General features: G+C 36.4%; 4 protein-coding genes across 6 annotated transcripts; 2 read left to right on the forward strand and 2 right to left on the reverse strand.

Moving 5' to 3' along the window:
* Positions 1–1,824: 1,824 nt before the first annotated feature.
* LOC128210839 (sushi, von Willebrand factor type A, EGF and pentraxin domain-containing protein 1-like) lies at positions 1,825–18,686 on the reverse strand. The gene is made up of 16 exons (XM_052915195.1): positions 18,406–18,686; positions 11,027–11,214; positions 10,109–10,294; positions 9,761–9,931; positions 9,332–9,502; positions 8,631–8,816; positions 8,313–8,483; positions 6,945–7,568; positions 5,893–6,018; positions 5,443–5,610; positions 5,001–5,171; positions 4,484–4,744; positions 3,917–4,148; positions 3,457–3,575; positions 2,203–2,427; positions 1,825–1,920 (listed from the first exon to the last, which is right to left on the reverse strand). The coding sequence occupies exons 1-16, from the start codon at positions 18,684–18,686 to the stop codon at positions 1,868–1,870; spliced, it is 3,333 nt and encodes a 1,110-aa protein (XP_052771155.1). The 3' UTR covers positions 1,825–1,867.
* Positions 18,687–19,593: 907 nt separating this feature from the next.
* On the reverse strand, positions 19,594–29,518 carry LOC128212287 (heat shock 70 kDa protein 13-like). The gene is made up of 8 exons (XM_052917663.1): positions 29,392–29,518; positions 26,610–26,699; positions 26,279–26,384; positions 25,750–25,897; positions 24,655–24,739; positions 24,200–24,334; positions 23,537–23,707; positions 19,594–23,127 (listed from the first exon to the last, which is right to left on the reverse strand). Exons 1-8 carry the CDS (start codon positions 29,414–29,416, stop codon positions 22,595–22,597), a joined length of 1,293 nt encoding a protein of 430 aa, XP_052773623.1. The 5' UTR covers positions 29,417–29,518; the 3' UTR covers positions 19,594–22,594.
* On the forward strand, positions 19,631–21,000 carry LOC128210840 (aspartate and serine-rich protein-like). The gene is made up of 2 exons (XM_052915196.1): positions 19,631–19,645; positions 20,272–21,000. Exons 1-2 carry the CDS (start codon positions 19,631–19,633, stop codon positions 20,998–21,000), a joined length of 744 nt encoding a protein of 247 aa, XP_052771156.1.
* Positions 29,519–32,109: 2,591 nt separating the features above from the next.
* Positions 32,110–114,408, forward strand: LOC128211245 (tudor domain-containing 6-like). 3 transcript variants are annotated; one of them, XM_052915797.1, is made up of 31 exons: positions 32,110–32,143; positions 38,282–38,409; positions 41,279–41,336; positions 41,990–42,081; positions 42,555–42,693; positions 43,498–43,566; positions 47,336–47,391; positions 47,607–47,668; positions 48,743–49,066; positions 49,449–49,548; positions 51,104–51,234; positions 51,409–51,531; positions 51,792–51,948; positions 52,519–52,582; positions 54,373–54,492; positions 56,115–56,233; positions 60,452–60,552; positions 61,327–61,470; positions 81,766–81,828; positions 92,350–92,555; positions 95,401–95,502; positions 95,785–95,892; positions 97,013–97,123; positions 97,427–97,575; positions 98,114–98,248; positions 98,712–98,900; positions 101,862–104,740; positions 105,061–105,174; positions 106,462–106,635; positions 107,867–108,064; positions 108,345–114,408. In XM_052915797.1, exons 2-31 carry the CDS (start codon positions 38,306–38,308, stop codon positions 108,455–108,457), a joined length of 6,504 nt encoding a protein of 2,167 aa, XP_052771757.1. In that variant the 5' UTR covers positions 32,110–32,143; positions 38,282–38,305; the 3' UTR covers positions 108,458–114,408. The 3 variants fall into 3 exon arrangements, with proteins under 3 accessions (XP_052771757.1, XP_052771759.1, XP_052771758.1); XM_052915799.1 differs by lacking the exon at positions 32,110–32,143 and adding an exon at positions 35,971–36,152; XM_052915798.1 differs by lacking the exon at positions 32,110–32,143 and adding an exon at positions 38,025–38,176.
* Positions 114,409–144,179: the final 29,771 nt, after the last annotated feature.

A 144,179-nucleotide genomic window follows, 5' to 3' on the forward strand; every position in this document is an offset into this window, starting at 1 on the left:
CCACTAGTTATCGATGTGAACATCTTTAATTCAAAATTAACCTTGATCTTTACTGATCAAGCGATACCACTTATACAAACACAGGCTCGCATTTAATGGTTTGGCGATGCTCTAATTTTGGAAACATTCCGAATAACACGGAAATATCCGGACTTTGGCGGATTTATCACATGACAAAATGCATTCTTGGTGCGGATTTTTTTTGCAACTATTTTAATCGTTATAAAGTTCTCAGCTTTCCCCGACATGCGTAACCACGGAAACAACTATCTAGATCTTGATCATTGTAATAGTTATTCAGATTATTTTGATATTGCAGTAGGTCTTAGACAAGGGGAGATAATGTCACCGATATTGTTTTCTCTATTTGTAGAGGACTTGGAATTGTTTTTTGCAAAATAGAAATAATATTGGTTTAGAACTACACGATATTTGTTTAATTTTGTTGTTATTTGCTGACGACATGGTTGTATTAGGAGAAACCCCAGAAGATTTACAGATGTCATTAGATCGTTTACACAGCTATTGTAATAATTGGGGACTAGAGGTTAACATAGCAAAAACTAAAATTGTTGTATTTAGAAAGAGAGGTGGTGTTAGGCATAATGAGAGTTGGTTGTATGGACATGACATATTGGAGGTTGTAAATGATTTTAATTACTTAGGTGTTACATTGAATTATACTGGTAGTTTTTCCTTAAATACACAGACAGTGTATGGTAAAGGATTGAAAGCTCTTAATATGTTGTTGTCAAATTTAATAAGATACGAATGTAAACCAAAAGTAGCTTTGCAGTTATTCGACGCATTTGTAGCGTCTACTATTACTTACGGGTGCGAAGTTTGGGGGTTCACAAAATCATCAGTTGGAAAAATTACATTTAAAATTTTGCAAAGCTATACTTGGTGTTAGACAGTCAACTTCTTATGTCGCTGTATATGTTGAACTGGGTAGATACCCTTTATATATTAATAGGTATGTACGTATTCTGAAGTACTGGTTCAGAGTCAAGAATAGTAATAATATAATCATGCATTCTGTAATAAGAGATGTTTTGTCAGATATTGGTGTTAACGCTGATAACTGGTTTTATAAGGTTAAAGATTTACTTACACGCTATGGTTTTTATTATGTATGGTGTAATGATGAACAAATTAATGAAAATCATTTTATAACTATGTTTAAGCAACGCCTTGTTTATGAATATAAACAACAATGGTACGCAAGTGTTAATGATCAAATAAATGCCTATTCAGTTAATCGGTTAATTAATCGGTTAATTAAATACATTAGCAATTGTGTGTTAAATATCATATATTCATTATTGCCTCATCTTTTTAACTATTTTATTGTACAAGTTACGATATTGTATTCGAGTTTTCTAATCGATGTTTCTGAGAAGTAGTAATATCTAGCTCGAAAGAATTAGTAAGTGGCTACTTGAATTCAAGGATATTTTGATTGACTTTTCAAGCCGAAAGTTCAATTTAATTTGAATAATTGACATAATAGCGATAATTATAAAGAGGTGTCTTGCGAGTCTTGGTAACATGATCAAAATTTGAAGTAAATGAAGGCTTAGTAATAGATATGTATGACCTTACCTATATGCTACATTTTAGGATTTTAATCTAAATAACCATTTACTACTTTTTGTCATAAGATAACTAGTGTGTACATGTGACCTCAGATAGCATTTGTGTGTCAGAACGGTGGAAACGTTTAACAAAAATTTAAACATGTATGCCTTAAAAAAAAATATAATAACTATTGTTTTCTATAAAAAGAAAGAATAATTTATGGACAACATTTTTATTAGATTCCTTATAAATAAAATCAAAAAATAAATCTAGATTCTAGAAAGTTTCATTCATAGTCGTAGTCATAGTCGTAGTCCTCTGCATTATCTTCCGCTCCAGCTAAAAGTGAAGAAAATAAATTGTGATAATTAGTGCAACACATAGTCACACAGTCACACATAAAATTAGTGAAATAAAAGTAGTATGATCAGTGATACATTGTCTTACTCCTTTACGCCTTAACACACGCCGTTATAAAATGATGGTTATTCTATCGTTTTAAACAATGTGTATGATTGTAACCATGGAGAACATACTTTATGCTATTAACAGCAATGCTTAAGATAAAACTTCAGCCTATTGTAATAAATGGCTCTGAAATCTGTAAAATCAGTTACTCACCAGAACACGTTGCATCTGCTAGAGGCCCTGAGACCTGGTCAATGTTGGCGTAGTTGTCCACAGGGAAGTAGTATGTTTCGTTAAACGATCCTGCCCTTGGTGATGCCACTGGTCCCAACTCCAGTTCATTTGCATAATCCCCAACGCCGACAGTGTAAATGGTAACACTAGTGTTCTTCAACATCTCAGCTTGCGCGATTGTCCTGTTGACATCATCGCTTTGACCTTGTCAAACATATTTTAAAATATTTGTGAATTTCATTGTTAGATGGTATTTACTTTTACGAGTAGCATAGAAAATCATATTTTCAAAAGCACGGTACAGATCGCCGATGGCGCAGCCTTACATTCCTAAGCCAGAGTGTGGATAGATAGTTGCCGATGACGCAGCCTTACATTCCTACGCCAGAGTGTGGATAGATAATTCTTTCAGATTGTTTGGTTGAGGTTATCATTTTCTCTTGTTTCAGTTAAAACACTTAATAAGCAGTTATCAAAAAGCAATGAGTGCATCTATATATTTCAAATAGTAACAGCAATTGTACAAAACTAATCAGATTGAACAGTGGATGAATACATATGACAAATTACACTGGTAACAATAAACTGAATCAAATATTTGAAAGGCAAATATTGTAAAAACAATACTGTGGCTTTACTAGCAGGAAGTTTTCAAGAGTTCCAGCTTCTTTTATTGTATTCAATCTCCCAATATCGAAGATCATTTCGTAAAAATATCCGTTTTTGTTGGCAATGACATTTTACGTCTTTTATATTAAGTGTTGTGGTATATTTCATTTAATTGTTTGTATGACGTTTTTAAACATATATAAACCCTATCCTTTTTGCACTATGTGTCATTTACACTCCATGATACATATGTAAATTCGAAACAACAAAATATTCTCTCTTTTTTCCTAAATTTTATAGAAGAAGGATTGTACACGGTTTTTCCCACTACATGTACAATTTACAATAGGAAACGGATATTTACATTTAGATTCTTTCGTTTTGCCTCTGTTTTCCCTTTACCTTTATTGCTGTGTATTTGTTATTAATATTTTTAGTAACATATTATCACGTAAAATGTAGTGGAATATAAGTATACTACTATGTGAAGATGCATTGCTCATCTTGCCACATAAATTGGCCTAACATTTTTAATTAAGTGTACATGACTTGATTTAATTGTATACATTTTCATAACATGAAAGTTACAGTTAACACCGGCAAGGATAAAAGAATATGTTTTACCATCAGACAAAAGGATTAGGATACGGGAGGCGTTGTCCCTCATGCCGTTAGCGGCTGTGAACATGGTTTCTCGAGCCAGTTGAAGACCATCGTAGGTCTTTGTGGCTCCACCCTCGTAACTAGGAGATATAATTATGATTATTGTTATTAGCACAAAGTATGTGTCGATACCCACGCATTACGTAAATCTACATTATCTTCTGTGACATCTTCAACTTCATTGCAACCTTAGAATCGAAATGCAGCTGCTAAGATTTCCTTCGGTTCTTATACAAAAGTTGTGAATTATTTCCCTAGGAAAAACTACAAACACTGGTAGTTAAATCACTGTATCATTGTCATTTGGCATAAGGATCAATTGACAAAGGCACACAGACAATATAAAGGAAACAGGCATGACTATTAAAATATCTTTTATTATTTAATTTTTGGGTTGTAATTGTTTCCAACGTTTACTTACGTTACATTTTTTATAGCGTCGATCATTCCTTGTGAGTTAGTGACATATTCGTTGAGGTTAAACACAATGTTTGCAGTATCGGCAAAGAACATGAGGCCAACGCGAGTCCTGTCCGCGGGGAACTCACGAATAAGATTAATCAAAAATTCTTTGGTATTATTGAACCCCTCAATTCCAACACTCCCGGAAGAATCGATAACAAACAGGAGATCGATAGATTTCCTTATGCATGCTGAAAATTAAAAAAAAACAAAGTTAACAACGGAATTAACGACATCATTGTTAACTTTAAATGGGGAACTATTGGTGGTTTGCACATATATTAAAATAAAACAAGTACAGCTGGAACAGTTGTCTCTACTATTGTCAACTTTACTGCAGATCATACGTGTATCTGTGAAACTTACAGAGCAATATTGAAAGTTATCAACAATGACGTTAACAATCGGCCCATCATGTGATAACTAGTCATTCATATTGTGACTTAACATCAATATTTCGACTAAAACGCCAAGGGTGACTATATTTTTTTTATTTGAGAAACAAGAAAGGCGAATGTATTCTTACTGCAATATGGCAAGGCACTCCACTCGAAAAAGCTTCCAGCATTATCACAACTCACGATGGGGTTCCCGTGCATCTCAAACCTTTCCTTGCAGACGTATCTTACAGCCGCTTCATCTGTTGTGTTGCAGAGTCTTTCGCTCTGGTTGTACAGTTTGGTTCCATTGCAATCGCAATAATCAGGTGTACAAACGCAAGAGCTGTCGTTGCAAAGGTGAACAAGTTCACGGTTGCTGTTTGGAATTACGGGGAAATCGCCACAGTCTGAAATCATTCCATCATTGTAAATGTCAACATTTTAACAAACGGGAAATAATCATTACCTGGGCATTTCCTTGACCGATCCATGATTTCACATTTTTCGTTTTAAATGAAATTACTTAAACCACTGTTGGCTTATTGCGTTTTCACCAGAATGCAAATATACAATCATGATTGCCGTATGTAAAATTACAAACGTTCACCTTAAGGTTGATGCAGTTCATCCAAAGTTTAAACATAGACAAAAACAACTTTTTACCTTTCTCACAAAACGGACTTGAACTCCACTCTAGTGATGGTAGACAGGTAGAGTTTTCCAGTCCAATCATTGAGAAGTTATTGTTGCAAACATATGTAGCAGTATCACCAACAAACAATCCGGTCAGTGAGGTAATCGTGCCATTGGCGATACTTGGTGGATTCTGACAGACTAAAATAAAGAAACGAAAGCTGCAGACATATCACTTAGAACATAATTATAACAGCATAAACTTATACCTCTTATTAATGTTTAATAGTTGTATTAAACCGTAAGTGGGATGTCTTTAATCATCTCTTTCGGGTAAAATAGATACGCGTAAACGTAAAAGCCACACGTTTTAAGTATAGTAAGCGATTGTAGACGTAAATTGCAGAAAGGTCGAATGCCGTAAAAGATAAGCAGATACCCCTAAACCTCTTCATAATCAATCTATGTTTACTTGGATCACATCGGGGTTCCTGAGTCCAAATCCCGTCAAACTGGCATGTGATTTGTTCACCGCCAACCATAGCAAACCCAGGCAAGCACGTGTAAGTGGCATTTGAGCCAGCAACTAAGCCTTTAGAGTCTACCATTGCATTTGCAACTGGTACAGGCGGAGGGCACACTGGAAAAAAATGTTTCATTAAAAACAAAATATGAAGCTAAAAATGTCTGAAAAAGTAATATGCTGCAAATATTATTGCAATCAATTGACCGAATACAATTTAACATCGATACAATAACTGGATCAAGAAACCTTTTGATTCCGAATCTGATGTATTCCTTATTTTTTGCTATAGATATTTGTTACCTTAAAGATCAATGTCATAATTCTTTAATATGGCATGCAACACAATAATGTTTCAGTTGAGAAGGACGACAGACTACAAGATCAAAACTAACCAACCTCTTATACACTCAGGCAAAGGTCTGGACCATTGGCCATCGCTCTCACATACGATTGAGTCATTATCCTTCAAGATGTAGCCCGCATTACACTGGAAGGTTATGACTGTTCCGGGCAAAGACGTTTCTACAAACAAAAACAAAGTGCATGGCACATTCATATATCCACATAAATATGAATAAGTGTACATCGATGCAGATTAGGCGTGTTTAATTTCTTCAAATCAGTTTCAGGGCCTTTCAAACTGCAAAAGTTGGTAGGGAGGCCAAACATTTAAACGTTTAAAAAAATCATGTTTTATTTTGTTTTAAGGAACACTCTTTTTCAGGAGTGAAACATATATCCTTTATGACGTGTTTTGGCGGGTAAGAAGGAGCAAACCAAATTTTAAAAAGATTATATCATATTTTGGATAATTAAGCATTTGCATACTTCCAGGAAAGTCTTAAGGCAACATGTTTTATATCAAAATGCCCAAGATAACATAATCAACAATGCAGTGTGGATTATTGATGATATCTTTTCAAATAACAAAAATATTCAATAAGATAATGAAAAATGGTCGATTAAATTCATTTCCTAGTTACAAAAAATAGTAAGTTGCAATATAGAGTGCGAAAAATAGCACTCAACATATGCTTCTATGCTGATACTCGTTCGGAAAACAACAGAGATGTGATGCGGATTTTTCAATACGGCGTGCGGTATTTCCACATTTGAATACTGAATACACGAAGAACAAAATAAAAAGACATAAGAAAGTGTTTTAAGGAAACAGTTCATTTACGAGTCGCTCCGCAAAAACAACTTGAATGGTTAATAAAAGTCCGGCTGCAATAAAGTAAATTTCATAATGGTCTGGTGGGGAAATCAGAGACCGTCAGAAACATGAAAAAAATTACACTTAAGCGGCTTCCAATATGTGATGGTACTGATCTTGTACATCTACACGAGCACAGAAAAGTTTTTGTTGACATTGTGAATATGTACCAAGAAGTAATATTATTGGGGATAAACTCATTTACAAGCCTAAGGTAATTGTGTTATCATACCAGGTAGAGGCGGAGCTGTTACAGCTGCCACTGTCGTCGGTTTCATTGTTGTTACTGCAGGGGTTGTTGCTTCCGTCACGTTTGCATTGTCGGTTACATTATCCATTGAATTGTTTCCGTCTGTAGAGGCTGCTGTAGTTGTCACTGCCGCTGTAGTTAATACTTCAGGCGTGGTTGTTTCGGTCTCGTTTGCATTGTCTGTGACATTATCTAAGGAACTGTTTCCGTCAGTTGTAGATAATGAAGTGGAATTGGCAGAAGAGTTGTTATCGGTACTAATACCTCCGTCAGTGGAATTATCAGTTTGCTGATTGCCATCAATTGCAGTTTCGTTTGCCCCTTGTGCCATATTATCCTCCTCAGCAGATTCATCAGTGGTATTATTTTTGCCGGTATTGTCTGTCGTATCTGTAATATTTTCACCGTCGGTACCGTTCAATACTTCAGGAATATCCGTAGTTGTTGTAAAAGTATTTACATCGGTGGTTGTTGTGAATCCTTCTGTTGTTGTCGTTGGTTCTTCTGTCGTTGTCACTGTTGGACTTTCCGTTGTTGCTACAGTTGTTGTGGTGGGAACAACGGCCAAACCGTTGTCAATAGTTGGTATGTTCTGGCATTGCACAACTGCAATAACGTTATTCAAGCATTTAGTGTACTAACATAAGTGAACGACACCAACATTAACATTAAATGTAACTAAAGCTGTGACAAGAGTCAATCACATGGGCAAGTGTTTGTTTGTTTGTTTGTTTTATAAGTGAGTCAGCAAGCATCAAACTTTTAAGGATAAAAAGCTGCTAAACCTATATGGTCGGCTAGCGAATATACAGACGAAATACAATGGGTCAGTTGTTCAGAACATAAATTCAATTCAATAACAACGTTGTTAACCTTCATGCCATTATTGCTATGGAGATTTATCAATAAACACCTGATATAAATTTAATTCTAAGAATAGAATTTGAGTATTTTAATTCGACTGTAAAATTAATAGGCTGATAGAACAAAATGGAATCAATAATACATGTCTAATGATGGGCACATGAACGATTGTCTATACATACAATTGACCTTTCATGAATCAGCAGTATTCTAAGAAGGTTTAAGCCTGTTTCAGCTGTATATGTATTGTTTAAATGTAAAATCACATCATAAATAGCTCACCGATGTTAACATAAACGTTCTGGACACTCGGCTCATTGAATATTATTATATCGTTAAATAGGCTTAGCTTGCGAAGCACTACTTGTATGTGTACGTATACGTATGTACTGAGCTTCATGTAATGTAGGAAACTGTAATACACGTAAATGTACACATATCAGAAGTAGTTCATGATCTCTTTGTTGGTTTAATATTAACGGTTACTTTTCTTGCAGACTGGGATTTCGCTCCATTTTCCATCTCCGTCGCACTCGATGGTTGTCCAGTTTTCGAACTCAAATCCTTCATCACAGATGTACGTTACAATCGAACCAGGAGACGTATTGCCTTTCTTTACGTAAGACCCGTTTGAAATGGTTGGAATATCTTCACAAGCTTAAAATATAAAATGACATGTATGATCAAAGCAAAGCCATGTAGACATAGTGTAAAATTCAATTAAAAGGCGATTTCGATATTACACACACTGATTTTTTGTCACCCATTCATTCTTCAGTTAAAGATTAACCTTCAAGTTCTTACTTTTTTTGCATGTTGGTGGAGTTGACCAATCGGGGAACTCATCGCCATTGCTGAATGCGCACGTGATCACCTCAGAACCGTTCAATGTATACCCAGCGTTGCATGTGTACGGAACCGTAGAGTTAACGCCCTTTGTGTACACCTTTCTGTGGTTGCCATTTTCTATCTCTGGCACCGATCCACACACTAAAAGGTAGGAAACGTTGATACATTTGTCTGCTGCCAATCGTATAAAACTTGTAAAAGTTACCCAGAATTTATATATTGGTCGGTTTGATTATTTAAAGACTGAATTCATTGATAGTGAAAATGCTGGTTAACTGTTACCAAACAAAAACGAATGAACCAGTGTTAAACAAGTTTATGGCTGTTGATTATCGTGTTGAACGAGAGCTACCAAATACTTAACTTCGTTTTACTGAGTTGTTTCTCTGACATGGTTGGTCCATATATATTGAGCTTCATTGCAGAAAAAATGTTAACTAATAAATAGTACGTTGTTTACAAGTCTGTTTTAACCAAATTAACAAGGGATAACGTCATTGTATATGTTATCAAATATTATGATTACTAAGTCATGTTGCCATTGTTCTTTTTTTGACAATTTCCCGGGTAAACCATTTAAGGTTTTTGATTGGTCTAACTTTAACACGTCATTTGCATTTATATAAAACTGAGTTATTACATAATACATAGCATACCAGGTATGCATGTAGGAGTAACGCTCCACTCTGCTGAAACTTGGCAGGTCGAATAATTCTGTCCAACCATTACCGTTCTGTTGGAGCACTCGTACGTGGCAATATTTCCCACCGTGGTCCCGGTAAACTTCACCACTGATCCGTATTTTATTTCCTTTGGTTCTCCACAGTCTACAAAAGAATCAATTTGATGATGTGTTTAAAACAAAAATCAATTTACGTAAAACGCTTGAATAATTACATACATATGGTAAATATACTGGTTTGATAGCCAAAATGCTCCAAGCTGTTAATTCAGTCTTGATCTTATTTGCTACAAAGGGTGTTAATCCTTGCATGTTTCGGTTGTATATCTAGAGTGCTCTCTTCTGCCATCAATTTGGTGCCTACATGGTCGACAAATGACAAATGACAAAGGTTATATGTTACCAATAGTGCAATGAGGCGCATCGCTCCATTTTGAAGTGTTCAAGCAAGTGATATTCTCCGAACCAAACAGTTTGAAACCAGTGTCACATTCATACGAGGCTGTTTCCCCCTCTCTTGTCCCCGACATGGCAACCATGGTTCCATTTTGGATTGAAGGCGGTTGGAAACAGTCTAAAATGATTGTTAAACAAGTGCAATTACTATTGATTATTCCAACTTTGCATCAGTGTTATATTCATGAAAACATTAAGATATGTTTTGAAGGAGTTAAATATAAGTTTTTTTTATAAACAAATGATTATGTATACTCTCACAAAATCCGTACAAAAGAGCAATTTATAATCTCACCGACGACACACTGCGGTGGGGTGGTCCAGGAAGCCGAAGTCCCGTCCTCGTCGGCAACACATGTGATCGTCTCCTTGCCCTCCAGGACGTGCCCGGCGTAGCAAACATAGGCTACAGTTGAACCGACTTCCCGGCTATATTCGGCTTTGTGACGCCCATTTGCTACTTCGGGAGCATCACCACAATCTGAAACAGTCACATACATTATACGTATTAGTTCAACGAAAATGTCCAAAAAAATGTCATTGTTTTATTTTGATATTAAGAAATTTATATTAAATTTTATAGATACAGTTGTTACAAATGTGATATGAATAAACAAGTTTATACATCTGTTCCGTACATGTTTGTATATGCCATCGTATTACATTTATAATATCACGAGTCATGTTTGACTATTTCTTATATATATTGTGTAGTTTATTTCATTGGATAAAGTTTCTTCTTCTATGCATACACTACAGTGCATATGTAAATCTTTAAAAATATCGTTCAACTTACTTCTCAATGAATAAAACATAAAATTCGCTTCTCTGGACTTATTTTATCACTAGGCCTAAAATAATACATTTGGTTCGGGTTACCCGACCCTACCTACCGAATAGGCGCCGACCCTACCGATTTTATAGTCATTTTGAAAAAAAAAGAAGAAAAAAAACAAGAAAAAAACAACATTTTTTATTACTTTTCAATATGTAGTTTAAAACCTTAAATGCGTATACAGATAACTTTAATGATGAAAATGACATTCTTATATAATGCCTAAAAATAAAACAAAACAAAACCTACCCTACCTTTTTTTAAAAGGATGTAACCCTAACCAAACAATTTTTTAAGGCCCTACCGCCCTGAAGGTCAACCAGTTGTTCCAACCATAAATACTTATACAATAACGATGTAACTGCGCATCTGTCTTACGGACAATATTACGGCATTCTGGTGTCTTGGTCCATTCATACACAGGCGGATAACTGTCAGGAACCAGCGCGCATATCACCTTAGCATCTCCAAACATCGTGTACCCCTCGTTACAAACGTAGAGGACGCTCGAGTTTGCCAGGCTTGTGTTATAACCGTACGGAGGAGCAAGGTCGCCATTTTCAATCCTTGGTGGAGCCCAACATGCTTAATTTGAAAATTGTTACGCTTAAATTTTATCGTTGAAGACTATAAAAGGTTGTTTTTGATATGAGTTTGGTCCAATACTTCATAACAAATCGATTTGTTTTTAAATTAAGCCAATACCTCACGATGTTAAAATATGTCAATAATTATTACATAATTATTTAGAGATATAATACATTACTCACTGTGTAGAGGACAAAACGGATCCCTGATATGATGCTGGTCCTGTGCGTAATCCCAACAGTGGTAAATCCACGCAGGGCTACCGGCAGAGTGGTGGCTACATTCTAAATGTTGTAAGTTAAAAGTAAAAAGGTATTTGAAGCTGATCAGAAAATTAGAATCCTTCTCAGACTTGAATCAAGGCAATGTCAGAGACGCTGCCGCTATTAAAATCGCCAAGTTTATAATACGTTCGAATGTCTTTGAAGCGTGTTTTTTCAGCGTTAAATATGGAAGATCCCATATTTTTGTAATGATAATGTACATAGAACATAAATTGTGGTAAATCCGTATATAAAAAGTGATTGGTCAGTACACGGATGATCGTACTTCACTAACTGGCCAAATGTTTTCATACAGCCTTGAACCGCAATACAAAAACATTCAATACCTTAAATATTCCATTGCTATACGTGCTATCAAGATCCACATTTTCTGCTCTAAACGATTTTTTTTCGATAGAAGCGTAAATATTGTTCATTATGAGATATGCCTAGTTACGGCACGAAGTAAGCGTAGGAAAAAACCGAACTCACCAGAAATTGCTACAAAGCCTACAAAAACGGCGAAAATGACTAAAGAGTTCATCCTCGTACTGTTGCACAATGACCTGCTGTGAGCACTGCTACTTCGTACTGAGACGTTTTTACCAACTTGACAATGACTAAACTACGCACAAAGATAAGGACCTTCTGGCATCTGACCCACAGTGGCCTATGGGTGCACTATTTGGACGTATTTAAGTCTGACAATTGCAAAGACTAAGCCTTCAAAGCTAGATGTGTAGTTTCCATTTGTGTACAACAACCTATTTTAATTTTTTTTTTAGATATTTCGGGAGTTTTTTCAACCAAATACTGTATCAAAGCAAAACAATAAAACGCAGTAGGTCGTTATTGCGTAGGGGTCAATAAATAACGATGATTACAAAAGGAAATTAGAGCATCACCTTGTATTCATTTAAACTTGTCAAAATAAACTTAATTGCAAATTGATAAACATATATAATAGTTTTTAACTTATGAGATTGAGTAATAAAATCACATTAGTATCAAAAGAATTAATTGATTAATATTATTGAGTCTTGTTTTTCTTAGAGCTTTGAATATAACCCAATTTGTATATGAAATGTTCTTATAATTATATATATGTAAGTATGTCAATGTCCTATGTATTTGTTGAAACTTTTCCATCCAATCCAATATCTTCATTATGTCCTAATACAGAATATATAATCTGATTTTATGGAGCAGGATAAATGCTCATCTTTTAACAAATATGTATCAACATAGATCCATCACGTTATTTCAAGCTTTGAAACGGTGAATATATAACCAAACATTGTTTAGAAATTGAGCCCACTCAAACGCCCAAATCAAACATTAGCACGCACAGGGCTGTGCATCAAATTCAACGGCGTCATTTTCAAAATGAAGTTACGTGCGCATAGAACGCTTTTCCCTAAAAACACCCTCTTATATCCTTTTTAGCGCATATTATAAAAAAAATGTTTTTGGTTCTAGTGTGTCTTTTAAGCTGTTATCCTGAACGTATACGGCGTAAGAGTCATGAGTGCGAATTTATTGAGGGTGTGTATAATTGCAAACAATATATATTAAAATAGACATTGACATTTGGATATTCGTGGTTTTTTCATGCAAATATGAAGATTTTATAAAATGGTTTGACTGACCTATGCAACCAGGAGACAGAGTGCAAAAACCACGTCAAATCTTGACTGAAAATATAAACGACTAAAGCTAATTCATAAGCCATGATATTGTTATAATCCTAATTAAGATATTAATGAAAATTTTGAAAATCTATTATAGGTAAGACTATGAGAATGAAATGATCGAAATATATAAAGATAAATGGGAAATGGGTAAGAAAAAACCCCAACAAAATAGGTATTCTGTACCCGGTATGTAGGCAATGACTGTGTCACTGAGGATATAAGCCTACTTCTGTTCTATATGGCATAAAAATGAAATTCATATATGCGGCGAAATTTGTCAACATTTAAATGTACCAATTGAAACGTCGTCACACCAGCATCTTGCCCGTTGCTAGGGTAAAATGGTCCTACTTGATATAATAATGTTCAATTACTTTTACAAGCCTTTTTAAATGACACAAGCTTTCAGGGTATAAGATGAACCCATTCGATCTGGCTGATAGTTTTGGCTAAAGTTTTAAGTAACAAAGTTATTAACTCGAATCATGAATGGCCAACATTCTTTAGGCCTTTTGATATTATCTGACATTTTTAAACTGCAGTTAATCATAGATAGTTTATGCTAGATCTTTGTTAGGAGTGGCCCCTTTTATAAATCTAAAGAAAAGAAAATATTTTAGGTAACCATAAAATGTCACTAATTTTTTAAGGCCATATGACACCAGAGCAGGAGTCCATCCCTTTCAAACTACTGTGATTGTATGACCATATGGACTGTGCCAGGCCTATATTAAGTTGACGGGATTTACTGTAACATCGTATGTCACTATATGAGGAACACGGACAATCAGGCCTTCTAAGACAACACTGGCAAATGTATAACGCTATTTTATCCAGTGCACATAGGGAGACTATTAACTTAAAATCAAGCTCTATTTCTCTCTAGATAAATATATTTAGTTGAATAATTAGTTTCGAAAATGTCAGCCGGTCTTACAACTAGGTTACGTAAAACAGATAAGATTTATCTGTACTGAAATTACCTGTGTTGAAAATGAGAGCACAGGACATTTTTATCAAAATTTAAAAGTCTATTAGCGTACGACAGCTAGATCTTATCCCAAACTAACAATTTGTACGGAGCGAGACCAACAAGGCCAACAGATCCTTTCAGTGAAAAGTCTACTCAATCTTGACTGGGTCGACTGATCATTATATACACATATTCTCCATCCACACGGAGATCTGGTTATGCCAATTTGCATGTAACCAAGTACACCAACCAACTACGGACGCACTTCCGCCTACAGCTGAATGTTACAAAATCATCATCTGCCGAAGAAATCAACAAGGGATATAAACATTCACTTCCAAATCAGAATTAAAACTAATTCGACATTCACAATTGTGTCACAACAAGAAAATTATGCAAATACCATTCCATCTCTGTTATTCAGACAAACATAAGCTGTAATTTCAATGCCAACCAAAAGGTTCAAACATATTTAAAGGTATGTTGGGTGAGTGTTGTGTGATAGCAATAGTTGTTGAAAACCTGTCTGCTCTTGACACATTTGCACTTTCGGTGTCTTATCAAAAGTCATGTTATTTTAAAATGTTGTTTTAAACAATGTATAATTCTTTATACATAATTTTGACATGTTTAAATATGAAAATATTCAAATGCTGAATGTTTAAATAGCCGTTCTTTAATAAACCCAAGGTGAATTCTGATACACTTCAGATTTGTCAATCTACCATTCAGAAGTTGCATTAGTTAATTTGAAACATCCCGTTGCAAATAACGATGATTTAAAAGTCTTTCCCTTCTTGATGTATGTGACGACGGAAAGGTATCTTATTACGGAATGTCATTTGTAAATTACTGAAAATAAACAAGTACATGTATTCAATTATTAATAGATAACAATGTTTGTTCTACATGAGGAGATGTAAGTTTTACGAGGCAAAAACTTTGTTGAAAGTAAAGAAGTTTTTATAACTTTTAATTATGAAAGCAGAGCAGAGTCCAAATGAAAACAATTGTGGATTGTGCAATTTTGGTGGTTACTTTGTTGTTAGAAATATATTTGATTTTTTGTAAAAAGGAAAGCAAAAATATGACTCAATATTTTCCAATTTACTAGATTTCATCAGAGCCATGTCGCACGATTGCTCAGGGATGGTCTAACGCATCAAGCTTACACATATTCATATTGCCGATATACCAACCGTTTGAATTTCAAACGTATTTTAAAATGACAACATTTCTTTAAGTTTGTTATTTTTTTTCAACTCGTACTACGCAAAATCACGATGCTATGGATAAGCATGAGACATGTATCAACACTGTGGTATTAAGTTGTTTTTCTTTTGAACGTAGTTTTACGTATAATTTTGAGTCCTTTTTGCGATCTACAGAAAATGGAGCGAGCGCTGACAAAAATAAATCTGTTTATTAAATGCATTAAAAGCTATTTAATGACAGCTAAGTATATTTTTTGTTTAGAATGGCGCGCAAAATTATATGCGAACGTAACGTCATTTCTGGACGATCGATTAGGGAATGGAGAGCGGGCTAACACTTTCTCAACAGTGTATTATTTTATTTCACTGATAAATAGTATATTTTATCGGAACGCATATAATTAAATCGCCAAAATTGAGGGTGCCCCTTTAACTAACTGCAGATTTTACTCCAATACCAATTCAGTAGCGAATAGAGTTTTAGTATTGCACTAATACCGCACTGATAAAGGTTAAACTCGTTGATCTTTTCGTCTGGTTCAAACTATTATAACTTCCCGGTCAGTCAAGTTTTTTTTTACTTTCAATTGTATTCAATTTTATTCAAGCTTTTAATCAGTAGTTCATTTGCATGCACAGTAAACTTTCAATTCAAGTCGTTTTTTTTTCAACATGACACCTGTCAAGTAAGTACTCTTAATAAATCGCATTGATGTGTTTGAATATTTAACAACTACTATAGAATAAATTGATATTATATAGATATAATGTGTTTATTGTAAGGCTCGAAAAACAGCGGTATTTCCAAATTGTCCACTAAACTGAGTTGTCACCAGCCACGAGGGAAACAATGCAGTGGCGGGTTAAAACATACAACACAATAAGATTATAGAACATTTTGCTCTACACATGTTGCTTTACAAAGTGGAAACATCAATGTCGACTGCTTAACATGGTTAGACCAGGCGCCATGATTACGAACAGTCTCAAGTCTGTGTCAGACTGAAGTGGCAAAACTGCAAATCTTCATTTCATTGTGACTTTCCTTCTAGTTAGATATTGGTTATGAAAGTTCCTGAATTATAGTGTATTGTTTGTATTTGAAATTGAATAATTGTTTGCATCTATGTTTGTAAAACGAATGTTATAAATACTATTCTGAGTCTGAGTCTAGACCTGTACTTGAGACTGTCTGTAATCACGGCACATGGTCATGGTGCCCAGCGTCACACTTTCGTGTAATCTCTCTAACCAATCATTTATGTTTACCAAACTGTGTCAAGCACTGCATTGACATAACATCTTTTCTGGATGTGATCAAGAGCCATATCGTGTATGATGTGTATGAATTTGACCAGCTCTGTAACACCATTCAGTTCAACGTTTCCATACTGTATAGGAGCATTCTATATCTCGACAGTACTCGATCAAAGGTCAGATCTCTGTATTCACTCAGGAGTTATGACCAAGCAAAATATGGCCAAGTTCACTTCGCCTGCTCTCAAACTTTAGCATGTATTGCTTTATCGTTACCGAAATTAGTATTTAAATGTTAAAGGCTAAACGTTAAATACTTAAATACTATCAGGAACAAATTCGAATAAGTTCGATCAACAGTAAGATCCCACAAATCACTCTGGAGGAGATGGAGTTATAACTCTTGAATTGTCAATATTTGACCATATTCACTTGGACCCCCTTTTGTTCTTTCGTGGCATTACCAATCTTCACCAAACTATATCGCAATGTTTCTACCTGATTTGCAACATTCGCATTTGAGCTATGGACTTGTTTTATTCAAGTTTGACGTTCTCTATATATACTACCTTATGTGTTAGAATTTACTAGTGAAATATCGCTCAAAGAGTTCTTAATTCAACCGCAAATATTGAGTTTAAAATTGGTTTGTTTCTTCAAATATAGCCCTTATGCTTTAATTACATTTAGAGTTCTGTCAGTATTTGGTCGAAAGCTTTGAACCAATTTAGTTCTGGTGCACAAACAGCTTGGCCAACGCAAGACTTACAACATCGTTGAACTAATATTGCCCAAGTCCCTTTAACAGTGGCACGATCTAACATCGGCCCTTATCGGCTTTCGCACCAGCCAAACCTGAAGTAGGCCATTCTTTCACACTGGGTCCTACTGACCTCAATAGATCAAGTCATACGCAACACTTACGCGCCCTGTTTAAGATTACAGAATTGCAAAACAAGGATTTTTCGTGCGTGCTGCCCAGTGAACGACTTAAAACTTGCTACACGGCATCATTCATGGCGGGTTCACTTGTTGCAAACGACATTGGTGTTTGTATATTTGTGTGGGCCAATGACAATCGAGGGTTTTCCTTTTTTCTGTGCATTAATTTAACGTCAATCGATTCTAACGAATGCACAAAAAATGTTTAATAGAGTATAGTTCAGTCCGTCTACTTTTCAACCAAAACTTACTCGTTAAACTTGTGTCAGTAGTAAAAGGAAGCATATACTGTACTTGGTGTTTGCATTTTTGTGTGGGCCAATGACAATCGAGGATTTTTCAATTTGTCTGTTCATAAATATTACGTAGATCGATTCTGACGAATGCACCAAAAAACACCAAATAATTTACAGTCCAATTTTGGCGATCTACAGAAAATAGAGCGGGCGTAAAAATTGAACTCTTATCATATACTCGGAAGATAACAGCTAGGTCAAACGTCTACACAGTTGGAAGCCTGTATGCTGTTGCGTTAACTTCTTCTTGTGGGCAATTAAAAATAATAGATGTTTAATACACTATCGTTAGTCGTGGTTGTGTATTCACAATTCTTATTTACTGTGACGTTGAATCGTAATTCCTATAAATGTAATGCTCTGTGACTGTACCAGCAGCTATTGCGAGGGTTGCTCTGCCGACCAATATAACTATAGTAGATGTTGACATAGCATCATGTGTAGTTTAAGGGGTGGAAGCGTCAATATTGAAATTGTTTATTTATATAATGCCAAATATAGTCCTTTTGGCTGTCTTCCTCAGGTTGAACGAGACATCTCTCCGTTGACCCATCCCTCGGGTTGGGCGAGGCATGTCTTCGTTGACCCATTCATCGGGTTGGGCGAGGCATCTCTTCGTTGACCCATTCATCGGCTTCGGCGAGGCATCTCTTCGTTGACCCATTCCTCGGTTTGGGGAAGCATCTCTTTGTTGACCCACGCCTCGGTTTGGGCGAGGCATCTCTTCGTTGACGTACCCCTCGGCTTGGGCGAAGCATCTCTCCATTAACCCATCCCTTGGGTTGGGCGAGGCATCTCTTCGTTTACTCATTACTTCGTGTTGCAGAAACGGACAGGGTGCTGCAGAAACGGCAGGAGTGCTACAGAAACGGCCAGGATGCTGCAGAAACGGCCAGGATGCTGCAGGATCAAATGCTGGTCCTCATGAGGGCAGAAGGGATCAAATGCTGGTCCTCATGAGGGCAGAAGGGATCAAATGCTGGTCCTCATGAGGGCAGAAGGGTTCAAATGCTGGTCCTCATGAGGGCAGAAGGGTTCAAATGCTGGTCCTCATGAGGGCAGAAGGGTTCAAATGCTGGTCTTCATGAGGGCAAGAGGCGGCTATCGAAATAGAACAGAAAGCAGGACCCTTCCATAACTCTTAAACTAAAACCCTAACACAGTAAAATTATACTGACATTGCATTTCATTCTATCACATATTTAAACTGGCTGATTTCTATATGTTTTCCTAAATAGGTTACAAATACTAAAACGTTTATATTTTTGAATCAGTGCTTTGGTGTAGAGCTTGTCTCCTGAACAAGATAAGGCCATGGGATATTTTATGCTTCAATGATTGTGTCCAGCCAGTGTTGGAGGACTTGATACTTCATCAACACTGCAGCTGTAACATGGTCAACACAGTATGAAATGTATAGATTCATTTAGCCTTTCAGTGATGTTCTGATATTTGATGTTTAGCTTAATTAATATGATATTCCCACCTCTAGAGTTTAATTATACTGTTATACTGCTAGGCAAACAGTTGTCTTGCTGTGTTCTTGGTGTACATATATATGTAGATGAATAAATGGAATACAAAACTTAGTTGTATTGTATCTTCCATAAATACCAAACATTAAAACAGGTGAGATTAAAAATTAACAGACAGAAGCCTAATTGGAAAAGTTTATAAACAAAATACACTTTCTTACAATCGAAAAGCATATTCAAACAAACTTGTTTTGTATGATTTATTTGTAAAATCTCTAACATGGTTTATAGGAATGTAACAGATATCTGAATTTTTCAGGATAAAAATGCAAAACATGTAGGCATGTGGAGTCTAGTGTAAAAGATAAATAAACTGTTCAAAACACAAACTCATGCTTCACATCGACTTCATATAAGCCCTAATAATTTCTGATCAGAAGTGAAAATTAGTAACATAGTTAAGTAAAAGTCTGTTATCAAGAAATTGAACACATACTTTGGTTGTTAATAAAATATAAAAAAGATTATCAAGAAACATAAATACAGTTTGCTTTGTATTACAAAAGTTTAAAAGTCCATGTAAGGATTATTTTGTAAACATTTTTATTTCTGAAATTCAAATACAGCCGAACAGTTTTGTCATGATTATTAAAAAGGGAAAATGCATTTGCATGCATCAATTTAAACAACTTTGATAAAATCTTCTATCACAGATTATATATATCAATTGCCATAAACATTTCAGCTTAACAATGTTCTAACAAAAATCTGAATGTAACCAGAAGTTTACGTAGCCAGATAGTTGCCCGTCCAGTTAGTATAGAGTGATCATCATTTTACACCATGACATTGACCGTATGACCAAAAATCAAGAGCCTACGATGATCGACTGACCATGACCAAATTTGCCTTGGCATCAAGGACAATGACATCAAGGACAACTATGATGACATCAAGGACAATGACATCAAGGACAACTATGATGACATCCAGGACAATGACGACGGCTTCAAGGACAATGACACCAAGGACAATGACATCAAGGACAATGATGACGGCTTCAAGGACAATGACATCAAGAACAATGATGACGGCTTCAAGGACAATGACATCAAGGACAATGATATCAAGGACAATGACATCAAGGACAATGACATCAAGGACAATGACATCAAGTACAATGACACCAAGGACAATGATGACGGCTTCAAGGACAATGACACCAATGACAATGACATCAAGTACAATGACATCAAGTACAATGACATCAAGTACAATGACATCAAGTACAATGACATCAAGTACAATGACATCAAGGACAATGACATCAAGGACAATGACATCAAGGACAATGACATCAAGTACAATGACACCAAGGACAATGACATCAAGGACAATGATGACGGCTTAAAGGACAATGACATCAAGGACAATGACACCAAGGACAATGACATCAAGGACAATGACACCAAGGACAATGACATCAATGACATCAAGGACAATGACATCAAGTACAATGACACCAAGGACAATGACATCAAGGACAATGACACCAAGGACAATGACATCAAGTACAATGACACCAAGGACAATGACACCAAGGACAATGACTTCAATGACCCTGAAAATGGTAATACAATACCTCTTTGATTTGAAAAACAAGACAACAAGCAAAATATGTTTAAAATTAAACAAATTAAATATAACCTTTTTTTTATAAATATTATGACTAGATATCAATGTCAAAACTTTTATCTTCCATTCATGTAATTATTTAATTCATTACAATACTAAATGCCAAATAAAGACAAATTACATGTAACTGGCTAAAGTACAGATAAACAGAACACTGTAAACAAAACTAAAGTTCAATAAGTGCAAATCTACTGGACGTGATAGAATATATTCACTGAGGTTTTTTTATTGATGGGAGATCACAACCCAAATACTAACATGGGTTTTAAATGAAGATTTTATTTTAAGTAAACTGATTTCATTTTGGAACAAATTCTAGTAAGAAATCAATTGAAATTTGGTGGAGTTATAGGAACTATAGTATCTTTTGCATGAGGCAGCCATTCAACATAAAACTGACATCATTTCCTCTCTAACTATTAAATGTGTAATTTGAATTTCTTTAACTCTTTTCTTAACATATCTTACCACTATGTTCCTAGCATTTAGTAAACAAGAAAATGTACCTCATACTGAAAAACAGAGATGTTATTTAAGCTAAAATGTCACTATTTAAATTCAAAATGTTGAATAGCCGCACCAAGTAAATTAATATTTGTGCCGCACCAAGTAAATTAATATTTGTAAGATTTTTTTTTCAAAAATCTAAAAATGCTAATACAGTTTGGAGTAAAGTTTTGTTGTCTTCTATGTAGTGTGGTTCATAAGCTTCATACTCACATAAGATTGTAAATACCTTTTGAAAACAACAGTGTACACAAGTTTTGAAATAAATAATATATGCTCATTTACTAATCATTATATTTTAATTTATTCATTGTAAAGGATTATCATATTAATCCCATTAGAATCTTTTCGGTGCTTTTCAAAAAAAATGGTGGATTTAAACAATAATAATAATAATAATAATAATAATAATAATAATAACTTTATTTAAAGAAGGTAACACATTAAGACATAGGCATCATATTATAAACAAGCATAACACACGACTTATTTACAATGTGGCCTTCTGAAAGAACATACACACGCACACACACATAGCTTAGAATGAAAACGCAAGCATAAATTTATGTTTTTTCAAAAGGGTACGTATTAAAATGTTATACGAAAACATAAAGAATGAGTTAAATCAATATAAAATTTCACTCTTTCTCTTATTTTAGCCCTTTCATCTGTAAAAACAAATGTGAACACAATGCGCTGGGAACAAAAAATAATGATCTCATTTCCATTATGATGTCATATGGCTAGAATTTGGCGTGAATTTCAAAACAAATATAAATTAATTGTTGTTTTTAATGAATTATAAGCATGAAATGAAAAAATTCATTTCAGTTTAAGATGAATATATTTCACCTTTTGAACCCCAAACATTAATATGAGTGAAATAAATATTTTTTTGCTATCTCAGTGAAATCTATTGCTATCTTACACAGAAACAATGAAATCTTCTCTATGTAACTTGCTGATCAGAAAAAGATAATGAATGCATTTTTGCTGTTCCTAAATTTATAGGATTTCCAGACTTACATCAGAGAAAAAGATGCTACAAATGAATTTTCTTCACTTGTGTCGGTAATTCTACAGCGCTAACAGTTAAAGGCCACATTCCACCTATTATTCCTGCTTGTATCGACACACCTGAGGCTACAGCCAACTCAGGGTCTATAGATGTATTTGGCTCTTTTTCAAAGAACTCTGCTATCAACTGTCTAACCTTAGGGATCCTAGTGGAACCACCCACTAAAACAATCTCATTAATGTCATCTTTAGTCATTTCTACAGCTTCTAAAACCTTTTTGATTGGCTCTAACACTTTTCTGAACAAATCCCTGTTTAAATCTTCAAATAGCGTTCTAGTTATTTTCTCACTGAACGTCTTTCCTAGCGAATGTAGCCAAACTTCTATTTCACAGTCTTTGTCTTTTGTGAGGTTGATTTTGATTTCTTCAACATGTAGCAATAATGACTGTAGATCTTCTTTGTCGGTAAGATGGTCGCCATATCGCTGTGTGATGACTTTCTTCAAGTGTGACATAAGTCGCTGGTTGAAGTCTTGTCCACCTAGCCTGTTATTTCCTGCAAATTTAGACACATGATGTTCAAAACGGACTTTAAAACTACAAAAAAAAGATTAAATATCATATTAAACAGGAAACTACAATTGAAACAATTACGCCAAAATACATTTATTATGAAAATCAGTCAAAATGTATATGTATTCAAAGGAAGTCCAGTGCATTTCCATTGGTCATTTTAATAAACTACCGTAACCAAAAACAACCAACACAGCTATTTATTCTCTGGTTTCATTAGCAGATAATCAAGGGCAGTCACCCTTAAACATTATTCCAGTTCATACAGGCATTATGAGGAATATTCCTCCGTGTACATTAAGCAAATGTTCCCCTTCTTGGTAGACAACAACCAGGAGTTTCATCTGGAGTTTTACAGTTAAGCCCCATTAAAGCATTGGTCTATTACAAACCTGCCATAGCCTGTGTCAGGAACATTCCGCCTTGTACATTTAGCAGAGAGACGTCCAGCGTCCCCCCTCCTAGGTCCACAACAACCACATTCTCCAGCCCCAGTTTGTTATGTAGGCCATATGCCAGGGCCGCTGCAGTAGGCTCATTTATAACACGTAGCACTTCAAGGCCTGCAGAAAATAAAGATTTATAAGTAAAAATTAACCCATTTAGGCACTCTGTATGAAATCAAAGATTTTGTATCTTTGATAATAGAACCGTCGTAAGAAAGAGGTAAGCAGAGCTTCAAGTTCAAATTTGGCAAAATGTTGCAAGATCCCATAAGAGGACAAGAGCACAGTGGCACATCAATGCCATCCTGCTGCTGTTGAAAGGGGCATAACATAACTATTATTTGATTCATTGTTAGTTTGTGCGTACCGTTTCTGGGGCCATTTGTACAAGGTTTTATTTGAATATCTTGAGTGTCTTTTGAGTTATGACCCAAGTTAAACTTTTGCACTAAACGGACACCGAAGACCACAACACCAAAACTAACACAATACCACAACTTAAAAATGTACGCATTTGTACATTGAAAAGCAGACTGTGCCTTTGTATCTTGTATACAGAAAAGGTAAAATATCGAAGATTGCCAAACACTCCAATCAAAGCTGCCGCACCAGCAAGTTCCGCAGCTTTCCTGGTATAGTTTCTCTGTAGCTGGTTAAATTCTGCCGGCACTGACATCACTGCCTTTGTCACAGGGCCACTAAGATTGTTGGCCGCAGCCTCTCGAAGTGTTCCAATGATTATACCTACAAAGAAAGTAACCTTCCTCTTAAATTTACCTTTTATGTATTTGTTCTTGAGCTTCAGCTGTAAAGAGTGAATTCTTATTACAATGAAAGCTCTTTTACCTTTTTTTCATTACATTGACACCTTAAAATATATTCATGTTTAATATCAATTGCTTTGTATGTTATAGAGAAAATGACTGTAATTTTAGACTATTATCTAAATCCCATACACTCTTTTATCATTAATGTCATAAGGGTTAAACATAATTATGCATTAAATTATCAACCAACATTGTGCCCCTTGAGGGATTTATATTTAAAAGTAGAACTGTCAATACCTCCCACATCCTCGGGGTAGACATGTCTTACTGTGCCATTCACTTGCACTATGAAATGGACCATTCCTTCTTTATCACCAGAGAGCTGGAAAAACAACATGTTTACTATCAGAAACACGTTTTGTTTTGAAGAGAAGATCACTATCCATAATATACCTTTCATTTTGTGTTCCATTTGTTTGCTTTTGAATGATATCTTTTCCCAGATATCATAAAAACAAATATTTAGTTTTAAGCAGTTTTCCAAAATTTAAGACTCCCAAAAAGGCACATAATTTTGTTCTACAGCCTTTTTTAATAAGATATCTCTTCAAATATCATTTGTAACCTTTCATAGGATCACACATCTAACACATCCTAGATGGATACAGTTATGGATTAACATTATCTCAGCCTTTGAGAATACTATCACAACTTAGTTGACATTTAGTTCATACTAATTTCCTTTAGCAGGATTGTGATGGAAGCTGATCAATGACTTATTGAATAATTCTTGAGCCTGTTTCCTGGGTTGAAACCAGTACTGGTGTCAATTGCAGAAAAGAAAGAACCCCCAAGTTGGGATCGAACTCATATCGTCTTCAGTGAGAAGCAGACTCCTATACAACTAGACATTTAACTGATCAGCTGCTGATCATACCGAAGCAAAAACCTCTTCAATGAAGGTGGACACCTACACAACACACACCCTTCTTGACATTTTACTGATTAGTTGACAATCATACTGTTTCCTCAATGAGGGATGGACACCTACACCACATCAACCCTTCTTGACATTTTACTGATCAGTTGACAATCATACTGTTTTCATAATGAGGGATGTACACCTACACCACATCAACCCTTCTTGACATTTTACTGATCAGTTGACAATCATACTGTTTCCTCAATGAGGGATGGACACCTACACCACATCAACCCTTCTTGACATTTTACTGATCAGTTGACAATCATACTGTTTCCTCAATGAGGGATGGACACCTACACCACATCAACCCTTCTTGACATTTTACTGATCAGTTGACAATCATACTGTTTCCACAATGAGAGGCATACACCTACACCACATCAACCCTTCTTGACATTAAATCATACCTTGAACGGATACTGTTTCTGGGCTTTTGCTATCTCAGCCTCCGTGTACACTTTGCCAATAAATCTTTTTGCATCGTAAAGTGTGTTTGCAGGATTGTGTTCTGACTGGGCAACAGCGTCATAGCCGACAAGAATCTGGCCTGATTCACTGAAATGGCCAGTAACAATTGCATGCTATGTAAAGGTAGTTTTAGTCACTGAAAATTAGTCATTTTTACTTTAAACATAATCCACTTTCATTAATAGTATTATGTGATAATGAAATATAAATCTGAATTCCTATTTTCAAGCCAAATATCAAATGAGTAAAACTAGTCCAAAATTAATTATTCTGTTTAAATTGACAACAAATCTTCGATCCATCCATATGTAATTAAACCTACATGACTAAATACTTTGACATGTACCAGGAATAAGGTCAAATTTCTTATTGGGATCGTGGTTTGCCAAACCAACAAAGTCCACAAAACATTGTCTCCTGAACAAAATTGATTTCAAAGTATTTTTCATGAATTACATGTTCTTGTACCTGAAGGCAACAACACTTGGAATACACTGGTGGTCATCTTGTACATCAAGTACGTCGACTGTGCCTCTAACTGCATGGTACACCCCAACACAGGAGTAGGTCGTTCCTGAATAATACATAACATCTTATTATACTAACAGATAAAACTGTTCATTGTATATTATGAAATTAGCAGGAACTTTGTTAAGTTCTGAAAATAAAATTTTCAGGAAACTTCCTTATAACCTTAATCTGACACATACTAGTAATCACTTTTCAATAAATATTTTTTTTTAATGGAATATGATTTTTTCTTAAAACTCTTTATAATTATAGTTGAGATGAAACAAACCTAGATCAATTCCAACAATTTTCGGCTTTGGTGGAGGGAGATACTTCTGGGCAAAATATCCCGCCAACAAGACAGCCAGAATGGATGAACCTACAACATATAAACATTTCAGTGTAACAATGTGTGAAGTTCAAACTGCTGGCATTGGCAGAATTGTAAGCATAAAGGACTCAGAAAGCTAAGGGGTCTGGGGTTTTCTTTTTTGTGTGTGTACTATACAGCTGATCATAAAGCTGTACAAAGATAATAGAATAAAAATTTAAAAAAAGAGTAATCATTTATAACAGTTCCCCCATCATTATTAGCCTGTGATTTTTTTTTAAAAATGTGGGGGAGAAGGGGCGTGGTCAAAGGGGTGTGTCAAACAACGCACCCTGCCCCTGTAGGTCTAACTAGTTGAGAGTTCTTTAGTGTCTTGCAGTGTACGCGAAAACACGTCGGACAGTCAGACATTGCCGGTAGATTTTCAAACTGTCCGTCGTATCTTCAAAGAATGTAGGACAGAATTGTCCAAAGTTTATGTCAGGGTAAAACTGATATCCAAAGTTGAAATATTCATCCCTTATGAAACCTTTGTCAACTGTCATTCAAACCGGATGTTTATATTCCAAATCTGTTTAGTACGCATGCGCAACAGCACTAAAATGCTGCTTCCCAGTATTTTCTAAAAAGACGTAATTTCGATGTAATTTGCTATGTAAACCAGTATTGTCAAATTAATTTAAAACTATGAGAGTTTCTTGATATCAGTTCAGGATAATGAACATGTATTAACATATGTTAGTTAAATAAACTGTTTTTGTTTTAAAGAAATTAATGGGTACATTTTCGACAGGACGAAATTTTACTCTAAAATTGCAGTGTAATACAGTACACTCCACACGGAACTACCACTTTCCCTTTTCCTCGGTGGATTTTCGTCATCGCGGACACGACATCCAATTTATCATAATCCGCTTTCCTCAGCGTTTTCACTTGTTGACCCTTCGAGGCTGATCAGTGGACCGTATAATTACAATTGCCGCGTTACTCGGGAGTGAAAACACAGAGAAACTCCGAGGAAACTGATAAGAATCTCCTACTGTACATGTATCTGATTTTGTGTAATTTATTTGAATACTGTTCTTTCATTGTGTTGTTTCAATATTTTTCAGACTTACTTGCACATAATACGACTGGTAATCCTTTGATGGCGCAAAAATGCAATATGTCGATGTCCATTTTTGACCAAGTTCTAATTATATCTTACTCATTTGACTTCCAACAGTCCCAGTTACTTAAAGTAATGTAAACATTCTGTTTGGTACGTATATTCAATTAATTTCTCTGAACTGTCTCACACTTAAACCTGCAGTTTGAAAAAAAAAGAGGCATTTTTCGCAATAACAAACATGCCAGATAACCAAAAGTAGTCTAACTTTAGCGCACAATACGTCACTACGAAATTTGCATATCACGTGACTTCCACATTGTCAAAAATACTATATTGCGTTTCATACTGATAATTTCTAATTATTAACTAAGAAGTTATGGTTTCAATATTTTTTAAGCACAATATTCATACAAACACCGTAACTTTCATAAAATAGTTCAATTGAAAGCTGAATTATATTCATTTTGAGTAGGAAATAAGTTACGACAATATCTTCATACAGATGTAGATTAGATCGGCGATTTTTTAAACCACAGAACATGAGTTACCTTCATACTTTTTTAACGTCATAATTAACAATGCAATTTAAATATTATCTGGAATGCGGAAAAACAACTGATATGTTTCTCAAAAGAAATAGTGACAGGAAAAATATTCACACTTACATGGTACTCAACACCTGCATATTACTCCAATCCAATATAGTTCTCAACAACACAAAAGCTGTATGACGTAATTATGGTAAACAAACAACCTGTGGTGTTATATCTAAAATGTCTGGATATCAACAGGCAATTAACATAATTATTTATTTTCAATAGTAGCAAGGTTGTAACAAAGCTTACAACTCGGAGTTTCGCTTTGAGGCCAATAAAACAACCCGATCACCGGCGATACTGGCAATAAAACCCACGGCGGAAAACGAGCAACTCGGCGAAACTCGGTGGATTTTAGCGAGGAAAGAGGTTACATACTTGCGATAAATTATAAAACCCTCAGAGTGAGGAAAGTGGTAGTTCCGCGTGGAGTGTACTGTAAGTTCTCACTTCTGCACTTAAAACTGGCTGTCACGAGAGATTCTCACGTCAAGGTGAATGAGGTCATAGCCTCGTTATTAGTCTATTTGGAGATGTCAACAAATATGTAAGGGTAAAAATATATAACTGGGGCAAAACCCGGTAGAAGGAAAAGAAAACAGTCCGATGGTGATTAAATTATGTTGAAGTCATATCCTGTTATACATTTATGACATATAATATAACTGATTCCATTATTTACATGTCTTCTGAAAAATTTCCTACGTAACATGAAAATGTCCTGCGTAAACTATACAGACGTCAGACAAAATGTCCAGCGTGTCCAAAAAGTTTTCACGTACACTGGTCTTGTCTTGAAAATTGGCATGAAAAGGTACTTCTTCAATATAAAATATCCTAACAAGAAAAAATAACAATTAAATAAGTAAAGTAAACAATAAAACGTTCGTATTTGTCATCATAAAATGAAAATTCGGAAAATAATTATCCGAAAACATTATCCGAAATTTCGTTCAACTCCAAACAACCGACGTTTTTAGAAAATTTGTTCAGGTTCTTACAGTGATAAAAATAAAAAATAAACCGTTTATACCTAAAACAATAAAAGTATAACCCATAATGATATCTAAATGGTCAATATATTTAGCAAAATAACGAAATATGTCATATTTTCTTCCGGTAAGTAGTACGTGTCGAATTTTCGACGCCTTATAGATCAAATTAAGTCATAACGTCCAAATTATGCGTGAAGATAATTGTGTAACGTGCATCAGCTGGTTTTTATTTTAAGTGTGTACATTTTTTTACTTTGGTCTACTTTGTCCGAATAAATATGAAATATTGTCCTGATAAAGATAATCAACAAATGCATCAAGTTTAATTGAAAGTTAATTGAATAGGCAACTGTAAAACAAAATAACCAGCTATGACTTTCGACGATATTTGTCTGGAAACGATGATTGCACAATATGTAAGAGGTCTGAGACTATTCGTGTACCATGTTTGACTGTGTATTGCTCGGGATCTTGGCGATATGTGACATTTTTGACAAACGTTGCTATTTTCTTTGTCAAATACATGTATTTATTATTTAAATGAACTAAAAAAGAAGGTATTTGTTCTATAACTGCAATATATTTATTTAATAAATGTACGTAAAGACAAAAAACAAGTGATCTATAAGTAATATATTTATTTATTAAAAAGTTAGAAAAAATACTATATAAATTATGTAGTACATATTTTTTAGACGTAGTACTTAGCAACATGAAATACTATTTATTTACTTTTTTTTACTTTTTTGTTACAGCTTTTGATTGGAAAAACAAAGCAATGCCAGATGCAAAGAAATCCTAAAGGTAAAATTGATAATTATATAGTTTATACTTTTAATAATATACTAGTATGATTTCTGCCATTATTTAAAGCATAGTGTACAGCCGCTCGGTACACTTACAGCTATATACCAGTAACACTCTCGGTCGGCTTTATCACCCATCTGTATATCCTGGTATATCCCATTTGTACTATTCACGTGTATCGAAACCTTGCCGAACATGGCTGTGTAGTTACGATTGACAATTTACAGTTTTACGTCTTTATCCCAGGGAATCCCGTACAGTCTTCGCGGCATGCACACGCCAGCAGATTGAAAAAGCTTGCTTCTTAGAGTTAATGAAGGTCTGCCCGTCCCTAATCGCTGTACTATGGCTTGGCCCCATCGTGACGCCATCACGACTTAATTTGTTTTAAATGCCAAAAGTGACATCCGATAGAAGTGAGTGCAACTTTCAGTCCTAGATATTAGTGGAGTTGAAGAAGTGTGTGATATAAGGAGATTTAGTGCAATACCCTAGCTTTGAGAGAACGCTTGGTTCTGGGAAGCACCTATACACGAGACACTACTTTCCTGGGTTTAAAGATTGTGAGTACTTCGAATTTCCCAGCACTACCCTAAAAAAGATTGAAATAATCATATTTTGCATGTTTTATACCCCGGGGTTCACGGGGAGCGGACACATACATTTCAAAACAATGCGATTACGTGTGAATTACAAAGAATGACCCTATGTATCATACAATTACTTGTAATTCATTTCAAGACTCTCCATTACTTAATGATAGCTGATTTAAGTAGTACATGTATATGACCCAAAGGAAATAAGCTAAAAACACACCAATTTAATAAAAGCAATTTAGCAATCACAATAGACCTCGTTGCATATAAATGAAAGCCTGTTACCATTTTAAAATGTACGCGTCGATACTGTTGCCACTTGTCAAATTTGTGATGTACACCATTCAAGTAATATATAGGGAATCTTTTGTCTCGAACAACGTCATGTCACATTTTGATCTTTCAACATCCTTACTGACAGCCAACATGGTTTTCGCCGTCATCGATCCTGCGAAACTCAACTTCTTGTAATTTTAAACGATATATCGAAGGGCATTGCTTACAACACACAAATCGACGAAATTCTGCTTGACTTTAGCAAAGCTTTCGATAAAATACCTCACCAAAGTCTTCACCGCTTCATCCCTACGGTATTCGTGGCACCTCACTGAACTAGATTACCACTTTCCTGTCATCGCGTACTCAATGTGTTGTCCTTGACGAATCTCATCTAGTGACATCTGTAGTCCCCAAAGGTAGCGTCCTGGACACAGTCCTCTCTCTCACGTAGATAAATGATATACCATGCAAGCAGGGTTAAGTCAACTTTCCATCTGTTTGCCATCGACAGATTGCTATTGTGGACCATTAAAAGCCTGGAACCAATCAGCTACAAGAAAATCTTGACAACCGTCAAGTTTGAAAAAGAGATTGGCAGATGTCGTTGCATCCGGAAAAGTGCAACGTCATCCATATATATTCAGCTAATGACCTATCATAGTCAAAGCATGTTTATAACATTACCATGCATGTCCTTCATCAGAAGGCCGCCTTACAAACCAACTCCGGATGGTCGAATATAGGGCAGCTTGTTTTATCAAGCATGACTTTTCGAGAACAAGTTGTGTCAGTGACAAACCACTCAAGATGACCCAACGTAAGGTAGCTCGCAGTGTCAAACATATTTTTTTTATTCAAGGATAAGTAGCGTCAGTGACATGTTGACAGAGCTAGAATGGGAAATCCTCCAGTAATATGATAAGAGTTTAAAATATGGAAATCAATTGAATGTTTTTTTAACGACTTCGCTTGATTTTGAGCATTATCACGTTTTTTTGCCAAGGGAAGTTACCGTTTCGTGGTTTTTGATGATGTAAGACCGATGGTGGGCATGGCGTTATGACTTTAATTTTTGCGGAATAATTTTGTTTTTATCCACAAGGCATGGGTAAGCAGTGATAGAACATTTTTTTTGTTAAATGAGTACAATGCTTGGGGTAAATGACCATTCTCTTCTGTCTAAGTTATAAACCATTACAATTTCGTTCTTATGAAAGATATACCGCAATCGTTGCATGCATATACATATTTAAATTCGAATTTTGTGTGCGTGCACTAAAATCAAAATGGCGGGAAACAAAACGAAAGTGGAAGTCATTTTTGCTGAAATTGGATCTTTTTAATTTATGTTAACAGTCATGTCCCATCAAGCAGCACATTGATCCGAATTGATTTTTTTTGTTATTGACAGTTTGTCATTTCCTATTGACAAAGCGTTTAAATACACTGATAATCTGCGCTACCCAAGCTACTAGTTATTCTAGTCTAAAATAATAGACGTGTTATACGGCATTCTTCCAATCCCTAACGTCTAAACGGGAATGTGCAAAAAACGGGGGTGTTTTAAAAATATTGAAATTGTTTTAAGTGAAGTATTTTATGGTTGAAATTGATCAGAAAGAGTTATATTCATATTTTACCATGTAAGTGAAATGTTATTTTGCACTAAACAAGCATTTAGTGCATTAAAACAAGTTGTTTACCTTTCCAATAAAACGAAAGCTGACTGACACAGACAACAATTATGCGAAGGGGAACAACTCGATACAATCGTGATAGCTCGGCCTCCTCCGACAAAGCTTCGAGATAGACCTCGTTATACAATCGTAACAACTCGGCCATGGCGGAAATGTTCCGAGCGATTTAAAACTGTGCCCTAAAGCCTTGCAGGTGCCCTTCATGTATATATCGTTATGTTTTGACAGAATGAAATGAAAAAAAGCCGTCAAACTCATAATTTTAAGTTGGATATTTATTTTTTTGTGTACGGAACTAATATAAAATAACATTATCTGGTAATATTTCTTGTATTTATGATATTTTATAGACGCTATATGCTTTAACCCGGAATCCTGATCGGAACAACTACCCACTTTTGATACTAAACAATTTGTACGTGAAGGATTTGCCATATCAAAAATCTAAAAAAAATCCGTCAACGTACAATTATTTGGACTACTAGTTATTCTAGCCACAATAATGCGCGTTTAGGGAACGTTTTTAACATTTGGATATTTATTGTGTTCCCTATAACGCCACAAGTCGATTTATTTATACCAGTGTAAAATAAAATATTAGACTATTATATTACAACAACACTGAATTGTTAAAAGAAAACATAAAAGGGACACATAAATGATATACTGGTTAATACCTTTTATTTATAACTTAAGTTTTCCATGATAAACTGACGCTGATTGGCTTCTGTCAACTTTTCACTGCCATATTGGGTTAGCCACTATTAGTATATTTATCCTACGCAGTGACCTCCCCTGTTGGGACATCGCTATTCTTGATACATTATTCATAAGGTAGCAACAATCAGTGATTTTTAAAAAAAATCAAATCCAGCTTAAACCTTACTGTTTCAGATAGATATAACCATACTTATAACAAAAATGTATACTTTTAATATGTTATGTCAAAGCACATAGAATTTAACAACTCCAGATTATGCAAAAAATCAACATTTGGAAAGTCACTTTTTTCACTTTTCACAAAAAGCTGACCCAAGTTTTTTATTCCACTCTAGAATGTTTTTCCAGTGCACAATTCACTCCTGACTGCTTCTATAACCATCACTGACCTATCCTGTATCTTGTATTGGACCAAGCAACTTCTTAGTATGCTGCTAAGATGAATCGAAGTGCGCCGTGCCAAGACAGAAATACCTGAAAATAGGCAAAACATACATATAAGACATTAATATGGGGAAAAATGTTTATCACATTATATTTTACATTACTTTTATATAAATACATATTAAACTGACCTATCCCGTATCTTGTATTGGACCAGGCAACTTCTTAGTATGCTGCTAAGATGAATCGAAGTGCGCCGCGCCAAGACAGAAATACCTGAAAATAGGCAAAACATACATATAAGACATTTATATGGGAAAAAATGTTCATCACATTATATTTTACATTAGTTTTATAAAAATACATATTAAATAAGTTAGTTTCTCAATTATGAAATGATAATAGTTTCTCAATTATGAAATGATAATGCACTGCAAGAATGATATAATGTCAGGTTAGAAGCTATGAAGTTACCCCATAAACCAACTGTTAATATAATTCTGAACATAAACTGAAGAGTTGTTAGCATGTGTTATTATTTTACATTATCTACAGAAAATAAACCGAAATAGCAAGCATTATTAGCTTTAGAACCAAAGAATGGAATGTGATATTTGTCATTTAGTATGTAAAAAACTGCCTTATGTTTAATTCAAAAATAATTAACTTTTCTTAACTAAAACTTGGAAACTAATCTACTGTTCTAGGCAAGCAACATTTGTTAACATTATAAAGCATCTAAACTTAACAACATACTACATGCTTTTAGTATTAACTTAACAATGAAACATGAATGCTTTTAGTATTAACTTAACAATGAAACATGAATGCTTTTAGTATTAACTTAACAATGAAACATGAGTGCCTTTTAATAGTATTAACTTAACAATGAAACATGATTGATGAGGGATGAGATGAGAGTGTTAAACTGGCACCTGAAAATAATAAATGTTAATGGAAAGTATAACACTCTCCCTCAGACACAGAGGATTTCAACTGGAACATGTGCACTGTTAAATGTGTCTTACATGTAAATAATGTGGATTATGCCAACACCAGTTTCTATGTCAATATCTATATATATATGTTAACTCAGTTATACACATTACTTTCAGGTTTGACACTGGAACCAATATTTGTGCATGATAAATGAGAAGAAAGCCTTGCCTAAAATTAGTTTTGCTTTTTTTAGATTAAATATTTAACATCGATTGCAAAAAAAATGTATGAAAAGTACGAACGATTTTGAGTAAGAAAAGGATATCACAAAAATGCATCAATTTATCAGACAAACAAATAAGATTCAATAAATGCATACATGCAATAACTCAATATAACCAACCTGCACCAAACGGCAATATTGTCATCTACCAGGTACAAATCGCTGTTGCAATTACGAAGTAATACGCATTAATTTTTGTTTGCAATCGTTCCGGAAACGTCCACATTAGGAAGTGCTCGATTGGCAGGGGAGGTAATTTTATCCATTGTTAACTCCCCTCGCGGTCGCGCACCAATATGGAAAATAACCTAAATTCACATATATTACGGTTAAATACGGTGTAAATGTTACCCATTTTATTTAGAATAATGATCAAACTTCATTAAAACCACAGAAAGATCCGCGTTTATGGCCGTTTTCAACAAAATCGCGATTTGTTTAGTTTTCAAACCTTATTCTCCCTACTAAAAATCAGCATTTATATAATATGTAGGTCATATACGCCATATTTGGACTTAATCCCACCCATTTATGCTAATATTTCATTTGGTTAACCTTTCTTTTCTTCGCATTGACGCGCTAAATTTCCGGGTCAGGTTTTAGCGAAAACACCGATTGCGCAATAATTGGCTTTGCACATGCGCGGTTGACGCTACATAAGGTTGATTTTTTTTCGACTGTGTCCTGATTACTATATATATATATAAATGTATTTGTTTTATTAAAGCTTTTAAAAAACCTTATTTATATGTGTTCACATTTTTATCAAATAGTGATGCCCTTAACTGAAGATGACTACCTGATTTCAAATGCGCATTTTATTAGTGGAGTTTAACCGGAACAGGTGCGCGTTATCTTTGCGCTAAATAGACTTAGCGCAGGGATCTTGGCTAGGAAAACAACAAGTGGTATATGGACGCGAAGAGTCGCCAACACAAAAATTATCAAAGACTCTGAAGCGGCTGTTTATATGGACTACTTATTCTAAAATGCCTTCTTTTTTAGCTCGACTATTCGAAGAATAATGAGAGCTATCTTACTCACCCAAGCATCGGCGTCAGTGTCGGCGTTTCACCTTGGTTGAGGTTTTGCATGTAAGCACCTTAGTCCAAATAATTGTACGTTGACGGATTTTTTTACGATTTTTGATATGGCAGATCTTTCACGTACAAATTGTTTTGTACTGGGTAGTTATTCTGATCGGAATTCCGGGTTAAAGCATATTGCGTCTATATAATATCATAAAAACAAGAATATTACTTGATATTGTTATTTTATATAAGTTTCGTACACAAAAACATCAATATCCAACGAGTAATTATGAGTTTGATGGGTTTTTCTTCATTTCATTCTGTCAAAACATAACGATATATACATGCAAGGCTGCAGTTCACAGTTTTACATCAATCGGAACACTTCGGCTATGGCCGAGTTGTCACGATTGTATTTACGAGGTCTATCTCGAAGCTTGTCGGAGGTGGCCGAGTTATTACGATTGTGTCAAGTTCTTCCGCTTGGCATAATTGTTGTCTGTGTCAGTCAAGTTTCGTTTTATTGGAAAGGTAAATCATGTGTTTTAATGCATTTAATGCTTGTTGTGTGCAAAATAGCTTTGCACTTACATGGTAAAATATGAATACAGGTTTTTTTTTCGGTATTTTGGGAATATGACCTATACCCGTGAGATTGGGAATTTTCACGTCAATTTTGGCAAATTGGAAAATTCTTCATAAATAATTACAAAGGATATAATTTATATAATACTATAATAAATAACATTGGTATTTTCAACATAATAATGGCACTGAATCCGTTAACACCTTACAAATTGTTTAATCCCTTGTTTTAACTCTTTTAAATAGTAAATTGTTTGATTAACAAGTTTTTAATAATTTCAGAGACAATTTAATGGGCTTATCTTCCTCTTAAATTGGATACAAAATCTGCTGTCTATTTAAAATGATGACTTTCAGACTCAGAGAAAATGGAATGAATATATCAATATTTTTAATTTATTCAGATTTCCAAAAAGTCAGACTTGTTTGCAATTGATCAAAAAACAAAAGAATGAATTTTGTAAAATTTCATCAATTTGTTTGCTTCGGCATTCATCAAAAAGTAAATACACCATCATTATAATAAATAAATATTTGGTCATTTCACCCAGTTGTCTACTTTCAGTTTCACTTCTCAGTTCTGTCATTTTCTGATATTGGCAATGAAGGTCAATGTCATGTATGTAAACATGTAGTTAAGGCATGACAAAGAACAGCATTGCCTATTTGTTATTTTAATCCCCTCCTGCACCGAATAATTTACTGTCAACTTTAAATTATTAATCCTTTTGTTGAAAATGACACGTTTTTAACACAATGTGAAGAACTCCTAATCTGTTACATGCTCTCTGATTGGATAAAAAATATAGTTCAACCAATGTAAATCAACCTTTCACCATGACGCGGATATTACATCGTTGTATGTCTCTAGACGTTTGCATGTAGGGGAAATAACTGTTTTGTTTATATTTTCATCGTCCTTTTTTTTTTTTTTCTTTTGAAGTTTTAGAACTCCAGATTGGGAATTTTTATTCGGAAATTGGGAAGATAAGATACTTTTTGCCATTGGGAACATGACCGAATACCGGCTATAAATATTGCCTAAAAAAAACCCTTGTATATAAACCTTTATTATCCATTTCAAACATAAAATACTTAACAAAATGCAATTTCAATATTTTTCACCCCCCCCCCCCCCCCCCCCCCCCCTCTTTTTTGCACAAACCCGTTTAGACGTTAGGGATTGGAAGAATCCTGTATAACACATCTATTATTTTAGACTAGTAAGCACCTTTAAGTCATTATCTCAGTAAATACATCATGTATTGCATTGAAAGTTTTTAATTGTCACATTGACACAAGTCTTTCTACCTTTCTTTCCCCTTTCATGCATGCACCAAGCCTCTTGTCCAAAAGCAACCAAACATTATAAATGCTCAAAATGTGCTCTTACGTTGCATGACATACATGAGAATACTGAGGAATATTACAAGTTTGTCTTTATTATATTATACATATCTCTGCGCTGCCTATGTAGAACAGTCTCCTAATAAACCATAAAGGTGTGTTTCATTGACTTGTACCTACCTGTAGGTATTCTTATTATACTCATAATTACAGGTATACAGAGGATTATTGTACTCAATGGATCAATCAATCTATTCCAGTTTTAGAGAAGTGATAGGGACACCATGGAGAACTGGGACCCTATGAGAGAATCGTATGAGAGCAATCAGTTCCGCAGCTACAGTGCGGGACTTGGTGGACAGCTACAAATACAGAGAAGTGATAAGCGGTAAGGATATTTCATGATTTGATCAAGGTGGTAAGGATATTTCATGCTTTGACAAAAGGTGGTAAGGATATTTCATGATTTGATCAAGGCGGTAAGAATATTTCATGTGTTGATAAAGGCAGTAAGGATATTGGATATTTTATGCTTTGAAAAGGCAGTAAGGATATTTCATGTGTTGATAAAGGCAGTAAGGATATTGGATATTTCATGTGTTGATAAAGGCAGTAAGGACATTTCATGCTTTGATAAAGGCAGTAAGGATATTTCATGTGTTGATAAAGGCAGTAAGGATATTGGATATTTCATGCTTTGAAAAGGCAGTAAGGACATTTCATGCTTTGATAAAGGCAGTAAGGATATTTCATGTGTTGATAAAGGCAGTAAGGATATTGGATATTTCATGCTTTGATAAAGGCAGTAAGGACATTTCATGCTTTGATAAAGGCAGTAAGGACATTTCATGCTTTGATAAAGGTGGTAAGGATATTTCATGTGTTGATAAAGGCAGTAAGGATATTGGATATTTCATGCTTTGATAAAGGCAGTAAGGACATTTCATGCTTTGATAAAGGCAGTAAGGATATTTCATGCTTTGATCAAGGTGGTAAGGATATTTCATGTGTTGATAAAGGCAGTAAGGATATTGGATATTTCATGCTTTGATAAAGGCAGTAAGGACATTTCATGCTTTGATAAAGGCAGTAAGGATATTTCATGCTTTGATAAAGGCAGTAAGGATATTTCATGTGTTGATAAAGGCAGTAAGGATATTTCATGTGTTGATAAAGGCAGTAAGGATATTTCATGTGTTGATAAAGGCAGTAAGGATATTGGATATTTCATGCTTTGAAAAGGCAGTAAGGACATTTCATGTGTTGATTAAGGCAGTAAGGACATTTTATGCTTTGATAAAGGCAGTAAGGATATTTCATGTGTTGATAAAGGCAGTAAGGATATTTCATGTGTTGATAAAGGCAGTAAGGATATTTCATGTGTTGATAAAGGCAGTAAGGACATTTCATGTGTTGATAAAGGCAGTAAGGACATTTTATGCTTTGATAAAGGCAGTAAGGATATTTCATGTGTTGATAAAGGCAGTAAGGATATTTCATGTGTTGATAAAGGCAGTAAGGATATTTCATGTGTTGATAAAGGCAGTAAGGATATTGGATATTTCATGCTTTGAAAAGGCAGTAAGGACATTTCATGCTTAGATAAAGGCAGTAAGGACATTTCATGCTTTGATAAAGGCAGTAAGGACATTTCATGCTTTGATAAAGGCAGTAAGGATATTTCATGCTTTGATAAAGGCAGTAAGGATATTTCATGCTTTGATAAAGGTGGTAAGGATATTTCATGCTTTGATAAAGGCAGTAAGGACATTTCATGCTTTGATAAAGGCAGTAAGGATATTTCATGCTTTGATAAAGGCAGTAAGGATATTTCATGCTTTGATAAAGGCGGTAAGGATATTTCATGCTTCGTTAAAGGCGGTAAGGATATTTCATGCTTTGATAAAGTTGGTAAGGATATTTCATGCTTTGATAAAGGCGGTAAGGATATTTCATGCTTCGTTAAAGGCGGTAAGGATATTTCATGCTTTGATAAAGGCGGTAAGGATATTTCATGCTTTGATAAAGGCGGTAAGGATATTTCATGCTTCGTTAAAGGCGGTAAGGATATTTCATGATTATATCAAGGTGGTAAGGGTATATCATGCTTTGATCAAGGCGGTAAGGGTATTTCATGCTTTGATCAAGGTGGTAAGGATATTTCATGTGTTGATAAAGGCAGTAAGGATATTGGATATTTCATGCTTTGTTAAAGGCGGTAAGGATATTTCATGCTTCGTTAAAGGCGGTAAGGATATTTCATGCTTTGATAAAGTTGGTAAGGGTATTTCATGTTTTGATAAAGGCGGTAAGGATATTTCATGCTTCGTTAAAGGCGGTAAGGATATTTCATGCTTTGATCAAGGTGGTAAGGGTATTTCATGCTTTGATCAAGGCGGTAAGGGTATTTCATGCTTTGATCAAGGTGGTAAGGATATTTCATGCTTTGATCAAGGTGGTAAGGATATTTCATGTGTTGATAAAGGCAGTAAGGATATTGGATATTTCATGCTTTGAAAAGGCAGTAAGGACATTTCATGGCGTGATAAAGGCAGTAAGGACATTTCATGCTTTGATCAAGGTGGTAAGGATATTTCATGCTTTGATAAAGGTGGTAAGGATATTTCATGCTTTGATAAAGGCAGTAAGGATATTTCATGCTTTGATAAAGGTGGTAAGGATATTTCATGCTTTGATAAAGGTGGTAAGGATATTTCATGCTTTGATAAAGGCGGTAAGGGTATTTCATGCTTTGATCAAGGTGGTAAGGGTATTTCATGCTTTGATCAAGGTGGTAAGGGTATTTCATGCTTTGATAAAGGTGGTAAGGGTATTTCATGCTTTGATCAAGGTGGTAAGGATATTTCATGCTTTGATAAAGGCAGTAAGGATATTTCATGCTTTGAAAAGGCAGTAAGGACATTTCATGCTTTGATAAAGGCAGTAAGGATATTTCATGCTTTGATAAAGGCGGTAAGGATATTTCATGCTTTGAAAAGGCAGTAAGGATATTTCATGTTTTGGTTACTCGGATGAAGTATATACTTTTTGCAGATGAAAGCATAAAATCATCAACAGATTCAAGGTTTTTAGTAGTTTTCAATTTCGATCCGTGATTTCATTATTCTTCGAGAGATTTACACACATCTGTCAATACTATTATCAGTAAGTGAATGAACCCTTTGTACAGTGGCATTATTAAAAGCATTTAATTTGTCAGCTTTTATATTAGTTGTGTTCTATGTTCTATTTTTCAGGGGAGGAAGTAAAACTGTGAAGCTGTTTGTGGGCAATATTCCTATACAGATCTCAAGTGTGAGTAAACTATTCATATATTGTTCTCAGTTTTTGAAAAGGACCCACTGGCAGGCATTGGATTTGGGCTTCTGGATGAACAAGTCTGAATTGTAACACAAGTGCTTGGCAAAAAAGCTTCAAAAAGTGCTGCCATATAAAATTCGAAACTAGAGCAATCCCGAAAAGCATTTTACCAGAGCAGAGCTTGTGGTCTTGTGCTAATTTCAACCACTGCACTCACGTCAGTTCATGATGATATAGGAGATAATTGTTTATTTCAGTGTAAGATAGCAATAGTTTCACAAAGCTAGTTGTCTTTCTGACACATGGGTTTATTTTCTTCAGGAGGTGAAATCTTTTACTATCTTACACTTGATGATTTCATAATTATGATACATTAAAAGTGCCAAACTTTAGCCAAATGATGTCATAGCAAAAAAGGCGTCATTTTCCTCTCCCCATTTTTCTCTCACAAATTTGCATTTTAATGTTTTACTATAAACATTGGAATGTCCCTGTCACTCTAAAATAACTTGATAAGGGATGTAATACAACAACTACAAACTGGTGAATGGTGTCTTGCTCATTTGTTCTGCTAACTGAGAAATAGTGTTTGTAAAATGCTATAGCTTGAAATTGATCATAAAATGTATATCTTTGTTAAAACACAGGATGGATTGCGGAGCTTGTTTTCACGGACAGGCAATTTAATAAGTGCCAGTGTTGTACGACCAAGAGAAGAACACCAGACCACCACGTTTGGGTAATAGTTGGTGCTTTTAACAAAATATTTAGGAATACCGATGGACAGTGAGTGTAGTTTAAATGATTTGATTATTAGAATCATGTTCTATGTTGCCTATTTCTGAAGATCTCTAAAGTGAGACTGCCACAGCGAGGTGTACTTTTTAATTATAGTTGCCTTTATGTGAAGAACATTTAAACATAGACATATGGCACCTCTCATTCAACGAGGTCAATGCATTGGAAATTTTGCAAGTTCAGTGAAGTTACATGTACATAGGTTATAGCTTTACAAGTCATCATTATTTTTTTTTCATTTGTCAGTTTGAAATGATAGCATGACGTTTTGAGAATAAGTTTGATGAATTTATTCACATGTTTATTGGCATTTGAAATATTATTAATGTTGAATAAGAACTTTGATGATTTCATTGCAATTCAATCTTCATTTGTTATTGTTGGTTTTGCACAAAATAAACCCTATTCTCTCAGGTTTGTGGAGATGGCCAATGCTGTTGATGCAGAAAAGGCCATACGGGAAATGCACGGCTTCAGAATCAACATGATGAGACTGAAAGTGAACGTGGCAATGACCAGTGAAGAGAAAGAGGCATACAAAAAACGAAAAGAGGTATGTTAAAGTTAACATTATCTTACAGCAGGGTGCTACACTTATGGTAAAATAATACACCTCATTTTTTGACAGCATCACTACAGCCACCTGGCTAGGGAATCAGCCAGGTCACCAAAAAAAAACCTTTGTTATTGCTTTAATTTATAATTGTATTGACAGAAAGGAAATTAAAAAAATCACTCCCAAGTGTGGCGGCATCAAATTGTCAGTTCTTTATTTTATGAAAGATCGATGACTCCCTTAAACAAACTGATAAGGAAAGGCTTATAGAATAGGGTCTATGGATTGCTTTTAAATGTTATGTTAACAAAATGAGTAAAATGTACAAACACCCTGAAATATCTGCTTTAAGTGACATTGTTTTTAAAATTAATACATACACATGTTTAACAAACATAAATTTTGATGATTAACTTATAACTACTTATAAAATGATAATTACGGAAATATTGATTACTGAAAACAATATTGTAACTGTATTAAATAGCTAAAAATGCACAAATATTAATTGAATGGGGGGTCCTGAAAAGTTTGACAGCCACAAACTACACTCTTAAGGTGTAAATACCATGTTTTCTGCACCTTGCTTTCAAATTAAAACCAGTATCCTTCATAAGAACCATTGTTTTCGATATTTATTTATCCTTATTGGTAAATTTAGTTAAATCATGGTACATCTTATTTGGGAGTAATAGTGTATCTTTAAAATCAGGGTGAGTCTATGTCATGATAGAATATCTGATCATTTTGATTATATATAAATATACAACATTTTGCAATCTTATCTCTGTACTGTTTCAGGAGCAGGCCTTGATGAGTGCTGTGGAAGACTTTGATGAAGATGACCTTGATAAAGACTTGGAAATTGCGGTATGCAACATTGAATGGGGTTGATCAGCACACTTGTATTCTTTCTTTATGAAAATTAGATGGGAATTATGTGTTTTTATTGTGTTTTTATAGCCTTAATGTCATCCATAGTCAATGGTGGACTGGTTATGAATCCATAAAATAAGATTTGTCACATCAGTATTATCGACCTAAATCAGTGTGGGCGAAAAATAAAATGAATTATTATAGCTCATAATTCTTAGTGCACAGAGGTGTTGGGCCAAAAAACCCTGATGTGAATCAAATTTCAAAGTTACAATCTGCATGATTTTTATTTAGGCTTGCAGGGGTAGACACTAACATTTTTCACAAGGTAGTCCCTCGGACTTCTGGATCTAAAATCCAGGTAGTCCAGCAAAAATTCTGATAGTCCAAAAAAAAATGCAAGCCTGCAACAGATTCCTTCAGTGTTTTGTTAGACTTCTCCATAAAAACATTGTCAGAATAACCCTTTGATTGATCATGTTTCTTATCTGTCTCAATCTTAAATTTTCCACATTCTTCAAAACAATGTTTGGCCTTCAATTTTAAAACCTTAAAAAGTCTAAAAACCATGCTGAAATACCCCAGAATAAAAATCTAAAAACCATGCTAAAATACCCCATAATCTGTCACTTTCAGGAAAATGGTGCAATAAATCAGTTGACACCTTGACCGAGATCGTTGCTAAGTTACGGCACAAATGGCTATTTGATGATTGATATTGTCATCCTACTATTCAGAAGTCTTTGTTAATCTATTAAAACGACATGTATACAATAATGCTTTAAAAATATAACGAAATTTATTCCCAAAATGTTATTAATTAATTGGGAGTATATAAAGATAAGAATTGTTATTGGCCCTCACTTCAATGTATAAAATGTTACGACCTTTTGGCGCGAAAATTAATGCACACAATTTCTGCCGTCATCTGCACTTACACTGAATTAGACATTTTTGAGCAGTATGATTATTTTTTTAAGCTGCTCTTCTAAAAGCCAGTGAAAATATTTCACAAGCCATACATAATGTTCCTTCTGTCTGTTTTATCAAAACACCGACATTTGACAATACTCTAAACGATAAATAAATAACCATTGTTTCTGACTGAAAATGCAAGGGATCTAGAAATTCTACCTCATTTTAAACCCAAATCTACCTCGCTGACACTGGCAGACTTTCACGTGTCTGACGATTAAAACACACCATACAGTGCAAAATGTTTTTTCCCTTTCTAAATAAAGACATTCTACAGACTGGTTTTAATATTGATCGAAAGGCTATACGAATTGCACGCGAAACTCGCTTAACAGTCCAGGTTGTCCGGAACTGCTCGGCCATCTTCGGCAAACTTTAGAAAGAGTATTTACCGGTGATACTCGGCTTTTTTTAAATTTTAGCAACACGTATTACGCGAGTTTAAACGTAATAAATATTTTATGCTCAATTACCTGATGTCATAATTACTTTTTCTAGTAGTCCGACGGACTATTGACTTGAAATTTCTTGTAGTCGGAGCACAAAACTGGTAGTCTCGGACTACCGGACTACTGTAAGTGTCGAACCCGGCTCTTGTAAAATTTCCGCTTTGATACTTTAATATCTTTTTTCCAAAAGCCTTCTGTTGTACATTGTCTGAAAACTTTGCTGGACACAAATAGAACCACATTTTACAATTGTGTTTATACTCAAAAGTACATTCCTGTAAAAACTAAAGATTCTTGCCGGTTGCACAAAATGTTAAATGTTGCCATTTTATAATAATTAAACCAAGAGGGTATAAATTGCCTGTTAAAATTGTCACATGCAAGTGTTAGGTAGTACGGAAAAAACCCATTAGTATGAAGCATTAAAAGCCTGTAGCGCAATCAGTACAAACCCACACGCCCAACATTGGTAAAATGCTATCCATACATGCTCATATTCTGAATTTTATATAGCAGGTTGATAGAAATGTTGATGCCAAGCACTAGTGTAAAAATATGAGCTTTTTCAAACAATAGTCTAAGGCCAAATAAAAAAATAGGTCTGTTTCAGGTTACCCGACCGACCCTATTTTTTCCCGCCGACCCTAACCTATTTTTCCTTGAAAAAAATGTGATTTGGGTACGAAAAGCATTTGTACATAAAGTTGACAATATTAGAGTTGGATTTCTGAATGTATTTACGGTACTTCACCTTAGAGTTCAGACACCTTAAAATAATTAATTTTCGCTCTCCGAATTCATAGAAAATAACCATTTTTACATTTTATCTACATGTATGGTAAACCTGCTTTTTTTCTTTATGTCTGCATTTTACCACTTATTAATTTATCCGTAGTTATCAATGGTTATTACGCCTATAAGTGTAACTCCTTTATCAAGTTAATTAAAATCCCATTCAACACCATTTTATACATGCATGGAAATGAATAAACATCTTTTATCGGCTTCAGATCAAACAGTCACATTGTGTGACGTCACATAACTCTCAGTTATACCCACGAGGATCTCATGGAGAGCATGGATATTGCTATGCAGGATTAATGTTTCTGAGTGGTGTTTTCGATTGTAACTTAAGTATTGCATTTCTAACTTTAATACATCACATTAAATAGTTACCTGTAGCATTGCATGTGTTGATTTTTATTGTTCTATTGATGTTACAATGAGTATTACTGTACGATTATTGCTTCATAAAGTCTATATTAAAAGTGAGGTACAAGTTTCAAAGTTTATTGGCGGATCGTTTTACAAACATGTCATGTCTGTGGTTTCTTAATCTCTTGATTGCCCTTGTTGTTTCTCTAATCCTCCATTAAATATATCACACATCTTTTTCAACAGGCAATAACTCGTTTAGGATGGGTAGTAACTAACTAATTTATCACAGTGATGTATACGGTTAGGTAATCTAGCCAGGCATTGTAACGATAAAGATCAATAATTTTTGTCTGTGAGACTTAGTAACTGTAAAAGTTACAATCGATGTCCTTTGGGTGTCCGAAAATTAGGTACCTAAAATAAATTATTTTTGAAAATAATAAAGGATGTCTGAATTTTTAGATTGTCCGAACTCAAAGGTGAATTTACGGGTAGTTTGTGCTTGTGTGGCAGGTATATTTCAATTCTTGAACTCTATTTTCTTGTCAGATACAAATGTGTCAGATACTGACTTTCGGATTGATATGTCAGACTTAAGTGTGCAATTTTGGCAATAAAACCTGCATGTTACTTGTTCTTCAAACCTGAACCCCCAGGTCCTCTTGACAGCATTGAGGTTTCCTTGGCTGATGGCTTATATGGTAAATTTGCTGTCCCACTCTTCATGTAATTATGTCACAGGGAGGTTAGCATTCTACAGAGGGTGATTGAAAGCAAAAGGGTGCTTAAAGAAAAGTAAAACCGCTCCTGGAAAGTCTTAAATAATAGCAGAGTGGTGTACCATAACTTAGTTCAAATCCAACCATCATTGTCAAAGTATTTAACCAGACTAATAAAGAATATTTCCTTTGAAGCATGGAACATGTTTAAAAACTACTGATTAACCTGAAAATTGATGACTTTTGATTTGTTACTTTCTGAGTCAACAGTTTCTGAAATCAGTATATCAAAAAACATTTTTTTTTAAAAATTAAAAAAAATATTCCAACCTACCTACCCTATTTATTTTGGCAGCGTTACCTGAAACACACCTATTTTTCTATTTTTTTATTTGGCCTAATTTTGATGATTTCAATGAGCTCTGTCTAAAGTTTTGGTGCATGTATCTTGTTTATTTTCAGCCCAAGAAATCAGCACAAACTAACAAACAACCCAGTGCCCCATCCATGGATGCAAGGTTTGTGGATTTTCATTGTGGGAAAGTGTATACATGTATGTGAAGAAAGGTGCATCACTGTTGCTGTAATATGTGTAAGCTATGCATCTTATTCAATCAAGAAAACTGAACAAGTGTACTTGCAACAGCTTTCAAATCATTTGTTATAAATTATACAGAAACATTTTGTGAAAAAAATTACGAATGTGGCTTATACACAGGGTTTTATCTTACAGAAATACAAGTGCAGAGCCATCTTTCATGGGCAAAGGTAGAGGGGCAATGCTGAAAAAAGTTGGTGAGTGTAAAATTAAAATAATATTAATAATAGAATCTAAATTTCAAACAGATAACACATATTTCTGTATAGGGCTGTAACAAGTACCCAAGTAATTGCTTGTCAAAGCAAAATATTCGGCACAAATACTCGCCAGTGCTGAGAACGCTGGATGCGATTCAAGTGCAAAATGTAATAAAAGAATAAAACAAAATGATATAATTCAACTCCAGCAAATATTGTGGTTGGTTAAAATAAAATATAATGCATTGTTTATCCGAAATGTCCGAAAAAGTTACACTGACGCAACTGGAAGTTAATTCATACAGAGCTAGCATTCAATTCAGTGTGCAGTGTTTCAAATGGAGAATGCTTCTTGTCATGGTTTTAAGGGAATATAATGTTTTAAAAAGAATACAAATATAGAAATAAGAAATAAAAAGTCAAAGGGCATTGCCATTAAAGAAATTATAAAGAGAAGATCTACAATAATAATATAAAATATGAAATTATTTACAGCTATCTTTTATTTTCGTCTGCAATTCAATGTCAACATGGCATCCCCGTCAACAAAATCCAGCGCTATATAGAAATGACCTAGCATCCTATTCTTCTAAAATCTGGAACTATTTCAGGTTTGATGTAAAGGATGGCAACTAAACAAAAATGAAGCTTTTGTTATACTTTTATTATTCATTTACTTTCAAAATATGCATTGCTTTATAACCTAGTGAATCATGAATCAATTCATGGATCGCAAGTCAATGGGATCGGAATCGGATCACCTTTTGTCCGGCGATACACAGCCCTATTTCTGTACGTTCAAGCATTTCATAATTCAATTAATTGTTAACAGACCAAAGCAAGATAGTTTGCAAGGAAACAAAGTTTGACCAAAACTAATATACAGGTGTTGAAAGTGAAGGTCTATGTCCGATGTTTTGAGAATATAACCAGAATGATGTAGAAACATGACTAACACTTGGTGCGGTTATGTTTATATAGTTGTTTAATGTGATGCCCTTTAACCTCAAGTTTTACCTGTATTTAAACTGCTGAATTTTTCAACTATGCTCTCAACTTATGTCACTACAGCAAGTGAAATGAATGAGAAAGGAGACTTTTCTAGACTACAACAGTCACTGGGTAGACAACCAGCCATGATGAACGGACAGCATTCTCCGATGGTCAGTCAATTTAAGAACCTGTCCATTCAAGTAGATAACTCTGCTAGCAAAGCATCGTCAAGAACCGCCAGAGTGAAGGGAGCAGGAAATGCGTTGGTGAATGCTTTGACAGATCAGGATTCCCAATTATTAACGCCACTGGGGCGTGGAACGCGGCCTTCATCTGTTGGTAGAGGGGAGAGGGGAGCAGGCACAAAGCGTGACGGATATGAAACAGACTGGACCAGCTATGGTATAGTTTTTCATCTATTTCCATCCCTATGTAATGCAAATATAGAACACATGCGTATTTCTGAGGGTTTGGGGAAGGAGCCTTCTCCCTATATTTTGGGGGAAATTGATGTCTCTGGAGTAAATAGATACTATGGCTTACAAAATCATGCCTGTCCAGTCCTTCATGGATGTCAATAATGGACTATCTGATTCATTTTAAAATCTAATGAAAGCTTATTAAATACGTCCCTTGAACTCCTATATTTAATAAAAACTGTGAGTTGTATGTATAAACGTGTGCATATAATACTTGAAGCTGTTTATTTTGTGAAGAATATTGGTTCCTCAAAGAAGTACAGTTTTAAAGCACTGAAAATGCCTGTATTTTATACACATTACAGGTAACACTGGCCAGCGAGGTAGGGGACGTGGAAGGGGTCGAGGCAACTATCAAAGGGGTCGAGGCAGAGGCAATTTTCATGATAGATTCTACGATGACAGGTACGTGGTCAAAAGATTAATTATCTGTTGAATTGTTTACTAATTTATCTCCAGTCTAGTTTTTCAAAAAAATAATATTTGAGGTAATGTCATAGGCTTGGCACTGTTGGCATGCAAGCTCTTAACATTGGCTATAAGAACTTGTAAGATATTGAAATGAAACTTGGTACTCATGTTAGGAGACAACATGCACATGTACATAACAAGTTGTGTCCCATTTTATACTGAAAACCAACAGACAAGCACAGGGGTTTGTTACACAGCTCTCTGGATACAAGTAATCTTATTTTAGCTCTTGCATGCAGCGACTGCGAAAGAAGTTCCTTCCATGAGAGAATATCATATCTTAAGAAAAAATTAATGGATTTTTATCAAAAATCAGTAATAAAGCCATTAAAAACAAGAAATAAACACGTTGGATTCAAATTGTACATTAATTGATGTGTTTCACAACGTTTGTTTTATTTGATGTATGTGATTCATGACTGCATTTTTAAGAAAAACAAGATTTTTACCAACATCTACCACCTTATGACATTTCTTTTGTTGTTGTAACTTGATATTTGAGTTTGGTTTGAAATTTTTATTTGTGAAGCATTTACAGTGAATCTGGTGGTTGTGGGTACAATTTCTACAGTGTATCGATCAGCATCAACACTGTCTTTTTAACCTATGAATAGGGACACTTACATTTGATTGGATATTTACATGACGTTATGTATGACTCATTTTAATTACCTGAATAACTTGGCTTGGATTACCAGCAACAAAAACTTTGTCATGATACTTGCTGTTTAAATCTCATAAAGATATTCTGGTTGATAGAGACATATTTTCTATCTCTGATGGGTTTACAGACATTATAGATCAAGGATTGTTTTGCAACGCAAATGTTAACCAGTCTGAAACTTTTATATTAATTTATGGCAGCTCTTTCTACACATTTTTCAGTAAATGCTCAGTCTGAAATGCATCGCAACTTTACAAAATAATGATTTGACAAAGATCACATCAGTTGCAAAATTTTGGCTATGTTTCTTAACTATCATGGACAAATATTGCAAATCATATGGCTTTCCCACTCATTGACATAACACTGTATTATCACTAAGATTTATTTAGGCTAAAAGGACCTTTAAGTGTTTTTTCTACCATTTTGGTAATGCGATTATGGCTTAAATTGGGAATTCCAATTATGCATAGAAATTATCAAGATTGCCTGTCAGAGAAAAACTAGAGAAAAGTAAAGAGAATGTTATCAAGTTACACAAATTTTTAAATAGAATGACAGAGGTCCATTTTTCAATGAAATATTAATTTTTATCTACTTTTCGAATAAAATTCCATTCAGAATTTTAATTTAAAAAAAAATCTGGCCCCAAACTGTTCAGAAATAAACACTGCATTAAAGAAACATTATAAATACAATTTCTATTGACAAGAATCATTGCAGACTCGTGGTCCGAATATAAACAGGATCTAAACAGGATGTGTTCCTGCCTAAATAAGGGTTTAAATTAATAAATAACTCCTGTTCATGTTCATTTTTTCAAAGGTATTATGATGGCCAAGGCTACTATGATAACCGTTACTATGACGATCAAGCATACAGGGGACCACCCATGATGGGGCGTGGTTGGCCATATGGTGGGGGATATGTGACTCCTGCACCTCCCGCATACTATGGTGAGTAAAGTTCTTAAAGATTAAAGTAAGTATTTGGTATGTACCTGTGAAGGGGCAAGGTCTCTATAGACCACTTGATACCTCTGCTGTCTTATATCTTCAAAACAGATATCTGCAATAGACAGAGCTTACGCAGATGAATGCTCAGATTGTATTATAGCCATTTATTTCCAGTGGACCCCAGTTATATGCCAGTAGTAGCCCCCAACACATTGCTACAGCCAGCGTATGTGAACCCCTCCCTCCAGACGCCCGTCCCTACAGTGAATTCAGCACTCAAGCAAGCTAAGCAACCAGGTAGAATTCTTGGTCACTGCCAGTCTTTAATTTACTGCATGATGTTTAATTGAACGGGTCTGCTTTATTAATATTGGATAGAACATTAAAACCTGTCCAATTAGAATACCTGTGACAAGTTTTCTAATCAATGCTGTAAATATCTTTTTGGTTATAAAAAGTAAAAAACAAAAAAATCATGAAAACCCCAATGAAGTTTGGTATAAAAAGTAAAAACAAACAAATCACTGAAATAACAACAATGAATCTTTTTGTGACAGAACCTGATCCACCCCTCGTGAAGGCTGAATGTGCAGTATGTAACAAGCTGGGCTCCTTCCGGTGTGGAAAGTGTAAAACCCCATACTGTAGTCGACAATGCCAGGCAGATGATTGGACCAAACATGGCCACAAGTTGAAATGTTCAGATCTTGCAAAGTAAGAATGAGGGTTTTATAGATGTAATTTTTGGCATATAGGTAATATTTTCCAAAACTTTTGAGCATTTTATCATGGATAAAATTGCAGTGTCTTTTGCACATTTTGGGAATGGGTTGGGATCTTTCTGATTCAGATTTACTAAAGCGTGCAATTAAAGTTTTGCCCTGAAATGAACAAGACAGTGTTAAATAAGGATGTTGATCAAGTCAATTTAAGAAAACACCAACTTTTGTGTACAGAATTTTTTTAGCGTCGATTTTTTTTATAAAAATATACTTATAATTTTGTTTCCAAAACTTAAATTTTGAGATATTATATTTATTTTAGGGTATATTGTTTGTTTTATAATTATGTTTGTGATTGTACACATGCATAATATTGATAGGTTGGAACTACTATGCTCATAGATGTGCTTGGTTCATGGGAGGGTTTTAGTTGAGATGTCTGCAATGGACAGAGCTTAAAATTTGGACACAGATGAACACTCATTGTAACTGCCTCAATTAATGTGCTCTTCTTTGAAATACAGTGAATTGATACATGTATATGTATATTGTATTGTTGTAGATATCACGAAGATATACATGCCATGAAGGACTTCGATGTGGATGTCAGTGACGACCTCATACCAGTATGTACTAGAACTTCTCTCAGGGAAGTTATGTTTTTATGTGCAGATGTTTCCAAAACATGGCCATACTTGATGAAATCAGTGGATTTCAGACATTAATACAGTGTTGAAGGTGTTCCAAAACAGCAGCCAGAAATCAATTTTGATAGTTTTTATTTGTGAAAATGCTTGAAAAAGATAGAATTAGGACTAAAAATCAAAGAAAGTTAGTATTTTCAGTATTTTTTTCTGACCAATTTGGGACAGAAATGCCGCTTCATTCCCAATGCCGAAATACATACTACACAAATTACAATGGTTCCAAAACAGCTTTGGTATGGAAGTATTGGTCTATTTTGAAAAAAGCAAGCGTCACATACGCTTATCTTTTCTGTCTGCTTTCAACATCTTTTTAGCTCGACTATTTGAAGAATAATGAGAGCTATACTACTCACCCTGGTGTCGGCTACGATGGCGGCGTTGGTGTCACACCTTGGTTAAGGTTTTGCATGTAAGCACCTTTAAGTCATTATCTCAGTAAATACATCAGTTATTGCATTTAAACTTTGAATATGTATTCCCAACTATCTTACATACTAAATTAATGAAGTTGAATATAATGCAAATAATAGGCCTTTATTATTCGACTTTTCGGTTTTGCGTGTAAGCACACATAGGTTAATATCTCCGCAACTACTTGAGGTATTGCATTGAGACTTTATACAATGGTAGTCAACCATCCAACCTACTTAATTAACCAAGTTAGATAACTCTAGTTTGCATTTAATGCAAAATAATTGCTCTTTATTATTCGACTTAGAAATTCTGGTTAAGGTTTTGCATGTAACCACATTTAAGTCAATATCTCAGCAAATATATCATGTATTGCATTGAAACATTAGATATGTATTCCCTGATAACACTTTTTTGAATAAAGTGCAAATTATGGGCCTTTATTATTTGACTTAGAAATTCTGGTTAAGGTTTTGCATGTAAGCACACTTAGGTTAATATCTCAGCAATTACTTGATGGATTGCATTGAGACTTTATACAATGGTACTCAACCATCCAATCTACTTAAATAACCAAGTTAGATAACTCCAGTTTGCATTAATTTAAAATAATGGCCCCTTTTTTATTCCACATAGAAATTCTGGTTAAGGTTTTGCATGTAACCACTTTTAAGTCAATACCTCAGCGAATACATCATGTATTGCATTGAAACTTTACACACAGGCTCCCATCTATTTAACCTTCTTATTTAATCAAGTAAGATAACTCTATCTTTTATAATATATAATTTTTGCCCCTTTATTATGCGACTTAGAAATTCTGGTTAAGGTCTTGCATCTTAGCACACTTAGGATAATATCTCAGCAACTATTTGATGTATTGCATTGAGACTTTATACAACAGTATTCAACCACCCAACTTAATTGAATAACCAAGTTAGATAACTGTATTTTGCAAATAATGGCCCTTTATTATTAGACTTAGAAATTCTCGTTAAAATTTTGCATGGAACCACTATTATGTTAATATCTCAGCACACCATGTATTGCATTGAAATCTAATCTAACAGTGATCCATGCATGTTTCACCTAAACTTTTCAATCCTTACATTGAAAAGTGGCGGAATAGTCGAGCGCACTGTCTATGTGACAACTCTTGTTTCATTTGTTGGCAAATTTGTGTTCCCAAATGTAGTCAAAACTACAATTTTTTGTTATTGTATTGATAAATGATGTTATAGCAGACAATGATAGACTCCCTGAATGTTAAATCAAGAAAGTGAATCATGTTTTTACAGCAAGTGAAAGCCCTGATTGAGAAAGCTACGGGTGAGAAAATTGAGATCACCAAGAAGGCTGCTCCTTCCAAGGGTCAGCCCAGCCCAGCAGCCAGTGTACAGTCAAAAGCCAGCCCGCAGGTAAAGTTCAATTTTTCTTTTAACATAATCAAACCCTCTTTCAGCTCTTCAGGGTTTCACATGTACTTTTTGAGGGCTGGCCCCGTTGTCCAGTAACTTTGAAAACCTGCTTGTGAATGTCATTCAGTCGGGCCGTGATGTCGAACCCTGAGCTTTATTACAAAAATCCTTTAAATTGGTTTATTTTTTACCAGTGATTTTTATTTAAATTTTCAAAACCACCTGTGGCTTTACAATTGGGAAAATAAGCGCGTTAATTTCCAAAATTGGGAAAAAAACAATGAACATTAAAATAGTCATTTAAAATAACCAGTAACAAAGACAACTATTAAAACTGTTCCACTTCTCTTTAATGACAGTTACTATCATCAAAACATGTTAAACATGATTTTTGTGCCAAAATGATCCCTATTAAGGTTTGACATGTTCAGATAGACTTACTGGTAAATGATCTGGCTCAACTGCAATTGAAGCATTGCTCGCAGAGCTAATTGACGATGGGCTTTTTATGCCCCCGAAGGTGGGCATATTAAAATCGCACCGTCCGTCCGGCTCTGGAACTTTCCCTTGTATGGACAGATTTTAAAATAACTTGCCACATGAGTTCCACATACCAAGACGACGTGTCTCCTGCAAGACTCGTGTCCCTACCTCAAAGGTCAAGGTCACACTTAGTGTTTATTCACAATGGAGTGCTGCATATAAGGACATAGAGTATAGGTTGTCGTGTCCGGGCTGTAACTTTCTCTTGTATGGACAGATTTTAAAATAACTTGCCACATGTGTTCCACATACCAAGACAACGTGTGGTGTGCAAGACTCGTGTCCCTACCTCAAAGGTCAAGGTCACACTTAGTGTTTATTCACAATGGAGTGCTGCATACAAGGACATAGAGTGTAGGTTGTCGTGTCCAGGCTGTAACTTTCCCTTGTATGGACAGATTTTAAAATAACTTGCCACATGTGTACCACATACCAAGACGATGTGTAGCGTGCAAGACCTGTGTCCCTACCTCAAAGGTCAAGGTCACACTTAGTGTTTATTCACTATGGAGTGCTGCATATAAGGACATAGAGTATAGGTTGTCGTGTCCGGGCTGTAACTTTCCCTTGTATGGACAGATTTTAAAATAACTTGCCACATGTGTTCCACATACCAAGACGACGTGTCGCGTGCAAGACCCGTGTCCCTACCTCAAAGGTCAAGGTCACACTTAGTGTTTATTCACAATGGAGTGCTGCATACAAGGACATAGAGTATAGGTTGTCGTGTCCGGGCTGTAACTTTCTCTTGTATGGACAGATTTTAAAATAACTTGCCACCTGTGTTCCACATACCAAGACGACATGTCGCCTGCAAGACCCGTGTCCCTGCCTCAAATGTCAAGGTCACACTTAGTGTTTATTCACAATGGAGTGCTGCATATAAGGACATAGAGTATAGGTTGTAGTGTCCAGGCTGTAACTTTCCCTTGTATGGACAGATTTAAAATAACTTGCCAAATGTGTTCCACATACCAAGACGACGTGTCGCGTGCAAGACCCGTGTCCCTACCTCAAAGGTCAAGGTCACACTTAGTGAACATATGACAAATGAACAGATGAGTTCTTGTTTATTGCAGCCAAGCCTTCACCATAGTCCTGCAGTAAGAACAGAGAAGCCAAGAGATGCGGGAAGTTTGCGGGAAAAGTCAGGTCCAAGGTCGTCACAAGTCAGTCCTGCCGCCCCTCAGACAAGGCAGTATGTTTCTATATATGAATTGAGAAAGACAGTTGGAATTATGAGAAAAATGTTCTGAACTTTTTTAGCCTTGATAAATTTATATCTAGATGATTCAAAATGTCATTAAACCTATTTCTATATTTTTTATCTTACAGTGATCATCCCTTATACACTAAGTACTGATAAGGCCTAAAAAAAAATACTTTTGGTTCCGGTTACCCGACCCTACCTACGGAATAGGCGCCGACCCTACCGTTTTTATAGTCAGTTTGAAAATAAAAATGAAAAATTAAAAAAAAAATAAAAAAATATTTGTTTCTATTTTTTTTTGTGCTTTTCAATATGTAGTTTAAAACCTTAATTGCTTATATAGAAGATAACTTTAACACCATTCTCCAATGATGAAAATGACATTCTTATACAAAGCGTAATAAAAAAAAAATAAAAAAAAATAAAAAGCCTACCTACCCTACCTTTTTTTGAAAAGGATGTAACCCTTACCAAACAATTTTTTTTTTTAGGCCTTATCGAAGTAAATGCTGCCTTAAAGTGGCTACACTCCATTTTTAACTAGACTATTCAAAGAATTGGAGAGCTATACTACTCACCCTAGCGTTGGCCTCACACCTTGGTTAAGGTTTTGTATGTATTTTACAGTGCCCGAGGCTACCAAATTTCAGCTGGGGCTACCGATTTTCCACAGAAACTAGCCCGACCGGGCTACCGTTTTTTCCTTGTGATTTAAAAAAAAACCTGCCAATTAAACGTGTTACACATGGTGTTTTTTATAAGCAAAGCCTTATTATTCAAGAATGCGTCCTTCAAGGCGACTGGAGTGACAACGGCGTAGTCAGATTCGCCGAAATTTACGATGATAAAAAAGCTAATTGCTCTGCTATTCAGGGCTCAAGCCATGTGCTCAATGTTTGTTTATTTAATCAATGAATATAAGCACATGTCAAAATTAATTAACGCCCAAAGTGACAAGTAATTATCGATCAGTTTCTAACCAGTAACTGCGTCTTATAGCAGCAGTCAAACTCTATGACGTCATTTAAACTCCGCCCATTATGTAAATTAACGGATAAAGTTGGCAGTTTTTGACAACAGCGATGGCTATGAAAATCAACAATGCTAAAATAGCAATATCAACATTGATATTTTGTTTATTTCATTTAAATATATTTTATTTATTGGCTAAAATTAAAAGAAAGATATTTTAAGTTTTTAATGCGAACAGAACATAATCATTCTACAAAAGTTGTCTGAAATGCGGAGGAAACAGGTGCCCGCTTACTTCCTGACAAATTCAATCAAAGTGAAAGGAGAACTGTCGGATATAGTTAACTCGTTGTCTGTGTACAGTACAGTAGGGTTCTACATGTTGTATTTTATACCTTTGAATAGCTTTGCCATTAATTTTTAAAGAACAATTATAGGAATATTGGCAATATGAACATCCATATATTTTTGTTGTTACTTCTGAAACTTCAGTGTTCGACACTAACGGGGTCCCGGGATCCCGAGGACACCAATTTTTCGGGAGGAACACCTGAACTTCAAAGTCCGGTATTCCGTCGGGACACTTAAATTTTGACCGATAAAAGCTAAATATCAATAAATAAATAGCGTTTCAAGAATTAATTACCTAAATTTGGGTCCCCCTAACTTTCTTGACAGTGCATGTAAAAAAGATATTAATATTAATACGTCGCACACACTAAAGCGAAAGTATGGCTGACTTTTTCACTATAATTACGTCATGAATCTATAAATAAATAGGTCATTTCACAGTGTGCATGCGGGTTAACGCTTCCGCTTTGTTGTTTACATTATCAACAAGGTCAGAGGTGACGGACTTTAATTATCGGTACTATAATTATGGTGTCAGAGGTGACGGACTTTTATAATCGGTACAATAATTATGGTGAACTAGTTTGCTCATGTATCAGAACTGCCCAAAAAGATGCCAAAACTGCTGACTTTGATGCCTTAATGATGCGACCATCGAGTTGTTACAGTAACATTTACGGCACAAAAGACTGGCATCCTACAGAACTAGTTTACTGGGAAGCTATCCTACTATTCAGCATTCTTTGTTTTATGCCTTGATCAAAACATTATAGAAATAAAATTCCCAAAGTTTTATTATTTATCTTTAATCAATGGATAAAAAAATTATGACATTTTGGCGCGAAAATAAACATACACTATTTTCCAGTTGTCTGCTCCTCCAGTATGCACTACACTTGTTGGGCAGTCTGATTGATTCACAAGCCAGATGTAATATTCCTACTGTTTTCAATCAAAAGCAATGACATCTGACAAGACCCTGAACCATGGCATTTTTAATGCGTATTTTCCGAAAATCTAAAAATAGTAACAACATCAAGTTTTTGTTTACATTGTACCCATTGTGTGACTTAGACATTCTACCACTTTTGAACCCAATCTACCAACTTAAGACCCAAATCTTCCTCTCTGCCATTGCCAGAGGTTCACATGGGTGACATTGTGCTATAACTAACTTGTCATTGCATGCTGTTGAAAACATGTATAATATGGTGTATACTTGAATTACAAATTGAAAAGTAAAAGGCACTGGATTTGTATGTTCAATTTAATATTAAAACAGGCTCATTAATGTAAAAAATGGAAGGGACTCTTAATTTCAGGAAGGGACACCTGATTTCAGATGTTGGTGTCCCTTCGGGATCCCTTGGGAAAATGGTTAGTGTCGACCCCTGAACTTGAAAGTGAAACTGAAAGTTGAAAAGAGAAAAATGTCATTGCACAATCGCTGGTGCATATCGGATTTGACAAGGATGCATTGGATAACAGAACTTACAGTACATGCATAACTCTTTCCATTAAATAAATGATATGTTCAGAAAATATTTTTCTCTTTTTTCTCGTAATACCTTTTTGAAAACTTTATTAGTTACTGAAGTTTTGATGACTACACTAATATATAAGTATGACTATAATTTATTATTGACACATTGTTCAGATTGGGGAGCATTTATTGAAACTGTATGAGCGTGCTTGATTAGATGATCGGACTCGTTGCGGAATCGTAATTAAACTTCAAAAAATTATTCCGAACAAGTGAAATTTTTAAGTGTTTAAGTTTGGGCTAGTGAAATTGGTTTCGGGCTAGTAAAATTTCCTATCTGGTAGCCCGAATGGGCTAGTGGATTCAAAGCTGAATTTCGTACACTGTATTTTAGCACCTTTTAGTCATTTTTTCAGTAAATACATCATTTATTGCATTGAAACTTTGGATATGTATTCCCAATATCTAACATACTAAATTAATGAAGCTAGATAACACTTATTTGAATATAACGCAAATAATAGGCCTTAATTATTAGACTTAGAGATTCTGGTTAAAGTTTTGCATGTAAGCACATATAGGTTAATATCTCAGCAACTAATTGCAGTATTGCATTGAGACTTTATACAATGGTACTCAGCCATACAACCTACTTAATTAAACCAAGTTAGATAACTCTAGGTTGCATTTAAAATGCAAATAATGGGCCTTTATTATTTGATTTAGAAATTCTAGTTAAGGTTTGGCATGTAAGTACACATAGGTTAATATCTCAGCAACTACTTGCAGTATTGCATTGAGACTTTATACAATGGTACTCAACCATCTAACCTACTTAAATAACCAAGTAAGATAACACTAGTTTGCATTAAATTCAAATAATGACCCTTTTTAATCAACATAGAAATTCTGCTCCAATGTAATTGAGGGAAATATGGATACTCTTGCATTATTGTAACCAACCTATAATCCTGTAATGTATTGCATGCTATTCCCATCAAGTCTGTATTTCATTAAAGGCTGAATGTTTTTGAATTTTAAACAAATCTTCGCAGCCATCATTCTAATCTAATTTTACAGTGTTCCATGCATGTTTGGCCAAAACTTTTCAATCCTCAGACTGAAAAGCGGAATAGTCAAGCGCGCTGTCTCTGTGACAGCTCTTGTTAAAAAAGCAATCTGATACCTAACTCGACTTACTGGCACATACATGCAAGGAAATCAAAAAGAAGATTGATTTAACTTATTCTAATTAATTTTATAGTCAAATCTCTATTGCGTTCTTCCAGATTTGTAATGAATTTACTAAATTACACACTTTATTTGAAGCTCTGTTCATCTCTTCATCATGTTAAAAATACAAGTGATATCATAATTAGTATGTATATACTTTGTTTAAGATCACAAGAACAGCAAATGTCAGATGAGAGAGGGTCAAGGGCGACCAGACCAGAGGTGTCCAGAGGTCAGGGATCAAATGTCAGACCGGCCAATAGAAGAGGTGGACTATAGATGCTTTTTTTGCAACATAATCATTTTTTCATAGCACTTGTGTGACCTTAGCACAAAACATAATCTTACATCATGCCCTTTAAACTATTCCAATATACTCTATCTGGCCAAATATCATTTAAGCTGCATGTACATCCCTTGTTTGACAATCTTGAAGCTAAAGTAAAGAAACTCTATGAGGAAGGGAAGTTAAGTGTTGTAAAATTGCTGTGATCTCCCCTACACTAGGACACTAATGCTACAGGTTTCTAAAAATTAGAATGATATACTTTTGTTATGTTTTGTTTTACCATTATGGAATAAGAAACATCAATGTATTTGATAGTGTTGGGAATCTGTTCCATTTTGACTATCGATTATCAGTATCACTCAAGTTACTAATTATCAATAGTACTATTGGTTTTTGAAAATATCTTCATAGAAGTTTTATGTTCAATAACTCACAATCGTTCACTGTGCTTATTTTATGTGTATGGTTTTGCAGTTAATAAGTGCTGTTGTTGTCCTGGCAACATTGATAACAATACCTGTTGAACACTTCCTTATGTTAAAGTTAACTAAATTAAGGAGAAAAATTAGCGTAAGTTAACTGAAAGCAAATAACGAGAGGAAAGAAGGCAAACAAATCGCTAGTTGAATCGATGATGTAATATGACATGGCAGATTTTAGGCTGAACCAATTAATTTTTTTATATAAATAATCATCGGATAATCTCTAGTATATGTCAGAACAACAATTAACATACTATATATCTTCTTTCAGGTTGTTTTAATTGTGGAGATGAATCTCACATGAGGAACGAGTGTCCAAAATCTCAGATGAGGAATGAAGGTCCAAGTAACCAGGGCTGTTTCAACTGCGGTGATAAAAGTCATACACGCAAAAACTGTCCAAAACCTTACGGATGTAAGTTTTTTGTGTGTTTTTTTAAAACAAAAACAAATATAGTTTCCTTGTACAAAAATGATAAAAACAAATTTAAATCCATATTCAGTTTAACAGGCAATCAATCATATAAATTTACAGATACCAATACAATTTTTATTCAATTTTCAAGTAGATAATACCACATGGACGGGTATATTGCCTGAACTGGTTGATTTGAGCTATCTGAACATGATACATTAGACTGGTTGATTTTTGAACATAATTCACTAGATATTGCTTGGACTGGTTGATTTGTGAACATGATACACTAGGCATTGCCTGGACTGGTTGATTTGAGCTGTCTGAACATGATGCACTAGACATTGCCCGGACTGGTTGATTTGAGCTATCTGAACATGATACATTACACATTGTCTGGACTGGTTGATTTGAGCTATCTGAACATGATACATTAGACATTGCCTGGACTGGTTGGTTTGATCCATCTGAACATGATACATTAGACCTTGCCTGAACTGGTTGATTTTTGAACATGATACACTAGATATTGCCTGGACTGGTTGATTTGTGAACATGATACACTAGGCATTGCCTGGAATGGTTGATTTGTGAACATGATTCACTAGACATTGCCTGGACTGGTTGATTTGAGCTATCTGAACATGATACACTAGACATTGCCAGGACTGGTTGATTTGAGCTATCTGAACATGATACACTAGACATTGCCAGGACTGGTTGATTTGAGCTGTCTGAACATGACACATTAGACATTGCCAGGACTGGTTGATTTGAGCTGTCTGAACATGATACATTAGACATTGCCAGGACTGGTTGATTTGAGCTATCTGAACATGATACACTAGACATTGCCAGGACTGGTTGATTTGAGCTATCTGAACATGATACACTAGACATTGCCAGGACTGGTTGATTTGAGCTGTCTGAACATGATACATTAGACATTGCCTGGACTGGTTGATTTGAGCTGTCTGAACATGATACATTAGACATTGCCAGGACTGGTTGATTTGAGCTATCTGAACATGATACATTAGACATTGCCTGGACTGGTTGATTTGAGCTATCTGAACATGATACATTAGACATTGCCTGGACTGGTTGATTTGAGCTATCTGAACATGATACATTAGACATTGCCTGGACTGGTTGATTTGAGCTATCTGAACATGATACACTAGACATTGCCAGGACTGGTTGATTTGAGCCATCTGAACATCATACATTAGACATTGCCAGGACTGGTTGATTTGAGCGGTCTGAACATTATACATTAGACATTGCCAGGACTGGTTGATTTGAGCTATCTGAACATGATACATTAGACATTGCCTTGACTGGTTGATTTGAGCTATCTGAACATCATACATTAGACATTGCCTGGACTGGTTGATTTGAGCTATCTGAACATCATACATTAGACATTGCCTGGACTGGTTGATTTGAGCCATCTGAACATGATACAATAGACATTGCCTGAACTGGTTGATTTGAGCTATCTGAACATCATACATTAGACATTGCCAGGACTGGTTGATTTGAGCCATCTGAACATCATACATTAGACATTGCCTGGACTGGTTGATTTGAGCCATCTGAACATGATACAATAGACAATGCCTGAACTGGTTGATTTGTGAACATGATACATAAGACATTGCCTGGACTGGTTGTTTTGAGCTATCTGAACATGATACACTAGACATTGCCAGGACTGGTTGATTTGAGCTATCTGAACATCATACATTAGACATTGCCTGGACTGGTTGATTTGAGCAGTCTGAACATTATACATTAGACATTGCCTGGACTGGTTGATTTGAGTGGTCTGAACATGATACATTAGACATTGCCAGGACTGGTTGATTTGAGCTATCTGAACATGATACATTAGACATTGCCTGGACTGGTTGATTTGAGTAGTCTGAATATGATACACTAGACATTGCCTTGACTGGTTGTTTGAGCCATCTGAACATGATACATTAGACATTGCCTGAACTGGTTGATTTGTGAACATGATACCCTAGACATTGCCAGGACTGGTTGATTTGAGCCATCTGAACATGATACATTAGACCTTGCCTGAACTGGTTGATTTGTGAACATGATACACTAGACATTGCCTGGACTGGTTGATTTGAGCTATCTGAACATGATACATTAGACATTGCCTGGACTGGTTGGTTTGAGCTATCTGAACATTATACATTAGACATTGCCAGGACTGGTTGATTTGAGTGGTCTGAACATTATACATTAGACATTGCCTGGACTGGTTGATTTGAGTGGTCTGAACATTATACATTAGACATTGCCTGGACTGGTTGATTTGAGTGGTCTGAACATAATACATTAGACATTGCCTTGACTGGTTGATTTGAGTGGTCTGAACATTATACATTAGACATTGCCTGGACAGGTTGATTTGAGTGGTCTGAACATGATACACTAGACATTGCCTGGACTGGTTGATTTGTGAACATGATACCCTAGACATTGCCAGGACTGGTTGATTTGAGCCATCTGAACATGATACATTAGACCTTGCCTGAACTGGTTGATTTGTGAACATGATACCCTAGACATTGCCTGGACTGGTTGATTTGAGCCATCTGAACATGATACATTAGACCTTGCCTGAACTGGTTGATTTGTGAACATGATACACTAGACATTGCCTGGACTGGTTGGTTTGAGCTATCTGAACATGATACACTAGACATTGCCTGGACTGGTTGGTTTGAGCTATCTGAACATGATACACTAGACATTGCCTGGACTGGTTGATTTGATCCATCTGAACATGATACATTAGACCTTGCCTGAACTGGTTGATTTTTGAACATGATACACTAGATATTGCCTGGACTGGTTGATTTGTGAACATGATACACTAGGCATTGCCTGGAATGGTTGATTTGAGCCATCTGAACATGATACATTAGACATTGCCTGGACTGGTTGATTTGAGCTATCTGAACATGATACACTAGACATTGCCAGGACTGGTTGATTTGTGAACATGATACATTAGACATTGCCTGGACTGGTTGATTTGAGCTATCTGAACATGATACATTAGACATTGCCAGGACTGGTTGATTTGAGCTATCTGAACATGATACACTAGACATTGCCAGGACTGGTTGATTTGAGCCATCTGAACATGATACACTAGACATTGCCAGGACTGGTTGATTTGAGCTGTCTGAACATGACACATTAGACATTGCCTGGACTGGTTGATTTGAGCTGTCTGAACATGATACATTAGACATTGCCAGGACTGGTTGATTTGAGCTATCTGAACATGATACATTAGACATTGCCTGGACTGGTTGATTTGAGCTATCTGAACATGATACATTAGACATTGCCTGGACTGGTTGATTTGAGCTATCTGAACATGATACATTAGACATTGCCTGGACTGGTTGATTTGAGCTATCTGAACATGATACACTAGACATTGCCAGGACTGGTTGATTTGAGCCATCTGAACATCATACATTAGACATTGCCAGGACTGGTTGATTTGAGCGGTCTGAACATTATACATTAGACATTGCCAGGACTGGTTGATTTGAGCTATCTGAACATCATACATTAGACATTGCCTTGACTGGTTGATTTGAGCTATCTGAACATCATACATTAGACATTGCCTGGACTGGTTGATTTGAGCTATCTGAACATCATACATTAGACATTGCCTGGACTGGTTGATTTGAGCCATCTGAACATGATACAATAGACAATGCCTGAACTGGTTGATTTGAGCTATCTGAACATCATACATTAGACATTGCCAGGACTGGTTGATTTGAGCCATCTGAACATCATACATTAGACATTGCCTGGACTGGTTGATTTGAGCCATCTGAACATGATACAATAGACAATGCCTGAACTGGTTGATTTGTGAACATGATACATAAGACATTGCCTGGACTGGTTGTTTTGAGCTATCTGAACATGATGCACTAGACATTGCCAGGACTGGTTGATTTGAGCTATCTGAACATCATACATTAGACATTGCCTGGACTGGTTGATTTGAGCGGTCTGAACATTATACATTAGACATTGCCTGGACTGGTTGATTTGAGTGGTCTGAACATGATACATTAGACATTGCCAGGACTGGTTGATTTGAGCTATCTGAACATGATACATTAGACATTGCCTGGACTGGTTGATTTGAGTAGTCTGAACATGATACACTAGACATTGCCTTGACTGGTTGTTTGAGCCATCTGAACATGATACATTAGACATTGCCTGAACTGGTTGATTTGTGAACATGATACCCTAGACATTGCCAGGACTGGTTGATTTGAGCCATCTGAACATGATACATTAGACCTTGCCTGAACTGGTTGATTTGTGAACATGATACACTAGACATTGCCTGGACTGGTTGATTTGAGCTATCTGAACATGATACATTAGACATTGCCTGGACTGGTTGATTTGAGCTATCTGAACATTATACATTAGACATTGCCTGGACTGGTTGATTTGAGTGGTCTGAACATTATACATTAGACATTGCCTGGACTGGTTGATTTGAGTGGTCTGAACATTATACATTAGACATTGCCTGGACTGGTTGATTTGAGTGGTCTGAACATAATACATTAGACATTGCCTTGACTGGTTGATTTGAGTGGTCTGAACATTATACATTAGACATTGCCTGGACTGGTTGATTTGAGTGGTCTGAACATGATACACTAGACATTGCCTGGACTGGTTGATTTGTGAACATGATACCCTAGACATTGCCAGGACTGGTTGATTTGAGCCATCTGAACATGATACATTAGACCTTGCCTGAACTGGTTGATTTGTGAACATGATACCCTAGACATTGCCAGGACTGGTTGATTTGAGCCATCTGAACATGATACATTAGACCTTGCCTGAACTGGTTGATTTGTGAACATGATACACTAGACATTGCCTGGACTGGTTGGTTTGAGCTATCTGAACATAATACACTAGACATTGCCTGGACTGGTTGGTTTGAGCTATCTGAACATGATACACTAGACATTGCCTGGACTGGTTGGTTTGATCCATCTGAACATGATACATTAGACCTTGCCTGAACTGGTTGATTTTTGAACATGATACACTAGATATTGCCTGGACTGGTTGATTTGTGAACATGATACACTAGGCATTGCCTGGAATGGTTGATTTGTGAACATGATTCACTAGACATTGCCTGGACTGGTTGATTTGAGCTGTCTGAACATGACACATTAGACATTGCCTGGACTGGTTGATTTGAGCTGTCTGAACATGATACATTAGACATTGCCTGGACTGGTTGATTTGAGCTATCTGAACATGATACACTAGACATTGCCTGGACTGGTTGATTTGAGCTATCTGAACATGATACATTAGACATTGCCAGGACTGGTTGATTTGAGCTGTCTGAACATAATACACTAGACATTGCCAGGACTGGTTGATTTGAGCCATCTGAACATGATACATTAGACATTGCCTGGACTGGTTGATTTGAGCTATCTGAACATGATACACTAGACATTGCCAGGACTGGTTGATTTGTGAACATGATACATTAGACATTGCCTGGACTGGTTGATTTGAGCTATCTGAACATGATACATTAGACATTGCCTGGACTGGTTGATTTGAGCTATCCGAACATGATACACTAGACATTGCCAGGACTGGTTGATTTGAGCCATCTGAACATCATACATTAGACATTGCCAGGACTGGTTGATTTGAGCGGTCTGAACATTATACATTAGACATTGCCTGGACTGGTTGATTTGAGCCATCTGAACATGATACAATAGACATTGCCTGGACTGGTTGATTTGAGCCATCTGAACATGATACAATAGACAATGCCTGAACTGGTTGATTTGAGCTATCTGAACATCATACATTAGACATTGCCTGGACTGGTTGATTTGAGCCATCTGAACATCATACATTAGACATTGCCTGGACTGGTTGATTTGAGCCATCTGAACATGATACAATAGACAATGCCTGAACTGGTTGATTTGTGAACATGATACATAAGACATTGCCTGGACTGGTTGTTTTGAGCTATCTGAACATGATGCACTAGACATTGCCAGGACTGGTTGATTTGAGCTATCTGAACATCATACATTAGACATTGCCTGGACTGGTTGATTTGAGCGGTCTGAACATTATACATTAGACATTGCCTGGACTGGTTGATTTGAGTGGTCTGAACATGATACACTAGACATTGCCTGGACTGGTTGATTTGAGCTATCTGAACATGATACATTAGACATTGCCTGGACTGGTTGATTTGAGTGGTCTGAACATGATACATTAGACATTGCCTGGACTGGTTGATTTGAGCCATCTGAACATGATACATTAGACCTTGCCTGAACTGGTTGATTTGTGAACATGATACCCTAGACATTGCCTGGACTGGTTTTTTGAGCTATCTGAACATTATACATTAGACATTGCCTGGACTGGTTGATTTGAGTGGTCTGAACATTATACATTAGACATTGCCTGGACTGGTTGATTTGAGTGGTCTGAACATTATACATTAGACATTGCCTGGACTGGTTGATTTGAGTGGTCTGAACATTAAACATTAGACATTGCCTGGACTGGTTGATTTGAGTGGTCTGAACATAATACATTAGACATTGCCTTGACTGGTTGATTTGAGTGGTCTGAACATTATACATTAGACATTGCCTGGACTGGTTGATTTGAGTGGTCTGAACATGATACACTAGACATTGCCTGGACTGGTTGATTTGTGAACATGATACCCTAGACATTGCCAGGACTGGTTGATTTGAGCCATCTGAACATGATACATTAGACCTTGCCTGAACTGGTTGATTTGTGAACATGATACCCTAGACATTGCCAGGACTGGTTGATTTGAGCCATCTGAACATGATACATTAGACCTTGCCTGAACTGGTTGATTTGTGAACATGATACCCTAGACATTGCCTGGACTGGTTGGTTTGAGCCATCTGAACATTATACATTAGACATTGCCTGGACTGGTTGATTTGAGCCATCTGAACATGATACATTAGACCTTGCCTGAACTGGTTGATTTGTGAACATGATACACTAGACATTGCCTGGACTGGTTGGTTTGAGCTATCTGAACATAATACACTAGACATTGCCTGGACTGGTTGGTTTGAGCTATCTGAACATGATACACTAGACATTGCCTGGACTGGTTGGTTTGATCCATCTGAACATGATACATTAGACCTTGCCTGAACTGGTTGATTTTTGAACATGATACACTAGACATTGCCTGGACTGGTTGATTTGTGAACATGATACACTAGACATTGCCTGGACTGGTTGATTTGTGAACATAATTCACTAGATATTGCCTGGACTGGTTGATTTGTGAACATGATACACTAGGCATTGCCTGGAATGGTTGATTTGTGAACATGATACACTAGACATTGCCTGGACTGGTTGATTTGAGCTGTCTGAACATGATACATTAGACATTGCCTGGACTGGTTGATTTGAGCTATCTGAACATGATACATTAGACATTGCCTGGACTGGTTGATTTGAGCTGTCTGAACATGATACATTAGACATTGCCAGGACTGGTTGATTTGAGCTATCTGAACATGATACACTAGACATTGCCTGGACTGGTTGATTTGAGCTATCTGAACATAATACACTAGACATTGCCTTGACTGGTTGATTTGAGCTATCTGAACATAATACACTAGACATTGCCTGGACTGGTTGATTTGAGCGCTCTGAACATGATACATTAGACATTGCCTGGACTGGTTGGTTTGAGCTGTCTGAATATGACAAACTAGAAATTGCCTTGACTGGTTGAATTGAGCTATCTGAACATGATACATTAGACATTGCCTGGACTGGTTGATTTGAGCTATCTGAACATGATACACTAGACATTGCCAGGACTGGTTGATTTGTGAACATGATACATTAGACATTGCCTGGACTGGTTGATTTGAGCTCTCTGAACATGATACATTAGACATTGCCAGGACTGGTTGATTTGAGCTATCTGAACATGATACATTAGACATTGCCTGGACTGGTTGATTTGAGCTGTCTGAACATAATACACTAGACATTGCCAGGACTGGTTGATTTGAGCCATCTGAACATGATACATTAGACATTGCCTGGACTGGTTGATTTGAGCTATCTGAACATGATACATTAGACATTGCCTGGACTGGTTGATTTGAGCCATCTGAACATGATACATTAGACATTGCCTGGACTGGTTGATTTGAGCTATCTGAACATGATACACTAGACATTGCCTGAACTGGTTGATTTGTGAACATGATACATTAGACATTGCCTGGACTGGTTGATTTGAGCTATCTGAACATGATACATTAGACATTGCCTGGACTGGTTGATTTGAGCTATCCGAACATGATACACTAGACATTGCCAGGACTGGTTGATTTGAGCCATCTGAACATCATACATTAGACATTGCCAGGACTGGTTGATTTGAGCGGTCTGAACATTATACATTAGACATTGCCAGGACTGGTTGATTTGAGCTATCTGAACATCATACATTAGACATTGCCTTGACTGGTTGATTTGAGCTATCTGAACATCATACATTAGACATTGCCTGGACTGGTTGATTTGAGCTATCTGAACATCATACATTAGACATTGCCTGGACTGGTTGATTTGAGCCATCTGAACATGATACAATAGACAATGCCTGAACTGGTTGATTTGAGCTATCTGAACATCATACATTAGACATTGCCAGGACTGGTTGATTTGAGCCATCTGAACATGATACATTAGACATTGCCTGGACTGGTTGATTTGAGCCATCTGAACATGATACAATAGACAATGCCTGAACTGGTTGATTTGTGAACATGATACATAAGACATTGCCTGGACTGGTTGTTTTGAGCTATCTGAACATGATGCACTAGACATTGCCAGGACTGGTTGATTTGAGCTATCTGAACATCATACATTAGACATTGCCTGGACTGGTTGATTTGAGCGGTCTGAACATTATACATTAGACATTGCCTGGACTGGTTGATTTGAGTGGTCTGAACATGATACATTAGACATTGCCTGGACTGGTTGATTTGAGCTATCTGAACATGATACATTAGACATTGCCTGGACTGGTTGATTTGAGTGGTCTGAACATGATACACTAGACATTGCCTTGACTGGTTGTTTGAGCCATCTGAACATGATACATTAGACATTGCCTGAACTGGTTGATTTGTGAACATGATACCCTAGACATTGCCAGGACTGGTTGATTTGAGCCATCTGAACATGATACATTAGACCTTGCCTGAACTGGTTGATTTGTGAACATGATACACTAGACATTGCCTGGACTGGTTGATTTGAGCTATCTGAACATGATACATTAGACATTGCCTGGACTGGTTGGTTTGAGCTATCTGAACATTATACATTAGACATTGCCTGGACTGGTTGATTTGAGTGGTCTGAACATTATACATTAGACATTGCCTGGACTGGTTGATTTGAGTGGTCTGAACATTATACATTAGACATTGCCTGGACTGGTTGATTTGAGTGGTCTGAACATAATACATTAGACATTGCCTTGACTGGTTGATTTGAGTGGTCTGAACATTATACATTAGACATTGCCTGGACAGGTTGATTTGAGTGGTCTTAACATGATACACTAGACATTGCCTGGACTGGTTGATTTGTGAACATGATACCCTAGACATTGCCAGGACTGGTTGATTTGAGCCATCTGAACATGATACATTAGACCTTGCCTGAACTGGTTGATTTGTGAACATGATACCCTAGACATTGCCAGGACTGGTTGATTTGAGCCATCTGAACATGATACATTAGACCTTGCCTGAACTGGTTGATTTGTGAACATGATACACTAGACATTGCCTGGACTGGTTGGTTTGAGCTATCTGAACATAATACACTAGACATTGCCTGGACTGGTTGGTTTGAGCTATCTGAACATGATACACTAGACATTGCCTGGACTGGTTGGTTTGATCCATCTGAACATGATACATTAGACCTTGCCTGAACTGGTTGATTTTTGAACATGATACACTAGATATTGCCTGGACTGGTTGATTTGTGAACATGATACACTAGGCATTGCCTGGAATGGTTGATTTGTGAACATGATTCACTAGACATTGCCTGGACTGGTTGATTTGAGCTATCTGAACATGATACATTAGACATTGCCTGGACTGGTTGATTTGAGCTGTCTGAACATGATACATTAGACATTGCCTGGACTGGTTGATTTGAGCTATCTGAACATGATACACTAGACATTGCCTGGACTGGTTGATTTGAGCTATCTGAACATGATACACTAGACATTGCCTTGACTGGTTGATTTGAGCTATCTGAACATGATACACTAGACATTGCCTTGACTGGTTGATTTGAGCTATCTGAACATGATACACTAGACATTGCCTTGACTGGTTGATTTGAGCTATCTGAACATAATACACTAGACATTGCCTGGACTGGTTGATTTGAGCCATCTGAACATGATACATTAGACCTTGCCTGAACTGGTTGATTTGAGCTATCTGAACATGATACACTAGACATTGCCAGGACTGGTTGATTTGAGCTATCTGAACATGATACACTAGACATTGCCAGGACTGGTTGATTTGAGCTGTCTGAACATGACACATTAGACATTGCCTGGACTGGTTGATTTGAGCTGTCTGAACATGATACATTAGACATTGCCAGGACTGGTTGATTTGAGCTATCTGAACATGATACACTAGACATTGCCTTGACTGGTTGATTTGAGCCATCTGAACATGATACATTAGACATTGCCTGGACTGGTTGATTTGAGCTGTCTGAACATGATACACTAGACATTGCCAGGATTGGTTGATTTGAGCTGTCTGAACATGATACACTAGACATTGCCAGGACTGGTTGATTTGAGCCATCTGAACATGATACATTAGACATTGCCTGGACTGGTTGATTTGAGCTATCTGAACATGATACATTAGACATTGCCTGGACTGGTTGATTTGAGCTATCTGAACATGATACACTAGACATTGCCAGGACTGGTTGATTTGTGAACATGATACATTAGACATTGCCTGGACTGGTTGATTTGAGCTCTCTGAACATGATACATTAGACATTGCCAGGACTGGTTGATTTGAGCTATCTGAACATGATACATTAGACATTGCCAGGACTGGTTGATTTGAGCTGTCTGAACATAATACACTAGACATTGCCAGGACTGGTTGATTTGAGCCATCTGAACATGATACATTAGACATTGCCTGGACTGGTTGATTTGAGCTATCTGAACATGATACATTAGACATTGCCTGGACTGGTTGATTTGAGCCATCTGAACATGATACATTAGACATTGCCTGGACTGGTTGATTTGAGCTATCTGAACATGATACACTAGACATTGCCAGGACTGGTTGATTTGTGAACATGATACATTAGACATTGCCTGGACTGGTTGATTTGAGCTATCTGAACATGATACATTAGACATTGCCTGGACTGGTTGATTTGAGCTATCCGAACATGATACACTAGACATTGCCAGGACTGGTTGATTTGAGCCATCTGAACATCATACATTAGACATTGCCAGGACTGGTTGATTTGAGCGGTCTGAACATTATACATTAGACATTGCCAGGACTGGTTGATTTGAGCTATCTGAACATCATACATTAGACATTGCCTTGACTGGTTGATTTGAGCTATCTGAACATCATACATTAGACATTGCCTGGACTGGTTGATTTGAGCTATCTGAACATGATACATTAGACATTGCCTGGACTGGTTGATTTGAGCCATCTGAACATGATACAATAGACAATGCCTGAACTGGTTGATTTGAGCTATCTGAACATCATACATTAGACATTGCCAGGACTGGTTGATTTGAGCCATCTGAACATCATACATTAGACATTGCCTGGACTGGTTGATTTGAGCCATCTGAACATGATACAATAGACAATGCCTGAACTGGTTGATTTGTGAACATGATACATAAGACATTGCCTGGACTGGTTGTTTTGAGCTATCTGAACATGATGCACTAGACATTGCCAGGACTGGTTGATTTGAGCTATCTGAACATCATACATTAGACATTGCCTGGACTGGTTGATTTGAGCGGTCTGAACATTATACATTAGACATTGCCTGGACTGGTTGATTTGAGTGGTCTGAACATGATACACTAGACATTGCCTGGACTGGTTGATTTGAGCTATCTGAACATGATACATTAGACATTTCCTGGACTGGTTGATTTGAGTGGTCTGAACATGATACATTAGACATTGCCTGGACTGGTTGATTTGAGCCATCTGAACATGATACATTAGACCTTGCCTGAACTGGTTGATTTGTGAACATGATACACTAGACATTGCCTGGACTGGTTGGTTTGAGCTATCTGAACATTATACATTAGACATTGCCTGGACTGGTTGATTTGAGTGGTCTGAACATTATACATTAGACATTGCCTGGACTGGTTGATTTGAGTGGTCTGAACATTATACATGAGACATTGCCTGGACTGGTTGATTTGAGTGGTCTGAACATTAAACATTAGACATTGCCTGGACTGGTTGATGTGAGTGGTCTGAACATAATACATTAGACATTGCCTTGACTGGTTGATTTGAGTGGTCTGAACATTATACATTAGACATTGCCTGGACTGGTTGATTTGAGTGGTCTGAACATGATACACTAGACATTGCCTGGACTGGTTGATTTGTGAACATGATACCCTAGACATTGCCAGGACTGGTTGATTTGAGCCATCTGAACATGATACATTAGACCTTGCCTGAACTGGTTGATTTGTGAACATGATACCCTAGACATTGCCTTGACTGGTTGATTTGAGCCATCTGAACATGATACATTAGACCTTGCCTGAACTGGTTGATTTGTGAACATGATACCCTAGACATTGCCTGGACTGGTTGGTTTGAGCCATCTGAACATTATACATTAGACATTGCCTGGACTGGTTGATTTGAGCCATCTGAACATGATACATTAGACCTTGCCTGAACTGGTTGATTTGTGAACATGATACACTAGACATTGCCTGGACTGGTTGGTTTGAGCTATCTGAACATAATACACTAGACATTGCCTGGACTGGTTGGTTTGAGCTATCTGAACATGATACACTAGACATTGCCTGGACTGGTTGGTTTGATCCCTCTGAACATGATACATTAGACCTTGCCTGAACTGGTTGATTTTTGAACATGATACACTAGACATTGCCTGGACTGGTTGATTTGTGAACATGATTCACTAGACATTGCCTGGACTGGTTGATTTGTGAACATAATTCACTAGATATTGCCTGGACTGGTTGATTTGTGAACATGATACACTAGGCATTGCCTGGAATGGTTGATTTGTGAACATGATTCACTAGACATTGCCTGGACTGGTTGATTTGAGCTGTCTGAACATGATACATTAGACATTGCCTGGACTGGTTGATTTGAGCTATCTGAACATGATACATTAGACATTGCCTGGACTGGTTGATTTGAGCTGTCTGAACATGATACATTAGACATTGCCAGGACTGGTTGATTTGAGCTATCTGAACATGATACACTAGACATTGCCTGGACTGGTTGATTTGAGCTATCTGAACATAATACACTAGACATTGCCTTGACTGGTTGATTTGAGCTATCTGAACATAATACACTAGACATTGCCTGGACTGGTTGATTTGAGCGCTCTGAACATGATACATTAGACATTGCCTGGACTGGTTGGTTTGAGCTGTCTGAATATGACAAACTAGAAATTGCCTTGACTGGTTGAATTGAGCTATCTGAACATGATACACTAGACATTGCCTGGACTGGTTGATTTGAGCTATCTGAACATAATACACTAGACATTGCCTTGACTGGTTGATTTGAGCTATCTGAACATAATACACTAGACATTGCCTTGACTGGTTGATTTGAGCGCTCTGAACATGATACATTAGACATTGCCTGGACTGGTTGGTTTGAGCTGTCTGAATATGACAAACTAGAAATTGCCTGGACTGGTTGAATTGAGCTATCAGAACATAATACACTAGACATTGCCAGGACTGGTTGGTTCAAGCTGTCTTATCAATTGGGCATTAATGAATATTGCATGATGAATTGTTCATACGGTTTTGATGATGGCTTTATATATGAGCGAGAATTCACTGTCCAGCACATTCCTGTTACATCCCAAACAAACAGAATTTACTCCTATCATTTGTTTTATTAAATGTTATTTTTATGCAAGGTTAAAAAGATCATTTATGTGGGAGACAGTCTCCAGTTTTTCATTTATTTCCTTGAATTTGATTAATATTTAAAACGAAGAACAAGTCCGATTTTTGTGGACAACTGCCAGGCACTTTTTATGCCCCCTTTTGAAAAAAGTGGGGTATATTGTTTTGCACATGTCGGTCGGTCGGTCGGTCGGTCTGTCTGTCGGTCGGTCGGAATACCAAATGGTTTCCGATCAATAACTTGAGAACGCTTTGACCGAGGGACCTCATACTTGGTATGTGTATTGGTCATCACCAGCAGATGAACCCTATTGATTTTGAGGTCAGTGGGTCAAAGGTCAAGGTCAGTGTGACCTTTACATGAAAAACGGTTTCCGATCAATAACTTGAGAACGCTTTGACCCAGGGACCTCATACTTGGTAGGTGTATTGGTCATGACCAGCAGATGAACCCTATTGATTTTGAGGTCAGTGGGTCAAAGGTCAAGGTCAGTGTGACCTTAACATGAAAAACGGTTTCCGATCAATAACTTGAGAACGCTTTGACCCAGGGACCTCATACTAGGTAGGCTTATTGGTCATGACCAGCAGATGAACCCTATTGATTTTGAGGTCAGTGGGTCAAAGGTCAAGGTCAGTGTGACTGTAAGCTGAAAAAAGGTTTTCTGATTGTCCATATTTTTTTAATGCATGCACAGATGATTGGGATTGATGTATAAATGTTTGTATAGAAATGATTTTCTTTTATGTTACTATTTTAGTTGGGCATTTATTTGCCTTCTTAAGTTATCATAAGTAAAGTACATCTTATGCAATTTTGGAGAAAATTTGCCTCAAGCTCCTCTATCCACTAAGTGCCATGTTTGTTTCAAACTAAGATAGATGATCATCAAGGATATATTTTCTTCAGTAAAGTTTTAAAGTAAGAGTATTGTTCTGATATTTGTCTTATATAGTAGACAGTAGAAATTTATATGTCACTAAATGCATGAGTTGAAGTATCAGTTTTCAGTGAACATCTAGTTTAATTATGCCCCCCTTCGAAGCAGAGGGGTTATATAATTGCTTTGCACATGTCGGTCGGTCTGTTGGAAGACCAAAGCTTGTCCGAGTGATAACTCAACAATTCCCGGACCTATGGTCATCAAACTTGACATGAAGATTAGGTATGACCAGTAGATGACCTGCCTCATATGCATCCAATGACAAATCAGCTGTCATTTCAGTCCATGCATATTTCATTCAATTGTCCAAATATTTCTGGCAACTTGGCGCTCAGGGGGCATAATGTTTGACAAACATCTCTTGTTCATATAGGCCTTTTTCACCCAGCAACAAAAAACGCATGCATTCAAAGAACATCAAACAGGAGCAAGAAACTAATCTGAGATGGTTCATTCTACAATACAAAGGTGTCTAGAAATAATTATTTGGTTGTTTTTAATAAAAAATATATAAATTTCAAGCAGAAATTAATGACGTAACATTTCGTGTCAATTTTGGTTACGTCTTTCCTGGACGAAGTTACCAAGCAGTTGTGTCTAAAAGGTTAATTTTATTAAAATAATATCAAACATAGGTCTTGTAATAAACAGGAAACGTATTTGTTGTGTTGTTTTCAACAAAGGTGTATCCTTATTTTTATTCCGAAATCGGCAGGCGCGTTTTCCGTCAAAATGTTACATAACTGAACTTTGACTGTAAAGGCTTAGATTTAGCAGGTGTGCGTAAATGGGGGATTCCCGGTGTTGTTATTCTATTTCCATATGACCTCAGCGTCATAAATTTAAGGCGCTTCGAGACTTCGTCTATTTTTGGAAACAAAGGGAGGACTGTCAAAACAAACATGTGAGTATTTTCATCGTGTTACGTCTCGAACGCATCGATTGAGTGTTAAAAAGGTTGTTTTATGAGACGAACTATTACACCATTCCGATACAATTGGTGTTCTAGCGAAAAAGAGTGCATTTTAGGACATTTCGTACCCGTCTACATGCTTGAGTATATTTGAGTTCGTGTTATTGTTGAAGAAAGTTGGACAGCCCATTTTCCCTATTGTGTCTTATTTACGTATCGAACGCCGAGAAATGATACTTTGTTTTTTTAGATGGTTTATGCTATTTTTGTTGCTAAACACAATTGATTAAATAAACACTTGTAAAATATTATAACTTGAAAACAACAGAAATGTTTATAAAAAATCTGAGATTGATAAAAGACGTAACATTGACGGTAAATAAAGAATATCCAAATAGAAATGTTATGTAATTATTTTTAATGTCCATCAGGGTAATCGGCTCAGAGTGTCAGTGAAGTCCTTCGGACTCCACCCACTTAGACCAGCCCAAATGTAGTTCATTTAATTGAAGTCCGACAAAATGTGAACACGTATGTAATTTCGCTTCACAAGTGTCATGGTGAATGACCGTTTGGTGTCCATTGTTACATCCTTTGGAAAGTTAAAGGTGTTGTTTTGGAAAGAATAAAGCAAAATAACTGTGATTATAAAATAACTGTGATTATATCTCTCAAAATTTGTATTTTATTGAAATGGTATAAAGAGGCATGTTATTTTCATGTTTATGCCTTTCTTATCCAAATAACATCTTATTTAATGTAGACATTTGAGCCCAGTTACATCACCGAAAGGTTATAGTGAAAATGAACACTTGTTCATGTCGATGGTATTTATATTAAAGTTGAGTATAAACACTTTTAAAAGTGCCAGCAATGTTTAGATAATACAGAAAAACTTGACATCAGCACATAAAAGCAGATAGTGCCATCTTTCTGTCATATTGTCCTTGTTACATCACAAACAAAGTGAAATTTCTAAACGGCTGTATTTACTTTCCATGTGGTGTTTTTATATTATCCTCTCATTATCTTGAAGCTTATGTGTCATATTTATACCCCCCAAAACAAAGTTTTGGGGGGGTATACTGGAATCGGGTTGTCCGTCTGTCCGTCTGTCTGTCTGTCTGTCCGTCTGTCCGTCCGTTTTTTTTTTTGTCCGGGATTCATCTTTGTCGTTATTGAACAAATCTTTTTCAAACTTTCAGATATTAATGGCCATGATGTAAACTTGCGCCTCTGTGAAATTGGTACGGGTCACATGACCCTGACCAGAGTTATCTCCCCTTGATGTGTTAAAGTAGGCAAAATAAGCCCTGTCCGGGATTCATCTTTGTTATTATTCAACAAATCTTTATCAAACTTTCAGAAATTAATGGCCATGTTGTAAACTTTCGCCTCTGTGAATTTGGTACAGGTCACATGACCCTGACTGGAGTTATCTCCCCTTGATGTGTTAAAGTAGGCAAAATAAGCCCTGTCCGGGATTCATCTTTGTTATTATTCAACAAATCTTTATCAAACTTTCAGAAATTAATGGCCATGTTGTAAACTTTCGCCTCAGTGAATTTGGTACAGGTCACATGACCCTGACTGGAGTTATCGCCCCTTGTAGGCAAAATTAGCTTTGTCCGGCCTAACTCCAGGGCAAACAACCTAGACATGGAGGGGTGGGGGGTATTTGTTAGCCTATGGCTTACAGTTCTAGTTCATTAATAGAACATAAGATATGCAAAAATTACATCTTGAAAAACTCATAAATGTTGGACACCAAGCCATTAGTGATGTAACGAAAATGTGCTGGACATAAAATTCTTGCTCATATACCGTTATTATATCCCCACAAACAAAGTTTGAGGGGGTATATAGGAGTGAGCTTGTCGGTCGGTCGGTCAGTCTGTCGGTTTTCATGGTTTCCGGACGATAACTCATGAAAGGCTAGACAGATTTGAAAAATTTTTGGTACACAGGTGTAACGTCAGAAGATACTGGTCAATTTCGATATTGGGGCTGGTGGGGCGAAGGTCAAGGTCACTGTTACTAAAAATAGAAAAACGGTTTCCGGACGATAACTCATGAAAGGCTTGACAGATTTGAAAAAAATTTGGTACACAGGTGTAACATCAGAAGATACAGGTCAAGTTCGATATTGGGGCTGGTGGGGCCAAGGTCAAGGTCACTGTTACTAAAAAAAGAAAAACGGTTTCCGGACGATAACTCATGAAAGGCTTGACAGATTTGAAAAAATTTTGGTACACAGGTGTAACATCAGAAGATACAGGTCAAGTTCGATATTGGGGCTGGTGGGGCCAAGGTCAAGGTCACTGTTACTAAAAAAAGAAAAACGGTTTCCGAACGATAACTCATGAAAGGCTTGACGGATTTTAACAATGTTTGGTAGACAGGTGTAACATCAGAAGATACAGATCAAGTTCGTGAGCTTGTTGGTTGGTCGATCGGTTTTCATGGTTTCCGGACGATAACTTGTGAAAGGCTAGACAGATTCAAAAAAAAATTGGTACACAGGTGTAACATCAGAAGATACAGGTCAAGTTCGATATTGGGGCTGGTGGGTCCAAGGTCAAGGTCACTGTTACTAAAAATAGAAAAACGGTTTCCCGACTATCATTCATGAAAGGCTTGACAGATTTAAAAAAAATTTGGTACACAGGTGTAACATCAGAAGATACAGGTCAAGTTCGATATTGGGGCTGGTGGGGCCAAGGTCAAGGTCACTGTTACTAAAAAAAGAAAAACGGTTTCCTGACGATAACTCATGAAACGCTAAACGGATTTGAACAATTTTTGGTAGACAGGTAACATCAGAAGATACAGATAAATGTCGATATTGGGGCTTGTGGGGTCAAGGTCACTGTTACTAAAAATAGAAAAATGGTTTCAGGACGATCACATTTTTTGGCAGTAACCTTGGAGTTATGGCCTCTTTTCAAAGGAATGGTTTGCCATTCCTGTGTCCAGGCGGCATTTGGGGGTATTCGTCACTCCTGTGACAGCTCTAGTTTTTGTTTTTGCCCACCATTAGTTTGGATGACCTCATATGCATGGTGTTCGTCTTTCATTTACAGTGTTCTTGATTATAGTTCTTGCACAAGCATCTTCATTATCAAAGGTTCTTTGAATTGGTTTCTGATTTGTACAGTTTCAGTTTATTGTGTTCTTTAGAATTTTTTTCTCATATTTCTCAGATTACAAACAAGTTTAGTATTGAATTACATAACCATATATGTTGGATTTAAATATCTGTCATTAGGCAAGATTGTCAGGGACAGAATGTCTCAAGATTAGATCAGTGAGGAAAATTAGTACATTTATAAACACGAACCTTTTAAGGGGCGTTATATTATATGTTGCAAAAGGATATGTAACTGAACCAGTTAATGTTTAGTGCATACTTGCGCCTTTATATTGATTGTGACAAAAGCATGTATGGTCAAAATCAAGTTCATTTTTTGAGCAGGATTCAGTACAGTTTTACATTTTGAGAGACCATGGGAAAGTTTTGCTCGTGGGGATCAAACCAACAGCCTCTTTGGAGAAAGGGGGACACCTAAACCACTCTCACCCAGGCGGAGCTTGAAACCACTTCTTGCATGAGAGGTGGACACAGATACTACTTGGTTGGGATAGAACCCTAAGCCTCTTGAGTGGGATCAGACGCCTGTACCTATTCACTCACCCTGGTTCGGATCGAACCCAAAGCATGCAAAATATTTTTTTCTCAAAGTCATATGGAAAATATAAGATTAAGATTTATGTTTGTAATAATGTTTGCAAATTGAGTATTGAAATATATATATTCAATATATCATAAGAAAGAATAATGAAATTGTAATGAAGTATAACATCCAATGTTACCTGCGGTACGTGTATATGCCATGAAAACAACAATGCAGGTTACACATTTAAACCAAAGGACTTAAAAACGGGTGAAGAGTGTTCTTGCATTCTTTAATTTGAATTTAATGTTTATGTTATTTTTATCTATTTTTCAGGCTGTAATGTTTGCGGAGACACTTCACATCGCCGGAATGAATGCCCACAACAACAAATGAACAGTACGTAAAAGTTCAATCATTTGACCTTAATTAATCCTTTACAAACGTTAAACACATCCAAATTATAAAAATAGGCATCTAAGTTTTAGTCCGTACATTGACAGCAATAGTCAGTGCAACACATTCATCGGGTTAGCTTTAGCCTTTTTTCCAATTAAAGTTGTTGTCACACTAAATGCTGCTGAACAACAGAACATAAATAACTGCACTGTTAAGGTTTAACCAATCTATTTAACGTTGCCTTAGTGCTTTTCAGTTTACCAATATATTAGTGAAATTTCATTTGAAAACATTCTTTACTTAGGCCATACATTTTACCCATCTATGATCCATCTCATATGAAGCTGTTAAACCTGAGTTTTTTTTGGTACACTCAACACTGAATGGAACGCCATCATCAAAAAGTATAAGCAAAACACTAAATGGAATCACAAAATAATTTTCCAGCCAAGGTGCATGCCTTATCTGCCAAATAAATGTCTGAATTAAACTAAGACCAAAACTTTGCTTGTCATTTTCTCAAGGGTTTCGTAATGATTAATAAAGAGTTTGTCCCTTGATTCCACTCTGAAACATGAGCATACACTTGATTACCTTGATTACAGCCTCTGGTATTCCTTATATGAGTTCACAATTAGGAACATGAAACCTGGAACTCTTGGGTAAAAAACAAACTCTTGTTAATGAGTTCAGGTTATAGGTCATCTCATACGAGTTAAAGAATGTATTCCGATGGAGCGACTTACACAAATGATTTCAGCTCCATTTAAAGCATGTTTGAAAAAAGTAAGTAAGGACTTTCCCTTGAAAACAGTTCATGATGAGAAATGCCCAAATCAAACTTAATTTACATAACAGTGAATCATATTTCAAGTTTTAATCAAACAAATAAACATTTGATTTTCTCATAGGGGGCAGAAACATTTTTTTTTATTTTTCTAGCTTTATTGTTTTACTTGGAAAAAAGAAACTTCTGTAAGGTTAAAGTCACATGAAGCTGGGTTTACATAAGCCCAAGACAACATACAAATGTAGAAAGGCCTTATAGATCAGACTTCAATATCTGTTGAGCTATGCCCCTTTTGTAAAGAAAAAAAGAATTACAAGCATTGGCACCCACTAGTGTTTCACATGTTCTCTCCAATACTTCACCTAGTTTGCAGTTGAAGACAGCTCATTGACTTTTCCATACTGCCATGAGATGTAATCCCTGAAGCACCTCTTATATTTCCAAATGTTTGACACATGAATGCGTGTTTTTGTCTTCAAAGAAAAATAACTGTGAAAAATCTCTGATAGATAAAATCCTCTAAATGCCAGTAATGGAATAAATTTTGGAAAAGTATGCTGAAGGCAGTAAATTTCATTAACAGATGAAAGCATGAAAAAAGAAAACATTTTCAGGGTTTTCATTACGAGCCGGCTGCCGGCTAAAATGACCGCTTCAAAGAGAATTTTGGCCGGCTCAAATTCTCAACAAAAATGCCCAAATGCGCCATTGTTATTATTACGGTAATTTCATTTCATAGCTGTTGTTTATTTTTTGCAAGAAATGCATTTTTGTGTAGAATATACATCAATTTATATACAACTGGCGAAACTAGAGGATGCTACTATGAAAGATGCCAAACACGCCTTCAAAGTTCACAGGGCGTTCTTGCCTCGTTTTTCTATGGAAAATCCCCAAACATGTCACCACCTATTTTTATCTACCAATAATAAATATCATATAATAATATCCTATTGATCACACACGAATGATGACACAGGTCATGCTTCAGAAATGTGTCAAAATGGCTGATTTACGATCTAGTAAACAAGAGACTTGCTTGAATAAACACATGTCATTTGTCACTTCTGTTTCCGAAAATGGAATGCTAATCCGGCAATAAAAATGTACCCTTACGTCTGTTAGTCAACGTTCGTATTTTGTTCTGAACACACGGATTATAGTAATATTATATGTGATATGACCCTGTTTTACAGCACGTGTTCTCTCAATCTCAAGAAAGATGTGATTGCCCATGCTTTTCATGCCTTGATTTCTTGTCTTGTACACAAAAATCGATTGTATTATTACTGAATTTTGCGGGGGAGTGTTTTTGATAGCGATTCTTACTAATTCTAGTTATAAAGGGCTTCGTTTAGGGCAATATCTAGTATGACGTCGAGGTCATGAAATTCATTCGCAAATGATGTTAAAACTGTTGCTAGAGAGGCTGACCCAGCATTCTTATTTTTAGCTCACCTGTCACATAGTGACAAGGTGAGCTTTTGTGATCACAATTTGTCCAGCGTCCGTCAGTCCGTCCGTAAACTTTTACTTTAAACGACATTTCCTCATAAACCGCTTAGCCAATTTCATCCAAACTTCACAGGAATGTTCCTTGGGTGGTCCCCTTTGAAAATTGTTCAAAGAATTGAATTCCATGCAGAACTCTGGTTGCCATGGCAACGGAAAGGAAAAACTTTAAAAATCTTCTTCTCCAAAACCACAAGGCCTAGAGCCTTAATATTTGGTATATAGCATCATCTAGTGGTCCTCTACCAAAATTGTTAAAACTATCCCCCTGGGGTCAAAAATGGCCCCGCCCAGGGGGGCAATTGTTTTACATAGACTTATATAGGGAAAACTTTAAAAATCTTCTTCTCAAAAACCACAAGGCCTAGAACCTTGAAAATTGGTATGTGTCATCATGTAGTGGTCCTCTACAAAATTTGTTCAAATTATTGCCACAGGGTCAAAATTGACCCCGCCTAGGGGGTCCTTGTTTTTACGTAGTGTTATATAGTAAATCTTTAAAAATATTCTTCTCCAGAACCGTAAGGCCAGGAGCTTAGATATTTGGTATACAACATCATCTTGTGGACCTCTATCAAAGTTGTTCAAATTATTGCCACAGGGTCAAAATTGGCCCCGCCCTGAAAGTTATTTGTTTTTATATAGTCTTACATAATAAAACTTTAAAAATCCTCTTCTCCAAAATATAAGACCTAGAGCTTTCATATTTGGTATATAGTGTTACCTAGTGGACCTACACCAAAGGTATTCAAATTATTGCCTGGGGTCAAATTGGCCTTGCTCAGGGGTCATTTGTTTTTACATTGTCTTGTCACTTAAACATCCTTTCCTCTGAAAGTAAAGGTCAGAATGACTCCATACTTGATATGTAGCATCCTTACATGGTCCTCTCTCAACTTTGTTCAAATGGTTTTGTTTGGCCCCTTTTAGGGGTCACCAGAGCAAAAAATAGAAAAAACCTTTAAACAACTTGATCTTATTAACTGCTTGATGGATCTTCAAGTCTGAAGCATCCTAGCATGGGCCTCTGTCAGGTCTTTTCAAATAATTTTGTTTGGCCCCTTTTAAGGGCCACCAGAGCTAAAATTAGTAAAAAAAACTTAACATTTTCTTCGCATGAACCCCTTGATAGATCTTCAGCAAATTTGGTTTGAAGTGTCCTTGCATGGACCTCTCTTAAATTTGTTCACATCATTTTGTTTGGCCCCTTTTAGCTAAAACTAGAGTAAAAAACGATTATTCTTGTGAACCTGTGAACCTCTTAAACTAGAGTAAAAAACGATTATTCTTGTGAACCTCTTGATGGATATTTACCAAATTTGGTCTGAAGCACCCTTGCATAGACTTCTCTCAAATGTATTAAAATAATTTTGTTTGGTCTCTTTTATTTTCATATTTCTTATAATATGCATGAATGTTCTCAAAATGTCAAGACTTAAATCATTGTTGTGTATGCTAAATTACTGAAATATGACGATAATTATCGAAATACACAAGACAGTTATTGAATTATGCCTTATATACAATTTTTTGTTTGATTTTTACTTCAATATATGTTGTAAATACTAGTGTTGGGAATCGGTTGCAATTTTACTATCGATGATCGGTTCCACTCAAGTAACCGATTATCGATAGTACAATCGGTTTTTAAAATACTAGATAGTACCTGAGTTGTAGTTTGATTCATGTAGAGTATTAAACTCTTAATCGTTATATGCATATACCTTATGTCTATGATTGAAGTTATTAAGTGTTGTTGTATAAAAAATAGTTCATTTCCTTGCTCATTGTGGCTTTCATCAGCCATTTTGTTAAAGATAACATCTTAACACTTTTTTTTTCGATAATCAATTATAACTAAATTCTATCGATTGTCGCCGATTTCAGACCCAACCAATCGATTTTTGATTATAATCGATCATCGGAACATCACTAGTAAATACTTTACCAACCTCAATTTTTCGGCTCCGATTTTTACATTTTTCCGCTGCGTCCTTATATATTAAGGGTTTTTACCCCGTTTTTTCAACTATTTTTTTGCCTGTGTCCTATCTATGCTAGCGTCCCATACATGATATAATACGATACCTTTCAGCCAAGTCAAAAAAAGAAAACAACATATGCTGCAAATTTGTTTTTCCATCATTTCCATTCTTTGAATGAATAATTCAGGAATTTGTTCTTTACAAATCACTGATACTCTTTTTTTCATGTCTTGAATTTCACAATTTATTGTTAACACAATGCTCTAGTATCAAGAAGAACAACAAACTGTTCCTAAAATAATCTAAAACCTTAGTACAGTGCTCCAGCGAGCCCCTTTTTTGAGGGCGGTTACCTCTAAGTTGAAGGTCACACTTAGTGTTTATTCACAATGGTATGCTGCATATAAGTACATGGAGGTTAGGCTGTCGTAACCGGGCTGTAACTTTCTCTTGAATGGACAGATTTTAAAATGACTAGCCACATATTTTTGACATACCAAGACGACATGTCGTACGCAAAACCCATGTCCCTACCTCTAAGGTGAAAGATACACTAAGTGTTTATTCACAATGGAATGCTGAATATGAGGACATAAGAGTGTAGGCTGTCAAGTATGGGTGGTATTTCAGAGGCAATTTATAATAACTTGCCATAACAATTTGACACGTAAAGGCAAGATCAACTTTTCATGTACTTGTTCATAGGTCAATGACACATTCGGGGGCATTCGTCTCATACTGTGACAGCTCTTGTTTTATTAATTATATTTAAAGCCTGTCTCACACAGAACACACGGCTTATACGGTGGGCCACCCGTGTAAACCGTACATACAACCGAACCAACCGTGGCCTTATCCGAGTTCCACTTGGGCCATTCGAGTGTATCCGTGAAAGCCGTGTATGATTTTTAAAACTTTTAAAAAAACTGGCACGGGTGCCATGTCCGTGTATGATCGTATTAGCGATCGTACAAGACCGTGAGAGACCGTGTGAGACCGTACGAGACCGTATATACAACCGCACATGAAGTCCACTCCACGAGTGAGCTCAACCATGTCAATATCGTATATAAATCGTATGGAATCATGTGAAATCGTTCCCAAGTCCTACATCCAACACCCGGATTAACACTCGAATGTCACACGATCACCGTACGATTCACACGAGTGTACACACGGTTTTATACGATCGCCATACGACCAATACGGTTCCATACGATCGCCATACGACCAATACGGTTCAAGTACGAATTATACATGGTCAAGTACGACCAGACACGGTCTGTACGTCTGTACAAAGCTCGTGTATGATCATACAGCACTCAAACACAACAGAAAACACAACTACCTGCTGCCACCTTGAAACAACAGAGTACTTGCTACATAATGCCTCCAAAGAAGAAGAAGGTCCCCAAAAGAATCCCCACCATGGAAGATTCTACCAGCGAGAATACAAAAAGGGCCACAAAGGCCCTCCGACCACTTCAACCTGTTGACCCTGTCGACCTTCTTCTTTTCCTTCTGTTGGCTTGTTCTTGTCTCCCCTCACGCCTTCTGGCCAAAATAATCTCAATGTCTATCAGTCTTTTCGAGATTTCTAATTCCCTTATTCTGTCATCTGCCATTTTTATAACTTCTATGTTGAAAGTTCGAAAATTTATCAAGCCAAGCCATCAAAACGAGAAAACGAGTCAATTTATATCAAAACATACACGAATGTGTGATAATTCGAGCATAACTCGAACAAAAGTCGGTGGGACCGTATGTAAACCCTGTAAATGTCCAGTTAATCGAGTAAAAGTCGTGCTTAATCGTACTAGGCCATAACAGACCGTACTTGGAACCGTACAACAATCGTATGAAAATCGTTTGAAAATCGTGTTCAAACCTTGCTTGACCGAGTATATCCGTGCTTTGTTCGTACATACTCGTGCTACATTCGAGTCTAAATCGTACTTACTCATGCCCAGGCACTGTTGGAGCTCAATACTCGTACCAGTCAACCCGTGTATAACCGAGTATACCGTATTGGAACCGTGTGCCCAACCGTGTTCTGTGTGAGACAGGCTTAAATTAATTCATTTTAAAAACAACGAACATGCAAAGTTGATCCGAAATAACATTAGTTAATTCCGAAATAACATTAAGTTAATTGTTTACTCAATAAAATTGTGTTTTAACTTTGAACAATCCATGACTCTTTCGATTTAATTTTTTTTTTTTTTCTAAGTCTCTTTTGGGATTAAACTTTGATAATTGGATTTGAAATTTAGTAAATCAACAGCAGAGTTATGTTTTAAGTGTAAATATTATCTCAATAATTTGTTTGTACATACAAATTGGATCACAGTTGGTTTAAACAGTAATTATTCATAAGTTGTTAATATATCAACATATAACAAGTATACAGGGAAAAGGATTCGAGAGAAAGTTCACTTTGCACCTTCAATGCTCGATATTTTTGCCTTCTCAAATTATATTTGGGCCTGCTGAAACTTTCCTTAATGAAAACCCTGCATTTTAGAAACTATCTGTGTATCAGAAACATAACATTTAATAAGGGAATTAAGTAGAAATACCAGTTACAACTTGTTTATTTTAAATAGGTACACCAATGGAATATGTAACAGATAGTAAATATACATGTGTACAAACATCATTGAAATGAGACCAGTTCTTTAGAATAACAAGCCCCAAAATGTCTTATTATGTCTCCCCCATTCATGGAGAGACATATTGTTTTTGCCCTGTCCGTCAGTCAGTCACTACGTCACACTTCATTTCTGCTCAATGACTATAGAACGCTTAGACCCAGGAACATCATACTTGGTATGCTATTTGGTCATGACTAGAAGATGACCCCTGATTTTGGGGTCACTATGTCAAAGGTCAAGGTTGCTGTGACCTTGAGGTGAAGAAACGGTTTCCGCTCAATAACTAAAGATCCTTAAGGTCCAGGAACTTCATACTTGGTATGCTAGTCGTTCATGACTAGAAGATGACCCCTATTGATTTTGAGATCAAAAAGTCAAAGGTCAAGGTTACATTCAGGTAAAAAATGATATGTTGGCAGTGACCATAAGCTTAAAAATGGTCTCTGCTCAATAACTAAAGAACGCTTGTACCCAGGAACTTCATACTTGGTATGCTAGTTATGTCTCCCCCTCTCTGGGGGAGACATATTGTTTTTGCCCTGTCCGTCAGTCCGGTAGTCCGATAGTCCGGTAGTCCGTCAGTCCGTCCGTACGTCACACTTCGTTTCCGATCGATAACTGGAAAACCGCATGACCTAGGATCACCAAACTTGGTAGGGAGGTTGGTCATGAGGTGTAGAAGATCCCTATTGTTTTTGGGGTCACTAGGTCAAAGGTCAAGGTCGCGGCGACCCCCAATGTAAAAAACATTTCCGCTCAATATCTTGACAATGGTTTGACCTAGGTTCACCAAACTTGGTAGGGAGGTTGGTCATGAGGTGTAGAAGATCCCTATTGTTTTTGGGGTCACTAGGTCAAAGGTCAAGGTCGCGGCGACCCCCAATGTAAAAAACATTTCCGCTCAATATCTTGAGAATGGTTTGACCTAGGTTCACCAAACTTGGTAGGGAGGTTGGTCGTGAGGTGTAGAGGATCCCTATAGTTTTTGGGGTCACTAGGTCAAAGGTCAAGGTCGCGGCGACCCCCAATGTAAAAAACATTTCCGCTCAATATCTTGAGAATGGTTTGACCTAGGTTCACCAAACTTGGTAGGGAGGTTGGTCGTGAGGTGTAGAGGATCCCTATTGTTTTTGGGGTCACTAGGTCAAAGGTCAAGGTCGCGGCGACCCCCAATGTAAAAAACATTTCCGCTCAATATCTTGAGAATGGTTTGACCTAGGTTCACCAAACTTGGTAGGGAGGTTGGTCGTGAGGTGTAGAGGATCCCTATTGTTTTTGGGGTCACTAGGTCAAAGGTCAAGGTCGCGGCGACCCCCAATATAAAAAACATTTCTGCTCAAAATCTTGAGAACGGTTTGAGCTAGGTTCACCAAACTTGGTAGGGAGGTTGGTCATGAGGTGTAGAAGATCCCTATTGTTTTTGGGGTCACTAGGTCAAAGGTCAAGGTCGCGGCGACCCCCAATGTAAAAAACATTTCCGCTCAATATCTTGAGAATGGTTTGACCTAGGTTCACCAAACTTGGTAGGGAGGTTGGTCGTGAGGTGTAGAGGATCCCTATTGTTTTTGGGGTCACTAGGTCAAAGGTCAAGGTCGCGGCGACCCCCAATGTAAAAAACATTTCCGCTCAATATCTTGAGAATGGTTTGACCTAGGTTCACCAAACTTGGTAGGGAGGTTGGTCGTGAGGTGTAGAGGATCCCTATTGTTTTTGGGGTCACTAGGTCAAAGGTCAAGGTCGCGGCGACCCCCAATATAAAAAACATTTCTGCTCAAAATCTTGAGAACGGTTTGACCTAGGTTCACCAAACTTGGTAGGGAGGTTGGTCATGAGGTGTAGAAGATCCCTATTGTTTTTGGGGTCACTAGGTCAAAGGTCAAGGTCGCGGCGACCCCCAATGTAAAAAACATTTCCGCTCAATATCTTGAGAATGGTTTGACCTAGGTTCACCAAACTTGGTAGGGAGGTTGATCATGAGGTTTAGAAAACTCCTATGTTTTGGGGGTTCACAAGGTCAAAGGTCAACGTCGCTGTGACCTCTAATGTAAAAAAATATTTCCGTGCAATATCAGGAGAATGCTTTGATCTAGGTTCACCAAACTTTGAAGTGAGGTTGGTCATGATGTCTAGTTGATTTTGCAATCAGTTGGTCAAAGGTCAAGGTCACTGACCTTGAGGTGAAGAACCGGTTTCTGCTCAATAACTCAAGAACGTTTACACCCAGGAACTTCATACTTGGTATGCCAGTTAGTCATGACTAGTTGATGGCCCCTATTGATTTTGGGATCCATCATTGATTATTTCTCACCTACAACCACACAATGGGGGAGACATGCGCTTTTTCGAAAAAGCAATCTCTAGTTGGTAATTACTAGTAGATGATTCCTATTGGTTTTGAGATCAGTAGGTCAAAGGTCAAGGTCACTGTGACCTTGAGGGGAAGAAACACTTCCTGCTCATTAACTAAAGAACACTTGAACCAAGAAACTTCATACTTTGTATGCTAGTTGGTCATGACTAGTTGATGACCCCTATTGATTTATAGATCAGTAGGTCAATGGTCAAGGTCACAGTGACCTTGAGGTGAAGAAACAGTTTCCGCTCAATAACTAAAGATCCTTTGGGTCCAGGAACTTCGTACTTGGTATGCTAGTTGTTCATGACTAGAAGATGACCCTAATTTGATTTTGGGATCCAAAGGTAAAAAAACATAAGTTGGCGGTGACTTTAAGCTTAAAAATGGTTTCTGCTCAATAACTATAGAAAGCTTGTACCCAGGAACGTAATACTTGGTATGCTAGTTGGTCATGACTTGTAGACGACTCATTTTGATTTTGAGATCAGAAGGTCACAGGTCAAGGTCACCATGACCTTGAGGTGAGGAAACAGTTTCCGCTCAGGAACTAAACAACACTTGCATCCAGGAACTTCATACTTGGTATGCAAATTGGTCATGACTAGTAGATGACCCCTATTGATTTTGTGATCAGTCCGTTAGTCAGTCAGTCAGTCTGTTCGTCACACTTTGTTTCTGCTCAATAAATAAAGAACGCTTGCACCCAGGAACTTCATACTTGGTATGCTTGTCGGTCATGACTAGTACATGACCCCTATTGATTTTGAGATCAGAAGGTCAAAGGTCAAGGTTGCCGTGACCTTGAGGTGAAGAACAGTTACCGCTAAGTAACTAAAGAACACTTGCAACCAAGAACTTCATACTTGGTATGCAAGTTGGTCATGTAGATATCCCTCTTGATTTTGTGATCAGTAGGTTAAAGGTCAAATGGTTTCCGATCAATAAATGAACAACGCTTGCGCCTAGGAAATTCATACAATGCAATCTTTGTTTACATTTTCCAAGATTAATCAACAACATTTTTTCTCTTTACTATTTAATACGGGTGAATAAACCAAACTTCACTGTTGGTTCGTGTCCAGTCCAAAATTACAAATTTCATGTCCATCATTTATTTTTTCTCAGCTACGACCACACAATAGGGGAGACAAGTGCTTTTTCAAAAAAGCAATCTCTAGTTTCTACCAGTGTAAAACGTTATAAATATTCCAAATTTTGTTGCAGGAAAGCCACCAAGTAACAAACCATCCATTACTCATGGAATAATGAATTCAGCACCCACTGTAGCAGCAGAAAGTGTTGACGCAGAACTGGAGGCCCTTCAGAATCCCCCAAAGACCCACCAAGTAGCCACAAAGGCAAAGAGAGGATCCCCACCCCCGAAGAAGTCCATCATGTCTGCCCAGTTGCCCCTGAATACAGAAACTCGGGTATGTTTATCATGTACAATTATGATTTCTCGACCAGGCTATTTTCAGCTCCCCTGTTTTAAGAATAAGACAGTCGATGTAGTTTTAACCTTGGTGTTTCTGTCATCGTTGTGTAAAAACTTGAACCATGACCATATATTTAAATTTCCTAGAACTTAAATGGCATAACAATATCAGATATTGCAGAAATTTTACATAATTCAAAATTGACAAGTCATTGTGAGACATTTAAATAGGATAATAATTGAGCCTGGCATTTACTGCTTTCTTGAACTGTCACGAGTTGAAGACAGATAACTGAGATATATTGGTGAATATTGGAATTTGATCTTGCACAAGAAATGACAAATGGCCAATGGTTGTAATTTTCATTGAAACCAATAAGTCATTTCTTTCCATTATGTCAATTTGTTATTGTTGATTTACTTGAATAATAACTTTATATCCTGTTTGTCATTGTGCATGCTCCAAGATAGTTTCCCTATTAGAAATTTCTATAAAATTTTCCATGAATATGAATAAAATAAACCACACAAACACGTAAAGTTAATCATCTTAAACGTTTTGGTGTAACACTTTTATCAGTAGATTTTTTTATTTTTTTTTTAAATTCTCAAGAATAACTTACATTTTAAAGAAACAAAACTGTGCATCTATTAGGGCCTGCGCCTTTAATAGGACATTTATGGTATGCATAATTTAGAAATTTCCTGAAAAGTAAAGAAAGATGATCCTTATATTTATAAACAAGGCTAATAACACATTGATATGAATCTTGCTTTTCTCAGGAAAATATCAATTATCTACTTGCCAACTATACATGAAAGTTAATGTCAAGCACATGTGTGCTGATAGACTAAGATGGCTAGAAATCTTCCATTTCTGATTTGAAAGGTATAATAATGAATGTGATAAATTTTACATGCTACCAATAGACATGCAGGCACTATTCACTTAATCCTAGCATTTTTTTATGTGTCTATAATTGAACTGATTTGGGGATTGTTTGATTTTTTTCTATCGTTCAGTAATATAATGAATTGAGATAGATAATGAGTAATTACTTCGTGTTTTTGTAGCTTGTTCCATTCAGCAATGACATATATGGGGCTGTAACCACTTCAACCTTATATATTGCATACTCACTTCTTCATTTTCTTCCCAAACCCTGTGTAACAAATATTAAAGATTTTGAATGTTTTCATACCAAACATAAGTTTTTAGTTTCTCCATTCTGTCTAGCACCCACTTAACTTTCAAATACTATGTAAAAAACCTCTAAAAAGTGAATAAAAAGTTTCTGAATAGTGAATAAGAAGTCGCTGAAGAGTGAATAAAAAGTCTCTGAAGAGTGAATGAAAAGTCTCTGAAGAGTGAATGAAAAGTCTGAATAGTGACTGAAAAGTCTATGAATAGTAAATAAAAAGTATCTGAATAGTGAATAAAAAGTCTGAATAGTGAATGAATAGTCTCTGAATAATGAATGGAAAGTTTGAATAGTGAATGAAAAGTCACTGAATAGTGAATAAAAAGATTGAAGATAAAGTCTCTGAATAGTAAATATAAAGTCTCTGAATAGTGAATATAAAGTCACTGAATAGTGAATATAAAGTCACTGAATAGTAAATATAAAGTCTCTGAATAGTAAATATAAAGTCTCTGAATAGTAAATATAAAGTCTCTGAATAGTAAATATAAAGTCACTGAATAGTGAATATAAAGCCACTGAATAGTAAATATAAAGTCTCTGAATAGTGACTATAAAGTCTCTGAATAGTGACTATAAAGTCTCTGAATAGTGAATATAAAGTCTCTGAATAGTAAATATAAAGTCACTGAATAGTGAATAAAAAGATTGAAGATAAAGTCTCTGAATAGTGACTATAAGGTCTCTGAATAGTGACTATAAGGTCTCTGAATAGTGACTATAAGGTCTCTGAATAGTGACTATAAAGTCTCTGAATAGTGACTATAAGGTCTCTGAATAGTGACTATAAAGTCTCTGAATAGTGAATATAAAGTACCTGAATAGTAAATATAAAGTCTCTGAATAGTAAATATAAAGTCTCTGAATAGTGACTATAAGGTCTCTGAATAGTGACTATAAGGTCTCTGAATAGTGACTATAAAGTCTCTGAATAGTGACTATAAAGTACCTGAATAGTAAATATAAAGTCTCTGAATAGTAAATATAAGGTCTCTGAATAGTGACTATAAGGTCTCTGAATAGTGACTATAAGGTCTCTGAATAGTGACTATAAGGTCTCTGAATAGTGACTATAAAGTCTCTGAATAGTGACTATAAGGTCTCTGAATAGTGACTATAAAGTCTCTGAATAGTGACTATAAGGTCTCTGAATAGTGACTATAAAGTCTCTGAATAGTGACTATAAAGTCTCTGAATAGTGACTATAAAGTACCTGAATAGTAAATATAAGGTCTCTGAATAGTAAATATAAAGTCTCTGAATAGTGACTATAAGGTCTCTGAATAGTGACTATAAGGTCTCTGAATAGTGACTATAAGGTCTCTGAATAGTGACTATAAAGTACCTGAATAGTAAATATAAGGTCTCTGAATAGTAAATATAAAGTCTCTGAATAGTGACTATAAGGTCTCTGAATAGTAAATATAAGGTCTCTGAATAGTGACTATAAAGTCTCTAAATAGTGACTATAAAGTCTCTGAATAGTGACTATAAAGCCACTGAAGTGACTATAAAGTATCTGAATAGTGACTATAAAGTATCTGAAAAGAATAGTAAATATAAAGTCTCTGAATAATGAATATAAAGTGAATCAACAGAATACACACAACTTTAATTACCCAACCTTCCTATTCACAGGTGTGTGTGGCGCATGTACAGGATCCAGACAATATCTATGTGCATATTCTTAACGATGACACGGCACAACAGCTGGGGAAGATAACCACCTTACTAGCCACGGTAATGTCATAGAGTTATAGATAATTCCTTATTGGATGCATCATCAATGTTTCCAAATTGTCAATCCCGGTCAATGACTAATTACATGTTAATTAGGTGTTCTTCCCAAAAAATGTAAGGAGTGTTTTCTTGACATATCTCAGGTGAGCAATTTAGGGCTATATTGGCCCTCTTGTTTAACATACTGTTTCATCAAGATTTACCTAAATTTCTCCTTAATTATTCATTATAATAATATGTATTTGAGCTATCTGTTCATGATAGATCTGGATGTGTTTGCAGAAGTACACGGACAGCGCTACCTGTGATGTTAGCTCAGTAATGTCCGGGGAGCTATACGCTGGGAGATACAGCATTGACAATCAGTGGTACCGGGTTCAAGTGCACAAGGTAAATATGGCGTACTATTTTGTGTCTGCTAGGAAGAATTGCAGACATATAGTTTAGCGTAAATAGCTGCAGTGTCTGTGGTCACACAGTCATGTCTGCTCTCAAAACCTGACCATTTATCATTGTATCTGACCAGACATGTGCATACTATTTTGGTCAAGATAAATAAGGGCAAGGGTATGATTTCTTTTTGAGAAAAATTTGGCCACCTCTTTTCATTAGTTGATTATGATAGAAATAGTCAAAGACAGTTGACCATTTGACTTCTAAGTGGTATGAATTGGAAATTATTAATAAGAAAAAGAGGAATTTTTAAATGCAGAAGTCTTGTAAGTTGGTTAGTTTAAATAACATGCTCTATTTCGACTGAACTACTATCACAGAGCATGAAAGATAACTATTATTTCTTGTAAGAGTAAGAAATGATAATATGGTAGAGATCATTAGGTTCATTGAAAAAATACAGGTAGCGTTAAAGGATTTAACCTTCCATCTCGTAAATTGTCAGGGAGTGCATGTTAAATGAGTTTGGGAAAAAAATGTAGAAGCTAAAAGGAGAGATGTCTTCAAAAGAATTTACGATAAAGGATTTAACCTTACATGGTGTAAATTGTCAGGGAGTACTTGTTAAAAGGGTTAGGGAACAAAATGTAGAGGCTAAAAGGAGAGTTGTCATTCAAAAGCTTCGGGACAGGTATAAAAGTATAAATGATGGACTTCACCTTTTGGACAGGTTTTGATTATCAGTTAAAGAAGTAATCTTAAAGAAGCACTCTTACTCCCAATTAAGATTTAACACAATTTATACAAATGTTCTATATACCAAAAGGGAAAAATAAATGATGAAAAAATTGGTACTTATGAAAGATACTGAGTTTAATTTTGAAGGAAGGTGCAGAAAACATGGTTTCATAAAAAAAATAATCTTGAAGAGTTGTTTTATCTGATGGACAATGAAAGTGGTAGGGTCGACGCCTATTCAGTAGTTGGGATTGGGTAACCCTAACCAGAGGTCTTTTTAGGCCTGCTGGGCTGGAAAACCCGAAGGCCTGTGTCTTTCAGTGCACTTCTAAACATATCAAAATGAGTTTCCTTTATATATAATTAAATTCTTTTTCAGGTCATAGATGGTACTGTTATGGTACATTTTGTAGACTTTGGAAACACAGAAACATGCCCTATATCAGAACTGAGGGTACTGGACCAAGAACTGGAATCCTTATCAGCCCAGGTAATGCTTAAGCTAATGCTAGAGTACAGGGGCTAGCAGGTATTAGAGTTAATACACTCTACACACAGGGATCAAGGTAGATTCTTAAGACTTAAGACTTCTTCAGAATTCTGTACAAATCTAAATCAGAAGAGGGTTTCAAACAGTTAAAACTACTCAAACCATAATTTCCATTGAGCATTCTCTCTGATTCAAGCGTACATTGTACCATGAGTGGTGTGACACCCGAGTTCAGCCTTAGAGTGTTCCAAACCTGACAAACTACTCAAACCACTATTTCTATGAAGTGTTCTCTCTCCTTAGGCTTTACATTGTGCCTTGAGTGGAGTGACACCACTGGGATCGGTCTGGGAAAGCTCACCACAGGTTTACGAGCATCACATCCCACCAAATGTTGAGTACAGTGTCGTCTGTCAGTCCATGTCAGATGGCAGATTCAACAAAATCCACAGGTGAACATTTATAACTTCATAATAAGTTAAATATTACAAAATTAATATAAGGGAGTTTATTATTCCAATGTACAATTGTCTTTGAACACTTTCTGAGGTTGCAAAACACTATTTGAATGTTTGGTCCAGTTTTTGAGAACTACATCATCAAGGTATGTAAATATTTACAGTATTTGGAGCTAGCTGACCAATGTCATCCTGTATGAAGTTCCGCAAACTTACTCATTCAAATAATATTTTGCAACATTCCTGTTTTGGAACTGGTTGTCCATTAGACTGGTTTCGCTAACTTATTAAACTTATAAATGTGCCTTTCAAGTTCAAACCTCTGCTCACATTTTAATCCTTACAAGTGCTGGACAGCTTATAGTTAGTTTCGATGACTGTCTTAGGAGCTAGTGTAACCAAACATAACTTTATTGTTTAAGATGAACCTGGAGTATAATAACATGTGACCATATTTCTTACAAAACCTGTTGAAACCAAGCATTAAAAAGCACCCCATTTAGCTTTCCTTTTAATTCACTATTCCACCCAGAGTGCAGTTGAAGACAGGTGATGGGAAGAGTGTAGTGGACTCGCTGGTCAGTGCAGGCATGGCAAAGCGGGTTGATGATACTCCTGCTGGAGGGGCAAAACCTGGGGATAAGAGGGCAACTAACCAAGCTGATTGGTATGATTACCTTAGGGTCAAGTTTGTTGCTTTTATGAGTATTAGTACGGTCAGTGCCTGAAGGATTGTATAGATGATATTATGCGCTGGTCTTGTGTTGTGGAGGAAACCAGATCACCTGGATAAAACCTTCCTTGTCCGGCCTTTTTATCATCAACCAAACTCACATGTCCAGTCTGGTAGTTGAACCTAGGACACCTTGGTGAGAAGCAAATGGTCTTACTGGACTGGTAAAAGTTGAGGCTGGTGTCAGTTGTGTCCAGTAAAAAGTTGACCATAGTTCTGCTCAAGTTTCAAACCCTGTTAATAATCCAGAAGCTACTGACCATTGTTAAAATTCAGTTATAGTAAAACAAATGTATGGTTTATATTCATTGAAAAAATAGTTTGCTGTGTAAAGGATAACTGACATGTTCGTTTGCCATTGCATAAGCATAATAATTTTGCTTACACAATTTTTCAGCCCCATTGTAAAGGCTTCAGAACTGCAAAAAGAAATCAGCAGGGTTGAAGTGGGCTCGGAAGAGCTGATGGTGGTTACAGACGTAAAATCTCCGCTAGCGTTTGCCGTACAGATGGTGTCCGAGGTGTTCCAGCAGTTTCATGGACGTTTGAGCCGCATCTACAATGAGTCAAATACACAGGAGTACAGGTAAAATAGTGTAAATGAAAGAAGATTGACTAGGGGCTATTCTATTCAAACAAACAACCCATCCTAGGAAGTTAAGATAAAATAGGGGAGGAACATGTTTTTAAGCTCACCTGATACATGCTCAAGGAGAGCTTTTCTCAATGCCCATGGCCTGGCTAATTTTTATAGAGGAAACTTCATTGGGATGTTCCTTGGATCGTGCTCTTTCGAAATTATTCCAAGAAATTAATTTTATGCTTAACTCTGGTTGCCATTGCATCTGAAAGGAAAAACTTAAAATCTTGTCAAAACCATGAGGCTGAGGTATTTTTTGTGTCACCCCGCCTAGTGGGCTTCTTCCAAATTTGTTCAAATTATCCCTCTGAGGTCACATGATTATTCAGTTGCATCTCTTTATGATAAAAGTAAAGGTAAAGGCTGCTACTTTTTTCCCCAACTTGTATAAGAAATTTATTGGCTATAATGTCTGATTAGCCATGTAAAAAACCTGGTTGTTTGGCATTGTTGTACTTCTAGTTGTTTTTTTTTTGAAGCTACAGCAATGAAATTTGGACCATGTGTACAGTTTTGAAAACACATATCAATGATGTGCTTGGATGGCCTTAACAACTACACCATTTGCCAATTCTAAATCATAGTTTAATCCATACTTCCAGTGCCTTAAATCAACAAATTTATCCATTCTCATAAAAAACAATGTGTTTTAATCATGACAAAGATGAGGAAGTCAAGGTGTTTTGAAAGTCAAGGTGTTTTAAAGGCCTAGTTTGTTTTGTCACCATGTCAAAAGAAAAAATATGGCAGACAAGCATGAGCACTTGCTTTACAGAGCTCTTGTTTGACCTTTGACAGAAGGTACATTAGGTAAATACTTAAAGTGACATTCTTATTCAAAACATACACATACATATGTATAACAAACATCAGTTTTGACTGATAAACCTTTAACTACTTACTAAATAATGCATTTATGGAAAATATTAATTTATCTTTCATAAGAACCATTGGTTTAGACCAGGGCAATTTGCCGGTCTGGACCGATTTTGACCAAGCCAGACCGATTTCAGTTTCAAAAAGTGTAAAAAAAAATGGTCCGAAATTTTTTCATTTTTTTATAATTTCGGTCCAAAACGACTAGGCCAGTAAAAGTTGCAGAAATTGTAATACACAAATATTCATGGGTCATTCACACATTCAAAACTACCCCCAATAGGTCTTAAAAGTGTTACCATGTGACTAATGCGACCAGCTGCTTTTTCCGCTACACTGATCACTCTATAGCCTATCTGTTAATTAGCAGACGCTTGCAATCGGTCCAATCACGTGTATTGGTAGGTCGCAGAAGACACAAACAAACTATATGTGTTAATTGTGTGCTTGCAGCTATCCTGATTTAGTGTAAAAATTGGTCCATATTTTCTCATGGCAATATGAATATGCTATGTCGTCGTCGATCATTACATGATATATCCGTTTGTTGATTACCAAACTGTTAAATTTAAATTTGCGTATGTCATTGTTAATCCGAACCTAGTCATATATAGGATATCAACAGCGACACGCTTGATTAACTACATAGTCTGGAAGCTGAGTGCGCTGCTTACGTCATTTTAATTCTCAGTAATGAAAAAGTCGTTGTCGATATAACACTATAGCTTGAAGCCCCGATTATAAATCTAGATATATATTATTATTCAAGAGTATCAGTTGAATGTTGACCCACTGTAGATGCATTAAGCAAATAAATCATAATACTGTTTCACTTTTTGTTGTCTGACCGCTTTTCGACAGCCACAGTTATTTACGATCGCAGCTTTCTTATTAGAAACGTCGCAGAACTCTATGAGAATCTCATTTGAATTAAGCTTGTATCAATGACTATCTGAATCAGCTAAGCAGCAGAACCCTCTTAGGAATTGCGACTTTGCGAAAAAATATTGACAGAAAAGACGTCGCGAAAATGTGTGACATTTCTAAGTAATCAGACTTTTGAACAGGTCTTTCTTTTGGGGGGGGGGGGGGTTGTTGCTGGGTCAAGACCGATTGTCGCCGGGTCCGGACCGATTGAGGTTCCAAAGTTTTAGAAGCCCTGGTTTAGACATTTGTTCATCCTTTTTGGAATATTAAAACAATATTATTAATTATGGCTAATCTTATTTGGGAGTAAGATTGCATCTTTAACTGAATTACTATGATCAAATGATTATTTCATATGCATTTAGTTACCTGACTAGAATCATTCGTACACCTAACGTACTCAAAAACTACCAGTATGCTTTTTATGCCCCCGAGGCATATTAAAATCGCACCGTCCGTCCGTGTGTCGGTCTCAATAACTCATGTCCGGGCTGTAACTTTCCCCTGTATGGACTGATTTTAAAATAACTTGCCACATGTGTTCCACATACCAAGGCGACGTGTCGCGTGCAAGACCCGTGTCCCTACCTCTAAGGTCAAGGTCACACTTAGGTGTTTATTCACAATGGAGTGCTGCATATAAGGACATAGAGTATAGGTTGTCGTGTTCGGGCTGAAACTTTTTCTTGTATGGACGGATTTTAAAATAACTTGCCACATGTATTTGACATACCATGACGACTTATCCCGTGCAAGAGCCATGTCCCTACCTCTAAGGTGAAAGATACACTTAGTGTTTATTCACAATGGAATGCTGAATATAAGAACATAACAGTGTAGGTTGTCAAGTATGGGTGGTATTTTTTTATGTTCAGTGGCAATTTAAAATAACTTGCCATTTGTATTTGACACGTAAAGGCAAGATCAACTTTTCATGTACTGACCTTGTTCATAGTTCAACGTCACATTCGGGGGCATACGTCACATACTGTGACAGCTCTTGTTTCGATATATTATTTTAGCGCAAAACTTTTCAGGAATACTTTCAACATATGTTTAATTGATCTTTCATATTCTTACTTTTGATTTCATTTTCTTGTCAAGGCCAGCAGAAGTGGGTGAACTGGTAGTAGCGAGATTCCTAGCTGACACAGACAACAGCTGGTATCGGGCTGAAGTTTTGAAATTGATGGACAACAAGGTCAAACTACGCTATGTCGACTATCTTAACAACGATGACGTTCCGTTCAGTATGGTCCGAAAGGCGACTATGTTTTGTACTGAGATTCCTGCGCAGGGATTGAGATGTATGCTAAACAACATTGAAGTTCCTGAGACCGGGTTCTGGTCTCCAGAAGTGATGGCCTTGATGGGGCACTTGTGTAGCCATCCTGTGAAGGGGAAGATTGTTTCGAAGGAGAACAATGTTTTGACTCTGGAAATCTTTATGATTGATACAGGAGAATGGTTCAATCAGATGGTCAAATCTTTGCTTGTGAGAGAGTCGTCCCCAAGAGGCAGTTCTGCTTCTAACAATAGCAAGATCTCAAAATCACCAAAGTCTGGCACTAGTCCAAAAAGCCCTGGCAACTTAGGTGTAGTCAGCTCTGCAAAGGAACTGCAGAAAAGTCCTACGATTGATGCAGTAATTCCAAGTAAGAAAGTAATTGAGCGCAGTACTCTTCCACTGGACGGAAGCCGCATTTCAGTGAGTGTTACACAAGTGGTGGCGATCAATGCTGTGTATGTACAATTCCAAGAGCAAAGCATGATTCAGGAACTAGCAAGAATCTCTATCGGGCTGAATGAAGAATGTCCTGGAATGAGCATTTGCAAACCGCAGAATGGTGATTTCATTGCAGCATTGTACAGTGATGGGAGCTGGTATCGAGGACTTGTTAAGAGTAAGACTGATGCTGGCTTGTACTCAGTACAGTTTGTAGATTATGGTAACACAGATGATGTCAAGACTGAGAATTTAAGACCGCTTGATGAAAAGTTCGCAAATTTGCCAGCCATGGCTGTTAGGTGTCAGCTCAATGGTAGTGAAAATATAGGGGACCCTAAATTGTTGCAGGATATTAAACTATTGGAAAATTCCCTGGTGCTTGTCAAGGCTCTTGATGTTCGGAATGGCCTGTTTACTGTTGAAATGTTTCTGCAGGAAGGGCAGAATATCAATGAGCTTCTGCATTTATCCCCTCAGGATAAACAGTCAGAAGTTGCTGAAGAGGACAATAGCCAAGCTGTAGTAGCTGAAACAAGAAATGAAAAAGCCATCAAAGTTGAAAATATTGTAAACGATAATCTTATGCAATCTAATGTGCCATCAAACAATGTACCTTCGAGTATTATACCAGCAAAGACTTTATTAACTGATACTTTGACAAAAGCTGTTGTTGTTTATATTGAGAACTTGACAAGCTTTTATATCCATGTAGCTGAACCGGAAACCGAAGAAAGTCTTCAGACTGTAACAGTGGGTGTGCACAATGCTTGTGAGAGCAGTTCAAATATTTACATACCAAGATTGGGTGAATATGTTGGGGCACGATATACTGATGAAGAGGTGACAGCTTGGTATAGGGCCAAAGTTCTTGGCATTGCTCAAGATGAAGGTGAAAATAAGTATGAGGTTTTGATCATAGATTTTGGTAATCAAGGTTGGGTTCCCGAGAAAGACATTCGTGTTTTACCTGATGATCTGATGACCATTCCTGCACTGGCTGTGAGATGTAGTTTAAACAGGGCTACAGGCACAGAAGATAAGGCAATGGTCGAGGATTTCCAGATAACAAAGACAAACTTTATGGAAGTAACAGTGCTGGCCAAGCAGGAAGATAGGTACCAGGTGGATCTAATAGGTTCAAGTCAAGATGGTTCAGTGAAATTCTCTGTAAGCACATTTCTGTTTGGGGAAGAGGAAAATGGAGTTACAGTTGAGCAGAATATAAAGACTGAGAATGTGTCAATGGAAAATGGTCCCTCGGAAGCACCTACCCATGAAGCAGTTGTAGATGATCAGGATTTGTATAGCAGGAAAACATCAGTAGAAACAGATCATTCTTATGGAAAGTCAGGTACCCCTGAGAAGGTCCAAACTGGTCCACAGTTGACCCCTCCAGAAGAAAATGGTGCTTCATCTCCAACACTGGAAGTGAACAAGAAATCTCTTATGGTGTCAGCGAGCGCTCCTATTTCTGCCTCTCCGCGTATGGAGTTGCCTCTTGATCAAAAGATTGGGGCTGTTGTATTTTGGGTGGAAAATATACGGTCTCTGTACATACAACTGACTGATGAAACTATGCAGTACGAGTTTGTAGCATTGCTTGGTGAACTACACCAAGCGTGTACATCAGATTCTCGTGAGCACCGACCAGTCGTTGGAGAAATTGTTGGTGCATTCTTCAGTGATGGAGAAGAAGCTTGGTACCGGGGAGAAATACTTGAGCTACTGCCAGAAAGGAAATGTAGGGTCTTCTTTATTGACTATGGCAACACTGATGTGGTTGATATGAAATTGATCAGAAAGATTGATAGGAAATTACAGGCCCATACTCGAATGGCAATTCTCTGTGCTTTAGCTGGAGATGGGAAAGAAACTGCTGAAATGCTTACAAAATTAAAACAGTATCAGAACATTGAATTACAGATGACCGTTCTGTCAGAATCAGATGGAAAGTATAACGTTGTTCTTTGCACAGGCGACTCTGGTGAGAACTTGAATAAGTTGATTGGTTTGAAACTCTCTGAGGAAGCTGCCAAGAGCTCCACTGACATTGTGGATAATTTGCCTAAGCAGGTAACTCCAAATAGAGATTCGTTGCCAAGAAAGGTTTCCTCCCCACCTAGAGGAGAACAGAAATCATTTTTTACACAGACTTTGACAAAAGCTTGGCCAGAAAAGAAGGATTTTAAAGTGATCATCACATCCGTGGTTCGTCCAAACCTGTTCCATTGCCAGGAGTTTACAGGGTTGGAACGTGAGTTGCTTTTTAAGATCATATCTGTTTATTTATGATAACATGGGAATAATTCTTATTGTTTGGTCCTCATTATTACATGTATTTTCACGTACATGAAGACAATGACTTACAAACCTGTTATATTCAAATGATACTTAAGTTGCTTAAATGGATTTAATAAAACTATTTTAAGGAATGTCCTTTTAACATGTGAGTCTATTTCCCCTGGTCTATTTCCCCTGTTCTTGAACCATTGTCTTAGAAGAAAAAAAGTAAAAACAGCGAAATAACTGAAAATTGCCTTTTAATATGAGTTTCATGTCTGCAACACTTTACAGGCATACAGGAACTGAACATGCTGGGTGAAACGATGAAGCTAGAGTGTGAACCAGCCCAGCATGCAGGTGGCCTCAAGTTTGAAGTAGGAGAGCTATGCTGTGCTAGGTTTCCAGGTATGTTCATAGTGTTCTATTGTTGTGTGTAAGGATGTAAAAGGTGTAAACCTTTCCCTGATATGCATCAGTCTGCAAAAAATAAATTTTGAACAATTATTGGCCTGTGGAATAATACAATTTTAAGTTTTGGTTCACCTATAAGCAATGTCTGCACCTTTTAGACTAATACAGTGTTTTCAACTGAGTTGTTAATTCTACTGAAAACAACTATTAATTCTTCAGTATTATACTAGAGAGAAAATGTTATCGTAATTCATTTGTTTTCTGACTTTAACACCTATATTTTGCAATGTCAAACACATTCTCTGTAAAGGATATAACATCATCCAGTCATTAATATGCTGCCGAATTATTTTTCCATTTTTCATTGTGTAAGTGTTGTTTTCTAGTGTCTTGTATTTTTCCTCAGGGGCTCAGAGATTTCTCAATTTTTCACATTAACTTAATAATGCAAAGATAGGATGGTATTAGGCAGCATCTTAAAAGGTTTTCTGATCCCTGTGAACTAATTTTGGGATGTGAAGTCTTAATCTGTGGTCTATGTTTTATTTTGATGAATGTCTTTGTTTATGAGAAGGTGAAATGGAAAATAGTTTTGATGAAAAATTGATGCTATGTAAAACAGCTTTTCAAAACGATATAAAAGTGTTGTAAAAGTCCGATAATGAGTGTTCAATTTCTCTGTTGAGTGCACATTATTATTTAATGGAATTTGCAAAGAAATGAACAATTACTGTTTCAACCTAGTTTGAATGTAAATAACACGTAATTGGCCCCAGTGTTTGCCAATTGAGTGTAACCTTTCATATTACCTCATTATAAATTTGAATAACTTTCATACTGAATGTTATTGTCAATTTTCCACTTGAGACTAACAACAGTACCTGTATTGGTATTTATAAGTTTTAAGTTGTAACTGCTTTTTTTGAAAGGCTTGCTTTTCTTTTCTGGAATTTTCTGTTTTACCAGAAGTGTTACCCACATTAGTGTGTATTTAGCAGAAAATCAAACCAAATATCGCTAATCTGAGATTGAAAACCTATCAATTATCCATTATTAATAAAATATTTTCTTGCATGACCAAAAATGTCCCGTTTGCATATTTTGACTACATATATTACGAGTTAAAAGCAATGTAATTCCTGCACATTTTGGGACTGAAAAACAACAACCTTTAGTGGTATTCATCAATAATTGATTTAAACATGGTCGCAAATGTTTACATTTTGATTGAATTCTGATTATATTGGATTATTTGACAACACAACCTCATCCCCATTTCAGTTGAAGGACTAGACTGGTATCGAGCTACTGTCCTTGAGGTATTCCCGGACAACACCATGAAGGTTGAATACGTTGACTATGGTAACCAGGCTGACGTCCCGCTCACCCAGATACGGCCAGCGACGGAGGAGTACACCAGACTTCCACTATTGGCATTCCGCTGCTCGCTACATGGTATAACTTGTTCATGACATTTGGTACACGGTTTTGTATTTTCATATTTTTTGAGAACACCTTGTATATTTGGTAGTGGTATACTTAACCATTATTTTCTACAACAAGACAAAATACACAAACAATTAACCTTACCTAAAGTAAAATAAGCTACAATGCGTGGTAGTAATATGCTGCAATTGTGACATTGATATTTCTCAACACTGAAAGCTTTAAGGATTTTGTTTGCTTTTTATGGAAATGGCAGCATTTCTGAATGAAGCAAACATGATAATTGTCATTCTGGCAAGGCCTTGAACCAAAATAGACAAAAGTGAACAGACAAAGCAATAAAACCCCTGTTTAACAATTATGTAATAAAATCAAGAGTTTTTATCCAATGGTTATCAAACTTGGTCAGACTATTTGTCGGCATGTTACCTTGAATATATATGAATATGGGTCATCTCGGGTCAAATACTAGGTCACTTGGTAAAATCTTTAGAAGAAATATTTCACAGTAAGAAATTCAATAATTTTTATCATATCTTGATGAAACATGGTCATAATGCTTGTCTGTATTAAATCTTGTATATTTTTAATATGAGTCAACCCGGGTCAAAATCTAGGTCACTAGGTCAAATCTTAGGAAAAATATTTCCAAGTCACAATTGAAATTCAACATTTTTTTCATGTCTTGATGAAACTTGGTCATAATATTTGTCTGCATAATATCTTGCTTATTTTTTATATCGTTCATCCCGGGTCATATTCTAGTTCACTAGGTTAAATCTTAGGAAAATCTTTCCAAGTCATAAATTCAACAATTTTTGTCAAATCTTTATGAAACTTGGTCAGAATTTTTGTGTGCATAATATCTTGAAAGTTCTTTAATATAGGTCATCCCCTGTCAAAATCAAGGTCACAAGGTCAAATCTTAGGAGAATGAATTCCACAGTCATTAAAATTAATTAATTTTTGTCAAATCTTTATGAAACTTGGTCAGAATATTTGTCTACATGTTGTCTTAAACATTTGTGAATATGGGTCACCTCAGATCAAAACTAGGTCACTAGGTCTAATCTTAGGAAATATTTTCTTCACACAAATGGAATAGTTTCTGTTGATTAGGTTATTATTTGTATGAAGGATATCTTTGATAAGTATAAATATGGGTCTTTTTGGTTAAAAATACTAGGTCACTAGCTCAAATCCTAGTTAACACTTATCATAATAATTTGTTCTTTTGTAGGTGTTGTACCAAACGGGCAGAAGTGGTCTGATGAAGCGATTCTACAGCTGACTTCCCTTCAAGATCGCCCCCTAGAGGCCACACTGGTGTCAAGAAATGGAGACGTGTTTGAGCTAGAGATTACATGCGAGAATGGCACGAGTGTATCACAGGCACTGATTGATGCCGAGATGGCGAAACCTGCCACTGAAGAGTCAGGTACTAGAAGCATATAAGCCTTTCAGTTGTTCAAATAAATAATTAAGGCATTGATGAAGCATTGGTGTGGGAATTTTCATAAAAGTGGTGCTAGTTATACTAAGTCAAGCACATAACATCAGCCGCAAACCTGATTGATGATTGTTGCATAAAAAGCCAGAACTGGTGAACAATTTATACCCTTGACCCTTGACTCTGTTTGGCCAAGCCTGAAATAAATGACTGAACTACCAATGGACATGATTTATATGTTAATAAATATTTCAAACATTTTATTTAGGTATGAGCGAGAAGGAAAAGTTGATACGTCAGAACGAGATCCTGCAGAAACAGGTGGAACTCTACCGCAAACAGATGACCGAAATGAAAAAAAATACAGCCATGAAAAAATAAATGAACTGTAGCAGGCAGTTGGTTGTGTAGTACATTGCCTGATTGGCTATTATTACATGTACGTTGGTTGAAAAATAAGAAGAAAAAATAGAAATGCAAGGAAATCATATTGATTTCTCTTGACTTTGGAAAGGAAGCAGGGATAGAGACAAGAACAGCTGTAAGAACAGATATAGACAATATACTTATTGTTGGAACATCTGTATGAAAACTATGAAAGCTGTATAGGATACTGGGCCTATCCTGTTTGAAATGTGTTAGAAGCTACACAAGGTATAGCTATACTGGCTCTTTAACAGTTGATTTGATTACAGTATGTTGTTGAAGGAATTGATTTGTTGTTTTTTTCTCACTTTTCTGTTGCTTATTTCTATCATGATTATTTTGAATCTTAAACAATTGAGTGTACAGTTGAATACTTTTTGTTAGGTTATGTAATCAGTGTGATTACAGAAGGTTTCTTGTCCAGTGTGTAGCAGTTCAGTTGAATTTGGATTGTTTTGGCTCCTAATAAGTATTGGAAATTGACAATGTATTGGCAACAATAGGGTCATTCTATTTTATCACTGATTTATTTGCTAAATATATTGAAGCACAAATGTATACAAAATATTTTATCCAAAACAATTTTGGAAAAAAATGCATCGAAATACAAAATAATATACATGGAAAAAAATATTGAGCCACAATTGTAGATGGATAAATATGTTGATGCTCAAAATTAATTTAGATGAAAAAAGGTATTTACTTACACATTTGGATTAAAAGTAAGGATTTGAACCTTTATAATAAAGTTGATCAATTCATAAATTCAAATAAAAAGAGCTTGAAACAAACATGCTCTACAGTCAGGTGAGTAAAGATAAGTATTGTATTGGTCTTAACTCATGGGGTGCTCTGCGATCAGGTAAGTATAAGTAAGTATTCTACAGTCAGGTAAGTATAAGTAAGTATTCAATTGGTCTTAAAACAAGGGGCGGAACCTTGAGTGTTCTCATTGGAGATCCATTGACCAATCTAGAAGTATTTTGAATACAACCCCAGGTTTGGGTAAGCGGTCTTATATATTTTCACTAACTTATAATGGTGAGTTAAAATTGAAACAAAAACAATGCATTTTTAGCTCCACTATTCGAAGAATAGGTGGGCTATACTACTCGCCCAAGCGTCGGCGTCTGGTTAAAGTTTTAGGGCAAGTTGGGATTTTCACTTACAAGTCCAATACCCTTCATTCAAGTGACTTAATACTTCACACAGTTGTTGAGGGCCATCACATGATGAGGTTAGATAACTCCATATTATTCTTTACACCGATTATGGCCCCTGATTGACTATTGAACTTAGGTTAAAGTTTTAGGGCAGGTTGGGATATTTATTAATAACTTCTATACCCTTTGTTCAATTGACTTAATACTTCACACAGTTGTTCAGGACCATCACACAATGAGGTTACATAACTCCATATTATCATTAATACAAGTAATGGCCCCTGATTGACTTAGGTTGAAGTTGTAGGGCAGGTTAAAGTTTGAGGGCAAGTTGGGATTTTCACTTACAAGTCCAATACCCTTCATTCAATTGACTTAATACTTCACACAGTTGTTGAGGGCCATCACATGATGAGGTTAGATAACTCCATATTATTCTTTACACCGATTATGGCCCCTGATTGACTATGGAACTTAGGTTAAAGTTTTAGGGCAGGTTGGGATATTTATTAATAACTTCTATACCCTTTGTTCAATTGACTTAATACTTCACACAGTTGTTCAGGACCATCACACAATGAGGTTACATAACTCCATATTATCATTAATACAAGTAATGGCCCCTGATTGACTTAGGTTGAAGTTGTAGGGCAGGTTAAAGTTTGAGGGCAAGTTGGGATTTCACTTACAAGTTCAATACCCTTCATTCAATTGACTTAATACTTCACACAGTTGTTGAGGGCCATCACATGATGAGGTTAGATAACTCCATATTATTCTTTACACCGATTATGGCCCCTGATTGACTATGGAGTTTTAGGGCAGGTTGGGATATTTAATAATAACTTCTATAGCCTTCATTCAATTGACTTAATACTTCACACAATGGTTCAGGACCATCACCCGATAACTCCATATCCTTAATACAAGTTATGGCCCCTGATTGACTTAAGTTAAAGTTTTAGGCAAGTAAAAGTTAAGGGCAATTTGGGATTTTAATAAAAAAAACTTCTTTACCGTTCATTCAATGCACTTAATAAAATTCAAAATTATTTACGACCATCTTACAACAAGAAACATAACTCCATTTTAACCCTAAATACAAATTATGGCCCTTGAATATTCATTTATTATTATTATTTTTTTATCTCTTTTGAAAGGCATATTTGTAATATAATTCTCAACCACATTTCAATAATGGGAAATCAAGTTATTTGAATGACTTGCGTCATTGTTCAGGCGGGCTGGAGGGAGGGCAGCATCAAAGTCACCTTATGTATCGAATAATTTTAGTGTGGTTTGATATAAAGAGACCAAACTTGATAATATTACATCGTTATTGTATTCACTTCTAAGTCAAAGCGGCATAGTCGAGCGCTCTGTCTTAAGACGGCTCTTGTTTGTTTGCTAGTACAGTATTGGTCAGGAAAAGAAATATGAATGAAATTGAAAACTTTATTATAGAAAGAAATTTGGCAGATATATATCAAAACAATTGTGAAGGGGAAAAAAAATGCATATTTGCATAAACGTCAGAAATTCATCTGGCATTGCTATAGAATATCTGGTTGCTTTTTGATGTAGTCAATGCCAATTCATTGTCAACTCGTATCATAGTTGCCATAGTTTTTATAGTAGTTAGCGCATATTAACATAATCAAGGTGTATATTTTATTATGAATTTTTGTTATTCTTTCTTTTCTTCATTGATTCATCATTGGGCAAAATGTAGAAAAACTGGCTGAAAATTGTAGACATTTTATTAATGTATACATCGGTGGGATTGTCCAAAAGTTGTGGTTGGCGGTTTTTCAGTTTTGAAGGAAATATTTTGGGTATTCTGATAGCCTTGATGTCAACCTCATCAGCTTCATTGTCCAAAAACCGGTCACGAAACCAATAAACAATGTTCCAAGATATTCAAATGAATATAGGTACACAAGTTGACCTGGACTATTGTAGCACATGTAAAGCAAGGCACATGACTAGCATTAATGGTTATTGAGTTACGCCCCATGTTAAGTTGAAAACACAAACACTGAAGAGCGTTTGCCCTCTTCCTCTCACATGTTTGTTAAGAGTTTTGGTGAGACTAATCTTCTAAAAATCCTATACACTTTGAGATTTGTTAATACAATAATCTGTTTAGAAACAAACATGTTTAAATAAGAAACCTACAGGAAAAGTGGTATGACCATACCATACATGATGGCATCTAAAAAAATGTTTATTATATTGTAGTTATTAGTGTTAATATAAGCATACTCCAGTCAAGTGTATAGTTATAGCATCATACATTTGCACCCACTTTGAAAATCACAGAAGACTGTTAGTAATTTGCAATCACTTTCTGTTTTTGTTAATTGAAGTGTAACGAGGTTTAAGGTATAAATCTCTATTTTTTTTCTTTTTGCAAACAATATGAGGTGTATTGTAATGAGAGGTTTGTGTCACCTATGGTACGTTATGTGTTTGTTTTGCCTATCGTATATAATGATACTAGGTGTTTGTGTCTCATTCGTTGCTGTGTGCTCATAATGTGATTTGTAACACGCAAAACTTCATGCTTGAAAAAATATATAGCTTGAAGAAATTAAGGCAATGTTTATTGCTGGCTTGTCATAGATGTAAAGATTTTATGACCTGTACATGTATGTAGTCAATTTTAATGCACATGCACGTGTCCATAAATAGCAGAAGACTGGGAGCATTTAATACAAGTATGCTACTACTGTGATTTAGATGCTTTTACAAGGCCACAGAAATACAACACTTACTTGTACCAATCCCTAAAATCACCAAACAAACTATCTATAGAGACCTAAAATATAAATTAAAATATATTGTACATGCTGTCCCTGTTCCTACTTGGGTTTCATGTTAGGGTATTTAGGATATATTCTTACGAAATCGAAAGCTTCTGGGGGCACAATGTATTGTTATAACTGTCGATGTTCCTGCCAGGGTGTTCCGGGCAGCTTCTCAGGAAGGCATCTTGATGCACAATTTTCCACTAGGATAAATGCGAATGTTGTTGATGGTCTGTTGAAGGAGTGGCCTTCTTCCTACAGTGGTTCGAGGATAGATGAGCGATGTAGGGTCTTTATCATATTTTATATTATATACCCGGACACAATGCAGTATCATTAACAAAACATGCACTCACAAATCTCCTGAAACTGTTATATGTGTAAAGGAAAGACGCTGTGTAGTTCAGGTTGTAAACAAACGACCGATTCAATTCCAAAATTAGAACTTGGTAGTAAAATAAACACCAAAATACCTGGCCTACACATGCAATGGACATTAATCTCCAATGATAGTGCACATATCCCAAACATAATCTTTGCTAATGTCCATTTTATCACAACCTCTGGCAGTTGCACAGTTAACATATTGCCCAGGGATTGTGATAATTAGAGCTCTCATCACCTTGCATACGTTATGTTGCCGTTTCAGGTGATTTGGGACTCAAATCATATTGCATGTTGTGTCAATGGTTACGCATTTCTATTGCTGATTTATGTGTCCGGGTGAATACTAGAGGATTTTAGGTTTTTTCCAAGAGTACCATTAAGGCCCTAGGTCTCTCATCTCTCCTCAAACCACTGTGTTTCCATATACTTTGTTTCCCCATGCAGCATAAGGAACACTCCCATGTTACAATGTACATCTTCACAATGAAGATGGCTTGATAATAGGATACTCGTATTTCAATGAAGTAACTTCTTGTTTCAAAGTTGTTGTAGTTCATGAAGGCAAGTAGATTTTTATGCAAAAAACTGGATGTTTTTAAATATGCCAGATCATCTGTATATTTTTTATACCTCACCTCCTGTTATGTTGTGTCGGTAGGTGATGCACATGTGTAGATGGTGCGTAGGTAATGCATATATTGAAGGTGATACGTTGGTGTCATATAGAAGTTGCTATTTACCTGTTGCTATTTTCTTTGATACATATTGGTATGGAATTGTGTTTCTACAAACCGCAGTTTTTTTCCTTTGTTGGTTTGCCACGCACAAAATAGTGCTGAAGTATGTATTCTCTCCGGAGAAGTTGTTATTGTTGTTTTTCCTCTTGCAAAATGTTCATGTTAGTTGCTTCTTGTTGACAAGAAATTACTGTTTTAGTTGTTTAGTTACCCACATTTGCAAAGTTATGGATGTTTTGGCTCGTGGTCTTGATGCCAGTGATTAAGATTTTTATTTTTATTTTGACTAAAAATCTCGTGGAAATATATACTGTTGAGATATGTTTTCTATTTTTTTTAAAGTAATCAACAAAGGCAACAGAAATTAAAACGCTTTCATTTGTTTTAAAAGAAGATACTTGTTGTTTTTAGACCTTGTGTGAAATGCAATTTAGACTCTGGTTTCCAATCATTCTTGTGCATACTATTGTCTCCGGACATAGGTGTTTGCTGTTTATGTCAAATAAAGTAGTCACTGTCAACCTTTGAAGCGGACAATAAATCCAAAGAACTTATTCGAAAAAAATGGTATAGATATACCTAAGATAATGCTGAAGATAATTGTGTTTGTATAAAGGTCAATTGTTGTATACAGTCAATTGTAAGCACATATTATAAGTGGAAAACATTTAGCAAACAAAAATACAAGTAATCATAATATATTTACAAATTCATAATATGATTTGTATGGACATTTATTCTTGTCAATTTCATAAAAAAATGCAAACTGGGGTGTTTTATATACTGTTCTTAATAATAAAACTTAAAAAGAAACAGTGCTTTTTTTCTTTATTAAACAGGTTTTTGGAACGACGTGCGTCGTTATCGGGAGGACGGCGTCAAGCTTACATATGAAACTGAATAACTATAGTAAGAGTTGGCATATCTTAACCAAACTTTGTTAATAAGAAGAGATAAAAGATACCTTCCATACGATTGCGTTTGAGGGTCAAGGCCAACGTTACTTAGTAAAGAAAAACGATTTAAACTGAATAATTGGAGTTGGTGGACGGCGTCAAACTTACATATGAAACTGAATAACGTAAGGGTTGAGATATCTTGACTTACTTTATACTTAGAAAGAGTTTATGGAGAACTTTCATGGAATTGCGTTTGGGGTCAAAGGCACTGTAACTAAAATTAGAAATACGATTGAAACTGGATAACTTCAGTTCAGGTTGACATATCTTCACTTAACATGGTATATAGGATGAGTTTATGGATATCTTTCACGGGATTGCGTTTTGGACCCCTTGGGTCAAGGTCACTGAAACCTAAAATAGAAAAACGTTTGAAACTAAATAACTTTAGCTAGGGATGACATGTTTTTACCAAATTTCAAATAAAGAAATATATGGAAACCTGTAGGTTGTCGATATCCGTTACATTATATCCCTTTTTAGAGATCGTATAATCGTGCTGCGTCTCGATCCCAAGCTTTTTCTCCACCTACATCAATATTAATTAAGCGAACAGGCGCCCAGAATTCGTCCTTAAAAAACCTTACGAAGCTTTAACTGTATATATGCCGAATACCCTTTTACCGCACATCCCCGAGAGTCAAAATGGCGATATACTGGTCTTTCCTTTATCTTCGGAAACATCGAAGCCAAATCTGATGCTAGATCTTTGTTATGTGATAGATGTTTTATGAGTCAATGCCCATAATCTGCAACGGTTTCGTGGCTTCGTTGTTAATGAACTACTCGATTCGATTCCGCGGTCGTCGGTACGTTGGATTTAACCGTCACTGTAAGTCAAGTTTTCAGTTTGAACTGGAACATGAAGCATTAGGCCATTGACAAATGGTATACGTTTTGACGTCTTACTTGGCCGAGCAATTGCGGTTCTTTTCCCATGATTACCAGTTCAAAACCTATGTTTTACTTGAAATCGGGTTTAAAATGGTAATTCCAAGTTAGATAAAGATATCCATCTTCAAGAATAGCTCATGCTCGAACAGTGCAGCTTTCATATTGTAAATCATTTAGGCACATGCTAATTCCGTATTAAAACTTCAATCAAATGTATCGATCTACACAAAGTAAAGGAAGAGTTCTTGCCCTTCAATTACCAAAATTCGGCAGTTTCGAACTGGGGAATGTTAATAGGGTGATGAAATTGTGCACCTGGTGTTTCGTTTCCTGTATTTAGTAAAACCAAAGTTTTTGTCCTTGAATTTGTGCCGCTGAATTCTCCAAAACTGTTTCATTTAGAGTCAAGAAACCTTTGCGAAATGTTTTTAAAGTAATGAAGTTATATTTCCCACTGCACATCATACAGCCAGAGCTTTGGCCTCTTCAAAATCTGTCAAAATGTATTAAGTTTTTTTTCCAATATATATCAAAACAAAATTAATGTACAAAAATTTTGGTCGACCGCTCATTTTCACTTTCTTTCTTTTTCTTATTTTATTTGGTCTCCCTAATGCTTATTCGAACTTGTTTGTTTTGTTTTTATTCCAGTGTTATTGAAGTGGTTATCAATAAACAACCGTGCCACTTCAATTTACAACTTCTTTGGTTGACGTAATGTACTAGGTAACTCAGTACAAAATGGAAATAAAAATCATCCCATGTATTAAACAACGTACCATGTACGTGCCACTCTGCATGGCTGTACTGGTGATGGAGTGGCTGCCATGTAAATTGTTTTGCACCATTTACGACCACAAATAGGATTGGAGCCCTAACATGGGTACTGTCTTCTGCACTGCTATATACAATAGTTCGATATTCAAACAAAAGATCCCGTGTATGCAACAACTTACCGTGTATTTGCATTGCTGGATGACTCAGAGCGGGTTTTGAAACTATGGACGGGATTGGCTGCCTTGCACTACATGCTATTATTGGACATGCACCTATATAGTTTACGACCACAAATATTGTACTTCTGTAAGAGTCTGTCTATATATGTCTACCTGTCTCTCTGTCTGTCTCTCTCTCTCTCTCTCTCTCTCTCTCTCTCTCTCTCTCTCTCTCTGTCACCTGTATGTCTGTCTGTCTGTCTGTCTGTCTGTCTGTCTGTCTGTCTGTCCCTTTCGCAGTAACCCGTTTACTACTGCTGTCATTTGTGAGATCCCATAAGCCAGTTCCCGTGCTGTGGCTCAAACCCATTTCAGTGCACGAGACGGAGACCTCTCGAATGCTCAGCGCAAAACATTTCTGGCACTAGAATGTTGACGTATGTTAGAGAGTATGGCATTTAACAGTTCGTTCAAAGGTGGGCCGATTCAGACGCTCTGCTTATGAGATATAATCGATGTAAAATAGTTTTTCCGTCTGCTTTTATACCAATCTAAGCTCTCAGAATATTTCCTTAAACATCACGGTGCTCTTATAAGGGTAAAAAAACCTTGGCTGCACTTAGTAAAACCAAAGTTTGTCCTTGAATTTGTGTCGCTTAAAACTCCAAAACTATTTCATTTAGAGTAAAAAAAACCTTGGCGAGTATTCCTCGTGTAATGAAGTTGTGTTTCTGTTGCACATAGTACAATCAGAGTTTTGGCTTTTGAATTATAAATAACAACATGTTTCGACTTGTTTATTCACAAATTAAAAAGTATTAGTCATATACTCTACACACCATTCAGGCGTGTTTAGTCGTCTCAAAAAATCAGCAGCCTTTTGGCTACAAACTCTGTTAAACTGTATTAAGTGTTTTTTCCATAGTGTATTAAAAATAAAACTATTGTCCCAAAAAATGGTCGACCATTCCTTTCATTCTTATTTTATTTGGCCTCCCTACTGCTTATTCGAAGTTTTTGTTTTGTTTTTTTATTCCAGTGTTACTGACGGGGTTAACAATAAACAACCGTGCCAATTCAATTTACAACTTCGCTGGTTGACGTAATGTACTGATTATAACATTGCAAGATAGAAACAAAAATCGTAACAACTTACCGTGTACGTGCCACGGCTGTATTGGTTATGAAACAATGGCCGGGAGCGGCTGCAGTGTAAAATTTTTTGCACAGTTTACGACCTTAAATAGTTACGTTCTTCTGTATGTCTGTCTGTTTATTTATGTATATACAGTTCTGTCTTGTATGTATCTCTATCTGTCCGCAATTATGTATGTTTAGAGTTGCAACAGTGACACTTCAATTTAGATACATCTTCTTTGATTGGCGTAATATGCTAAATAAAACTGGATTGGAGCCCTAACATCGGCACTGTCTCCTGTGCTGCTGAATACAATAGTCATACTCAATACTCAAACTAGTCTGTATATGTCAGTAGTTCGCTCTGTCTGTCAACAGACTGTCTTTGTGTCTGTCTGTCTGTCTGTCTGTCCTTTTCGCAGTAACCCGTTTACTACTGCTGTCATTTGTGAGATCCCATAAGCCAGTTCCCGTGCTGTGGCTCAAACCCATTTCAGTGCACGAGACGGAGACCTCTCGAATGCTCAGCGCAAAACATTTATATGGCACTATAATGTTGACGTATGTTAGAGAGTATGGCATTTAACAGTTCGGTTAAAGGTGGGCCGATTCAGATGCTCTGCTTATGAGATATAATCGATGTAAAGTAGTTTTTTCCTTCTGCTTCTATATCAATGTAAGCTCTCAAAATATTTCCTTAAACATCACGGTGATCTTATAAGGGTAAATGCTGTACACACTTGTAAACGCTCATCATCCAGAGTCAAAATGGCGACACTTTCCTTGAGCCTCGTGAAACATCAAAATGTTATCTAGGGAAAGATCATGGTAGTGTGATAGGTGATCTATGAGTAGTCGAATGCAATGCGTGTTGACGTCTCGTTTGGCCGCGCAAATGCGGTTCATCTAACATGGGAACGTGTTTTAAACCAGTGTTGTACTTGGCGAAGGGCTCAAAATTATAATTTGAAGTTTAATTACCATCCGTCACAACAGCAATAATTTCGTAGCATAGTAGAAAATGATATTCATCTTGAAGAATGGCTGACGCTCTTACAGTGCAGCGTTCATATTGAAAACAATTTATGCACCAGGGCATACACACATATGCAACAGAAATGCACGTGAAAAGCATTATAAAAATTCAAAATTAGAGACCGCGTTTAAGAAAAAAATCAGGGTCATTTTTTAGCAATAAAATGTTGCACTCGACGAAAGAGAGAGAAGACAAAACAGCAGCAGCATAAACAACAACCAAAATAAGTTTTACGAAAGAACCTGTCTGTCCGCAAGTATGTCTGCTCAAACATTTCGAATCGCGTCGATAATCACTATATTAAGAATGTTATGTTCTAACAAAGGACATTGCTTTTATACAGAGAGTATATGTAATGATATATTACCAAAATTTAATTTAAAAGTATTTGCATTTAAACGCAGAAGTGTTAGGGGGAAATAAGGAGCTTTGCCAAATGGTTAAGTTATCCAAACAACAATGCTTTAGCTGTGCAGTGATTGCTTCTATTTTAAGAATTATGATAGAATATTGATAAGAGTAATTTACAGTGCACACTATTAAGAAAAAAACAACTTTCATAAGAACAAATTATTAGGTGAAAATATCAGAGGTCCTAAACCGTTCGACCAAGTACGTATCCAGATCAGAATGAATGGGCTTTAAACTAATAACTGTCATGCTTTAGCGAAAGGAATTGTAAGAATAATTGCGTTTGTGACATTTGAATATTTGTAGACCTAACATGGCATCTAAAGTCCTCATCTTCAATTGCCGTTGCTGAAGTTTTTTGCTGTTTTTCCCCAGTGTTACTGACGTCATCTGCAACAAACAACGGGGGCTTTTCAATTAACAACTTCTTTAATTGACATAAAATACTAAAAACATTGCAAGATGAAAACAAAAATCATCCCGTGTTTTGTAACAACATACCGTGTACGTGCCATTCTACATGACTGACCAGGTTATGAAACAATGGACGGAAGTGACTGCCATGGCAATTGTTTTGCACTTCTTGCTGGACATGTACCTATAAAGTTTACGGCCACAAACAGTTATGTACTTCTGTATATGTATGTCTGTCTATACGTCTGTCTGTCTGTCTGTATGTGTGTCTTTTGTATATCTTTTTTTGTCCTTTTGTCTGTATTTCTATATGCATGACTGTCTGTATGTCTGTCTGTCTGTCCGCAAGTATGTTTGCCTGTCTGTCAGCAAGTATGTTTGTCTGTCTGTCAGCAAATATGTTGTTCCCTCTCTGTCTTTCTGTTTGCCAATCTTACTTGGTGTGATTTTACAAAAGTTGTACTTGGCAGTTGGACAACTTATGTTGTCTGTTTTCGTGGTGTTCTGATAGCGTGTGACAACCCTATTAGCTTGATTGTGCAAAAAGCAGTCATAACAAAGCAAACAACCGTTCAAGATTTTCAAATGAGACTTGGCACTCATGGTGACATGTATCGTAACACGCATGGTTCTGGTATTAACAATTATTAGGTTATGCCCATTGGTAAGCTGATAAACACCAGCACAGACAAGTGTTGACCCTCTTGCTCTAATATGTGCGTGTGCGATTCTTGTTGAGACTGACCTCTAAAGACCCTATACACTTTGGTGTAACAAAATATGTTTACCAACAAAAATGTTTAAGTAAGAATCCAGATGTAGAAGTAACATCACTATCAAAAACAGACAATACATCGAATTAAATATAAATGTTTTTGAGACATTTTGAAAACGATTATAAGCTCTTTTACCCTGGTTTGGACATAAATCCCTTCAGCATTGAAACTTATCAGTTGTTAATCAGTTGTTAGAACCCCTGTATCCATATTCCATTCGAATATATTGTTTTAGCATCATAAATGTTTGCCAACTATGATGACTGTTTGTAATGACAGTATGTTATAGAAGTGTGAGGTTGAAGGTACACATGCATCGGTCAATAAATAACAGAAGTCGTATAATGGAATTACGCAACGACAACAATGGCATAGATGCTTAAACAATGCCACTTCAATAATTATTTTAGCCCAACAAACATGCCTGTGACCTTAAGTTTCTTAGACTCTTCGGTGTTCGTATGCTTTGTTTCACTTTTCATTATGAAATTAACGTTATGAAAAAAGTCAAGTACACGTACAAATTTGGACATCAAACGCCAAACAGACTTTATGCTAATTGTGGCCTCCTTATAAATTACTATTGTTGCATTTGCACCGGATTTTCAATCTCAATCATTTTTTTAATAAAAAAATAATCTTATAATTCCCCAAAAAAAAAATATATAAAAAAATGTGAAAAAATAGTTGGGAATTATATAATAAATAAAGTATATACATATTTTACAGAGTTGGAAACTCCGGTGCTAGTGTATTGTTGATATAACTGATTGTCACTCTGCTGAACTAGTGACTTTTCTCCCACATTGGCTTAAGGATAGGTGAGCTCAAATCCTATTTGAATCACGTGAATGCATAAGTCACAACTTGAAATAGTCTAGTTCTGACTTACGTGTTATGATGTATAAACTAGTTTTTTCTAAGAGAATCATTAGGGCCCTTAATTGCTCACACTCAAACCACTGTGTTTCTTCCAGGTACTCTATGGTAAACCAAAATATACACAGGTGAACAAATTGAGATAAGACACATTCTGCAAAAAAGAACCTAGGTTCTCAAGGTTTCTCTCTAGACTCGTATAACAGTATACTCATATAACAGTATAAACATGAGTTTACAGCCGCCATGTAGGGCATCCCTTGAAATGAATCATCACCGGGTCAAGTATCAAGGGTACGTCCGGCTACACTCCCATGAAATTAACCCACTACCACTTCGAGATATATAACGAATTGGTTGATTGAAAGGATGAAGTTGTATCGAAAACGTGTGGACAAGTGGTATCATTGTTTTTTAAGAAATTATAATAAATATGTGTTCTAGTGAAGAAGTAAATTACAGTGACTCAGATAAAGACGATGATGAAGTGGAGACTGACAATATGACTTACATCGTATATGAGGATGAATCTGATACAGACTAGAGCAGGATGTTGCTATATTGTGAGCATATCGAATAAAAGTATTCTTAAAATTAAATGAGGCTTATTGGCTTCGTTGAAGATTCCAGAATATTTTTCAAAAGTTTGCTATAAGGTATGATTTTAAACACATGAGTTAAACAATTTGTCACGTATATAAAACATGATGTTAACAAATGTTAAATTCTTTTAATGTAATGCAAGAAGACTACATGTAAAGGAACACATTCGAGGGCGTACAGCACATTTATGGACAATGTTTTAAACATTATGTGTACAATTATAATTATATAGTAACGTTTCATGGTTAATGATAGTCTTGTTAACATTGGTTACGTAAACTACACTTTACAGATGCAAAAGTATAACAGTTTTAGAATGTAATTGATATTTCTCGTCCATAAATATAAAACATTTAAGAGTGTTGTGTTATGACTTGTCGAGTCAAAATGTCAAGTCATGTTACTGAAATTCGAAGTAACGTATTTAATATGCAGATTGGTATTTTTGTCATATATCTTAATAGTTTAAAGTCGATCTTTTTTGCAATTCAATCTTGCATAACAGATTAGAGTTGTGTCGAGAAAAAAAGTTAAGTCAATTAATCTAGTCCTTTTTACTTTAAAATATGTTTGTAACGTTTTTCTGTACAAAGTAAAGTACTCTACATGCACATTCATCAGAAGATGTGATTGGTTTTCTTAATATTGTTTGAGGTTTTCTTTTGTGCCATGAACAAGGATCACTGAATAGATAGGATTGCAAAATGACGACAAATGCTCACTGTAGGCATGTCTTAAGCTGTGACGTAATATGCATGTGAAAGTTTAACTTGGCATTATGCTTTATTTAGCAGTACTGTCCGAAGTTTAATGTCTAATTAAAGGTCCTCCGCAGATCGATGCAGATTATTTTAATGCTTGTTTTTCATAATAAAATATTGCAAGTTTTGAAGTAACGGAAGATACAGTTTAGTAAGCCATAAAACATCTTCTTTTTCAGCTGAAAAAATATTGGATGCGTTTAATTATTACGTCATATATAATTGAATTAACAGTTTTCTTTACATTTTCTTTTATTAAACGGTAGTATTTTAAAATGCTGTAGTTTCCAAACGCCACAACAGCTAAGGCGGAAACATGTCTTAAAATGTTTATAAGATGATAAACTTTCATAAAATCATGGTCAACAAAATTGTCCCGGGGGGGGGGGGCAAAACCATTTTTCCCTTATAGTCTACTTGTGTTTTCCCCACCGCATAGCGCATAGCGTCTTCATTACGGGCTTGATTGATAAAATAGGATACTGATTATTCATTTATTCTAACTACTTGTTTCACAGTCGTAATTTCATGAAATGCAAGAACATAAACATGCAAAGTAATGCAAATGTTCTCAATCGTCCATATCATCAATCTATTTTTGTATACTTCACCTCTAATAGGTTGTGCCGGTAGGTGATGCACATGTTGTAACATGCACATGTCTTGTAAAAGTTGTTATTGTTCTTTGATAAATATTTGTTTGGCATCAATGACCTAAGGTATGCATTTTCTCCGGAGAATTTGAACTTGTTATTGTATCCTCTAGCCAGATGTTTGTTAATGATGGTTGCTGCAAGGCCATTCTGGTGTTTTGTGGACTTGTTATTGTATTATCTTGTTGACAAGATATTCCTGTTTTTAACCCACATTTGTAAAGGCATTGACGTCTTGACTTGTGCACTTAATGCCATTTTAAAGTGTGTGTTTTTCTTATTTTGTAAAAGTCTCTGGGGAATTCATTGTTGAGATGTATTTCATAATTGACCAAGGAGTCAGAAAGCACGATTGTGTCATTTGTTCATCTATGATGACACTCGTGTTTCTTTAGGCGTTTTGTGAATTTGTGAAAGGCATTGATAGAAATTCAAGACCGACGCTAATTTCTTATCAGTTTTATAAATGATTTCAAATTTCCGTTGGTGTTTGATGTTTATGTCAAATAAAGCAGTCACCGTCAACCTTCTTATTGAAAAACATACTTATAGACCGTTTCCAAAATAATTGTTAAAATCTAACTGAAATATATAATAAATGTTTTTGATGTGATTGTAATAAAGGTGTTCGTTTGAGAGTTGAATGTTGGCACATATTATAAATAAGATGAAAACATATTAGTGTATCGACTTTAAAAGCTACTTTTAAAAACCATTGTAGTTTAACTTCCCCTTGAACAAAAATAAACACGTCACTTTTAAACCAGAACATGTTGCCAAAATATAATTTGAAATTTAAAAAAGGTTGCATTAGTTTAAATAAAGATATATTTGGAAACTAACAACTTACCGTATAGTTTAAATAAAGATATATTTGGAAACTAACAACTTACCGTGCATTCGAAAAATGGTAATCCTGTTTTTTCAATCGTTTTCTTGACCGTTTAAGCTGAATGTTCGATTATTTTATCTCATACAAAACAAATTACAGACGAAAACAACTGCTCGAACATAAATACAAGTTTATATCATCGTTTAAATATCCCTTTGAACTGTATGTCGTTGTATATTTTAAACGAAATTCTCGGAAAATTCACACAGCAATGAACATATTAACGGAATAGCAGATGATTGTTTTACCCTACCCAAGCCTAGAAATTTATCAACATTTGTAAACGAAAAACAAAGTCTTTAACTAAGAAAACAATATTTTATCCAATGATTACCCGCAATTGTTTTCCTATCACGTGCGACTAAATTTTAAATAAATGACGGTTTAGTAATTTGATCATGTATAATGCCCTGTTTTTAAAATTGCTCTCTGCATTTACTGTAATTATGTAGTCATCAGCTTTAATTTAACAGTCTTTTCAAAAAGGGGGTATTTAGAAAACTTAATTAAAGCAACACTGAAACTCCAAAAATAAGTATAGAAGATACAGATAATTTGTTGATTTCAGTGTAAGATCCTGTTCAATTTCATTCGTGATTATAGAAAAACACATTTCACGAGTGGCGAACATGTTTTACCTCGGGTGGATGAATGTATACAAGTCTATCGCAGAACACTGTTTCCTTTGAGAGCATAAGACAGCACCCATATTGGGGTTCAAACCCATAACAGTGCACGAGACGCCATTAGACAGTTCCAGTATTTGGTCTTAAACCCATTACAGTGCACGAAACACCATGGCACAGTGCACATGTAAGGGCTCAAGCCCACTATAGTACACGAAACACAATGATTCGGTGCTCAAACCCACTACACCCACTACATTGAACGAGACGTCATCAGACAATGCCCGTGTTCGGGCTCAAACATACTACACTGCACAAAATGCCAAGGGACGGCACCCATGTTGTGGCTCAAACCCATAACAGTGCGCGAGAGGCCGTGAAACTGTGCCTTTTGGGGGGCTGAAACCCATAACATAGCAGGAGAGGCCGTGAATAAGTGCCTTTTGGGGGTTTGGAACCCATTACAGTGCACGAGACGCCGTGAAACAGTGCCTTTTGGGGGTTTGAAACCCATTACAGTGCACGAGAGGCCGTGAGACAGTGCCTTTTGGGGGGCTGAAACCCATTACAGTGCACGAGAGGCCATGAAACAGTGCCTTTTGGGGGGCTGGAACCCATAACAGTGCACGAGAGGCCATGAAACAGTGCCTTTTGGGGGGCTGGAACCCATAACAGTGCACGAGAGGCCATGAAACAGTGCATTTTGTTGGTCTGAAACGCATTACAGTGCACGAGAGGCCATGAAACAGTGCATTTTGTGGGGGCTGAAACCCATTACAGTGCACGAAAGGCCATGAAACAGTGCATTTTGTGGGGGCTGAAACCCATAACAGTGCACGAGAGGCCATGAAATAGTGCATTTTGTGGGGCTGAAACCCATTACAGTGCAAGAGAGGCCATGAAACAGTGCATTTTGTGGGGCTGAAACCCATAACAGTGCACGAGAGGCCATGAAACAGTGCATTTTGTTGTTACTTTTCAACGAGAATTGGTCTTTGTTTACATTTTCACCAGACGAACATTTTTCACTTGGTTCATAGTACAGTATAGAGTATTACTTAATATTTTCGAATCTCATTTTATGTTTGAGGCAATGATGATATACATGTTCAAGTATGTGTATACTATAATTTTGGCTAGTTGAACTGATTTAGTATGACCTTTATGAGCTCTTGTCATCAAGCCACTCTGTACACTTATTTTCCAAACTAATAAATAACAAGTACAAGTAAAACATATGGTACACTTGATGCTATATTATTACATTCTTGCGTTATATACGAATTATTATGAATTTAATTTTCTTGAAGAAATGATTGAATAAGCTTGTATTAAATCTAGGTTTGATCTTCAAGACGCCGATCAGCTAGATATGAATTAAAGTAATTCACGGAACAATATACTTATTTACAGGACATACTTTAACATCATTCTGTAAGTAGTATTCACTTAAAGAACAAACATTTTCTTATCTTATCTTGCAATGTATTATAATGAAGCCGTCAGAGAAAAACAACACCAGTCTGACGTGTAATTTTGACATTCAAAGTATCATTTCAACCCATTATTTTAGACGTTTTCATATCACAGACGTTGGCGGCCATCTTGGATGCCAACTTGGAATTAGCAAATTCGCAAAAGCCACCATGTGGCCAAAGTCACTTTAAATTTCATAAATAATGAACATTTTCCTAACACAAAGTTTGATAATACTTTATAAAATTGGACACTTTTTTCACACCACTAAGGACTTGGAACCCAATCTAATGTCACCATGGTGGTTCTTAGACCACGAGACCACACGGGTAACCGCATTGAAACTGTCAGAAAGTAATGATTGTGGATGAAACATAATTTCCGGTCCTCATCGTCACACTTGTCGCAGTATTTACTAACAGCGAAACAATGTCCCTTCCTTGACAATTTAAGCGATTCAGAAAAAAACGTTACTATTTGAGCATTCTCGTTATAATCAGATCCCCAGTAACACTATGTCCACATAAAGCGTAATGAAGCAAATCAGACCTCACGATACGGTTTTAATGAGAATGCCATATGAGGTCATTAAATAGAGTCGTGCCTAATTCCAAGTATGTATGGCATTGTCCATCATATTATATTTTTATTTATGAAAAAGACATCTCGTATTACATACAATACTTAGTGTATTATATTTGCGTGGGTGATACTAAACCATTAGATTTTCAGGGACTATTAGCTAATCGGCAATTTGCCATTTGCTTGTGAATGGATCTGAATGGATCCATGTGAGTGGGGGGCTAAGAAAGTGAATGTGTGACTCTTGAAATGCGAAAACTAATCTTACATGATGCTTTCGAGGCACGAGGAATTATTGATAAAGAAGATTTACAATGGAAAGAAATGTGAATTTTTATCATCAATTAAAAGAAACATCTCAATGTTTGCGACACATTTAGTACAACATGTAAACGATGTGTGTGGGCAATTTGTTTCAACAATTTGTTGTCAACAAATTTGAACATCTGTTTTACTTTTTCTTTCGTATTTCGATATTGAGACTTGTTTGCAATAGTTGTTCACTGCTAAAATCACTTAAAGTTTGGCCTTCGCACATACAAGTGTAGAACTGATGTCTTTACAGATAGTAAACAAGCAATACTGAATAAATGATATGCTTATAATTTGTTGATAAACACATGTTGATGCGTGTGCTGTCTGTTTATATTTTATGGCTCTCGTTCAATGAATTTTACCCTTACCTTGTGGCTTCATATGGTTTATATTTGATTTTTTCAACTATTTGGTTTGTCCTTTCAAGCGTAATTTATGCATCATTTCATACATTTTAGTATTTTAAGAGCTCATCACATATGACGAAATAAGGTATAAAATGGACAAAACACCGGATGATACCATTGCAAGAAAAAACAACACCAAAATTCGCACTGCAGCTTCTGTTTCTGTATAATTGTATATCATTATCGTTATAATTCTATTAATTGTTAAAATTTCGTATTGTCTTTATGTTCTTCAAAATCAAAAACAAAACATTTAATTGTTGACCTTTATGCAGCAATTTAGGAAATGTGTAGTCCGACTCTGTGGTCGCTGACAACAGATCCAGAGGAACCGAGCTTGACTCCTGCTGCTGACGAAAAATTAAAATAATATCTGCTTTATTGTTATCTTTATATTAATTAAATTGATTTTACTTTCAACCGTCTTATCTATGAATGTTTCACAACATTTTTATAACCAGTATATATTTGAAAAACAAATGTGTAGCTTTTGGTGTTTTAAATGAACATGGATGAATGTCCAACAGACACACAACAAGGATCCATTTTTAACAGTTAATATGAAAATTCATTTTTTTCTTAAACAACGGACTGACGAAATGTCTATAAAAATGCAGAATATATTAGTGAGGTTATTTCACTACTAGTAACTGCATTTCTTAGTTGAAAAACAACAACAAGACGTTATTATTGTTTTCGCATTTAGACCGTTCATTGTAAATGCTTTATGAAAAAAGTCGCATACAATTGATTTTCAAAAGGCATACTAATATTCCTAACAGGGCCAGTTGCGAGAATGAACAACATATTTACTCTATTTCCTTTGGAATATGTGCATCATATGTTCATTCTTCGAAAAAAACAAAACAATTAGGGAATATAGTTATTTTCGAGGTATTAGCCTAACGTTAAGCTGATAATACACATTAGTGCTTTGTTTAATATTTCATGTATATTAAAACTAAACTAGTTCCCGCCATAATGCTTATAGTTTGACTTTAAAGCGTAAATCGAGATTTACCCGGCACGAGGACAAATGTCCCCCGTTGGTAAATTTACCATAAGAAAATGATGTGCGTATAAACGCAAAACCCAATAGGTAAATTAATCCTAAAGGAGCAAATTGGCGGTTGGATAACTTTGACCCCGTTGGTGGTTCATGTTGTATATAGATACATAAACTGAATTGTCCCTCGGTTTTGCAAGTGTTTTCAGTTAATATTCGACATAGTTACACAATTAAACGAAGTGCAATATATTACATTCTTTATTCGAAATTCATCCGCAAAATTTTCGAACAAAAAGCGACTTATATATTCTCTAATACCATGTTTAGGTCTGATTTATTTATTTCTCTTTTCGCGCTTAGGTATTTGGTCTCCTTTGAGGCTCACATACAAGAGTAAAAAGCTACCGCGTTCCATTTATCATAATATGCATTTAAAAAAACAACATACTAGATTCTTACTGTTCTTATCTAACAGTTAAACTAACATAAACAGTTTCTATTTTAATAGTCTTGCAATAATTGAATGAGAGCACCAGGATGTTGATTTTAGTTTCGCTTTAAAGTTTACAGGTTGATGTTAGTTCAGTTTACACTTACTTATTTAACAACGATTTTGAAACAATAAGTCTTCACATCATTTTATTAAAGACCCTCGCTGGCACAATGCTACGCGCATATAATAAAACAATCGTATTTTATTGTGACAAAGATGTTTTTCATTCCAAATTTGTCTTTAGAAAATAATGTTTACCAAAGCTGGTCGTGATAAGCCGGTCAAACTGCCATTTCCATACATTTTATATTTACAATTACTTGATCAAATGAAGTTAACATGTCACTATGAACAGATGATGCACTTTAACGCTTTTCAACAAAGGCCACCATCAAATGACTAATAGGTAAGAATGTTTTTGAAATGTTGGTCATATGTTGTTACCATATGCAATTCGACATTTAAAAAAGTGCGTCTGCGGCTGATATAGTACTAAGCATAACTATCAAACACATATACTATCGGATATTTTTTCCTTTGCGCAGTGTTCAGAAAATAACACATATTTATTTCACATTTTGACAGCAAAAGATATTTTTTTATATGCAAGCCAAAGTGTTATTGTCATTGTACCTTATTATATCTGCATTTTTTTTGTTTAATGACTGCATCAGCAGGTAGGGGTTGATTTGATCCTATCACTGGAACAATCGCTTTTTTGTGAAATGTACAAACAATCGAAAAAATCCGACCCTCGGACACGCTGCGTGGCCTGTAACTCGGCAAGCCTCGTTACCGGCTTACGCGCGTGCTTTCGGGTCGAAAATTTTGATCCGTACCGGAAACACATGATATATCCATATACTTATAATATTAGTCTATTGCCATGTGTTGTTGTATAACTTAGAGTTCCTTGCGTAAAGTCCATATCGCACGAGACCAAGTGCGATGTTTCGTTACGCAAGCAACGAGTAGTGAACCAATCACACAGGTCAAGAAACTAGCAAATACCTATTAATAATTTAAATATACAAATAGTTAATTTTCGTAACAATACCATTGAAGATCGACAAAAAATCTCCTGTTTATATCGTGTAGTAATGCGGAACGGGACCAGAAAACAGTGTGTAATACGGAGGCCTTGCATTTCAAAAAACTACATGTTTGTTTGCAACTGGGGCTATATTATAAATCAATAAACTAGCAAATATGTGTTTATACCTTAAAATAATTAAACTTCATACAAAAATGGTTAATTTTTTAACAAACCCATTGAAGCTGGACAACGAAACTCCTATTTCTGTGCCGTGTAGTAATGAGGAACGGGATCATGAAACAGTGTGTTATACGCAGGCCGAGTATTTCAATAAACTACATGTATGTTTGCAACTGAGGCAATAGTCATTTTGCTGTAAAGGTGATGTAGATTTGCTGCATAACTGACTATCAAATTGAGGAACTTCAAACGATAATATGCGAAATAAACACTTGACAAACATTGGTATACATTTAGTGTAACTGCAATGTTTAAGTTTATGGATTAGTTCGAGGAAAGGTAGTTGAACGAGTTCATGTTCAATACTTTAAACGTGTTCTTGGTGTGAAGGAGACACCATTAACGTTTTTATTAACGGAGATGTAGAGAGCTTAATTTAAAAGAATGAGATACATGCGTGTTTATAATATTATAGATGAAACTTTTGCATACCGCTTATAATGAATACTTTAACAATTTCCCTCTTGAAATGGGTGAATAAAGAATTTGTTAAAGAATTACAAGAACTTGATTAGGAAATCACTTTATTGTGATTACCACTTTGTAATGCGAAGGGTAAAAACTAAAGTAGGACTATTGTGATAAATATGGAACTTTCATTCTAAAATTGGTCTCAGTAACGTTCAAATCTGACTGACGAAATTCTTATTTTAACTTAACGTCATTTTTAACACCAGTTCAATTGGTACTATCAGTTTTGACAAACTCATCATTTTGTCTGATGATAAGTGTCTAAATACTGATAACGTTTAAACAAGCAAATTGTTTTTTTCACAGCTTGTTTCTAAAAACCAAAATTAATATCAGGTGATTCTTAGCAATATTTCAGTATAATATGTTTATTATTATTTTCTTCGTTTTGCAGCCTGTATTTTGTTTTCAAAGTATTTTAACTTAAAATCACCCCTGTGACTAAGTTTCGGTTGGACTTTTAGTTTCCGTGACTGTGTGGATGGAATTTTCATTTTCTAGATCTGCAACGTCACTGTTTACCCAATAAATCAACGTCAAATTGTCCGAAATTAATGATATCCATTTTTACCGCTGAATCCGACAGTTTGTCTGAAGCGAAACCCCCCACTCCCTAATGTGAGTTTACTATTCTAAAAGAAGAAATACTCATTCCTAAAAGTTGCATGCTATTTATATTAATTCGCGCTGAATCGCAAAAAGCAGGTCATTTATAGAACGGAAGTAGAGGTGTGAATGTTATTGTTGAAATATCTAGAGTTGTTGCTATATGTTATAATTATGATCACAAATATATGATTATAACACGAGATTCTTTTGGTTAAAAGATATCACCAACCCTTCGACAGATCAACATAATATTCAAACATACAGATTCAAACGTGTTCCATTTGGGGTGATATCAAGTCCTTTCTTGTTGGGTGCAACAATTGAAACACACCTGGATTCATATCACAGTGGTATTGGTAACAAAATTAAACATGATATCTATGTAGATAACGTAATTACCGGCACTGAAAACGCAGAGGAGGGTAAATATGTATATACCACAGCAAAGTCAATATTTAAAGACGGTGCTATGAATTTGAGAGAATGGGTTTCAAATTCAATGGAAGTGACCGACATATTTGCCCCAGAAGACAAGGCTAAGACAGAAAACGTTAACATCCCTGGCTTTCGAACAGGATGTTAAGAGTGTAAAAGAAATTTACCGCTCCGTCAATGATGACAATTCAGAGCATTTGCAGGACGTCAGTGACGTTGAAACCAATACAAATGAGGAAGTTCAGCCAAGTAACATCTATAACCCTGTTACAGAACCTATTTCGTCAGACGAGGACGCTTTATTCCAAGTTATAGACTCGTACATTGCGAACGATGTCAATGAATCGGATTTAACCTTTGATATTGGGGATATGATAGGAGATTGGACATTTTCCGCTATCCCGATCAGTAACGAAATAACGGTTGATAACGTACCTTCCAATGATGTTACAACAGACACTGTGTGTACCACATTCGACACACAACCGTATGCCAGTTTAGACGCCAACGCTCAAAGAAACGCCGAAACCGAACAAGCGTCTACGACGAACCCGCCTGTATGTGATTATGCGATGTCGGAGCCGCAAACAGACGACAATGAATCGAAATCGCCTCTATGCGATTACTCGAAAACGGAAGCACTACCAGACAGCGTTCGTACACCAAACACACCAACGCATGAATTTGGTGTATCGGGGTCGCCTTCTAATGATTTGGGATCGTGGACACCACAAGACCTCGGTGATACTTTAGGCTCGCCGAACAACGGCGTCACCCAACCAGAATCATCAGAAAGGATCTTCAACGTGGCGTCGCCTTCACGTGTAACTGCGGACACGCCAACGCATATCTCGGCAAGATCGCCTGCGTGTGACGAGGAACCCATCTCTGATGAAGAGTCCGAAAACTCGATGGACGATATCATTTATATCTCTAGTGCGGACGAATTGGAGAGTGACACGATAACGGTGTCGTGTATAAACGTAACACTGTCACGAACAGATAGAGTGCGCGATGGACAAATCATACGGACAAATAGATCTTCTTCGATAAGTCTGCTTAACGTTGACGAGGATTCTGTTAACATTAATCTTCCTGATATTTTTGCATATGTACACCGTGAATTTACAGACTATGCAAATTATTATCATGATTTTATGGCATAAACTGTGGCATAAACTGTTAAACTTGATTTGATTAGAATTTAAAGTAAAATTCTAAATACGTATCGATCTTTGATACTGACACATTCTTTTGTGAAATTACTTTTTATGATGCATTCATTGTGAAGTTATTGATTTTCGAGTAATTGTATTTTTGCGGCGGGAATGTCGCAAATGTGCGATCATACATTTGAGGATGCCGTTGAAATCGCCGTTGAGGCAATAATTAATCATGTATTATTCATACAGTGCCGTTTTGCGTTTTATTTTAATTCCCTGATAAATTTGTGGAAGTCGTGCTATTTCCCGCCGTTCTTAACGGCGCCAGTATATAGTATTTAAAGAAGGCTAAACGGCACCTAGAGACTCAGTTTTTTAGATGTAACGTTTTAGATAACTTGTTCATTCTCTCTGTTAATGGAATTCATGAATATGTGTTGTAATTGAAATTCAAATGGAACATTAAAATTTAAAACTTACAAAGTGTTTCTCCAATGTAGCGATACAAAATTTTATACAGTCCTCTAATAAGTAAAAACAAAATCAAATATGTTTGCTACAATGTTTGGTCCCGTGAGCCGGATGGTTCTACGAAAGATTAGTAGGTTTGGTAAAAAGATGCTTAAGAAAATCTCTTGGTAGACGGGTTTTAACAATAATTCAAATGCAAACGATCATTAAAGAAATCGAAGCAGTTATTAATTCTAGACCCCTAGTGTACGTCGGCGAGGATATTAATTCAAACATACCAATAACACCTGGACATTTTCTCTGTTTAAATCCAAGCACTGGTGTTCCAGATATTGACGTATTTGAAGAGTATTCACCGATGGAAAGTACGTCGGACAAATTACTGACAATTTTGAAAAAAGGACAAAAATTGCTCGATATGTTTTGGAATATGTGGAAAGAAGATTACATTAAAAGCTTGCGAGAAAGGACACAAGTGTATATAAAGTCTGGCCGCATCACATCAAAACATGAACCAAGAAAGGGAGATATTGTGTTGGTAAAGGACAATTGTCCAAGAGGGCAATGGAAATGTGGTAAAATAACCGCCTTACATGAAAGTTCGGATGCTTTTGTGCGATCGGCGTCAGTGATGCTGCCATCTGGGCGGACTATTAGACGCCCAATGAACCTGCTCTATCCATTAGAAGGCTCAGATAAAAGCGCTGAAGAAACAACTATAGCTGAAGAAAAGGAGGACAGAAATAAGGACAACGAACCAAAACAGCGTCCTGTCAGGACTGCTGCTACGGATGCTGTTAAGAAAATACGACAGTTAGTCCAAAATTAACTACAGATCAGTGTTATCAAATGACTTATACCAAATTAAAGTAATTTTGAATTTCCCGCGCATACCTTAACACGAGATTAACCAATGAAACGTCAAATAAATTTGCACGTGCAACGGCAAGTTTCTAAAATAAATATTAACAATGGTGATCTCAAATCGGTGTATTCAAGCGGCGCTATATTTACCTCCTCGAGGAAATTATGGTAGTGATATACATTTTCCCGTGTAACGGCGACAATATGCATGGGACGGCTCTTGTATATGTAGGCTCGAAGTCCTCGTGCGGTAATCAACCATATAAACATTTTATTTCAGTTCGGAATTTTGAAGAGACAAGTTATTATTTTATACGTGGACTAAAATGCATGTTTGTGAACATTGTCACAGAGAGTACAATACTCTGAAAGGATTGAAAAGACATGTTCGGGAAAGACATATTGATTTGAAACACTACAAGTGCATTATCCCATTGTGTAAGGCAAAATTTATAAGAAAGTCGTATTTGATAACTCATTTACGAAAGTGCCATAATTTTGATCGCCAGTCAGCGAAAATACACGTTAAGGATGTTAAGAGTGTAAAAGAAATTTACCGCTCCGTCAATGATGACAATTCAGAGCATTTGCAGGACGTCAGTGACGTTGAAACCAATACAAATGAGGAAGTTCAGCCAAGTAACATCTATAACCCTGTTACAGAACCTATTTCGTCAGACGAGGACGCTTTATTCCAGGACACATTACATACCACATCATGCCGTCATAACTCCACAAAAATCCACAACCAAGGTCAGAGTGGTGTATGACGCTTCTGCAAAGACTAAAAAGGACAATAAGAGTTTAAACGAATGCCTATACAGAGGGCCAGTTATGTTAAATAACATGTGCGGTATTCTGATGAGATTTCGATTACACCAAGTAGCTCTTGTATCAGATATTGAGAAAGCCTTTCTACAGATTGGTCTTCAAGACGATCAGCGTGACGTCACGAGATTCTTTTGGTTAAAAGATATCACCAACCCTTCGACAGATCAACATAATATTCAAACATACAGATTCAAACGTGTTCCATTTGGGGTGATATCAAGTCCTTTCTTGTTGGGTGCAACAATTGAAACACACCTGGATTCATATCACAGTGGTATTGGTAACAAAATTAAACATGATATCTATGTAGATAACCTAATTACCGGCACTGAAAACGCAGAGGAGGGTAAATATGTATATACCACAGCAAAGTCAATATTTAAAGACGGTGCTATGAATTTGAGAGAATGGGTTTCAAATTCAATGGAAGTGACCGACATATTTGCCCCAGAAGACAAGGCTAAGACAGAAAACGTTAACATCCCTGGCTTTCGAACAGGATGTTAAGAGTGTAAAAGAAATTTACCGCTCCGTCAATGATGACAATTCAGAGCATTTGCAGGACGTCAGTGACTTTGAAACCAATACAAATGAGGAAGTTCAGCCAAGTAACATCTATAACCCTGTTACAGAACCTATTTCGTCAGACGAGGACGCTTTATTCCAAGTTATAGACTCGTACATTGCGAACGATGTCAATGAATCGGATTTAACCTTTGATATTGGGGATATGATAGGAGATTGGACATTTTCCGCTATCCCGATCAGTAACGAAATAACGGTTGATAACGTACCTTCCAATGATGTTACAACAGACACTGTGTGTACCACATTCGACACACAACCGTATGCCAGTTTAGACGCCAACGCTCAAAGAAACGCCGAAACCGAACAAGCGTCTACGACGAACCCGCCTGTATGTGATTATGCGATGTCGGAGCCGCAAACAGACGACAATGAATCGAAATCGCCTCTATGCGATTACTCGACAACGGAAGCACTACCAGACAGCGTTCGTACACCAAACACACCAACGCATGAATTTGGTGTATCGGGGTCGCCTTCTAATGATTTGGGATCGTGGACACCACAAGACCTCGGTGATACTTTAGGCTCGCCGAACAACGGCGTCACCCAACCAGAATCATCAGAAAGGATCTTCAACGTGGCGTCGCCTTCACGTGTAACTGCGGACACGCCAACGCATATCTCGGCAAGATCGCCTGCGTGTGACGAGGAACCCATCTCTGATGAAGAGTCCGAAAACTCGATGGACGATATCATTTATATCTCTAGTGCGGACGAATTGGAGAGTGACACGATAACGGTGTCGTGTATAAACGTAACACTGTCACGAACAGATAGAGTGCGCGATGGACAAATCATACGGACAAATAGATCTTCTTCGATAAGTCTGCTTAACGTTGACGAGGATTCTGTTAACATTAATCTTCCTGATATTTTTGCATATGTACACCGTGAATTTACAGACTATGCAAATTATTATCATGATTTTATGGCATAAACTGTGGCATAAACTGTTAAACTTGATTTGATTAGAATTTAAAGTAAAATTCTAAATACGTATCGATCTTTGATACTGACACATTCTTTTGTGAAATTACTTTTTATGATGCATTCATTGTGAAGTTATTGATTTTCGAGTAATTGTATTTTTGCGGCGGGAATGTCGCAAATGTGCGATCATACATTTGAGGATGCCGTTGAAATCGCCGTTGAGGCAATAATTAATCATGTATTATTCATACAGTGCCGTTTTGCGTTTTATTTTAATTCCCTGATAAATTTGTGGAAGTCGTGCTATTTCCCGCCGTTCTTAACGGCGCCAGTATATAGTATTTAAAGAAGGCTAAACGGCACCTAGAGACTCAGTTTTTTAGATGTAACGTTTTAGATAACTTGTTCATTCTCTCTGTTAATGGAATTCATGAATATGTGTTGTAATTGAAATTCAAATGGAACATTAAAATTTAAAACTTACAAAGTGTTTCTCCAATGTAGCGATACAAAATTTTATACAGTCCTCTAATAAGTAAAAACAAAATCAAATATGTTTGCTACAATGTTTGGTCCCGTGAGCCGGATGGTTCTACGAAAGATTAGTAGGTTTGGTAAAAAGATGCTTAAGAAAATCTCTTGGTAGACGGGTTTTAACAATAATTCAAATGCAAACGATCATTAAAGAAATCGAAGCAGTTATTAATTCTAGACCCCTAGTGTACGTCGGCGAGGATATTAATTCAAACATACCAATAACACCTGGACATTTTCTCTGTTTAAATCCAAGCACTGGTGTTCCAGATATTGACGTATTTGAAGAGTATTTACCGATGGAAAGTACGTCGGACAAATTACTGACAATTTGGAAAAAAGGACAAAAATTGCTCGATATGTTTTGGAATATGTGGAAAGAAGATTACATTAAAAGCTTGCGAGAAAGGACACAAGTGTATATAAAGTCTGGCCGCATCACATCAAAACATGAACCAAGAAAGGGAGATATTGTGTTGGTAAAGGACAATTGTCCAAGAGGGCAATGGAAATGTGGTAAAATAACCGCCTTACATGAAAGTTCGGATGCTTTTGTGCGATCGGCGTCAGTGATGCTGCCATCTGGGCGGACTATTAGACGCCCAATGAACCTGCTCTATCCATTAGAAGGCTCAGATAAAAGCGCTGAAGAAACAACTATAGCTGAAGAAAAGGAGGACAGAAATAAGGACAACGAACCAAAACAGCGTCCTGTCAGAACTGCTGCTACGGATGCTGTTAAGAAAATACGACAGTTAGTCCAAAATTAACTACAGATCAGTGTTATCAAATGACTTATACCAAATTAAAGTAATTTTGAATTTCCCGCGCATACCTTAACACGAGATTAACCAATGAAACGTCAAATAAATTTGCACGTGCAACGGCAAGTTTCTAAAATAAATATTAACAATGGTGATCTCAAATCGGTGTATTCAAGCGGCGCTATATTTACCTCCTCGAGGAAATTATGGTAGTGATATACATTTTCCCGTGTAACGGCGACAATATGCATGGGATGGCTCTTGTATATGTAGGCTCGAAGTCCTCGTGCGGTAATCAACCATATAAACATTTTATTTCAGTTCGGAATTTTGAAGAGACAAGTTATTATTTTATACGTGGACTAAAATGCATGTTTGTGAACATTGTCACAGAGAGTACAATACTCTGAAAGGATTGAAAAGACATGTTCGGGAAAGACATATTGATTTGAAACACTACAAGTGCATTATCCCATTGTGTAAGGCAAAATTTATAAGAAAGTCGTATTTGATAACTCATTTACGAAAGTGCCATAATTTTGATCGCCAGTCAGCGAAAATACACGTTAAGGATGTTAAGAGTGTAAAAGAAATTTACCGCTCCGTCAATGATGACAATTCAGAGCATTTGCAGGACGTCAGTGACGTTAAAACCAATACAAATGAGGAAGTTCAGCCAAGTAACATCTATAACCCTGTTACAGAACCTATTTCGTCAGACGAGGACGCTTTATTCCAGGACACATTACATACCACATCATGCCGTCATAACTCCACAAAAATCCACAACCAAGGTCAGAGTGGTGTATGACGCGTCTGCAAAGACTAAAAAGGACAATAAGAGTTTAAACGAATGCCTATACAGAGGGCCAGTTATGTTAAATAACATGTGCGGTATTCTGATGAGATTTCGATTACACCGAGTAGCTCTTGTATCAGATATTGAGAAAGCCTTTCTACAGATTGGTCTTCAAGACGATCAGCGTGACGTCACGAGATTCTTTTGGTTAAAAGATATCACCAACCCTTCGACAGATCAACATAATATTCAAACATACAGATTCAAACGTGTTCCATTTGGGGTGATATCAAGTCCTTTCTTGTTGGGTGCAACAATTGAAACACACCTGGATTCATATCACAGTGGTATTGGTAACAAAATTAAACATGATATCTATGTAGATAACCTAATTACCGGCACTGAAAACGCAGAGGAGGGTAAATATGTATATACCACAGCAAAGTCAATATTTAAAGACGGTGCTATGAATTTGAGAGAATGGGTTTCAAATTCAATGGAAGTGACCGACATATTTGCCCCAGAAGACAAGGCTAAGACAGAAAACGTTAACATCCCTGGCTTTCGAACAGGATGTTAAGAGTGTAAAAGAAATTTACCGCTCCGTCAATGATGACAATTCAGAGCATTTGCAGGACGTCAGTGACGTTGAAACCAATACAAATGAGGAAGTTCAGCCAAGTAACATCTATAACCCTGTTACAGAACCTATTTCGTCAGACGAGGACGCTTTATTCCAAGTTATAGACTCGTACATTGCGAACGATGTCAATGAATCGGATTTAACCTTTGATATTGGGGATATGATAGGAGATTGGACATTTTCCGCTATCCCGATCAGTAACGAAATAACGGTTGATAACGTACCTTCCAATGATGTTACAACAGACACTGTGTGTACCACATTCGACACACAACCGTATGCCAGTTTAGACGCCAACGCTCAAAGAAACGCCGAAACCGAACAAGCGTCTACGACGAACCCGCCTGTATGTGATTATGCGATGTCGGAGCCGCAAACAGACGACAATGAATCGAAATCGCCTCTATGCGATTACTCGACAACGGAAGCACTACCAGACAGCGTTCGTACACCAAACACACCAACGCATGAATTTGGTGTATCGGGGTCGCCTTCTAATGATTTGGGATCGTGGACACCACAAGACCTCGGTGATACTTTAGGCTCGCCGAACAACGGCGTCACCCAACCAGAATCATCAGAAAGGATCTTCAACGTGGCGTCGCCTTCACGTGTAACTGCGGACACGCCAACGCATATCTCGGCAAGATCGCCTGCGTGTGACGAGGAACCCATCTCTGATGAAGAGTCCGAAAACTCGATGGACGATATCATTTATATCTCTAGTGCGGACGAATTGGAGAGTGACACGATAACGGTGTCGTGTATAAACGTAACACTGTCACGAACAGATAGAGTGCGCGATGGACAAATCATACGGACAAATAGATCTTCTTCGATAAGTCTGCTTAACGTTGACGAGGATTCTGTTAACATTAATCTTCCTGATATTTTTGCATATGTACACCGTGAATTTACAGACTATGCAAATTATTATCATGATTTTATGGCATAAACTGTGGCATAAACTGTTAAACTTGATTTGATTAGAATTTAAAGTAAAATTCTAAATACGTATCGATCTTTGATACTGACACATTCTTTTGTGAAATTACTTTTTATGATGCATTCATTGTGAAGTTATTGATTTTCGAGTAATTGTATTTTTGCGGCGGGAATGTCGCAAATGTGCGATCATACATTTGAGGATGCCGTTGAAATCGCCGTTGAGGCAATAATTAATCATGTATTATTCATACAGTGCCGTTTTGCGTTTTATTTTAATTCCCTGATAAATTTGTGGAAGTCGTGCTATTTCCCGCCGTTCTTAACGGCGCCAGTATATAGTATTTAAAGAAGGCTAAACGGCACCTAGAGACTCAGTTTTTTAGATGTAACGTTTTAGATAACTTGTTCATTCTCTCTGTTAATGGAATTCATGAATATGTGTTGTAATTGAAATTCAAATGGAACATTAAAATTTAAAACTTACAAAGTGTTTCTCCAATGTAGCGATACAAAATTTTATACAGTCCTCTAATAAGTAAAAACAAAATCAAATATGTTTGCTACAATGTTTGGTCCCGTGAGCCGGATGGTTCTACGAAAGATTAGTAGGTTTGGTAAAAAGATGCTTAAGAAAATCTCTTGGTAGACGGGTTTTAACAATAATTCAAATGCAAACGATCATTAAAGAAATCGAAGCAGTTATTAATTCTAGACCCCTAGTGTACGTCGGCGAGGATATTAATTCAAACATACCAATAACACCTGGACATTTTCTCTGTTTAAATCCAAGCACTGGTGTTCCAGATATTGACGTATTTGAAGAGTATTCACCGATGGAAAGTACGTCGGACAAATTACTGACAATTTGGAAAAAAGGACAAAAATTGCTCGATATGTTTTGGAATATGCGGAAAGAAGATTACATTAAAAGCTTGCGAGAAAGGACACAAGTGTATATAAAGTCTGGCCGCATCACATCAAAACATGAACCAAGAAAGGGAGATATTGTGTTGGTAAAGGACAATTGTCCAAGAGGGCAATGGAAATGTGGTAAAATAACCGCCTTACATGAAAGTTCGGATGCTTTTGTGCGATCGGCGTCAGTGATGCTGCCATCTGGGCGGACTATTAGACGCCCAATGAACCTGCTCTATCCATTAGAAGGCTCAGATAAAAGCGCTGAAGAAACAACTATAGCTGAAGAAAAGGAGGACAGAAATAAGGACAACGAACCAAAACAGCGTCCTGTCAGAACTGCTGCTACGGATGCTGTTAAGAAAATACGACAGTTAGTCCAAAATTAACTACAGATCAGTGTTATCAAATGACTTATACCAAATTAAAGTAATTTTGAATTTCCCGCGCATACCTTAACACGAGATTAACCAATGAAACGTCAAATAAATTTGCACGTGCAACGGCAAGTTTCTAAAATAAATATTAACAATGGTGATCTCAAATCGGTGTATTCAAGCGGCGCTATATTTACCTCCTCGAGGAAATTATGGTAGTGATATACATTTTCCCGTGTAACGGCGACAATATGCATGGGATGGCTCTTGTATATGTAGGCTCGAAGTCCTCGTGCGGTAATCAACCATATAAACATTTTATTTCAGTTCGGAATTTTGAAGAGACAAGTTATTATTTTATACGTGGACTAAAATGCATGTTTGTGAACATTGTCACAGAGAGTACAATACTCTGAAAGGATTGAAAAGACATGTTCGGGAAAGACATATTGATTTGAAACACTACAAGTGCATTATCCCATTGTGTAAGGCAAAATTTATAAGAAAGTCGTATTTGATAACTCATTTACGAAAGTGCCATAATTTTGATCGCCAGTCAGCGAAAATACACGTTAAGGATGTTAAGAGTGTAAAAGAAATTTACCGCTCCGTCAATGATGACAATTCAGAGCATTTGCAGGACGTCAGTGACGTTAAAACCAATACAAATGAGGAAGTTCAGCCAAGTAACATCTATAACCCTGTTACAGAACCTATTTCGTCAGACGAGGACGCTTTATTCCAGGACACATTACATACCACATCATGCCGTCATAACTCCACAAAAATCCACAACCAAGGTCAGAGTGGTGTATGACGCGTCTGCAAAGACTAAAAAGGACAATAAGAGTTTAAACGAATGCCTATACAGAGGGCCAGTTATGTTAAATAACATGTGCGGTATTCTGATGAGATTTCGATTACACCGAGTAGCTCTTGTATCAGATATTGAGAAAGCCTTTCTACAGATTGGTCTTCAAGACGATCAGCGTGACGTCACGAGATTCTTTTGGTTAAAAGATATCACCAACCCTTCGACAGATCAACATAATATTCAAACATACAGATTCAAACGTGTTCCATTTGGGGTGATATCAAGTCCTTTCTTGTTGGGTGCAACAATTGAAACACACCTGGATTCATATCACAGTGGTATTGGTAACAAAATTAAACATGATATCTATGTAGATAACCTAATTACCGGCACTGAAAACGCAGAGGAGGGTAAATATGTATATACCACAGCAAAGTCAATATTTAAAGACGGTGCTATGAATTTGAGAGAATGGGTTTCAAATTCAATGGAAGTGACCGACATATTTGCCCCAGAAGACAAGGCTAAGACAGAAAACGTTAACATCCCTGGCTTTCGAACAGGATGTTAAGAGTGTAAAAGAAATTTACCGCTCCGTCAATGATGACAATTCAGAGCATTTGCAGGACGTCAGTGACGTTGAAACCAATACAAATGAGGAAGTTCAGCCAAGTAACATCTATAACCCTGTTACAGAACCTATTTCGTCAGACGAGGACGCTTTATTCCAAGTTATAGACTCGTACATTGCGAACGATGTCAATGAATCGGATTTAACCTTTGATATTGGGGATATGATAGGAGATTGGACATTTTCCGCTATCCCGATCAGTAACGAAATAACGGTTGATAACGTACCTTCCAATGATGTTACAACAGACACTGTGTGTACCACATTCGACACACAACCGTATGCCAGTTTAGACGCCAACGCTCAAAGAAACGCCGAAACCGAACAAGCGTCTACGACGAACCCGCCTGTATGTGATTATGCGATGTCGGAGCCGCAAACAGACGACAATGAATCGAAATCGCCTCTATGCGATTACTCGACAACGGAAGCACTACCAGACAGCGTTCGTACACCAAACACACCAACGCATGAATTTGGTGTATCGGGGTCGCCTTCTAATGATTTGGGATCGTGGACACCACAAGACCTCGGTGATACTTTAGGCTCGCCGAACAACGGCGTCACCCAACCAGAATCATCAGAAAGGATCTTCAACGTGGCGTCGCCTTCACGTGTAACTGCGGACACGCCAACGCATATCTCGGCAAGATCGCCTGCGTGTGACGAGGAACCCATCTCTGATGAAGAGTCCGAAAACTCGATGGACGATATCATTTATATCTCTAGTGCGGACGAATTGGAGAGTGACACGATAACGGTGTCGTGTATAAACGTAACACTGTCACGAACAGATAGAGTGCGCGATGGACAAATCATACGGACAAATAGATCTTCTTCGATAAGTCTGCTTAACGTTGACGAGGATTCTGTTAACATTAATCTTCCTGATATTTTTGCATATGTACACCGTGAATTTACAGACTATGCAAATTATTATCATGATTTTATGGCATAAACTGTGGCATAAACTGTTAAACTTGATTTGATTAGAATTTAAAGTAAAATTCTAAATACGTATCGATCTTTGATACTGACACATTCTTTTGTGAAATTACTTTTTATGATGCATTCATTGTGAAGTTATTGATTTTCGAGTAATTGTATTTTTGCGGCGGGAATGTCGCAAATGTGCGATCATACATTTGAGGATGCCGTTGAAATCGCCGTTGAGGCAATAATTAATCATGTATTATTCATACAGTGCCGTTTTGCGTTTTATTTTAATTCCCTGATAAATTTGTGGAAGTCGTGCTATT

Source organism: Mya arenaria, chromosome 12, assembly GCF_026914265.1.
Source record: "Mya arenaria isolate MELC-2E11 chromosome 12, ASM2691426v1".
Classification (NCBI taxonomy): Eukaryota; Metazoa; Mollusca; class Bivalvia; order Myida; family Myidae; genus Mya; species Mya arenaria.

Excerpts from the sequence above, each read along its gene's own strand:
- LOC128210839 (XM_052915195.1), bottom strand. The coding sequence starts at position 18,686 with ATGAGTAAACGAAGAGATGCCTCGCCCAACCCAAGGGATGGGTTAATG. Across the intron at positions 5,611-5,892 it reads TTTGCCTGAGTGTATAAGAG|TGTGCCCTCCGCCTGTACCA; the intron begins GTTGGTTAGTTT and ends ATTTTTTTCCAG. Across the intron at positions 1,921-2,202 it reads AGCAGATGCAACGTGTTCTG|CTGGAGCGGAAGATAATGCA; the intron begins GTGAGTAACTGA and ends CTTCACTTTTAG.
- LOC128212287 (XM_052917663.1), bottom strand. The coding sequence starts at position 29,416 with ATGGGTTATACTTTTATTGTTTTAG. Across the intron at positions 26,385-26,609 it reads AATTGTTGGAATTGATCTAG|GAACGACCTACTCCTGTGTT; the intron begins GTTTGTTTCATC and ends TGTATTATTCAG. Across the intron at positions 24,335-24,654 it reads CTACCCCGAGGATGTGGGAG|GTATAATCATTGGAACACTT; the intron begins GTATTGACAGTT and ends CTTTCTTTGTAG.
- LOC128211245 (XM_052915797.1), top strand. The coding sequence starts at position 38,306 with ATGGAGAACTGGGACCCTATGAGAGAATCGTATGAGAGCAATCAGTTC. Across the intron at positions 42,082-42,554 it reads CACCAGACCACCACGTTTGG|GTTTGTGGAGATGGCCAATG; the intron begins GTAATAGTTGGT and ends CTATTCTCTCAG. Across the intron at positions 47,392-47,606 it reads GCCCCATCCATGGATGCAAG|AAATACAAGTGCAGAGCCAT; the intron begins GTTTGTGGATTT and ends TTTATCTTACAG.